The following is a 121896-nucleotide window of genomic DNA, read 5'->3' as shown; positions in this document are numbered from 1 at the left end:
ATTCTAAAAGGGGCTGAATTGCTAGGGACAATTTTTATACATTTTTTGTCAGCCCCTGAGTTAATTATGGTTATCATCAAGCATCACTTGTGTCCCAATCTTCATATTACTTTCACTTTGGTCTTCCAACAACATGCGGGGGGAAACAGCGCGATAGCCGATTAACTGCGAAGAGAATGGCCTATATCCAGTAGCATATATCCCCAGTATAGCCCCATCTCCCCTAATCTGCATAGAATGCGCTCATAAATGCCCTGCTACTCAGAACATGTTTCAGAGATCTCAAGTTATGATGCTACTTGCATTTCATCAAATGCTCGCAGTCAAACGACCAATAATAGTGCAAGACTCTGGTTCTTTTCCTGTGTTTAGTCTGGAATGCATTCTCACCTGCAGAGAAACCACCATGGTACGAATTGAATCAGACTACCCTTTTTTGAGCGAACCATGGTGCGTCGTTTGCAGATAGTGTTCACACCAGTCCAAGCTAACCAAACGAAGGGGGCAAATGCACCAGAGTTCAGAAAAACCGCACCAATCCAATTTGGTGTGAAAACCCCCCTCAGTCACACTCAGGTTTAAACAAACAAACTAGCCTAGCACATTATCTTGTTAAACTAATGAAGCTAGCGTCATAGAGAAAGCAGTAAAGCCCTATGCCTGACATGTCCATCAACAGTGACTGGAGTCCACAACATTTCAATGAAGGGGAAGGTAGGCACTGCGATCGGCAATGTAAAACTGATTTTTTAATCATAAAACCACCTAAATCATTAAGAAAAAAACATTAACAATTTTGGGGGGGAAAATTTGATTTTTTATTTGTCTTTTCATAACAGCCTGCACGTCACTGGAAGGAGTTTTTGCAAACATTGCATGCACAGTTTGAGCTACTCTAGGCGGATGTTGCAGGCTACAGTATGCCAGTGCTGCCCCCCCCCCCCATTGAGTATCTCAAGTTGAAGGCCAACCAGGGTACAGCAGGCTGCCATTAGTAACTAAATTGTCAGCCACTCCGGCCACCTGCGGCGGCTCCACTTTTGCAGCAGGGGCCTCATCCAAGCAGAGGAAGCTATACTGAGCCCCTCACCAGAGCAGTGTGCCCAGTTCTCACCCTAGGCCCTGCGTCCAGCGACTTGGGGGAAGTCTAACGTATGCTCAGTCTGCTCTGCTCTCACCTGTTTGGCCAGGGACCTTGGCAAAGAGTCCGCAAATGTTGACCAGAAACAGAGTACCAATAACTGCAGATAACCCTATGCCTGCTTTAATACAGACTAGCCCCTCTGTTAATATAGCTGAAGGAGACACAAGAAAGCCTGATTGAACTCCTCAAAAACCCACCTAAACAAGCCTTAATCCTTGGGGAAAAATTAGAGCTCTTTGGCAATACAGATCAGTGCTGTGTTAACTGACAACCAAATTAAGCATTCAATGAAAATAACAAAAAACTTTCATGTGTTTGTACTTGGTCATGTCAAATGATAGTATTTGACCTTTACAATGTCTGTACATATTACATTAGGAACAGATTGTCCATCCATTCTATAACCCACAGGAACAGGATTTATTGAACATAGGAACAACAAAGTGTAACATAGAAGAGCAACAATGGTACACATACAAAATGGCAGCAGTTGAAAATATCAAAGTTTAAAAACGACATTGAAATGATTGATGAATGAGCATTGAGTCCGTCTTTGGCATTTCTTGACATTTTTTGGCACTGAGTGACAGTGACTGTAGGTGTGTGTGCACATGGGTCAGTTAGTTGGAGAAAGAGGGGTCAGATCTGAAAGAGAAAACACAACGGAAACTGGAGTACATAAAACCAAGTCATAACCTTTACTGGGGATCAATAAAGTTAATTTAAAAATTGTCATATTAAAAGACTGGAAAGGTCTCTGATGTAGAAGGAAGCAGCCTTACATAGAAATAGAACATACAGTTGAAGTCGGAAGTTTACATACACCTTAGCCAAATAATCTGGTTACTAATCCTACCCAGTAACTAGAATATGCATATACTTATTATATATGGATAGAAAACACCCTAAAGTTTCTAAAACTGTTTGAATGGTGTCTGTGAGTATAACAGAACTCCTATGGCAGGCAAAAACCTGAGAAGGTTTCATGCAGGAAGTACCCTGTCTGACAAGGTGTTGTTGTTCTTGCTTCTGTTTATTGAAGAGTCAGGATCTTAGCTGTAACGTGACAATTCCTAGGGCTCCAATAGGCTCTCAGAGCCCGGGAAAAACGAACGATGACGAGGCAGCCTCAGGCTGAAACACATTATCTTCTTTTCCAAGTGGCCCATTAGAGGACAATGGAATTAGGCGCGTGCCCGATTCGACCCCGTGCAGTATTTTCCTTCGGCTGTTTAGCTAATTGCAGATTCCCGGTCGGAATATTATCGCTTTTTTACGAGAATAATGGCATAAAAATTGATTTTAAACAGCGGTTGACATGCTTCGAAGTACGGTAATGGAATATTTAGAATTTTTTTGTCACGGTTTGCGCCATGCGCACGACCGTGATTTACCATTCTGATAGTGTCTAGAACGCACGAACAAAAAGTCGCTGATGGAACATAACTATGGATTATTTGGGACCAAACCTACATTTGTTATTGAAGTAGAAGTCCTGGGAGTGCATTCTGACGAAGAACAGGAAAGGTAAGACCATTTTTCTTATAGGAAATGTGATTTTGGTGAAGGCTAAACTGGGTGGGTGTCTAAATAGCTAGCCCGTGATGGCTGGGCTATGTACTTAGAATATTGTAAAATGTGCTTCATCCGAAAAGCTATTTTAAAATCGGACATATCGAGTGCATAGAGGAGTAATGTATCTATAATTCTTAAAATAATTGTTATGCTTTTTGTGAACGTTTATCGTGAGTAATTTAGTAAATTGTTAGTAAATTCCCCGGAAGTTTGCGGGGGGTATGCTTTTTCTGAACGTCACATGCTAATGTAAAAAGCTGTTTTTTGATATAAATATGAACTTGATTGAACAGACATGCATGTATTGTATAACATAATGTCCTAGGTGTGTCATCTGATGAAGATCATCAAAGGTTAGTGCTGCATTTAGCTGTCTTCTGACATAATCTAATGTTTTGCTTTTTGCTTATTCTTTTTTAAGTTCTTCAAGCTCTGTCAAATTGGTTGTTGATCATTGCTAGACAACCATTTTCAGGTATTGCCATACATATTTTGCAGTATTACTTTAGTGCCTTGTTGCAAACAGGAATATAATATGTTTTGGAATATTTTTATTCTGTATACTGTAGGCTTCCTTTTTTTTTCCATGCCTCAGCTGGCTCGATAGGTTCACAAGCCTCGGTTGTCTTGTCAGGCTTTCATTGCCGAAGCTACTGGGGATGCCTCAGCTAGCTCGTCAGGCTTCCATGCCTCGGCTGTCTCAACAGGTTCTCAAGCCTCGGTTGGCTCGTCGGGCTCCCATGCCTCAGCCGGCTCGTCGGGCTCCCATGCCTCGACAGGTTCCCGCACCTCAGCTGGCTCTACTGGTTCCCGAGCCTTAGCTGGCTCTACAGGTTCCCGTGCCTCAGCTGGCTCCCGAGCCTCAGCTGGCTCTACAGGTTCCCGCGCCACAGCTGGCTCTACAGGTTCCCGTGCCTCAGCTGGCTCTACAGGTTCCCGCACCTCAGCAGAAGAGATTGGCCCGCTCCTGGTCCCTCAGGACCATCCCTCTGGTCGGCATCCTGCGGCTGGAGCCACGCGTCAGGGATGGGGTCCTCCTCTCTGGCGCTATTGTCGCCAGTTTACTCATTATTACACACACCTGTCACCATCATTACGCACACCTGTGCCTCATGAGACTTAACCTGGACTCATCAGCTTCCTGATTACCTCCCCTATATCTGTCACTCCCGTTGGTTCTTTCCTCAGGCGTTATTGACTCTGTTTCATGTCTGTACGCTTTTTGTGTTTTGTACTATGTTCTATTTATTATTACATTTGCACTCCCTGTACTTGTTTCCCGACTCCCAGCGTACTAGTGCCCTTCTTTGCAAGGAGTTGGAAAACCTCCCTTGTCTTTGTGGTTGAATCTGTATTTGAAATTCACTGCTCGACTGAGGGACCTTACAGATAATTGTATGTGTGGGGTACAGAGATGAGGTAGTCATTCAAAAATCATGTTAAACACTATTATTGCAAAAAGAGTGAGTCTATGGAACTTATGTGATTTATTATGCACATTTTTACTCTTGAATTTATTGACTCAAGACATTTCAGCTTTTCATTTTTAATGAATTTGTAAAAAATGCTAAAAACCTAATACCACTTTGGCATTATGTGGTGTTGTGTGTAAGCCAGTGTCCAAACATCTCAATTTAATCAATTTCTTTCCCTGTTCTCTCTTCTTAACAAACCCTCAAATCAGTGAGCTAACTTGGAACGAATTAAATAGTGCAGTCAAATTTAACATGGTAAATTCATAAGCACGAATAAGAATTATATAGAAAGGGCTATTTTTTGGTTTCAATGTAGATGTGGATTATAATATACAACATTTCCATATAAACAAATAGTTGTGTAAAAGTGTAACATAGGATACCAGAAGGCAAAAATTATGTTTCTAACAGCTGAAAGCCAAGAGTATTTAGCTAATAACTTTGTCGGTGGTTTCTGAAGAGTTCCAACTGCCATTTTGATTTTGTCATTGAAATAAATGTCATCCTACCTCTTCCCTGGCTTTTTCTAAATAGGTGTATTTACATTGCTCAGTTGTGAGAATTTTTAAATCGGGGTTGTTACATTTCTAATCGCTGGCTGTTGGTACCAGGCTGTCATGTTCGCGCTAATGTGTCTCATTACTGAATGAATGACGTCAATGGATGATAGATAGAGAGATAGAGAGATAGAGAGATAGAGAGATAGATAGATAGATAGATAGATAGATAGATCATGTGACTTCAACTTAATGACTTCAACATTTAATTTGAGTTAACTGAATGATGAGGAGAACGACTTGAAGAGGATAAAGAGGGTGATTGAATTCCTCTTCCCCACACACAACAGCTCACATCTTGGTAGGCTATATAGATTGAAGCATTCTTCTGTCATTATGTGTTGCTTTAGAAGACCAAATAAACACTTGCTCAACAGAATGAATGCTTCAATCTAGTTGACATCAGTATAGTTTCTTGTCATCTCTGCTTCTTTCACGTACAATCAGCACCTTCACACTCGGTCGCTAACCACGCATTCACATTCTCTCAAGATGCTGAAAGAAAGAAATAATTTTTCCACTCCTGTTCCCAGGTCAAATTGGTGTATAATTTCCCCCCAAAACGGGGTTTTGGAACACTTAAAATGTAAAAACATGGTTTTGGATATTGTAAGAGTTTGTTTTTCCAGTTGTCAGGACGTCACAATGATCCCAGTTGTTCTTACACCATCCCAAACCATTTTAAGTAAAGTAATGAAATGGTATGGTGGTTTTAAAGTTAGTGGAACACTGTTCAGCTAAAGTATGACCCCACCTGGCATTTGAACACATAACCTTTGGATTTGAGATGCACTGATCTTTCTGCAGCGCCACAAAGTCTGTAACATTCCTATACATATTCATTACCTATAATACATCTCTGCACTTAGCAAAATAGTTCCATCTGTGCTGCTATTTTAGTTATCAGTTTATCTGACTATTCTCTCATTGATTTAATTGACATATTTCAGTAATTCGAGGGTTTTCTGTGTAGTTGTCTAAGGCATATTATTCTTCTTCTGAGGCATATTATTCTGTTTTAATGTTACTCCTGAATAACTAGGATAAATATAATATTTGTAATTGATTATTTTAAGAATAGGAATACATGTGAATTCAGTTATTAACACAGGTGTGGTGGTGTAGCAGAAAGATCAGAATGCCGTGAACCAAGAGTTTGAGAGCCCAGGTGAGGATAAGTTCAATAATTACTGTATAAAAAAACATACACAATGTAAGTTGAAAGCACTAAAGTCACTGTGAGAATCATAACGACAAATTTTTGTTTTCACGTGAAATTTCACATGTGAAGCGTTCCAAAACCACATGATTTCGCACGTGCTTTTTTCTGTGAGGGTGTACAGCAAGAAATGCTTAATTCTGCAGGAATTAATATTACATGTGGTGGATCTACGAACTTTTTCCCAAAGCATTTGGTGATTGACATGTAGGCCTACTTGGAGCGCGGACAGTTAGGCCCTAAAGCTCAGGCTTATGCAGAAATGGCAGATACACATAATGAAAGAAAAACCTCAGTGTAGCCTATAAATATAAATTGCACAAGAATTGTACATTTATGGATTTTTTTATGCATTGTTTTCTCTTTATTCAACCCACCCGCAACCCACCCAAATTGCAAGTAGCCTAATGGGGGCGAGTTATGACAACTCAGCTCATCCACTCAGCCAGGCAAACACAAACAGTGTTACACGGAACCCAAACCGGCTGCGCGCGTGCGCCATCGTGCATAAATGTATTTTGTCCCCCCACACCAAACGCGATCACGACACGCAGGTTAAAATATCAAAACAAACTCTGAACGAATTGTATTAATTTTGGGACAGGTTGAAAAACATTAAACATTTATGGCAATTTAGCTAGTTAGCTTGCACTTGCTAGCTAATTTGTCATTTTTAGCTAGCTTGCTAGCTAATTTGTCCTGGGATATAAACATTGAGTTGTTATTTTACCTGAAATGCACAAGGTCCTCTACTCCGCCAATTAATCCACAAATAAAAGGTCAGCCGAATTGTTTCTAGTCATCTCTCCTCCTTCCAGGCTTTTCTTCTCTTGACTTTATATTGCCATTGGCAACTTTCATAAATTAGGTGCATTACCGCCACTGACTTTGTTCGTCTTTCAGTCACCCATGTGGGTATAACCAATGAGGAGATGGCACATGGGTACCTGCTTCTATAAACCAATGAGGAGATAGGAGAGACAGGACTTGCAGCGCAATCTGCATCAGAAATAGAACTGACTTTTATTTTAGCCCTTGGCAACGCAGACGCTCATTAGCGCACGCGAGCAGTGTGTGCAATAATTGAAAAACATAGATTTCTACATTTATTTTGCAATGCTCGTGCACGCGACGCGAGCGGTGTAGTCAGCCTGTTATTGTTTTTCACACTTTACATGAGTGTGACAAAGGATACATACAGGGCATTCGGAAAGTATTCAGACCCCTTGACTTTGTCCACGTTTTGTTACGTTACAGCCTCATTCTAAAATTGATTAAATAAAACATTTTCCTCATCAATCTACACAAAATACCCCATAATGACAAAGCGAAAATGTGTGAATTTTTTTACATTTCTAAAACAAAAAAACCCGGAAATCTCACATCGATCGGGTTCACTTAAGGACATTCAGAGACTTGTCCCAAAGCCACCCCTGCGTTGTCTTAGCTGTGTGCTTAGGGTCGTTGTCCTGTTGGAAGGTGAACCTTCACCCCAGTTTCAGGTCCTGGTTGCCTGGAGCAGGTTTGAATCAAGGATCTCTCTACTTTGCTCCATTCATCTTTCCCTCGATCCTGACTAGACTCCCAGTCCCTGCCGCTGAAAATATCCCCACAGCATGATGCTGCTGCCACCACCATGCTTCACCGTAGGGATGGTGTCAGGTTTCCTCCAGATGTGACGCTTGGCATTCAGGCCAAAGTGTTCAATCTTGGTTCATAAGACCAGACAATCTTGTTTCATGGTCTGAGAGTCCTTTAGGTGCCTTTTGGCAAACTCCAAGCCGGCTGTCATGTGCCTTTAACTGAGGAGTGGTTTCCACCTTTGCTGTTCTTCGTCAGAATGCACTCCCAGGACTTCTACTTCAACAACAAATGTGATTTTCGTTCCTAATAATCCATAGTGATATCCAAATACTTCCGTTTTGTTTGTGCGTTCAGGTCACTATCCGAAGGGTAACGCGCGAGCGCATTTCGTGACAAAAAAATTCTAAATATTCCATTACCGTACTTAGAAGCATGTCAAACGCTGTTTAAAATCAATTTTTATGCTATTTTTCTCGTAAAATAGTGATAATATTCCACCCGGATAACGTTGTATTCATTCAAAGAGAGAAAGAAAAACATGGCGAGTGCTCGTGACCGCGCATCTCCAGTCTCACTGTCCCCAGGCTGACCACTTACAAACTCTGCTCCTATACTTTGCCCAGAGACAGCAGACACCCCATTCCACTTTCTGGCGGCTTTAGAGAGCCAATGGAAGCCTTAGAAAGTGTCACGTTACAGCACAGATGCTGTAATGTCGGTAGAGATGCAACAGAAGGACAACAAATTGTCAGACAGGGCACTTCCTGCATGGAATCTTCTCAGGTTTTGGCCTGCCATATGAGTTCTGTTATACTCACAGACACCATTCAAACAGTTTTAGAAACTTTAGAGTGTTTTCTATCCAAATCTACTATTATATGCATATTCGAGTTTCTGGGCAGGAGTAGTAACCAGATTAAATCAGGTACGTTTTTTATCCGGCCGTGAAAATTCTGCCCCCTATCCCAAAGAAGTTAAACAAGTTCCCCGGCCAGCACACTAAAATCACAATGTTTCCATTTCTATAGTCATGTTTACAAAGAGTGTTTTTTAATTGAAGCAACCAAATGTCGGCCTTTAACCATCCAAATATTTGATACAATATTCTGCCCATATTTCTATGGAATGTTTTAGGTAGGCGATACATAGGCTACTGTTAAGTGCATTTTTGCTTTTCTTGGAATAGAAACACCATAATATGAATCAATTTAATCACGCTAATATTAGAAATAAATGGTAAATAATAAAGGCCAGTATCAACATCTTTTCATAAAGAATAGGGAATACATCATCTCAAACTGCAGAAGTCAAATGATTTGTGCAGAGAAGCAAGCACCAACAAGCTGGAGAATGGAATATATTTGATTGGCAAATTGCATATTATTGCAAACCTTGACATCAACAAAATCATAGCATTTGGTCTGCATGTGACTGAATGAGTCACATTTGTACAGTAGGAAGTATTCGTTGCTTTTCTTGCCTGTGTATAGTCATTGCCATTGTACTGAATGTAGCTTACTCCTGCCCAGTTCTTAATTCACAATTGGAAGATTATAGTATTTGATAGCCTAATAATAATATAAAATATATAATTCAATTTCAATTATGAAGTGTATTCACAATTGCATGATGACCTCTGCTCAGCTTCAAATGCCCTGATTAGTAACTGGACTATATTTGCTCAAACATGCCCTCTGGTGGTTTGGACAAGCATTAACGGCAAGCACTGTAACGCACCATAACAAACCGTACCGAGAAGCAACTTTTGATTGAAGAACCACTGAGGGTACAAAAGATTAGGAACATAGACTTAACAGGTGAAAGCTGACCAGGTGAATCCCTTATTGATGTCACCTATACTTCAGTCAGTGTAGATGAAGGGGAAGAGACAGGTTAAAGAAGGATTTTTAAGCCTTGAGACAATTGAGATGTATTGTGTATGTGTGCCATTCAGAGGAAAGACAAAATATGTAAGTGCCTTTGAACGGGGTATGGTAGTAGGTGCCAGCTGCACCGGTTTGAGTGTGTCAAGAACTGCAACGCTGCTCAACAGTTTCCCGTGTTTATCAAGAATGATCCACCACCCAAAGGACATCCAGCCAAATTGACACAACTGTGAGAAACATTTGAGTCAATATGGGCCAGCATGCCTGTGGTACTCTTTTGACACCTTGTAGAGTCCATGCCCCGACAAATTGAGGCTGTTCTGAGGGCAAAAGGGGGTGCAACTCAATATTAGGAATTTGTTCCTAATGTTTTGTACACTCAGAGTATGTCTGTATGCAACCTTACCTCTGAGAATGGGCGGAGGATGTGTGGGTTTTATCAAGTTACTCTGAGAGAGAGCGTCCACCATCCAGGAGAGGGCACTAGAACAATACTCCAACTTGGAACAAGAGAGAAGGGATGGGGGAGAGAAGGAGAGAGAACTTATTTTACCTAACCCCTAAATCTAAAACTATACCTAACCTTAACCTTAATTCTAACCATAAACCTTACCCCTAAGCCTAAAATAGTATTTGTCCACACTTGTCTGAATTTTCCTTGTTTTACTATCTTTGTGAGGACTTCTGGTACCCACAAGGAAAGTTAAACCAAAACGGATGGTGACTGGGGATTCGACCGAGGTGGCGGAGCTAGAGGCACAGGCGTCATGGGGTAAGGACTCAATATCTCCGCTCCTCCACACACACACACACACACACACACACACACACACAAAGCCATCCCCCCCATTAATTAAGGACCACTGAAACTCATTGCCTCTGGGCATATAAGGCTGTGTGCGTGTGCGTGTCTATGCTGTGACCAGTGGCAGCGGCCCAGGCTGACACTGACCTCGGTCTCTAGCATTCTCAGCCTGCGGTCGTGGTCCTGGATCTTTACCATCTGCTTTAGGACACTGTCCACCCTTCAACACAGGACCACAAGACAGGTTAGGGGTCAATTCAGGAATTGAAGTGAAGTCCTATTCATGGAAAGATAACTGAATTGAACCAATCCCTAACACAGGAGTACCAATCTCTTTGGTGAAATTTTCAGAAGAATGTTGTACATTTTCACAACACTTAGTACAAAACTCAAAACAGATCATCAAAAAGGCATTTGTTTCAAAACTAAGCACATTTTCAATTACTAAGTACACTCAAAATCATAGTAACCTTTTCACCAAACTTCAGTGTTTCAACTAAAAATACACATTGCAATACAGTTCATATAAAGTAAATGCTGGCCTTCGTGGCAGAGTTGCAAAGAAAAAGCTATATCTCAGACTGGCCAATAAAATGAAAAGATTAAGATGGGCAAAAGAACACAGACACTGGACAGAGGAACTCTGACTAGAAGGCCAGCATCCCGGAGTCGTCTCTTCACTGTTTATGTTGAGACTGGTGTTTTGCGGGTACTATTTAATGAAGCTGCCAGTTGAGGACTTGTGAGGCGTCTATTTCTCAAACTAGACACTCTAATGTGCTTGTCCTCTTGCTCAGTTGTGCACCGGGGCCTCTCACTCCTCTTTCTATTGTGGTTAGAGCCAGTTTGCGCTGTTCTGTGAAGGGAGTAGTACACAGTGTTGTACGAGACCTTCAGTTTCTTGGCAATTTCTCCCATGGAATAGCCTTCATTTCTCAGAACAAGAATAGGCTGACGAGTTTCAGAAGAAAGTTCTTTGTTTCTGGCAATTTTGAGCCTGTAATGGAACCCACAAATGCTGATGCTCCAGATACAAGAAGGCCAGTTTTATTGCTTCTTTAATCAGGACAACAGTTTTCAGCTGTGCTAACATAATTGCAAAAGGGTTTTCTAATGATCAATTAGCCTTTTAAAATTATAAACTTGGATTAGCTAACACAACGTGCCGTTGGAACACAGGAGTGATGGTTGCTGATAATGGGCCTCTGTATTCCTACATAGATATTACATAAACAAATCAGCCGTTTCCAGCTACAATAGTCATTTACAACATTAACAATGTCTCCACTGTATTTCTGATCAATTTGATGTTATTTTAATGGACCAAAAAATTTGCTTTTCTTTAAAAAAAAACAAGGACATTTCTAAGTGACCCCAAACTTAGCATCCCACGACAGCAGTTTGTTTTTCGGAGGGGGTTGGGGGGCCTCATGTGGAGCATGGGGGGCCTCAAGCGGATAAATTCTTATTTTTTTAAAGATCACGAGGCCTCTTGATGATGTGAGGCAATTGCCTATTCTGCCTAATGGTAAGTCTGTCACTGAAAGTGACAACAGTTAAGTCCACACATTTTTGTATGTGTCCCCAGTGGGAATCAAACCCACTGTGGTACTCTGATGTAGCTATAGCTAGCAAGCCATGCTCTTACTAACTGAGTCATACGGGACCACTACAATACATATGTACGACACAATACTGTAAATACAATACATGATTACAATACAGGTGGAGGAGGGTGTATGACTGCCATCCCCATGATGAAGCCATGGATGAGGCATCCAATGACATCAATCCAGATCTATGTCAGGCTTGGATTCGCCATGCCAAAGGTTTTTACCCCGGGTGCATGAACAATGAGGACAATTACTGTGATGTCAATAAGAACCTATGGCCACATGCTCAAGACAGGCTTGATGCAAACTCGTGCCTGGTAAATGTTGTTTCTTTCATTCATTTAATTTGATTACAGTACACCTATAGTGTAATTATATATGAACAATACATACATTTTTTGTTTCAATGATTGTGAAATATGTCTTCGATGATCACACCTTTGACCACACATGGGACAGAAATTATGAAAATTCAGTTTTGATGGGTAGTGCAAGTGTATTGCGTAATGTGAGAACAGTATAATGTACTGTAATTTACAGTACTAAAACATACTACATTCAAAAGGCAATTTTGAAACATTGGATAAACTGGTTAGATATCATTATGTTGTGTTTTGGTGTTTAAATCAATATTCTCATGGAATATCACAGTTAACTTATATTTTGGATCAATGGTTGTGTGGTGAAAGATCTCTCCAAACAAAATTAATGCACAAATAAAGGTTTTAAATATAAGACTTGCTACATTACAAGTGTTACCAGTTTGGAGAGTTGTACTAAGAGTTTTGGAAAATTCCCCACATACTTCTGAAAATAGCACCAAAGCAAAACAAACTAAAGCTGTTAAATCTGGCGTTTAGTATATGACATAAATAAGTGACTGAGGGGGAGAGGTGGAGAGATGTCTCACTTGACGGAGGTGCGTTTAAGTCTCTCCGAGTCGCTCTCTCTCTCTCGTTTGTTCTGGGCAGACAGTATATTCTCCTTCTGGATGGCTTCCCACATGTTCAGTTTACTGGCCTGCCTGCCATGGATCTCCAAAACTGAAGGAGAGATAGAGGAGAGGAAAAGAGGGGGATTTTGGAAGAAGAGAAAATTATTTTCAAAAAATATTCAGCTATTCAGATGAAATTTGGGACGACATTGGGAGTGGACTTCTAAAATGCTAGTAATTTAGCAATATACAACTGTGAGCATTTTCATTTCACAATACATCACATCTCTAGTGGCTCTCCTCCCCTCCCTCCCTCCGTCTCCATCTCTTCTCACCAAAGTGTTTGATCTTGACGGAGGGGATCCTGCGGATGCGCCTCTTGATGAAGAGGTGGAGGTGGGAGATGATGATGAAGGGTGGCGCCAGGCAGGGTCTGGAGTGGTACTCCAAGATAAGCTTGTAGCGCTGAAACTTCCAGTAGGTGTCGCTGTGCTCCTGCACTTTTGAGAACGTATGACTGCAGTGATGAGAGAAAGAGAGCCAGCCACAGTGAAATGTTACCAGCCAGAATATCAGCGAATACATTGCATTTGGAAAGCATTCTGACCCCTTGACTTTTTCCACATTTTGTTACATTACAGCAAAAACTGGTATTTAGAAGAAGAAAAAAAAAGATTAAAAATGCTTCACCGTAGGGATGGTGTCAGGTTTCCTCCAGATGTGACGCTTGGCATTCAGGCCAAAGAGTTCAATCTTGGTTTCATCAGACCAGAGAATCTTTTTTCTCATGGTCTGAGAGTCTTTGGTGCCTTTTGACAAACTCCAAGCGGGCTGTCATGTGCCTTTTACTGAGGAGTGGTTTCCGTCAGACCACTCTACCATAAAGGCCTGATTGGTGGAGTGCTGCAGAGATGGTTGTCCTTCTGGAAGGTTCTCCCATCTCCACAGAGGAACTCTTGAGCTCTGTCAGGGTGACCATTGGGTTCTTGGTCACCTCCCTGACCAAGGCCCTTCTCCCCTGATTGCTCAGTTTGGCCTGGCGGCCAGTTCTCGGAAGATTCTTGGTGGTTTCAACTTCTTCTACTTAAGAATGAGGGAGGCCACTGTGTTCAATGCTGTAGAACATTTTTGGTAACCTTCCCTTGATCTGTGCCTCCACACAATCCTATCTTGGAGCTCTACAGACAATTTCTTCAACCTCATGGCTTGGTTTTTGCTTTGGCATGCACTGTCCACTGTTGGACCTTATGGACAGGTGTGTGCCTTTCAAAATCATGTCCAATCAATAGAATTTACTACAGGTGGACTGCAATCAAGTTGTAGAAACATTGCAAGGATAATCAATGGAAACTGGATGCAGCTGAGTTCAATTTCAAGTCTAATAGCAAAGGGTCTGAATACTTATGTAAATAAGGTACATGTTTTATACATTTGCAAACATTTCTAAAAACCTCTTTTCGCTTTGTCATTATGGGGTATTGTGTGTAGATTGCTGACTCTTTTTTAATATTTAATCAATTTTAGAATAAGGCTGTAACGTAATAAAATGTTGAAAAAGTCAAGGGGTATGTATTGGTTTTATTATATTTTTGGGTTATTGACGTTTTGGGCACAAATAAAATCAGAGTCAGAAAAACATTTGGCGTTTTGATAACACGCAATGATAGTGTCAAATAAGACACTTAAAAATGAAATCAAGTTGATTGAATTCAATTAAATTAGCTATTATTTATCAAATCAGATCAGTGGTTCTGAGACAATAAACAACGCTAGTCAAGACACAGTGAGGAACTAGATAAGAGGAAATCAGCCCACGGATTAGAGGGGCCTATTGAATAAGTGATGATCTGTTGAGGGGAACACAAAGAGAGTGAAATAGGGATATGGAGGGGGGTGCTAGATGGGAAAGAGGGACAGAAAGTGAAACCAGGACAGAGAGCGAGTAAAAGAGAGACAGAGAAAAAGAAGAACAGAGAGGGTGAAAGAAGGACAGAGAGGGTGAAAGAGGGACAGAGCGAGAAGGTACGTTACCTGAACATGGCGATGAGCAGATTGACCAGGAGGATGTTGGTGACCAGCAGGAAGATGACCAATAAGATGACCACCAGCCAGTTGGCGTAGGTACTCATGCAGGGCTCTGCCCCCGCCCCGATCAGGGTGGCGTTATTGGTGCACTGTATCCCCTCCTCCAGTTTATCAGCTATGGACAGAGAGACAGGGAGAAAAAGGGGGATGGAGGGAGAGAAGGGGGGATGGAGAGAGGGAAGGGGGGAGAGAGTGAGGGTTCGAAATATACTGAACAAAAATATAAACGTAACATGCAACAATTTCAATGATTTTACTGAGTTACAGTTCATATAAGGAAATCAGTTAATTGAAATGAATTCATTAGGCCCTAATCTATGGATTTCAGATGACTGGGCAGGGGCGCAGCCATGAGTGGGCTTCGGGCAGCATAGGCCCACCAATTTTGGAGACTGGCCCACCCACTAGGGAGCAAGGCCCAGCCAATCAGAATGAGCCACAAAATGGCTTTATTACAGACAGAAATACCCCTCCGTTTCATCAGTTGTCTGGGTGGCTGGTCTCAGACAATTCCGCAGGTGAAGAAGCCAAATGTGGAGGTCCTGGGGTGGTGTGGTTACATGTGGTCTGCGGTTGTGAGGCCGGTTGGACGTAATGCCAAGTTCTCTAAAAAGACGTTGGAGGCGGCTTATGGTAGACAAATTAACATTCATTTCTCTGGCAGACATTCCTGCAGTCAGCATGCCAATTGCACACTCCCTCAAAACTTGAGACGTCGGTGGCATTGTGTGGTGTGACAAAACTGCACATTTTAGAGTGGCCTTTTATTATCCCCATCACAAGGTGCACCTGTGTAATGATCATGCTGTTTAATCAGCTTCTTGATATGCCACACCTGTTAGGTGGATGGATTATCTTGGCAAAGGAGAAATGCTCACTAACAGGGATGTAAACAAATTTGTGGAAAAAAATTGAAGATTTCGGGGATCATTTAATTCAGCTCATGAAACATGGGACCAATATTTTACATGTTGTGTTTACATTTTTGTTCAGTATAGACGGAATAAACCAGAGGGAGGGATGTGAAGAGAAAAGTCAACATTTCAAATGGTTAGGCAAAGAGGGTAGATTGGCCAGTGGTTGGGGAAAGAGATTAGGAGGGGATACAAAAGGAGAGGGGTGAAAGAACAGAGGGAGAGCACAGTTATATACTATTGCTGTAGGTTTCAAGTACACACACAGACACCTTCACATGAAAAAACACATTTGTACACAAACATTGACGCACCATCCATTTCGTGTATGGGGATCTGTCCAAATATATGTAGGTATGGCCTGTAGAACACTCTGCGAAAGATCCAATTGGGACGGGGGTCATAGGAGTAGAGCAGCGCCTGATTGGCTACGCCGTAGGCCATGAGCCACACCGCCAGGAAGAAGAGGAAGAAGAAGATGTCCTTCATCTACCAATCAGGAAGAGGAACAGAGGATTAGGAAAAGTATTGGTAACATTGAAATAACACTAAAGGACGTTTGCACAGACCTAAATGATGTCGACTCAGACTTTAATACAGACTCTCCTTTTAAAATACTTCAACAGGAGTAGATATCGTCAGTGGTTAGCTTACCTTACCACACAACACGAGTGTGTTTATATACACAGTGTACAAAACATTATGAACACCTGCTCTTTCCATGACATACACTGACCAGGTGAAAGCTATGATCCCTTATTGATGTCACCTGTTAAATCCACTTCAACCAGTTTAGATGAAGGGGAGGAGGCAGGTTAAAGAAGGATTTTTGAGCCTTGAGGGTGCAACTCGATATTAGGCAGGTATTCTTAATGTTTTGTACACTCAGTATAGCCAGCATTTGAAATGTTTACACAGTCTTCATCACAAGATCATGTTTCAGTTGACAAAGACCTTCATCATCATCACAAATACTTAAAAGAATCACTTACCATTTTGCCGACAATGATGATCTTGGGTCCTAGCTGTTTGTGGATGGCGAAGATGTGGATGAGACGAAGGGTAAACACCATGTAGTCCACAGCAAACACAGCACGGCCAAACTCATAGGACCAAGGGAACATTCTAGAACACACAACAAACACCTGGTTATAGTCACAGGGTCACACACTCACAAAGATAGACACACACACACACACACTCATATACAGTCGGTGGCCCATTTATTAGGTACACAAAAATGGATCACTCCTACAGACAGCAAGTCACGTGGCCGTGGCTTGCTATATAAAGCAGGCAGACAGGCATTGAGGCATTCAGTTACTGTTCGATTGAACATTAGAATGGGGAAACGAGTTACCCAAGCGACAATGAGCTGGGAATGATTGCCGGTGCCAGGCGCACCGGATCCAGTATCTCAGAAACGGCCGGCCTCCTGGGCTTTTCACTGTTTACTGAGAATGGTGCGACAACAGCTCATTGATGAGAGAGATCGAAGGAGAATCGTGCAAGCTAACAGGTAGGCCACAAACAGACAAATAACGGGGCAGAACAACAGTGGTGTGCAGAATGGCATCTCGGAATGCACTACTCGTCGATATTTGTCACAGAGGGACTATTGCAGCAGACGACCACACCGGGTTTCACTCCTATCAGCTAAAAACAAGAAGAAACGGCTCTAGTGGGCACACAATCACCAACACTGGACAATTGAGGAGTGGAAACACATTGCCTGATCTGACAAATCCTGGTTCCTGTTGCGTCTTGCTGGTGGCAGAGTTAGGATTTGGAGGATTTGGAGTAAGCAGCATTAGTTCATGGCCCCATCTTGCCTGGTGTCAACGGTACAGGCTGGTGGCGGCAGTGTACTGGTGTGGCGAATGTTTTTCTGGCACACGTTACATTCCTTGATACCAACTGAGCAATGATTGAACGCCATGCGACGAATAATTCAGGCTGTCTGAGGCAAAAGGGGGTGCGACCCGATACTAGATGGGTGTAACCTAATAAACTGGCCACTGAGTGTACAGTCCAAATACATCAACACACAGACACATCTAAATATGAAATATACAGACCTGCAGCACATGCCCAGGGCAAAGAGAGAGATGGCCAAGATGTCACACTTATTCCACATGTCCTGGATGTAGAGACTCATCCTCTGATATATAGTGTTGCTGCCCACGAAGAACGTCTGCGAGAGAGGATGGTCATTAATATGAATTTATATGTTCTTACCTGTCAATTGTGTGTGTGTGTGTGTGTGTGTGTGTGTGTGTGTGTGTGTGTGTGTTCGTGTGATGCGTCCTACCTGTCGAATCTCCTCACAGACCAGGGTGAAGACCCAGAAGTAGAGAACAAACTCTAAGGTGGACGGGCCGTGAGGGGGCGGGGGCTTGAAGTCCACCAATAGGATGTAAGCAAACAGGGAGAGGAACAGGAAGTACATCAGCACGTTGCCCAGGAACGAGGTGACGGGCGCAAACCAGAACTCCCTCCAGCGCAGCAGTATGTAGGGCCTCTTGGGATTGGAGGCACCTTTCAGTTTGGCTCTTAAAGCAGCATATTCCTCAGCATCCTCTTCCCTGTGAGGAAAATAATGAGAATAATTACTGTGTGTGTGTGTGTGTGTGTGTGTGTGTGTGTGTGTGTGTGTGTGTGTGTGTGTGTGTGTGCGTGTGTGTGTGTGTGTGTGTGTGTGTGTGTGTGCTTACGTTTGCATGATGTCGGCGAGAGAGAACACGGTGGCATCTCCTCCATCCAGACTGTCTGTGTCTCGACCGTGAGTCACCTCCTCCTCCGACTTCCCCTCCTCCTCCTGTTCCCTGAAAGAGAGAGAGAGAGAGAGAGAGAGAGAGACCTGACCGACTGACAGACAGACAGAAGCGCAGAGTGAGGAAACCTTCCTTCATCACCATCTTCTCTGTACCCTTCCAATTTCTCTAACATTCCACATATTGAAAATTGGATTGATACAGAGAAGATTGGCTGATAGTGAAAAAGAAGACATTTGGAATGATACTATCGTACCGAGTGAAGAAAATAAGCAGCGCATCACGTATTGGACATTTTCCTGAATCAACTTTTTTCCCTTGAGCGCCGGTCAATCTTTTCCGTATTATTCCAATTTCTATGTACGCACTGCATGAGGAACATAAGGAAAGCTTAATGGATTGGAAATTGTCAGACAGACAGACAGGTAGCCACTAACCTGAAAGTGATGAGGTTGGTGTAGATGAGGGGGGGTAAGAAGAAAGTGAGGACCAGTTTCCAGACCTCCGTGCTCCTCTCCATGTCTCCCCACCATATCTGAGACAGCAGAGACTGCCAGAGGAAGAGGTAGAAGCATAGTTAAGGCTCTGCATACTAGGTTCAGTTTCCTCTTAGGAGAACTTGGCTAGGCGAAGCGAACGTCTGTGCTTCACATACTCCCTTAATAAAAGACCTTCACTTGAAAAATGAGAAAAAATAGGCAATATTACTGTTTGTCCCTCTTGAGACGCCATAGCAACAGCATTGCCACTTCCTAAAATACACTTCCTCTCAGATAAATCAAGAAGTCTGTCATTAAGAACCCGATAGTTACTCTGACAGAGCTCTAGAGTTCCTCTGTGGAGATGGGAGAACCTTCAAGAAGGGCAACCATCTCTGCAGCACTCCACCAATTAGGTGGCCAGACGGAAACCACTCCTCAGTAAAAGGCACATGACAGCCCACTTGGAGTTTGCCAAAAGGCACCTAAAGGGCTCTCAGACCATGAGAAACAAGATTCTCTTGCAAGGTAATGTAACATTCCTATTGGAATCCAGCCAATATCTGGCATTTTTAATGACCCGCAACCTGTATTCAGAATGACTGCAAAGGTAAGGAAGACTAAGCTATGAGACAACCTAAAGCATCTAAATTGGAACAACCATTTCAGTAATGGGTGCAATAAGTCCAAGTAGCATATGGGATTAATTTAGAAAATTTTGTAATTTATATTTCAGTAGCATAAGATTATTAATTACTTAATAAATCAATGTACAAGCACAAACATACACTACCGTTCAAAAGTTTGGGGTCACTTAGAAATGTCCTTGAAGAGGCGACTCCAGGATGCTGGCCTTCTAGGCAGAGTTCCTCTGTCCAGTGTCTGTGTTCTTTTGCCCATCTTAATCTTTTCTTTTCATTGGCCAGTCTGAGATATGGCTTTTTCTTTGCAACTCTGCCTTGAAGGCCAGCATCCCGGAGTCACATCTTCACTGTTGACGTTGAGACTGGTGTTTTGCGGGTACTATTTAATGAAGCTGCCAGTTGAGGACTTGTGAAGCGTTTATTTCTCAAACTAGACACTCTAATGTACTTGTCCTCTTGCTCAGTTGTGCACCGGGGCCTCCCACTCCTCTTTCTATTCTGGTTAGAGCCAGTTTGCTCTGTTCTGTGAAGGGAGTAGTACACAGCGTTGTACCATATCTTCAGTTTCTTGGCAATTTCTCACATAGAATAGCCTTCATTTCTCAGAACAACAATAGACTGACGAGTTTCAGAGGTTCTTTGTTTCTAGCCATTATGAGCCTGTAATCAAACCCACAAATGATGATGCTCCAGATACTGAACTAGTCTAAAGAAGGCCAGTTTTATTGCTTCTTTAATCAGGACAACAGTTTTCAGCTGTGCTAACATAATTGCAAAAGGGTTTTCTAATGATCAATTAGCCTTTTAAAATTATAAACTTGGATTAGCTAACACAACGTGCCATTGGAACACAGGAGTGACGCTTGCTGATAATGAGCCTCTGTACACCTATGTAGATATTCCATTCAAAATCAGCCGTTTCCAGCTACAATGGTCATTTACAACATTACCATGTCTACACTGTATTTCTGATCAATTTGATGTTATTTTAATGGACCCAAAATTATATTTTCTTTCAAAAACAAGGACATTTCTAAGTGACCCCAAACTTTTGAACGGTAGTTTACATATTGAAACAAACAATTCTAAAAATCAACCTGCACAGAGGATGCTGGGAAATGTGATAATGATAGGTGTGGTTTTGGTTCAAAGTGATGTGTATGAGTTTCAGGCCCCTATATTAGTGTAAAACTAGGCCCTTAAAATAAGGCCTACTTTATATTAACATATTCGATTAGAATCTCACTTGGTGAAGTCCATAGAACTGAAAATGAATGAATGCAACAACCAAGCCTCTTTTTTTTTACTGAAGAATTTGCTGTGTGCATATGGAGGAGGCGTGTGTGAATGCGCAAATGGAAGACGGAGGGGCGAGGGGAAGGGTTTCAGCTACACACACACACACACCTTGACCCCTGACCCCTGGGTTTAGTACGGACCTGCACGCCGTCATGGCTGAAGAAGAGGCGGGCGTCAGCTGCAGTAGCCATCTGCAGACAGGTAGCTCCGCCCCACACCGGAGACTTCCTTATAAGGAGGGTGAAGGAGCGTCTTTCACTGCTCTGGTAGCACTCACTGAACACGTCTAGAGAGATGATTAAAGAGTTAACACTCACTCACTGAAAACTTCTAAAGAGAGAAGAAACGGGTCACAGGTTTTCACATTAAGTTTCCCATTAGGAGTCTGGATAAGTTTGCTTCAGTCCTCATCTTAAAGGTGTAAAAGTATTGCAAATGGTCCCAGACTGGGATGCCATCCAGCAGACTTTCAGAACAGGTGGTCCCTTGCGGTCTGATGCGGAACTGCTACAAGGCATTATGGGGTAACCTTCACTCAGAAAATACAAGCTGCTAACAGTATGCATAACAGAGTTGATAACCACTACAATGACATCCTCACAGTACAAACACACAGCCAGGATAAGGCTAACCCACCAAGGGCCAAGTTCTCAAACTTCTGGGCCAGCTCCTTCATAGAGAGCTTGGTCTCCGTCTCACTCTCCAGCTTAGACAGCTCCCTCAGCATCTTACAGCCTGCCAGAGCACTGAGGACAGACTCTCCTGCCTGGAGGGGAGGAGGGAAGAGAGAGAGAAGCATTGTACATTGGTAAATTAAAGGTGGACTCAGCGAGATGACGCAGATGCACAAAGTAAATAGCAGTAGTGAGTCAATTTCCACAACAACTAAGAGCGATGAAGCACGAGGCTAAACCACTCCACTGTTTCGGTCCGGTAGCTACCACGTTGTAGCAGCATGAAGCGAACCCCTGCACATGCACAGATACTCTGTGTGACTGTGTGAGAAGTTTTGCATCATGCTCATCGGAATATCTGCGGTGCTGCTCATGGCAACGTCATTTCACTGAGTCTACCTTCAATGAATGGCCTTTGGAGTCCATGTTATTTTCTACAAATTAGATTGTTGAGTGAGCACATTGTTTATCACTGTCATTACAGCTGCCTGGTCCCATATATTCTTAACTGACTCACCTGGTCAGACCCCTCCCGAGTGGCCTAAGGCACTGCATCTCAGTGCTAGAGGCGTCACACAGACCCTGGTTCGATTCCATGCTGTATCACAACCGGCCGTGATTGGGAGTCCCATAGGGCGGTGCACAATTGTCCCAGCGTCGTCTGGGTTAGGGTTTGGCCGGGGTAGGCCGTCATTGTAAATAAGAATTTGTTCTTAACTGAGGTTAAATTAAATAATTATTTAATAAATTACCATCTCCCAGAAGTAGACGGCCATCTCGCTGCGGTTCTGCAGCACGGCCCAGATGAACAGAGAGGCCCAGGGAGAGAGACAGCGCTGCTCCTTGTACAGACACTCCTCCAGCAACAACTTATTCATGTGCTGAGAGGGAGGAGAGAGGGGGAATAGGGATATAAAGAGGGGGACGGGGTGAAAGAGAGGGAAAGAGTGAAGTAGTCACAGTTACATTCTATGGCCTGTAATGCAGTGGTATCACCATAGTAGCATTGATAATGAAACTATATTGGTGGAGTCTACACTATCACTGCATCACTGTACCGTATCATTGAGAACAAAGGCATTTGTAATTCATGTCTATGTAGAACAGTGGTGTGAGGCGACACTACTACAAACACTAGCTGCCTCCTAAATAGCACCTATCCCCTATATAGTGCACTACTGGGCAGGTACCCTAGTAGTTAAGAGCGTTGGGCCAATAACCGAAAGGTTGCTGGTTTGAATCCCTGAGCCAGCAAAGTGGAAAAATCTGCTGATGAGCAAGGCAGTTAACCCCCAACAACAACTGCAGCCCCACACAGCTCTCTGATTCAGAGGGGTTGGGTTAAATGCGCAAGACACATTTTAGCTGAATGCATTCAGTTGTGCAACTGACTAGGTGTCCCCTTTCCCTTTCCCTACTTCTAACCAGGGCCCTGGTCAAAAGTAGTGCACTACTTGTATATAGGGGAGAGAGTGTCATTTGGAATGCAACCACTACCTTCAGCGCTCTCCTGGTGCTGGTGCTCTGGTCCAACTTCAGAGGGCTGTAGTAGAAGGGCTCACACACATCTCCCAGGATGTCCCATAGAAGCCTTGATAGCTGAAGGAAGAGGCGAGAGGAAGTCACATAGAACTGAGATGACTACCCACATGAGAAAATACTATCGAATACTACAATACTTACAATAGAATGATGTAGTATACTGTAGTATACTATACTACACACTGTAGTAACCCTCGATCATGTGTAGTACACTGTAGTATACTGTAGAATATTTACAACAGTAATGTCTGCAAAAACCCTACAGTCCACAAAAACACTACACTTTTTTAACTATAGTAAATATTACCGTATTTAATTAGCATATTAGCCCATTCCCCTCCACCATATCCTAATTTGTGCCAACCATAAGTGAGAAACCAAATGCCAAGTATAGACAATATATTGTGTTCCCTACAGGTTATAGAAAATAGCAGAAGCGCTGAACTATCTGTTCAGATTATGGAAAATTTGCTCTTTTAGGTTATGGAAAACGTGCTATTTTAGTATTTCTCCACTATGTTATCTCAAGGAGAAAGCCTCCACTTCTATGTCAAAGTTAATAAAACTAAAACACTACAGTATACTACAATCAGCAAAAAACACTACATTAATTACTATAGTACAGTGCATTCGGAAACTATTCAGATCCCTTCCCTTTTTCTACATTTTGTTACGTTACAGCCTCATTCTAAAATGTATTACATATTTTTTTTCTCATCAATCTACACACAATACCCCATAATGACAAAGCAAAACCAGACACTACAGTGAATACGGTATTTATACCATAGTATACTATAGTATTTTTTCATGTGTTGAAGCAGATTTTCAAAAAAAGAAAAACATTTGATCAAATGCTCCTCAACTCCACACAGTGAGTGACCCCATACATCCCCTTTCCCCCTCCCTATTTGATCAATTTACCATTTAATTTCTCCACAAATACCTAATCACATCAGTACTTTAAAAAAAGGCTGTGGCTGTATATCCGACTGACCTCTTTTTCTCCCTGCTAAAGATTAGGACGTTTCTGTGCATGTGTGGATCACGTTCTGCACATGTGTTTCCTGACCTCTACTTTACATTTTGTGGTCTCCTTCCCTTCACATTTCTCACTGTCAGTCATGAATGATAATTTTTCAAGTTTTACCGGTGAAACGTCCATGCCGTATCTGCATATCAATAATTTGATCTCAATCCGTTTCATTGGGATATGTACAGTAGCGTAGCCTACCTGTGTATTTTGCCTAGTGGTGCACGCTGTTTAGTCTTGGCCACATAAGAGAAAATGCTGTGGTGTTTTTGTCTTACAGTAACGTAATGCCATGCCATTATATTCGGTTCTGTTGCATAGAATACTATCATCATGTGATCTTGCAGACTTTGATTCAGCTATGATCTAACTTTATTAAACAAGCACCATTTGCCAGAGTAGCCTGTTCTCTATGAGTAGAGCAGAGACTGTGCGTAAAGTAGAGAATAAACACATGCGCAGAACTTTCTTTAGTCTGGAGACGAAAAGGTCTGATAAAAGTCACATCCGCAGCCACTACGATAAAATAAAGTGCAACGCCTCACCTCATACAAGCTGAGCTCTTTGGCCGACGAGGGTTCTGATATGGGGCTCTTGGGGCTCTTGAGGAGCGAGGCCCCGTCCAGAGAGCAGGGGACGGTGGGCAGGGACCCTGCCAAGCCCTGCCTCTCTGTAAGGCGGCGCTGGAGCAGCGTGTAGGCCAGAGAGCTGTCGGAAAGCGAGCGGTACAGGCCCTCCAGACGCCGGTATGTCAGGTAGTCCAGGATGTTGAGGCCATTCTCGGTGAAGAGACGCACGAATTGGGGCTTGTCGTTGATCAGCGCATCCGTCATGGAATCCTCTAGGTCCTCGTACTGCAGGAGGATGTTTTTCAAAACATATCCATTTGTCGATCTATCTAAAATAAAATTGTGTCTCTGTCTCTCTCTCTCTCTCTCTCTCTCTCTCTCTCCGTCTGTCTGTCAAAATTGAAACAATACTATCGTACCGAGTGATAAAAATAAGAAACGCTCCACAAATTGAACATTTTCTAAATTGTTCTGATTTCCAACTTCCTTTCACCAGCAGCCTATCTTCTCTGTATTGTTCCTTATTTTCCTAATATTATCCGATACAGAGATATTGGAAACATACAATCTGATAAATGCCTTGTCAACTAAATAACATAAAATTTAAAAAATGCTGTTTAGCAATGGTGATAGGGGTGATCGTGAGGAGCAGCTCACCTGCCATTGGATGTCTCCGTTGAAGAGTTCACTCTTAGCGATGTCCAACCTGTTCCAGGCTACTGCTAGCTTCAGCTCCTCTGTGTACTCACTGGCATCGCTGGACACACGTTTACTGGCTGACAGACAAATACATAGAACGAATGAGTAGTTTGACCAGGATCATGTTTAACATATCTATCAACAGATAGCAAATGCACACACACACACACACACACCATACACACACGCGCACAGACACAAATAGACATGCAGGCGGTGCACGCACGCGCATACACACACACTCCTACCTCTGACGAGAGCCTTCAGTAGCACTGTGTCAAAATCATCAGGACTCTCCTGCTCCCCGTGGAACACTGTGATCAGATCTCTGTTCTGGTAGATACTCAGAGCCTGGTGAGAGAGAGGAGGGAGGTATAGAGAGTGAAGGGTAAAGAAGAAAGAAAAGGAGTAAGGTTATGTGCTCACTTACATAAACTTGCTTTCTCTCTCACACACACACGTTGCAGTACTTCCATCCCTATCCTTATCCAAACCAGGCTAGAACCATGGACCCTCTGAACTCATCACCAACTCCTACCCAAGAAGCATCGTTACCTATCGCTCCACAAAAGTCAACGGAAACAACTACTTCTATGTCTCAGAGCGGGTGATATCACCAATTGAACGCTACTAGCGTATCACTAACTAGCTGGCCATTTCACATCGGCCAGACACACACACAAACACATGTATACACACCCATCCACACACCAGCAAGCTCTCACAGTCGCACTGCAGAATTAAACGTTTATCCAAGTGTTTTTGACACCCTGGTTTGCTCCTACAATGGTATCATTCCATTTCTCCAGAAGTCAAATTTCTAAGTTAATGGTTAAGTTTAGACACTCATTCCGAATTGTTATGGTAAAGGTTAAGGTTTGGGATTGGGTTAAAACAGAAACAGTGCCTACCACTGGGATCAAACACACAACCTTCTGATCCACAGTCATGGGATTATTTCCATTTGTATCCCAGGATTATACACATCTGCTGTCCCCGGCCGCAATGCCCTAAAAAAAATCAAGACTACTTGATGGTAATAGTGCTCACTGTTGCCCCTACTGGCCGGTTTTGAAGGCATTTCCTGACGTCCTCAGTGCAAAGATATACCTCCAATTTCGAAGTCAATCTTGAAGGATCTCCCTGACACACACGCACACCTCCCCACACACACACACACACCCGTCCACACACACATCCCAGCCCACCCCGCCCCCACTCACCCTGTCCACCAGCTTCTCCAGGTCCGCCTCGGCAGTGAAGTGCCTCCGGACCCTCTCACGGGCCCTGTCACGCAGCTCCGCACTGGGGCTCTTGCTCCCCTCACCCTCTGGCGGGGGAGAGGGGGGGCTCATGGGTATGGCTGACAGTGCATCCAGCAGCTCACAGATGAGATCTGCCGCTGGACCAGAACCATCCAACACCAGCCAGGGAGTAGCCTTCTTCAGAGAGAGATCCACCCTCTGAGGGAGAGAGGGAGGGAGGGCGAAAAGCAGAAAAGAGAGTGAGAGAAAGTGAAAGAAGGAGAGATAAGAGGGAAAGGGAAATTCAAAAGGGAAGGAGAGAGAGAATGAGGGGTTAACGGGAATGTTCTGGTCATGCACAGTAATGTACTATAGGCCTAGTGATGTCATGAAAAGTAAAGTAAGCCATAGTGATGATAGTGATGTTGCCATAGCTTACCTCCAGCATGGCAGCGTCCCCTGAGATGAGCATACACAATACAGGGACATCTATACTGCCGCTACCTGGAAAACAACAGGTACAGGGAAGAGGTGTAGGACAAATGGGAGAAGTCCATAAAATCAAGTTTTTAGTCATGAGTCATTGATCAGATGTCATAGTGAATGTCCATAAATGTTTCATGATACTACTCATAAGAATATTCATAAGAATATGTATTTCCACAAGCATCATGGAAGACTGCGAATGTATCAAATTATTGTCACGTTTTTTGTAATGAGTCATTCAGTAAGGTTACATACACACAATAATATGATTATTGTGAATAGTCAGATTAATAATAGTTTGAGTTGACATTTGCATGCCTTGCAAGAAGAACGATTTCCCTTATAATCCTGTTTACACGGACACATCTGAAATCAGGCTACCTGACGAGACTTTGAAAAAATGCAAAACATCTGCAATCAAAATAAATGTTCTACCACAGCAACAACCATGTTATTTTTGTGAAGCATATTTGATTCTATGTTCGGACATATGAAGTTTGTATGTAAAAACTATTTCTAAGATACATACATTCAATATTTCAGAACTCCCTTCACTCGCGCAAAATAATTCAATTTGAGCTGCTCGTGCTAGCACGTGCACTTTTCAAATATACTGCTCAAAAAAGTAAAGGGAACACTTAAACAACACAATGTAACTCCAAGTCAATCACACTTCTGTGAAATCAAACTGTCCACTTAGGAATCAACACTGATTGACAATACATTTCACATGCTGTTGTGCAAATGGAATAGACAACAGGTGGAAATTATAGGCAATTAGCAAGACACCCCCAATAAAGGAGTGGTTCTGCAGGTGGTAACCACAGACCACTTCTCAGTCCCTATGCTTCCTGGCTGATGTTTTGGTCACTTTTGAATGCTGGCGGTGCTTTCACTCTAGTGGTAGCATGAGACGGAGTCTACAACCCACACAAGTGGCTCAGGTAGTGCAGCTCATCCAGGATGGCACATCAATGCGAGCTGTGGCAAGAAGGTTTGCTGTGTCTGTCAGCGTAGTGTCCAGAGCATGGAGGCGCTACCAGGAGACAGGCCAGTACATCAGGAGACGTGGAGGAGGCCGTAGGAAGGCAACAACCCAGCAGCAGGACCGCTACCTCCGCCTTTGTGCAAGGAGGAGCACTGCCAGAGCCCTGCAAAATGACCTCCAGCAGGACACAAATGTGCATGTGTCTGCTCAAACGGTCAGAAACAGACTCCATGAGGGTGGTATGAGGGCCCGACGTCCACAGGTGGGGGTTGTGCTTACAGCCCAACACCGTGCAGGACGTTTGGCATTTGCCAGAGAACACCAAGATTGGCAAATTCGCCACTGGCGCCCTGTGCTATTCACAGATGAAAGCAGGTTCACACTGAGCACATGTGACAGACGTGACGGAGTCTGGTGCGGTTGGCCCTGGGTTCCTCCTAATGCAAGACAATGCTAGACCTCATGTGGCTGGAGTGTGTCAGCAGTTCCTGCAAGAGGAAGGCATTGATGCTATGGACTGGCCCGCCCGTTCCCCAGACCTGAATCCAATTGAGCACATTTGGGACATCATGTCTCGCTCCATCCACCAACGCCACGTTGCACCACAGACTGTCCAGGAGTTGGCGGATACTTTAGTCCAGGTCTGGGAGGAGATCCCTCAGGAGACCATCCGCCACCTCATCAGGAGCATGCCCAGGCATTGTAGGGAGGTCATACAGGCACGTGGAGGCCACACACACTACTGAGCCTCATTTTGACTTGTTTTAAGGACATTACATCAAAGTTGGATCAGCCTGTAGTGTGGTTTTCCACTTTAATTTTGAGTGTGACTCCAAATCCAGACCTCCATGGGTTGATAAATTGGATTTCCATTGATTATTTTTGTGTGATTTTGTTGTCAGCACATTCAACTATGTAAAGAAAAAAGTATTTAATAAGATTATTTATTTCATTCAGATCTAGGATGTGTTATTTTATTGTTCCCTTTATTTTTTTGAGCAGTGTATATCGCTATAACTCTGAGTGAGGCTTTTCCATACTCCCAATAATTCTAAAGATTGCTCAGAGAACCAGACATATCGGTTTATGCTTACTTTGATTATGACCGTACGCCGAATAAGATAAGCAGAGTAAGGAGTTTACAAGACTAATGCCATAATCAGTTTAATATCTAATTATTAGTGTGCATGTAAACGTGATCAGATTGTGAATGTCATTGATCTCATTGTGAATGTTCATCATATTAATGTCAATGTGTGAATATTTCCTGATTTACTCGTCATATAAGAATATTTTGTATTTTATTTAACCTTTATTTAACTAGGCAAGTCAGTTTAAGAACAAATTCTTATTTACAATGACGGCCTACCCCGGCCAAACCCGGACGACGCTGAGCCAATTGTGCGCCGCCCTATGGGACTCCCAATCACTGCCGGATGTGATGCAGAATGGATTCGAACCAATATAAGACTATGTATTTTTACAAGTTATTTCCTTACAAAAAAATTAAAACACAATTGAACACTTCACGATAAGTCATCCTTTGGATGAATTGTTATACATTAATTGTTATACATTAATGTTAGTCTTTCTTACTGAAATATATAAATAACCCACCAAATATTAGTGATACAAAAAAATGACACACGCGTCACTGAATTACATTAATCTAGTCGTATTTACCAAACGCTAGCAAAGCAGGGCTGGCGTTATGGGCGGGCCTCCTTGCCCATCAAAATAAAATATTAAAATATTGATAGTTGAAGGTGCCGTGCCTAGTTGATAATCACATTGGTAATTGCTTCGAAACTGAACCTAAACTATACCGAAACTAATTTCACACTTTTAACAACAGATTATATAAATGTAAAGCATGATGGGGAGAAAGGGAGAGAATGGGTGAGTTGCTGCCTGCCATAAAATGAGGGACAGTGTCTGACAGACCAATCAACCTGCACATGTCCTCTACTGTATGCTTATTGCTTTTGTTCAATGTATGGTTATTTTGACCCTTGGTTATTGTTGTTAATGTTGTCCCGTTGACAACATTGATTCTTATTATTTTCATATTGTAAATATCCAAAGTAAGCTTTGGCAATATGCACATCGTTACGTCATGCCAATAAAGCAAATTGAATCGAATTGAGTTGATGAGCGAGGGGAAGCGAAATACGCATTATTATGTAGGGTAGGGCCATTCTATTGTATTGATTTATTCTATTATAATCTCAAAATTATATGTAGCCTACCCTCTACAAATCCACCGAATCCAAACAGTTTTATAGTCTACTCTGGCCTACTTGGAGTACACAGTGAGAACGTGCATAATGTACAATGGTAAGAAGACCAAGTTGAATGGATGCACATGCTGCGTTAGCGTTGCTACAAAATCTGAACGAAAATGACTCAGATGGTGGGGAAGAAATTAATCATGATGACATCTCTGATGATTAATCTTCTGATTCTGAGCCTCAGCTTGAACCTACAGCTCCGAGGCCTAATCGCAAAAATGACAGAATGGTGCGCACTGAGCAGGTGCTTGCACCACCACCAAATGAAAGGAAAACACTGTTTAGATAGAACAAGCTGGTGACAATGCTACAGACCGATTATCAGCACAAAATGTCAGTGAGACAGCAGGCCCAACATCTCAAGTAAAAAACGAAATCAGCAACGCAATTACCAGCTTTCGTTGTTTATGTGACATGGGCTTGCTCCAACTGATAATTAATTGACTATTTTTGACTGCTGTCATATTAACATGTATATTCATTATAATGCCATTATTGCTTGTGTGCTGATTTTCCCTATTTATCAAGCATACTTAGCATATCTCATTTACATAAGTATTCACTCCCCTGAGTTAATACTTTGTAGAAGCACCTTACAGCTGTGAGTAGCGATTACAGCTTTGATTCATTCTGGGTAAGTCTCTAAGAGCTTTAAACACCAGGATTGTGCAACATTTGTCCATTATTCTTTTCAAAGTTCTTCAAGCTCTGTCAAATTGGTTGTTGATCATTGCTAGATAACCATTTTCAGGTAGATTTCAGTCAAAACTGTAACTCGGCCCCTCAGGAACATTCACTGTCTTCTTGGTAAGACTTGTCCTTGTGTTTTAGGTTATTGTCCTGCTGAAAGGTGAATTCATCTCCAAGTGTCTGGTAGAAAGCTGACTGAGCCAGGTTTTCCTCTAGGATTTTGCCTGTAATTACTGTATTTCATAAATGTTTTTATCCTGAAAAACTCCCCAGTCCTTAATGATTACAAGAATACCCATACCATGATGTAGCCACCACTATGCTTGAACATGATGTGTTGTATTGGATTTGCCCCAAACAGCCACATTTTTTGCATTATTACTTTAGTGCCTTGTTGCAAACAGGATGGGTGTTTTGGAATATTTGTATCCGTTCACTCTGTCAATTAGGTTAGTATTGTGGAGTAACTAGAATGTTGTTGATCTATCCTGTTTTCTCCTATCACAGTCATTAATACACTCTGTTACTCTTTTAAAGTCACCGTTGCCCTCATGGTGAAATCCATGAGCGGTACCCTTCCTCTCCAGCAATTTAAGTTAGGAAGGACACCTGTATCTAGTGACTGGATATTTAATGTCTGCTTTTTATTTTTTTCACCCATCTACCAATAGGTGCCCTTCTTTGCGAGGCATTCCAAACCTCCCTGGTCTATGTGGTTGAATCTGTTTGAAATTCACTGCTCAACAGGGACCTTACAGATAATTCTATGTGTGGGGTACAGAGATGAGGTAGTCATTCAAAAATCATGTTAAACAATATTATTGCACACAGAGTGATTTATTATTGTACACACAGCTATCACACTTGGTTCCTTGGAAGTTGTGGGAATGTATGTTTTTGGTTTCACATTGGTTGTGGGAACGAAGCCATAGGTTTCTGACCGCCAAAACATTTTTTAAACATTCCGAGACCAGAAGTGTCAATTTAGCCTGATCTGGGAACATTTATTTTTATTTTACCTTTATTTAACTAGGCAAGTCAGTTAAGAACAAATTCTTATTTTCAATGACGGCCTAGGAACAATGGGTTAACTGCCTTTTTCAGGGGCAGAACGACAGATTTGTACCTTGTCAGCTAGGGGATTCAAACTTGCAACCTTTCGGTTACTAGCCCAACGCTCTTACCACTAGGCTACCCTGCCGTCCCAGGTTGTAGGGAGGTTCTGAGAACATTTTCTTGGGAGGTTTTATTAACGCTCTGAGAATGGAATTGGAAATTCTAGGTTATATGGAGGTTTTTGAACAACTTCCTTAAAATTATGACTGAATGTTTCAATAAGACTGCTAGATTGTTTTGGATGAACTTTTTTGAACTCCAAGCACAGATAAGAAACATGGAAATTAATTTCCGTAAGCATTAATCGTGCAAACAATTTTTTTTTTATTGTGACAGAGTATCAGTGAAATTCAAACCTATGATATTTTGTTCTCTAGCCATGGAATTAGACCACTGCGGCTCTAGGATGGAGCTAGCATGCTGTTTTTTTACTCATACAAATCTGTTAATTTTAGTCTGTTCAAACAGACCCCATTTCAAAGGAAACAAACACTCATTAAGATCAGGTGTTGCTAATTAGTGGGCGCGGCCAACACACCTGAACACATTTAACAAGATAGAGGATATAGAGTGTATTGTTGACGCTGAGAGAATAGAATGTATATGTTTTTAAATAACATTATTAGAACGTTCTCTGAACGTTGCAAAAGTGTTGTGGTTTTTATGAAAAGTTTTCTTTTTGTTCTGAGAACGGAATTGTCACGCTCGTCGTACGAACTGGAAGCATACTCGGACCAACGTGCAGCGGATCTGGGTTCCACATATTTTATTTAAGTGAAACGCACAAAACAATAAAGAATAAGCGAAACGTGACTAAGTGGTGCACATGCACAAAACACAAAATACAAAATAATATCCCACAAACACAGGTGGGAAAAACAGCTACTTAAATATGATCCCCAATTAGAGACAACGATTACCAGCTGCCTCTAATTGGGAATCATACAAATCCCCAACATAGAAATAATAACCTAGAACCCCACATAGAAATAATAAACTAGAATACCCCCCAGTCACGCCCTGACCTACTTCACCATAGAGAAACAATGGCTCTCTATGGTCAGGGCGTGACAGTACCCCCCCCCACCCCAAAGGTGCAGACTCCGGCCGCAAAACCTGAAACCAAATAGGGAGGGTGGGGGGGGGGGGGGGTGATTAGTGTCGGTGGCGGCTCTGGTCCGGGACGAAGTACCCGCTCATCTCGCGGATCTGCCAGCATCGGGGTCGGCTCTGGTGCGGGCCGAAGTACCCACTCAGCTCGCGGATCCCCCAGCATCGGTGGCGGCTCTGGTGCGGGACTGGACACCAGCCCTGGCCTGGACATCAGCCCTGGCCTGGACATCGGTGCCGATCAAGGCTCCTGCATTGGAGAGGGACTGGACGCCGTATCTGGACTGAGCACCGGCGCAGAAGAAGACTCCAGCCATGGAGCAGGACTGGACGTCGTGCCTGGACGTCGTGCCTGGACTGGGCATCGGCGCAGGGGAAGACTCCGGCCATGGAGCTGAGTTGGCCTCCATGCCTGGACTGGGCACCGGCGCAGAGGAAGGCTACGGCCATGGAGCTGAGTTGGCCGCCGTGCCAGGACTGGGCACCGGCGCAGAGGAAGGCTCCAGCCTTGGAGCGGGACTGGACGCCATGCCTGGACGCCGTGCCTGGACTGTAGACCATCTCAGGAGGTTCCGGACTGTGGACCGTCATTGGAGATTCTGGACTGTGGACGGTCGTTGGAGGTTCCGGACTGTGGACCGTCGTTGGAGGTTCCGGACTGTGAAACGTCGCTGGAAGCTCTGGACTGGAAACTGTTGCCAGAAGCTCTGGAGTATGGACCGTCTCCGGAAGCTCTGGACTGGGAACTGTCACCGGAAGCTCTGGACTGGTAACCGTCTCTGGAAGCTCTGGACTGGTAACCGTCGCCAGAAGCTCTGGACTGTGAAGGCGCACTGGAGGCCTGGTGCGTGGAGCTGGCACAGGATGTACTGGGCTGTGGAGACGTACTGGAGACCTAGTGCGTATAGCCGGCATCAATTGTACCGGAACTATGACACACTTCGCACGGTGAGTTTGAGGAGCTGGCACAGGACGTACTGGGCTTTGGAGGCACACTGGAGACCTGGTGCGTAGAACCGGCACAAACTGTACCGGAATGGTGACACACACCTCAGGGCAAGTGCATGGAGGAGACACAGAACATACCGGACTGGGGAGGCGCACTGGAGGCCAGATGCGTGAAACCGGTGCAGATGACACCGGACTGGTGTCACGCTCCTCAGCACGCCCACGCTGCAGCTCTCTCATCGCCACCACCTCTCTCCGTAATCTTTCATCGAGTTCCTCCTTCGACTCCCTGACGGTCTCTGGCTCATTCCTTGGCTCCGCCGACCACCTCGTGTGCCCCCACCCCCCCAAAAAATTTGGGCTGTCTTTGTGGCCGCGAACCCCGGCGTCTTCTCTGTCCTCCCTTCCCTCCCTGCGTTTGCCGCCAAGGAAGGCGTCCCTCCCAAGTCCAGGATCCCTTCACATCCAAGATCTTCTCCCAAGTCCAGGATACCTTCTCCTCCTGGACACGCTGCTTGGTCCTGTTGTGGTGGGATATTCTGTCATGACCGTGTGGAGAGACGGACCAAGGCGCAGCGTGATTGGAGTTCCACATCTTTATTTTTAGTGAAACTTAAAACAAACCAAGAAACAACAACGACCGTGCAGTACTGAGGTGCAACATGCACTCACTCAAAAACAATATCCCACAAAGCAGGTGGGAGAAAGGGCTTCCTAAATATGATCCCCAATTAGAGGCAACGATTACCTCTAATTGGGAGCCATACAAACCAGCCACATAGAAAATAAATGACTAGAACACCCCCCTAGTCACGCTCTGACCTAAACACCATAGAGAACCAAGGGCTCTCTATGGTCAGGGCGTGACAGTACCCCCCCCCCCCCAAAGGTGAGGACTCCGGCCGCAAACCTGAAACCAAATGGGGAGGGTAGGGGGGGTGACTAGTGTCGGTGGCGGCTCCGGTGCGGGTCGTAGCCCCCGCCCCCGGATCCGGCCAAGGCGCCGGGCTGAACGCCGTGCCTGGACTGGGTATCGGCGCAAAGGAAGGCTCCAGCCATGGAGCTGGGTTGGACACCGTGCCTGGACTGGGCACCTGCGCAGAGGAAGGCTCCAGCCATGGAGCTGGACTGGACACCATGCCTGGACTGGGCACCGGCACAGAGGAAGGCTCCCACCATGGGAGCTGGGCTGGATACCGTGCCTGGACTGGGCACCGGCGCAGAGGAAGGCTCCGGCCTTGGAGCTGGACTGGACGCAGTGCCTGGACTGGGCACCGGCGCAGAGGAAGGCTCCTGCCATGGAGCGGGACTAGACGCCGTACCTGGACTGGCCACCGGCGCAGAGGAAGGCTCTGGCCTTGGATCGGGACTGGACACTGTGCCTGGACACTCTGGACCGTTGACCTTCCAGGGAAGCTCTGGGCTGTTAACCGTCCCTGGAAGCTCCGGTCCATTGTTCATCATTGGAGGTTCCGGACTGTGGACCGTCGCAGGAGGTTCCGGACTGTGGACCGTCGCCGGAAGCTCTGGACTGTGAATGCGCACTGGAGGCCTAGTGCGTGGAGCCGGTACAGGTGGCACCGGACTGGTGAAACGCACTTCAGGGCGAGTGCGGGGAGCAGGCACAGGACGTACCGGACTGGGGAGGCGCACTGGAGGCCTGATGCATGGGGCCAGCACAGGTTGCACCGGACTGGTGACACGCTCTTCAGGGCGAGTACGAGGAGCAGGCACAGGACGTACCGGACTGAGGAGGCGCACTGGTGGCCTGGTGCGTGGAGCCGGCACAGATGGTTCCGGGCTGAGAAGGCACTCTTCAGTGCGCCTGCGCTGCAGCATACTCCTCGCCAAAACCTCTCTCCGGTATCCCTTGTTGAACTCCTCCAGAGTTTGCCATTCGGGCTCTGGCACTCCCCGCTGCTCTGCCGACCGCTCCATGTGCCCCCCCCCCCAAAAAAAAATCTTGGGGTTTCTGTGGCCACGGTCCCCGGCGTCGTCGCCGTGGACCGTGGCCACAGAACACCATAGAGAACCGAGGGCTCCAAAACACCATAGTCCAAAAGTCCAAAAGTCCAAAACACTATAGAGAACCGAGGGCTCTCTATGGTCAGAGAATGACAGGAATTTAGAGATTATTGATGTTAATGTGTACATTTTACATTTACATTTTAGTCATTTAGCAGACGCTCTTATCCAGAGCGACTTACAGTAGTGAATGCATACATTTCATGCTTTTTTTTTGTACTGTAATAAAATATATACATTCCCAGAATATTGCCAACATTGCCAAGAACCTTACATTCTCTGAACGTTCTGAAAACATTGTTTCAGTTACACCATTTTTTCAAACGTTCCCAGAATATAGTAAAAATATGACATTAAATCTAACCACATAGAAACTTGTGTGGAATGTTCTGTGGAAGTTCTGCAATTCCCACAGAAAAACTTTTTTCTTAACGTTATCGGAACAATTTGAGAACATGTCTTTAATCCAAACTATGAGAAAACCTGTAGGAAACTTTATGCTGAAGTACTGAAATTTCCACAGAAGAACATTGTTTCTTAACATTCTTTGAACTATTCGAGAACTTTCACAATGTCAAACCAGTTAAAGAACGTTCCTAGAATTGAAATTAAATGTAATCATGTTTGAGCTTTTAGGAAACGTTCTGTTGAAGCAATGAAATACCAAGAAGATTACGTTTTTTTGTCAAGTTCCTTAAATGTGTTGAGAATGTTCCAATGCAAAGCAACTATCCTGCACCATTCCCAGAAAGTTGTAGGAAGGTTGAATGCAAAATAACCATAGAACAACTACACGCTCACCAAGCTCTTAGAAACAGATGGTTCTCAGAACGTTATGTGCTAGCTGGGCTGTGCCTCACCCCAGATGCCTGTGCGTTGGTGGGAGATGTAGTCCTCCATCTTGGCCCTGAAGGCCATCTCCCCTCCCCGTCGGCCTACACTCCCATCATCCACCAGCAAGAAGGCCTGGTAGTTATTATCCAGGCAGCATGAGTCACGGGATGTGTTCTGGACATAATACCGTGCTGGAAAACTACCCTGAGGAGGAGAGGCGTAGAGAAAGAGAGATTGTGTGGGGGGAGGGTTAGAGAATACGTGAGAGAGAGGGGGGTGGGCGAGAGAGATTATGGGTAGAGAATGGGATCAGAGGTGGAGAGAAGGGGTAAAGGAAGAGAGGAGAGAGATCAGGGTAGAGAAAGGAGGGTAGAGAGAGAGGGAGAGAAACAGGGAGAGAGACGTAGTAAGAGAGAGAGAGAGAAGAAGACATTGTGATTCCCATCCCATGTAATAAAAAGTCCTCGCTGTTATTCATTTGATTTCCTGTGGTTTTGGATTTCTCAACCTAAAAGGACATCTTATTGAAAGAGAGAAAGAAATAGAGTGAAAGAGAGAAGGGATAAAAAGGAGAAGGAAGGGGACAGAAATAAATTAGGAAAGTGAGTGAGAAGCAAAGAGGGGATAGATGAAAGTGAACAAAATTCTATAATTGTATATAGTGCCAGTGTACAGTAGCGTGTTCCTATGCATTGCTGTGTGTGTGTGTGTGTTTGTGTTTCTATGTCTGTGTCACGTGCATATTTAAAACTGTATACATTGAACATTGTGTGTGTGTGTGTGTGTGTGTGTGTGTGTGTGTGTGTGTGTGTGTGTGTGTGTGTGTGTGTGTGTGTGTGTGTGTGTGTGTGTGTGTGTGTGTGTGTGTGTGTGTGTGTGTGTGTGTGTGTGTGTGTGTGTGTGTGTGTGTGTGTGTGTGTGTGTGTGTGTGTGTGTGTGTGTGTGTGTGTGTGCGTGCGTGTAAATGTACCTGTGTGTTGATGAGCTGCTGTCTGTTGTGCACCAACCCCCAGGGAGCCATGCCCACAGCGATGACTTTCTTCTGGGACAGGGAGGAGGCCGCCGCTGCATGATCCCTCACTGCTTCCCCAACACAATGACTCACTCCCTCCCTCAGCCCCCCAGTCACTATCCACGCCCCTGGGAGAGAGGGGGAGGTAGAGGAGAAGGAAGAGAGGGAGTGAGTGAGAAAAATAAAAAAGAGGGAGCGAGAGATATGGGGAGAAAGGGGGGAGGGGGAAGTGAGGGCGTGAGAAAGAGCATGAGAGATATGGTTATGACACAATTATAATATGCCACTTAGCAGATGTCATTATTCAAAGCGACTTGTAGTACAGTGATTGCATAAATGTGACCCCTGCAGGAATTGAACCCGCAACCTTGGAATAGCAAACACCACATTCTTACCAACTGAGCAACCAGGATCATATACAATGGACAATAGACAGATAAGGAACATAAGCTTGTTGGTTATGAGTCAAGGGCACTGTGAAAACATGTAACTGGCAGTGAAAGATGACATCAAATAAATTATAATTTTTTGGAATCAGGCCCAGGAAGGATTTGTTTAAAATACTTAATTTGAATGCTGAACTACATGCACTTATTTACACTTAGTCAACGTATATCCTGTTCTACTGGTTGGCCTCTTACCATTGCTGTGTCTGCTAACTTTATGCTCTATGGACAACCTGCTTATTGCCCTGCCTTGATTTAATCAACAACTGCCTGGCCTAGATGGTCATGCGTCCTGTAAACGTTTAACCCATACAGCCAGAGGAGGGGGAAGAGAATGAGAAGGAAGAGGATGAGGAAGAGAAGGAGGGTAAATTACAACAACAATGCAACTCCAATTGGTAGAACGGACATACTTTTAATTACACCTGATCCGCTCTGTCCCTACAGTACGTTATGAAAGTAAATACCTCATGCATTGATGTCATAGGATCGTATATACATATCTATCAAACAACCACGCTGTTTGTCCTCAGTGGATCTTGGGGCTAGGTACAGTATTTCTGCCAGAAAATCATCAGTTCTGTGGTTCATCTTAATGGGATCACATATATGAATTCAGGATATATTAAACAAATAGATTAAACGGAGTGGGCGTTATTCTCACCTGTGCCCTGTTCCGCCCTGACCAACCTCAAACCCAGGACACCTGGGTGTGTGTGTGTGTCAAATCAAATCAATCAAAGTTTATTTGTCATGTATACAGATTTGCAGATGTTATCGCAAGTGCAGCGAAATGCTTGTGTTTCAGTGCAGTAATACCTAGCAGTACAAAACAATACACTCATAATCCAAAAGGTAATACAGTATCAAAGCGAGCAATGTCAGAGTCCGGGAATATATATATATATATATATATATATATATATATATATATATCAGAGGAGGAAGGGGAGGGCCATCCTCCTCAGTTATTTTGTAATTTTTTATATACAGCACCAGTCAAATGTTTGGACACACCTACTCATTCCAGGGTTTTTCTTTATTTTTACTATTATCTACCTTGTAGAATAATAGTGAAGACATCAAAGCTATGAAATAACACATATGGAATCAAGCAGTAACTAAAAAAGTGTTAAACAAATCAAAATATATTTTATATTTGAGATTCTTCAAATAGCCACCCTTTGCCTTGATGACAGCTTTGCACACTCTTGGCATTCTCTCAATCAGCTTCATGAGGTAGTCACCTGGAATGTATTTTAATTAACAGGTGTGCCTTGTTAAAAGTTCATTTGTGGAATTTCTTTCCTTCTTAATGCGTTTGAGCCAATCAGTAGGGGTGGTATACAGAAGATAGTCCTATTTGGTAAAAGACAAAGTCCATATTATGGCAAGAACAGCTCAAATAAGCAAAGAGAAACTACTGTCCATTATTACTTTAAGACATAAGGTCAGTTAATCCTAAAATGTCAAGAAAGTATCTTCAAGTGCAGTTGCAAAAACCATCAAGCGCTATGATGAAACTGGCTCTCATGAGGACCGCCACAGGAAATTAAGACCCAGAGCTACCTCTGCTGCAGAGGATAAGTGTGCTCTTCACAGATGAACCCCAGGTTCAACTGTACCGGTCAGATGGTGGGCGAGCACTATGCTGATGTCAACGTTGTGAACAGCATGCCCCATGGTGGAGGTGGGGTTATGGTATGGGCAGGCATAAGTTATGGACAACGAATACATTTGCATTTTATCGATGGCAATTTGAATGCACAGAGATATTGTGACGAGATCCCGAGGTCCATTATCGTGCCATTCATCCGCTGCCATCACCTCATGTTTCAGCATGATAATGCACGTGACCATGTCGCAAGAATCTGTACACAATTCCATGGCCTGCAAACTCACCAGACATGTCCCCCATTGAGCATGTTTAGGATGCTCTGGATCGACGTGTGTTCCAGTTCCCACCAATATCTAGCAACTTTGCACATCCATTGAAGGGGAGTGGGACAACATTCCACAGAGCACAATCAATAACAGCCTGATCAACTCTATGCGAAGTAGATGTGTCACGCTGTGTGAGGAAAATGGTGGTCACATCAGATACTGACAGTTTTTTTTATCCACGCCCCTACCTTTCTTTTAAGGTATCTGTGACCAACATTTGCATATCTGTATTCCCAGTCAGGAGAAATCTGTAGATTAGGGCCTAATTAATTTATTTCAGTTGACTGATTTCCTTATATGAACTGTAACTCAGTAAAATATTTGAAAATGTTGTATGTTGCGATTATATTTTTGTTCAGTGTATATACTGTATATAATGGTCTGTATAGACAGTATGGACAGTATTTCAATATAAAAAGTGTGTATAGCACTGGTTACTGTATATAGGATGAGTAATGACTAAAATACAGTATATACATAGAAAGTGGGTAAAACAATACGTAAACATTAAAGTGACCGGTGTTCAATGACTCTATGTTCACAGGGCTGCGGTCTCTAAGGTGCAGGGTACTGTGTCTATGTGTGTCTCACCTGTGCTCTGTGCTGCCCTGACCAGCCCCTGTCTCAGCACCTCCCTGACCCAGGTCTTGACTTTCTCGCACCCCTCACCCCCCACCACAGAAACCACCAGGTTGGGGGAGGGTACCCCCCAGTGGGCTGTCATCAGGGTGTATACCATCTGAGGGGTGGTGTCGCACGACAGGCGCAGGAACTGACCAATAGGAAGAGAGAAGAATGGATGAGGTGGAGGAGGGGACAATGAGTATCGCAATAAAGTGATGATTATCAAGAAGCTGTGGTGAATTGGTGCAGCTACATAAAGTAATTGCTAATTGGTATTTGTGCCTATGGTGTAGTTCATCAGTGGCAAAGAGATATCGGTACAGGTGAGAAGATTCCGTCTGACTGATGTGAGGGCTGGCAGCACTGCTAGAACACGGACTCCTCTACCATTGTTCCATAGAATGCCAGACAGACGTTCTGCTGTGAAATGAATAAATATGACAGCCTCATACCTCACCTCTGCTATGTCAAAGCTCTCTCATTGTCTATACGAAAGACACTTCACTAGCAACTGACGGAGCAACAAGGCCCGTCGTAAACAAGCAAAAGATTGAAATGAAATACGTTCACATTGTTGTCATTTAGTGTCAATGAATGCTTGAGTGACATATTAGTTTCATAACTTATAGCATTTTATAACATCATGAAATTAGGTAAGTAAGTAAGCCTTGGACAATTATGCTTTGTCTGAGCCAGAATGGCCCATAGGGCAGGAGCCTCCTGTTTCTTTAGCATGAGGCAGCTTGATGTACAAGTACACACCCTGATGCTAATCTGTCGCAGAGCCTTACCCCCAATCCATCTACTTAATGCTGAGTGCAGAGCAGGGGCATCAGGTCCCATTTATTAGAGTCTTTAGTATGATTTGAAAAGGGATCGAAGCCCCAATCTTCCAATTGTAAGGCGGACATTCTAACCACAATGCCACTAAAATGGTAAATCATGAGATATCCGTAAAATTCAATCACTCAGTAGGGTTATATGGTAACATACACTAATATATACAAAAGTATGTGTCCCCCCCCCCTCCAATTAGTGGATTGGGCTCTTTCAGCCACACCCGTTGCTGACAGGTGTACAGTCGTGGCCAAAAGTTTTGAGTGACACAAAAATGTATTTTCACGAAGTCTGCTGCCTCAGTTTGTATGATGGCAATTTGCATATACTCCAGAATGTTATGAAGAGTGATCAGATGAATTTCAATTAATTGCAAAGTCCCTCTTTGCCATGCAAATTAACTGAATCCCCAAAAAACATTTCCACTGCATTTCAGCCCTGCCACAAAAGGACCAGCTCACATCATGTCAGTGATTCTCTCGTTAACACAGGTCTGTCCAAGAAAGTCCAGCAAGCGCCAGGACAGTCTCCTAAAGTTGATTCAGCTACGGGATCGGGGCACCACCAGTACAGAGCTTGCTCAGGAATGGCAGCAGGCAGGTGTGAGTGCATCTGCACGCACAGTGAGGCGAAGACCTTTGGAGTATGGCCTGGTGTCAAGAAGGGCAGCAAAGAAACCACTTCTCTCCAGGAAAAACATCAGGGACAGACTGATATTCTGCAAAAGGTACAGGGATTGGACTGCTGAGGACTGGGATAAAGTCATTTTCTCTGATGAATCCCCTTTCCGATTGTTTGGGGCATCCGGAAAAAAGCTTGTCCGGAGAAGACAAGGTGAGCGCTACCATCAGTCCTGTGTTATGCCAACAGTAAAGCATCCTGAGACCATTCATGTGTGGGGTTGCTTCTCAGCCAAGGGAGTGGGCTCACTCTGTCACGGTTGTCGTTGGTTAAGGAGGACCAAAACGCAGCAGGTATGTGTAAGCTCATCTTGAGGTTTATTAACTCCAAAATGAACACAAAAATAACAAAAAGAGAACGGACGATCAATAGACAGTCTGGCAAGGCAAAAGGCTAAACTCAGAACAATCTCCCACAATAAACAGACAAACACACCCAACTAATATAGGACTTCCAATCAAAGGCAACACCACACAGCTGCCTTCAATTGGAAGTCCACCCCAATTAACCAAACATAGACATACAACTGACTAGATCAACATAGAAATACGTGAAACTCAAACAGTGCCCAAAAACCCCGGAATACTAAATCAAATGTCCTTACTACAAAAACACCACCCTGAACCACATAAAACAAATACCCTCTGCCACGTCCTGACCAAACTACAATACCAATTAACCCTTATACTGGCCAGGATGTGACAGTACCCCCCCCCCTTAAAGGTGCTAACCCCGGAAGCACCTTAAGAAAAACAACCCCAAACAACAACAAAACAAAAATTCCCCCCTACTAAAGGGAGGGAAGGGAGGGTGGCTGCCGTCAACGACGGCACTGTGCTACACCCCCCCTCCCCAACCCACCTATATCTGGAGGTGGCTCCGGTTCTGGCCGTTCCAGGCAGTCGGGCCGCTCTGGCATCGCCGGGGGGCAGTCTGGCAGCTCGGGGCAGTCTGGCCGCTCTGGCAGCTCGGGGCAGTCTGGCCGCTCTGGCAGCTCGGGGCAGTCTGGTAGCTCGGGGCAGTCTGGCCGCTCTGGCAGCTCGGGGCAGTCTGGCAGCTCGGGGCAGTCGGGCCGCTCTGGCAGCTCGGGGCAGTCGGGCCGCTCTGGCAGCTCGGGGCAGTCGGGCCGCTCTGGCAGCTCGGGGCAGTCGGGCCGCTCTGGCAGCTCGGGGCAGTCGGGCCGCTCTGGCAGCTCGGGGCAGTCGGGCCGCTCTGGCAGCTCGGGGCAGTCGGGCGGCTCTGGCGGCTCCTGACTAGCGGGCGGCTCTGGCGGCTCCTGACTAGCGGGCAGCTCTGGCGGCTCCTGACTAGCGGGCGGCTCTGGCGGCTCCTGACTAGCGGGCGGCTCTGGCGGCTCCTGACTGGCGGGCGGCTCTGGCGGCTCCTGACTGGTGGGCAGCTCTGGTGACGTACGACTGGCGGGCAGCTCTGGCGACGTACGACTGGCGGGCAGCTCTGGCGACGTACGACTGGCGGGCAGCTTTGGCGACGTACGACTGGCTGGCAGCTCTGGTGACTGTTGACTGGCGGGCAGCTCTGGTGACTGTTGACTGGCGGGCAGCTCTGGTGACTGTTGACTGGTGGGCAGCTCTGGCGACTGTTGACTGGCGGGCAGCCCTGGCGACATCGGACTGGGATGACGCACTTGAAGCCTGGTGCGTGGTGCTGGTACTGGACGTACCAGACTGGGAACACGTACCTCCAGGCTAGAGCGGGCAGCTGGCCTGGGGCTCCATTCTTGCCCCGCAAAACTGCCCTTGTGCCCCCCCCAAAAAAATTATTGGGGCTGCCTCTCGAATTTCCTAAACTCTTCCATCGCCCTGGAAACGCTCCTCCTTAACTCGGCCCATGTCCATCCTTCCTCCTCGTTCCTCTGCTGCTTGGTCCTGGTTTGGTGGGAGATTCTGCCACGGTTGTTGTTGGTTAAGGAGGACCAAAACGCAGCAGGTATGTGTAAGCTCATCTTGAGGTTTATTAACTCCAAAATGAACACAAAAATAACAAAAAAGAGAACGAACGCTCAATAGACAGTGTGGCCAGGCAAAAGGCTAAACTCAGAACAATCTCCCACAATAAACAGACAAACACACCCAACTAATATAGGACTTCCAATCAAAGGCAACACCACACAGCTGCCTTCAATTGGAAGTCCACCCCAATTAACCAAACATAGACATACAACTGACTAGATCAACATAGAAATACGTGAAACTCAAACAGTGCCCAAAAACCCCGGAATACTAAATCAAATGCCCTTACTACAAAAACACCACCCTGAACCACATAAAACAAATACCCTCTGCCATGTCCTGACCAAACTACAATACCAATTAACCCTTATACTGGCCAGGACATGACACACTCACAATTTTGCCTAAGAACACAGCCATGAATAAAGAATGGTACCAACACATCCTCCGAGAGCAACTTCTCCCAACCATCCAGGAACAGTTTGGTGACGAACAATGCCTTTTCCAGCATGATGGAGCAACTTGCCATAAGGCAAAAGTAATAACTAAGTGGCTCGGGGAACAAAACATTGATAATTTGGGTCCATGGCCAGGAAACTCCCCAGACCTTAATCCCATTGAGAACTTGTGGTCAATCCTCAAGAGGTGGGTGGACATAAAAAAAAAACACAAATTCTGACAAACTCCAAGCATTGGTTATGCAAGAATGGGCTGCCATCAGTCAGGATGTGGCCCAGAGGTTAATTGATGCCGGGTGGATTGCAGAGGTCTTGAAAAAGAAGGGTCAACACTGCAAATATTGACTCTTTGCATTAACTTCATGTAATTGTCAATAAAAGCCTTTGACATGTATGAAACACTTGTAATTATGCTTCAGTATTCCATAGTAACATCTAACAAAAATATCTAAAGACACTGAAGCAGCAAACTTTGTGGAAATTAATATTTGTGTCATTCTCAAAACGTTTGGCCACGACTGTATAATATCGAGTACACAGCCATGCAATCTCCAAAAATTGGCAATAGAATGGCCTTACTGAAGAGCTCAGCTAATTTCAACGAGGGACCGTCATAGGATGCCACCTTTCCAACAAGTCAGTTCGTCAAATTTCTGCACTGTTGGAGCTGCCCTAGTCAACTGTAAGTGCTGATATTGGGAGGTGGAAACGTCTAGGAGCAACAACGGCTCAGCCATGAAGTGGTAGGTCACACAAGCTCACAGAACGGGACCACCGAGTGCTGAAGCACATAAAAATAGTCTGTCCTCGGTTGCAACACTCACTACCGAGTTCCAAATTGCCTCTGGGAGCAACGTCAGCACAATAACTGTTCGTTGGGAGCTTAATGAAATGGGTTTCCATGGCCGAGCAGCCGCACACAAGCCTATGATCTCCATGCACAATGCCAAGCGTCGGCTGGAGTGGTGTAAAGCTCGCCGCCATTGAACTCTGGAGCCGTGGAAACGCATTCTCTGGAGTGATGAATCTCGCTTCACCATCTGGAAGTCCGACGGACGAATCTGGTTTTGTCGGATGCCAGGAGAACGCTACCTGCCCCAATGCATTGTGCCAACTGTAAAGTTTGGGGGAGGAGGAATAATGGTCCGGGGCTTTTTCATGGTTCGGGCTAGGCCCCTTAGTTCCAGTGAAGGGAAATTTTAACGCAACATCATACAATGACATTCTAGACGATTCTGTGCTTCCAACTTTGTGGCAACAGTTTGGGGAAGGCCCTTTCCTGTTTCAGCATGACAATATACCCATGCACAAAGCGGGGTCCATATAGAAATGGTTTGTCGAGATCGGTGTGGAAGAACTTGACTGGCCTTCACGGAGCTCTGACCTCAACCCCATCGAAGACCTTTTGGATGAATTGGAACGCCGACTGAGAGCCTGGCCTAATCGCCCAACATCAGTGCCCGACCTCACTAGTGCTCTTGTGGCTGAATAGAAGCAAGTCCCCGCAGCAATGTTCCAACATCTAGTGGAAAGCCTTCCCAGAAGAGTGGAGGCTGTTATAGCAACAAACAGGGGACCAACTCCATGATTATGGAATTAGATGTTTGACGAGAATATGTTCACATAATTTGGTCATATAGTATAGCTAAGTCACTTAATGGTTATGAGATGACGGGCAGTAAGCCAGCAATCTAATTCATTAATCACCCACCCGCCACTGACAGAGCAGTGTGTGTCCTAGTGTTATTTATACTTTAGTAATACCCTGGGCTGATTGATTGAGTGCTGGACAAACTGAGCAAACATACACTGTCCTCTATCAGGTCATCAACCTGGGACAGAGACCAATCCCATGTACAGTACCAGTCAAACGTTTGGACACACCTACTCATTCAAGTGTTTTCTTTATTTTGACTATTTTCTACATTGTAGAATAAAAGTGAAGAAATCAAAACTATGAAATAACACATATGGAATCATGTAGTAACCAAAAAAGTGTCTAACAAATCTAAATAGATTTTAGATTTTAGATTCTTCAAAATAGCCACCCTTTGCCTTTATGACAGCTTGCACACTCTTGGCATTCTCTCAACCAGCTTCATGAGGAATGCTTTTCTAACAGTCTTGAAGGAGGTCCCACATATGCTGAGCACTTGTTGGCTGCTTTTCCTTCACTCTGCAGTCTGACTCATCCCAAACCATCTCAATTGGGTTGAGAATGGGTGATTATGGAGGCCAGGTCATCTGATGCAGCACTTCATCACTATCCTTCTTGGACTGGAGGTGTGTTTTGGGTCATGGTTCTGTTAAAAAACAAATGATAGTCCCACTAAGTGCAAACCAGATAGGATGGCATATCGCTGCAGAATGCTGTGGTAGCTATGCTGGTTAAGTGTGCCTTAAATTCGAAATAAATCATTGACAGTGTCAGCAGCAAAGCACCCCCACACCATCACACCTCCTCCTCTATGCTTCACTGTGGGAACCACACATGCAGAGATCATCCGTTCACGTACTCTGCGTCTCACAGAGACATGGCAGTTGGAACCAAAAAATCTTAAATTAGGACTCATCAGACCAAAGGAAAGATTTCCACCGGTCTAATGTCCATTGCTCGTGTTTCTTGGCCCAAGCAAATCTCTTCTTCTTATTGGTGTCCTTTAGTAGCGGTTTCTTTGCAGCAATTCGACCATTAAGGCCTGATTCATGCAGTCTCCTCTAAACAGTTGATGTTGAGATGTGTCTGTTACTTAAACTCTGGTAGGTACAATCTGAGGTGCAGTTATTTGCCGATTTCTGAGGCTGGTAACTCTAATGAACTCTGGGTCTTCCTTTCCTGTAGCGGTCCTCATGAGAGTCGGTTTCATCATAGCGCTTGATGGGTTTTATTTGAGCTGTTCTTGCCATAATATGTACTTGGTCTTTTACCAAATAGGGCTATCTTCTGTATACCCCCCCTACCTTGTCACAACACAATTGATTGGCTCAAACACAATAAGAAGGAAAGAAATTTCACAAATTAACTTTTAACAAGGCACACCTGTTAATTGAAATGCAATCCAGGTGACTACATCATGAAGCTGGTTGAGAGAATGCCAAGAGTGTGCAAAGATGTCATCAAGGCAAAGGGTGGCTAATTTGAAGAATCTCAAATATAAAATACATTTTGATTTGTTTAACACTTTTTTGGTTACTGCATGATTCCATATGTGTTATTTCATAGTTTTGATGTCTTCTCTATTATTTTACAATGTAGAAAATAGTAAAAATAAAGAAAAACTCTGGAATGAGTAGGTGTGTCCACACTTTTGACTGGTACTGTATGTCTTAGCATGTGTATTTCTTAGCAGGCCCGTGCATGAGTGTATGCACACAGGTGAGTGTGTGTTACCCACATGGCTGTGTCTTCTGCCAGCCTCTGCGAACTCCAACTCTCCGAAGGCGTCGGTGGGGTACTCTGAGGAGTGCTGAGAGCTGTCCCACTGGCTGACGATGGCTGCCCCGAAATAGTCTCCCGTAGCGATGGAGCCGTGCGTTTCACGCACACCCCCGCACTGGCACAGCGCCCCATTACTGACAGGGGCAGAGTGAGACAAAGACACACACATGAATACGTACACACACACACACACACACACACACACACACACACACACACACACACACACACACACACACACACACACACACACAGCCAGTCATTACAGTGAACAGACAATACACAAAATCAAACACACACACACACACACACAGCGACCCAGAGAGAGGCTGTACCTAAAGCAGTCCTCTATGAATGTGGTGCACACTCTCTTCTTGATGATCTTGGGGATCCAACTCTGTGAGGGAAAGACATTGGGTAACTGTTAGTCGCTGTTACCTAACAAGCTACAGATGTTGAAATTTATGCTAAACTGGATGTACACTGTGTACATGAGCTGGGTAGCCATTTGATTAGCTGTTCAGGAGTCTTATGGCTTGGTGGTAGAAGCTGTTTAGGAGCCTCTTGGACCTTAACTTGGCACTGATGTAAGCCATGACCAGCCTTTCAAAGCATTTCATGGCTACAGACGTGAGTGCTACAGGTCGGTAGTCATTTAGGCATATTACCTTAGTGTTCTTGGGCACAGGGACTATGGTGGTCTGCTTGAAACATGTTGGTATTACAGACACAGACAGGGAGAGGTTGAAAATGTCAGTGAAGACACTTGCCAGTTGGTCAGTGCATGCTCGGAGTACACGTCCTGGTAATCCGTCTGGCCCTGCGGCCTTTTGAATGTTGACCTGTTTAAAGGTCTTACTCACATTGGCTGCGGAGAGCGTGATCACGCAGTCATCCGAAACAACTGATGTTCTCATGCATGTTTCATTGTTACTTGCCTCGAAGCGAGCATAGAAGTTATTTAGCTCGTCTGGTAGGCTCGTGTCACTGGGCAGCTCTCGGCTCTGCTTCCCTTTGTTAATTTTTTATCGTTTTCGTGCAATTTACATACGTAACATACGGGTAAATTTTCACAAGTCTTAGAACAAAACTCAAAACAGATCATCAGAAATGTGTTTAAAATCTCAAAGCACATTAACACACAAATTCATACAGTCACTTTTTCACCAAATGTAATCAGTTTCACCTAGAAATACATGTTTCACATTTCAATAAATGTTCATATAAAATAATGTCCTTTCACAATGCAATGCTCACATTACTTTTGATAAGAGTCTTTTCTCTGTTGTGAAAATAAGTTTTACTCTTACTTAATCCGACTGCTTTTAATTGATTATCACCTAAACCTTTGGTAAACCTATTGATTTTACATGTAAACTGGTTTGCCTAATATGGATTTTGAGAACTTCATAATTAAAATCTATGTCGGTAAAAAAAAATCATATACACTATACATACACTCAAATGTACTACTATGATGATTTTGTCCCCCAGGTGCATAAACAGTCATATTTACTGCGATTTCAATGAGAACCTATGGCCAAATGCTTAGGACAGGCTTGATGCAAACTGCTAAACATTATGTTTCTTAAATTTCTTTCATTTGATTACATTGTGAAAGATGTCTTCAATGATCACACCTTAAATCACACATGGGAAATAAATTATGGACATTTGATGTTTAGTAAATGTTAATGGTTGGTGCAAGTGTATTGGCTAATGTGAAAACAGTGTAAGGTACTGTAATTTACAGTGCTGTAGATTACATTAAAAGGGCAATTTTTAAACATGTATTTTATATTTTTTGCTATTGGATTAACTGGTTGTTAAAATAACTAAATTGCGAAGATATCATCATTATGTTATGTTTTGGTGATTAAACCAATGTAGTCATTATATTTCACAGTAAACATACAGTTGAAGTCGGAAGTTTACATACACTTAGGTTGGAGTCATTAAAACTAGTTTTTCAACCACTCCACAAATTTCTTGTTAACAAGCTATAGTTTTGGCAAGTCGGTTAGGACATCTACTTTGTGCATGACACAAGTCATTTTTCCAACAATTGTTTACAGACAGATTATTTCACGTATAATTTACTGTATCACAATTCCAGTGGGTCAGAAGTTTACATACACTAAGTTCACTGCGCCTTCAAACAGCTTGGAAAATTCCAGAAAATGATGTCATGGCTTTAGAAGCTTCTGATAGGCTAATTGACATCCTTTGAGTCAATTACAGGTGTACCTGTGGATGTATTTCAAGGCCTACCTTCAAACTCAGTGTCTCTGCTTGACATCATGGGAAAATCAAAGGAAATCAGCCAAGACCTCAGAGAAAAAATGGTAGACCTCCACAAGTCTGGTTCATCCTTGGGAGCAATTTCCAACCGCCTGAAGGTACCACGTTCATCTGTACAAACAATAGTACGCAAGTATAAACACCATGGGACCACACAGCCGTCATACCGCTCAGGAAGGAGATGCGTTCTGTCTCCTCGAGATGAATGTACTTTGGTGCGAAAAGTGCAAATCAATCCCAGAACAACAGCAAAGGACCTTGTGAAGATGCTGGAGGAAACAGGTACAAAAGTATCTATATCCACAGTAAAACGAGTCCTATATCGACATAACCTGAAAGGCCGCTCCCAACCGTGAAGCACGGGGGTGGCAGCATCATGTTGTGGGGGTGCTTTTCTGCAGGAGGGACTGGTGCACTTCACAAAATAGATGGCATCATGAGGTAGGAAAATTATGTGGATATATTGAAGCAACATCTCAAGACATCAGTCAGGAAGTTAAATCTTGGTCACAAATGGGTCTTCCAAATGGACAATGACCCCAAGCATACTTCCAAAGTTGTGGCAAAATGGACAACAAAGTCAAGGTATTGGAGTGGCCATCACAAAGCCCTGACCTCAATCATAGAACATTTGTGGGCAGAACTGAAAAAGTGTGTGCCAGCAAGGAGGCCTACAAACCTGACTCAGTTACACCAGCTCTGTCAGGAGGAATGAGCCAAAATTCACCCAATTTATTGTGGGAAGCTTGTGGAAGGCTACCCAAAACATTTGACCCAAGTTAAACAATTTAAAGGCAATGCTACCAAATACTAATTGACTGTACGTAAACTTCTGATCCACTGGGAATGTGATGAAAGAAATACAAGCTGAAATAAATCATTCTCTCTACTATTATTCTGACATTTCACCTTCTTAAAATAAAGTGGTGATCCTAACTGACCTAAGACAGGGAATTCTTACTAGGATTAAATGTCAGGAATTGTGAAAATCCTTGTTTAAATTTATTTGGCTAAGGTGTATGTAAACTTCTGACTTCAACTGTATATGTTGGATCAATGGTTGTGTGGTGAAAGATGTCAACAAACAAAATTAATGCACAATGAAAGGTTTGTAATGCAAGACTGGATGCATTACCAGTTTAGAGTTTTGTTTAGAAAATTCCCCACATACTTTTGGGGAATTTGGGGAATACCTAAGTCAACATACACATTGTATGAAAGTGTGTGTGTGTGGACTGAACACACATTATTGTGTGAGGGCTGCTAGGGATTTAGGGGTCATCTGAGAATTTTAACTGAGTGCACAAAACATTAGGAACATTTTCCTAATATTGAGTTGCACCCCCTTTTGCCCTTAATTTGTCGAGGCATGGACTCTGGAAGGTGTTGAAAGCGTTCCACAAGGATGCTGGCCCATGTTGACTCCAATGCTTCACACAGTTGTGTCAATTTGGCTGGATGTCCTTTGGGTGGTGGACCATTCTTGATACACACGGGAAACTGTTGAGCGTGAAAAAACCCTGCAGTTCTTGACACAATCAAGCCGGTGTGCCTAGCACCTACTACCATACCCCGTTCAAAGGTGCTTAAATCTTCTGTCTTGCCCACTCACCTTCTGAATGGCACACATACACAATAAATGTCTCAATTGTCTCAATATTTAAAAATCCTTCTTTAACCTGTCTCCTACCCTTCATCTACACTGACTGAAGTGGATTTAACAAGTGACATCAATAAGAGATCATAGCTTTCACCTGGATTCACCTGGTCAGTCTTTCATTGAAAAAGCAGGTGTTCCAAATGTTTTGTACACTCAGTAAAAGAGCACTGATGTCAGAGATCATAAGACACAGAGGTAGAAAGAGGAAGAAAGTGGGGAGAGATTTTAAAATATCAATTTTGGTCGAGTTGCGTTGTTTCCCCCATACAACATCTAAAGACCTACATCACTATACTGAGACCATGTCTGTTTCTAGAAGGACGTATTTGGGTGTTTTTGGAGCATGTCTTTTGCGTGGCCTGATACTGCACAACGAGCAATGAGGAAGTGAATTGCGGCTGCGGTAAGTTTCTCAAAAGTAAGTGTAGTGGAAATGTTTTGTGTCCTCTGTGTCTCTGCAAATACGTGACTACAAGTAGCGTGTTGTTTCCTGATTCTTGTGTTAGGATGTTCTGTGACTGCTCTCAGGGAGAGGACTGATAGAAGAACAGAAAGAAGGGAACATATTGTTACTTTGGCCCAACGCCTAGAAACTATGTGTGCAAGATCATGATCAGCCTATTGCGCCCTGAGCGCAGAGACACCTAGTTTGGGCATGAGTATAATGAGTGCTGAAGGGGAGCACTCCTTCAGAGGTTCTGACAGACTTGTACTTTGACAGTTAAGTTTGTTGTAACATCTCTGGCCGTGATGATATAGATCTGCTAATTGAACTTTGACTTGGAGTTCTTAGTGGTAATTTCCATGACATGAGCTAAATCACAAAAAAAGTGTCTGGACCCTTCTATAACATGTCATTTACATCAAAACAAGAGATTTACTTCAGTAATAGGAAAATTCTCCTTTAACACCAGAGTCCTAAACTGCCCTAGCGGCACGGGGCAATAAAGATGCAAGGAATTTTGCAGGTTATTCTAAACAAGAGAGGGGGGGCAGTAAAACTAAAGGAGGATTTTACCAAAATTGGTCAAGACAAGAGGGACCTCCATTATTTTAATCTGAATAACGTGGACGAAACAAATGAAGAGGACATCTTGTTTATGACACAGCTAACACCAATGGCAAAATATCACCCTGCCGCAATCCGTCAACTATTTATTCGAACAGGTTTGATTTGGCCGTCTTTTGACATCCGAAAATAGGCTGTTGACCAATATAAATTGTTATTCGCGCACGGCCACTGACAGGTCTGTGGGTTCGTTGTGTCAATGAGTTAATGCATTTTTCACTGCCAGTTTTTTACGTTTACAATGCATCAGTGCAGCAATGTATCAACTTAGCCAATGTGATCACATCACACCAGAACTACACGTTGCTCTCGCCATTCAAACTTCCCCGCTAGTTGCCACAGTTGTAGTCTATTTCATAGCCTTTCAGCAAACAAGAGGACCAATCGATGCTTCTCTCCTTGAGTAGGCCTAGGCATATTCTTTTTTTTTAATTGCTCAAAATAAGTTTAAAACTACACTGAACAAAAATATAAAAGACGGTGTTTCATGAGCTGAAATAAATGATCCCAGGCATTTTTCACATCCACAAAAAGCTTATTTCTCTCACATTTTGTTTACATTCATGTTACTGAGCATTTCTCCTTTGCCAAGATCATCTATCCACCTGACAGGTGTGGCATATCAAGAAGCTGATTAAACATTATGATCATTACACAGGTGCACCTTGTGCTAGGGACAATAAAAGGCCACCATAAAATGTGGAGTTTTGTCACACAACACAATGTCACAGATTTCTGAAGTTTTGAGGGAGTGTGCAATAGGCATGCTGACTGCAGGAATAGCCACCGGAGCTGTTGAAATATAATTAAATGTTAATTTCTCTACCATAAGCCGCCTCCAACGTTGTTTTAGAAAATTTGGTGGTACGTCCAACCGGCCTCACATCCGCAGACCACTTGTAATCATGCCAGTCCAGAACCTCCACAATCCGGCTTCTTCACCTGTAGGATATTCTGAGGGCAGCCACCCGGACAACTGATGAAACTGTGGGTTTACACAACCAAAGAATTTCTGCACAAACTGTGATAAACCATCTCAGGGAAGCTCATCTGCGTGCTTGTCGTCCTCACCAGGGTCTGAACCTGACTGTAGTTCGGTGTCGCAAACAACTTCAGTGGGCAAATTCTCACCTTCGATGGCCACTGGCATGCTGGAGAAATGAGCTCTTCACGGATGAATCCCGGTTGGAACTGTAATGGGCAGATGGCAGACAGTGTGAATGGCGTGTGGGTGAGAAGAGTGACCCATGGTGGGAGTGGGGTTATGGTATTTGCAGGCATAAACTACGGACCACGAACACAATTGCGTTTTATCGATGGCAATTTGAATGCACAGAGATACCGTGCCGAGATCCTGAGGCTCATTGTCGCGCCATTCACCCGCCGCCTTAACCTCATCTGGGCTCCTGTGTGGCGCAGCGGTCTAAGGCACTGCATCTCAGTGCTAGAGGTGTCACTACAGGCCCTGGTTCGATTCCAGGCTGTATCACAACCGGCTGTAATTGGGAGTCCCATAGGGCGGCGCACAATTGGCCCACCGTCGTCCAGGTTTGGCCGGGGTAGGCCGTCATTGTAAATAAGAATTTGTTCTTAACTGACTTGCCTAGTTAAATAAAGGTTAAATAAAATAAAAATAAAACCCTGTGTTCTCTAATTACCTTGCTGGTGCCCGCCTACTGGGTGTGGCTAATCTGAGGAAGAGATGGAAATTGACACAACTAGGCCCTAAGTTAGCTACCCCATCTGCAGGTCTACAGTCTCCTGGTTAAATAAAAGGTTTCAGCATGATAATGCATGGCCCCATGTCGCAAGAATCTGTACACAATTCCTGGAAGCTGAATATGTCACAGTTCTTCCATGGCCTGCATACTCACCAGACAAGGCACTACAGAGGGTAGTGCATGAAGAACAGACAGAGATATCGGGGACGTAGGTCGGGGTGCCTTGTAAGGATCCGACAATGAGTGGGTAATCCGCCTCTACCATCAGACCTATTAGCCAACGTGCAATCATTGGATAATAAAATGGATGAGCTCTGATCAAGACTACCCTATCAGCAGGATATAAAAAAATGTAATCTCTTATGTTTCACCGAGTCGTGGCTGAACGACGACATGGATAAAACACAGCTGGCTGGGTTTTCGGTGCATCGGCAAGATAGAACAGCTGCCTGTAAGACAAAGGGTGGTGGTCTGTATCTATTTGTAAATAACAGCTGGTGCACGAAATGTAATATTAGGGAAGTCTCAAGGTTTTGCTCGCCTGAGGTAGAGTATCTCATGATAAGCTCTAGACCACTTTATTTACTAAGAGAGTTATTCGTAGCTGTGTATTTACCACCACAAACCGATGCTGGCACTAAGAGCGCACTCAACGAGCTGTATAAGGCCATAAGCAAACAAGAAAATGTTCATCCAGAAGTGGCGCACCTTGTTGCCAGGGATTGTAATGCAGGCAAACTGAAGTCAGTTTTACCAAATTTCTAACAGCATGTTATAAGTGCAACCAGAGGAAAAAAAACTCTAGACCACCTTTACTCCACACACAGAGAAGCGTACAAAGCTCTCCCTCACCCTCCATTTGGCTGACCGTATCTCTATCCTCCTGATTCTTGCATACAAGCAAAAACGAAAGCAGGAAGTACCAGTGATTCGCTCAATATGGAAGTGGTCAGACGACACAGATGCTAAGCTACAGGACTGTTTTGCAAGCACAAACTGGAATATGTTCACGGGATTCTTCCGATTGCTCCCAAGGATGAACCAGACTTGTGGAGGTCTGCAATTTTTATTCTGAGGTCATGGCTGATTTATTTAGATTTTCCCATGATGTCAAGCAAAGAGGCACTGAGTTTGAAGGTAGGCCTTGAAATACATCCACAGGTACACCTCCAATTGACTCAAATGATGGCAATTAGCCTATCAGAAGCTTCTAAAGCCTTGACATCATTTTCTGGAATTTTCCAAGCTGTTGAAAGGCACAGTCAACTTAGTGTATGTAAACTTCTGACCCACTGGAATTGTGATACAATGAATTATAAGTGAAATAATCTGTCTGTAAACAATTGTTGGAAAAATGACTTGTGTCATGCACAAAGTAGATGTCCTAACCAACTTGCCAAAACTATAGTTTGTTAACAAGAAATTTGTGGAGTGGTTGAAAAACGAGTTTTAATGACTCCAACCTATGTGCATGTAAACTTCCGACTTCAACTGTACATACCACAACCAGAAGCCATGGATTACAGGCAACATCCTCACTGAGTTAAAGGGTAGAGCTGCTGCTTTCATGGAGCGGGTCACTAACCCAGACACTTATAAGAAATCCTGCTATGCCCTGCAACAAACCATCAAACAGGTAAAGCGTCACGACAGGATTAAGATTGAATCATACCACACAGGCTCCGACACTCGTCGGATGTGGCAGGATTTGCAAATTATTACGAACTGCAAAGGGAAGCACAGCCGCAAGTGAGCTGCCCAGTGACATGAGCCTACCAGATGAGCTAAATTAATTTTATGCTCGCTTCGAGGCAAGCAACACTGAAGCATGCATGAGAGCATCAGCTGTTCCAGACGACTGTGTGATCACGCTCTCCGTAGCTGACGTGAGTAAGACCTTTAAACAGGGCAACATTCACAACGCCGCAGGGGCAGAGGGATTACCAGATTGTGTACTCCGAGCATGCGCTGACCAACTGGCAAGTGTCTTCACTGACATTTTGAACCTCTTCCTGACCAAATCTGTAATACCAACATGTTTCAAGCAGACCAGCATAGTCCCTGTGCCCAAAAACACCAAGGTAACCTGCCTAAATGACTAAATGTAGCCATGAAATGCTTTGAAACGCTGGTCATGGCTCACATCAACACCATTATTCCACAAAACCTAGACCCACTCCAATTTGCATACCACCCCAACAGATCCAAAGATGATGCAATCTCTATTGCACTCCACACTGCCCTTTCCCAGCTGGACTAAAGGAACACCTACGTGAGAATGATATTCAATGACTATTGTTTATGAAAATGTATAACACTACAAAATATACCGTAACCCTAAAGATGTTTATTTATTAAATGCATTTAATGCCCTCAAAGCTCATCACTAAGCTAAGGACCCTGGAACTAAACACCTTCCTCTGCAACTGGATTCTGGACTTCCTGACGGCCGCCCCCAGGTGGTGACGGTAGGTAACAACACACCTGCCACTCTGATCCTCAACATGGGGGCCCCTGAGGGGTGCGTGCTCAGTCCCTTCCTGTACTTGCTAATCAATCAATCAAATGTATTTAATAAAGCCCTTCTTACATCAGATGATGTCACAAGGTTCTGTACAGAAACCCAACCTAAAACCCCAAACAGCAAGCAATTCAGGTGTAGAATCATGGTGGCTAGTAAAAGCTCCCTAGAAAGGCCGGAACCTAGGAAGAAACCTAGAGAAGAACCAGGCTATGAGGGGTGGCCAGTCCTCTTCTGGCTGTGCCGGGTGGAGATTATAACAGAACTTGGCTAAGAGGTTAAAATGTTCATAGATGACTAGCAGGGTCAAATAATAATAATAATAATAATCACAGTGGTTGTAGAGGGTGCAACAGGTCAGCACCTCAGAAGTAAATGTCAGTTGGCTTTTCACAGCCATTCAGAGTATCTCTACCAGTCCTGCTGTCTCCAGAGAGTTGAAAACAGGTTTGGGACAAGGTAGCACGTCCGGTGAACAGGTCAGGGTTCCATAGCCACAGGCAGAACAGTTGAAACTGGAGCAGCAGCACAACCAGGTGGACTGGGGACAGCAAGGAGTCATCAGGCCAGGTAGTCCTGAGGCATGGTCCTAGGGCTCAGGTCCTCCGAGAGAGAGAGAGAGTTGTGCTTTCAAGGCCAAGCACGACTCCAACACCATCATTAATTTGCCGACGACACAACAGTGAGGCCTGATCACCGACAACGATGATACAGCCTATAGGGAGGTGGTCAGAGATCTGGCAGTGTGGTGCCAGGATAACAACTTCTCCCTCAAAGTGATCAAGACAAAGGAGATGATTGTAGACTACAGAAAAAGGAAGACCGAGCACACCCCCATTCTCATCGACAGGGCTGTAGTGGAGCAGGTTGAGAGCTTCAAGCTCCTTGGTGTCCACATCACCAATTAACTATCATGGTCCAAACACACAATCATTGTCCAAACTCCCCCTCAGGAGACTGAAGATATTTGTCATGGGTCCTCAGATCCTCAAAAAGTTCTACAGCTGCACCATCGAGAGCATCCTGACTGGTTGCATCACCGCCCGGAATGGCAACTGCTCGGCCTCCAACTGCAAAGCACTACAGAGGGTAGTGCGTACGGCCCAGTACGTCAATGGGGCCACGCTTCCTGCCATCCAGGATCTCTATACCAGGCGGTATCAGAGGAAGGCCCTAAAAATTGCCAGACTCCAGCCACCCTAGTCATAGACTGTTCTCTCTGCTACCGCACGGCAAGCAGTACCAGAGCCCCAAGTCTACCACCAAGCCATAAGACTCCTGAACAGCTAATCAAATGGCTACCCAGACTATTTTTATTGTCCCCCCACCACCGCTGCTGCTACTCTCTGTTTATTATCTATGCATAGTCACTTTACCTCTACCCCCTTGTACATATTACCTCAATTACCTCGACTAACCTGTGCCCCCACACATTGACTCTGTACTGGTACCCACTGTACATAGCCTCGCTACTGTTATTCAGTTTATTTTAGTAAATACTTTCTTAACACTTATTTTTCTTAAAACTGCATTGTTGGTTAAGGGCTTGTAAGTAAGCATTTCACTGTTGTTCCATATAGCTGCGTAAACCCACTTGGGTCAAGCTGCCACAGTAAGGTACTGCAATTTTAACCCTAAATGGTTTTGTTTTTATTTGAGTTAACCTTTATTTTATCAGGGAGTCGTACTGGGACCAAGGTCTCTTTCACAAATGAGCCCTGAATTACATGAATTACAGAAAATACACAAATCAAAATATAAACACAAAATGCAAGCAGAAAGAAAAACGCGGTCATAAAACAAACACATTTATCAGTAATAAGGTCCTCAATCAGCTTTCTATCAGTTGCCCCAGAGGCACCAGGTCATCAAATGTAAGAACATTTTGAAGATTGTTCCACAAATAAGTTGCAAGAAAACTAAAACCTTATTTACCTAAGGAATTTCCAAAGCAATTTCAAGAGTTATCCATCCCTAAGTGGTAACTCGTGTCTAAAGTTTGATGTTAGGTGCAGTGGGACTTTTTTTTATGCGACATGAAAGAGGGCCAAACAACTTTCTGGTAGAGAATGCTGGTCTCAGGGATGGGCGGTAAGTAGCCTATCGGTTAAGCGTGTTGGGCGGTTTGAATCCCGTAGGTGATACATCTGTCTGTGTCCTTGAGCAAGACACGTAACCCCAATTGCTCTGGATAAGAGCTTCTACTAAAATGAATGCAGTGATGAGTACTAAAATTGTTGCCAGTAATAAAGGGCAGTGCGCTATGATAAACTGCATCTAACAGCTTTAATGAAGTGGCAGCTGCGTTCATTAAGATGATGTTTAGGAAAGCCTTTGAATTCGTAGTGAGTGATCAACATTATCGAAAACCTTTGACAGGTCAATGACGAGGGCGGCACAATGTTGCATTTTATCCATACATTGAACCACATCATTAATAACTAAGGATGCAGCAGATAGTGTCATGACCTGGTGTAAAACCAGACTGATGTACATGTATAATGCATTTAAAAGATAAGAAATGTAATCTTTCGGGATAAACGTTTTTATTATATTATAAAAGTAACACTATAGCGCTGCTTTCAGTTAAAGATTTAACACAGATTCACTTGGTGAATAGCCCACTGTACCATTTACGCGCACGATTTTGGCATGCACTACCCAAAAAGACACAGGCTTTTAACATGCGGAATTGAGTGATAGCTGAGTAACTCACACGTGTTTATAATAGATGAGCCAAACCTGATCTTTCTCGGATTTTCTTGTTACCGTTCTCCCTCTGCCTCCTTCATGCTCTTTATCCGTATCCTTCATTACACACTCTATCCCCTCTCTGCTCTTCTCCGGCAAGCGGCTAAAATAATTCTCTAATAGGTCCGAAGTCGATACATAAACAGCTAAAACCCAATTTTGAAGTTTGAGGTTCACTGCTGGATGTGCACTGCAGACAGAGCGATGTAAAACTATTTGGAGTAGCTGCCTCGGGCTGCGCTGCGCTCTACCCACAACCAGTCACAAGGATCTATCTCGAGAAGTGTACATAGCTCGATGGTGCTGTGAATAGATAGACCTATAGCTGATCCCACCTGCAAGGAAGATGTACAGTATGTTCGAGGCACGGTGTAGAAATGGTAGGGCCTATGATATAGAGCAGGGGAATGGGAGGAGGCCAAAGGGTTAGGCTACTTGGGAAGGGAGGGCATGCAGGAAAGAAGTGTCCGGGTTCCGGGGCGTTTCGAGTGCATTGCCCTCGCGGATTCTGTTTTTCCCATCTTTGGAACAATAATCATAAACCAATAAACCTTTGTTTAACATTGTTTGTGGTGTTCAATCATGGCGCAACAATTTTCTAGGGAAGTCCTGGGATATACCTCGGGACAGTATGTAACAGTGTGTCGCCAACGTCACCCAGCATAAAAGCAACAATTCATTTTGGGATGTTTGATTGCGTTTTTTCATAGGTCTACTGACAAAGTAGTCGAGTTTTAAATGAAATCGGGCTACCCATCATGTCCAGAAAGCATAAATTGATTCCAGTATCATACATTAATAAATTACAAGGTGTGAATGATTTGGAAGAAGCCTGTTGCCATTTGAATTTGGCCAATTTATTAAACACATATTTAATTATAAGCTAACCTAAATGTATGCATCTGACCAAAAGGGGGAAATCAGCTCCATCCCTGAATAGTTAGGCTTATAGGATTTTGAAAACTAATATGCAAACTGTAGTGTTCTGTAGTGCTTAGACCTACATTGGAGAGAAGACAACGTTTTTCTCACACCAACGCATCAATGTTAATTGATTTTAGAAGGGATTTGGCAAACTGGAATCATGACTCAGCATTGAAACTGCAGTAGGCCTCTAACTGGGCACAAGCTGGTTGAATCAACATTGTTTCAATGTAATTTGGCAACTTGTCAATCTACTTGGAAATTACATTGAATTTGAAAAAAGTAGTCAAACCTTTGGAATTACTTAGTTTTGAGGGTGGAATTTCAACCAAAGGATTATGCCATTGTTGTAACCAGTGGCGACCCGTCATTCCGGGCAGGTGGGGCTTTTGCCTGTTTTGTATGTTATTTTGGCATTAATACGTGTCACATATCAGTTTGCAGACAATGTAAAAAATATATATATAATTGAGTTATTAAAGCCGCATACAAACATGGTCTCTTTTTTTTGCTTTCTTGAGTAAGGCAGCTCCAAAATGCAGATGTTTCAGTCTAGCTCGGTGCTTTCTGTGGTGGTGGGGCAGCCAGCAGAAAATACAAAGCGTAAGGGTTGGTCATGTTCTCTAGTTGCGCCGTGATTGGCTGTCTTCTGTCACTCATGGGGGACACTACGTCATTGAAAAATCTACTGCGAGAACTCGGAAATTCAAGCCCCTTGGGTGCTGCCCCATCCAAGAAGGCTCAAAGTCATTGGCCACAGATAAAATGGCAAATCACGTTATATCTACCGAAGCTTTGATGGGACTGATCATGTCAACATCATACTTTCAAAATATTATCTAGCAAGCTAGACAAGCAGTCATCATCATGAATCAAGTCGACAATCTACTGGCAAATCTTTATCAATACAGTAATTGTCATATGAAGATAAATTATAGATCAAGCATTGCAAAGCAATCACTATTTTGTTTCCCCTTCCTGCTATTCAGTGGAGCGCGTGTGTGGTCCAATTCTGGGTTTAAGGGTCTCTTTTCCAAGCTTAAAAGGATAAACATTCACATAAAAGGTTCCATACACTGGCCATGCAACATGACTTCTGCTGCTTTCAAAACAACTGGAAACTCGGGACTAGGAAATCTCAGTTAGTTCAGACTTCAGTTAGTTCAAGAAAACTGGGAACTTGGGAAAAAAATTTGCTCTGACTGGGAAAATAAGTTTTCAACGGTCATCCAACTAGGAATTCCAAGTCAGGAATTAGGGCCTCTTCCTAGAGCTCCGACATGAAGATCACTGACGTCATGATTTAACTTTGTTTTTGTCATCAAAGTCTGGCATTCTCTGGATTTATGGTGCTTTCAAGTTTGATGACAAAATTGGACCACAAGAAGAACAGAGTGAGCACAGAACAACAAGGTGAGTTCAAAAATGTCTTGTATGTTGCTGCATAATGATGTAATATGCCAGGGAGATATGTATACTGTAGCTAAGAAAGTAATACTAAGTGTATGTTGTGTAGTAGCCCATGTGCCTCACCCTAATAATTTGGTCCCTTTCCCCTTCTTAACTTAGCCTACTGTTCTGACGTGGTGGTGATCATGTAGCCTATAGCCTGTTTTAGAGAAATGTTGTCAGCGTATGCACTGCTGGTGTTGAAGTCAGGTGCAGGAGAGCAGAGAGTTGATATCAGGCGCACACTTTATTCGGCAGAAGCAAACAACAGACGGACGCAACAGTGTCCAACAAACCTCTAGCCAAAGGCAAAAGTGAAAAGCGCGACAAAGTCACAAATAAGCAAAAATGTTTAACAATTAAACATACTCCGGGTTGACACATAGTACCCAGGGAAAAATCAGCTAGGCGCTCCAATACAAAACACGTAACAAAACAATCCCACAAAAAGAGATGGGGGGAACAGAGGAATATATATATATGCAATTGATTAGGGAATGTAAACCAGGTGTGCGGGGAATAAGACAAAACAAATGGAACAATGAAAAATGGAGTGGCGATGGCTAGAAGGCCGGTGAGGTCGAACGCCGAACGCGGCCCAAACAAGGAGGGGAGCCGACTTCGGCGGAAATCGTGACAAATGTAATCATTGAATATTGTAAGAGCTTTCATTGTCTACTTACAGTGGATTCGGAAGGTATTCAGACCCCTTGACCTTTTCCACATTTTGTTACATTACAGCTTTATTCTAAAATGGATTAAATAGTTTTTTCCCCTTGTCACTCTACACACGATACCCCATAATGACAAAGCGAAAACAGATTCGTAGAATCTTTTTCAAAGTTACTAAAGATAAAAAACAGATACCTTATTTACATAACTATTCAGACCCTTAGTAATGAGACTCGAAATTGAGCTCAGGTGCATCCTGGTCCCATTGACCATGCATAACATTTTTCTACAACTTCATTGGAGTCCACCTGTGCTAAATTCAATCGTTTGGACATGATTTGGGAAGGCACACACCTGTCTATATAAGGTCCCACAGTTGAGAGTGCATGTCAGAGCAAAAACCAAGCCATGGGGTCAAAGGAATTGTCCGTAGAGCTCCGAGACAGGATTGTGTCGAGGCACAGATCTGGGAAAGGGTACCAACAAAATTCTGCAGCATTGAAGGTCCCCACAGTGGCCTCCATCATTCTTAAATGGAATAAGTTTGGAACCACCAAGACTCTTCCTAGAGCTGGCCACCCGGCCAAACTGAGCAATCAGAGGAGAAGGGCCTTGGTCAGGGAGGTGACCAAGAACCCGATGGTCACTCTGACAGAGCTCCAGAGTTCCTCTGTAGAGATGGGAGAACCTTCCAGAAGGACAACCATCTCTGCAGCACTCCACCAATCAGACAGAAGCCACTCCTCAGTAAAAGTCACATGACAGCACACTTAGAGATGGCCAAAATGCACCTAAAGGACTCAGACCATGTGAAGCAAGATTATCTGGTCTAATGAAAGAAAGATTGAACTCTTTGACCTGAATGTCAAGCGTCACGTCTGGAGGAAACCTGGCACCATCCCTACGGTGAAGCATGGTGGTGGTGTCATCATGCTGTGGGGATGTTTTTCAGCAATAGGGACTGGGAGACTTGTCAGAGAGCACAGAGAGATCCTTGATGAAAACCTGCCCCAGAGTGCTTAGGACCTCAGACTGGGGACGAAGGTTCATCTTCCAACAGGACAATGACCCTAAGCACACATCCAAGACAACGCAGGAGTGGCTTCAGGACAAATCTCTGAATGTCCTTGAGTAGCCCAGCCAGAGACTAGACTTGAACCCGATCTAACATCTCTGGAGAGACCTGAAAATAGCTGTGCAGCGACGCTCCCCATCCAACCTGACAGAGCTTGAGAGGATCTGCAGAGAAGAATGGGAGAAACTCCCCAAATACAGGTGTGCCAAGCTTGTAGCATCATACCCAAGATGACCTGAGGTTGTAATTGCCAAAGGTGCTTCAACATATTACTGAGTGAAGGGTCTGAATACTTATGTAAATGTGATATTTCAGTTTTTCATTTAAATACATTTGCTAAAATTTCTGAAAGCCTGTTTTTGCTTTGTCATTGTAGGGTATTGTGTATACATTGATGAGGGGGGGGGAAAAACAATTGAATCAATTTTAGAATAAGGCTGTAACGTAACAAAATGTGGAAAAAGTCAAGGGGTCTGAATACTTTCCAAATGCACTGTATATGCCCCCTTTATTTATCCTATGGTTTTGACTTGGTGTACAGAGAATATACTGTAAGAACGGCCCATGCTATGAATTCTGTCGCTGTACATTTCTAAAATGCTGAACAAATACTGTAGTTTATTGAAAATGTCCATCCTAGCTCTCTCATTAATGTCTTAATCAAAATTAAGGTTTGCCTCTTATGCGCTCGTCGTTCCCTTATGCCATAGTTTGTACATCTCAATTGACAGTAGAAACCACATTTGTTTAAGCAAGTCAGCCGTATCAGCTGTTCTTTTAAAAGGCAGTAAATGAGGCTGAATGAACTGTTTCGCTGCCAGACAAGCCAGGTGTAGCAATGGTAAGGATTCACTTCATGGTGCTGAAAAGAAAGCTCTGCTGTTGAGACAGCTTTAGGTCGGCCCTCACAGTTTGTGGGCACCATTTGTCACCATTATAGTACAATTATTGTATTGTTTAGTGTTGTGTAGTGGATTTGCTGGCATGCATAAAAAATTATTGGGGTGAGTTTGCCCTACTAAAATTTAAATGCTAAAATCTCCACTGGTTGTAACACATTTTCAACATAAACAAACCTTGTATGAAATATGTTGAATTTGTACATTTGAAGCAATATCAGCTCTTCAAAGTTATATCCACTATCAGAAGAAAAAAAAACAATAGACTGGGCAGCACCTCCTACTGGATAGTTGAATCTAGCTACAGCTATTCATTTGGTCTCCCATCCAGGGTTTTAACCAAGCCCAGCTTTGATATATGTCACTGACTACTACCAATGTGCTATCGTGTTAATGATTATTGACAGAGCTCATAATAACAAAATAGATTCACGGTTGCTATCGCAGTCATTGAAAGAGTAGGTTTAACAGACCAAATAAATTGTAACCATAGTTTGTCATACATCATCAATGATAATATTTAGGCCTATATAGCATTTGCAAAGTCATCAACAGCTTTTGTTTCAATTCAACCCAGGGTTAAACTAAAAATAAGCAATACATATAGGCCTAGGGTTTTAAGCTTTGGTTGATTTCAAATGTAATCATTAATATGTTGGATTCACTTCTCAAGCTCAGCCAAACATCAAAGTTAAAGAATAGGACTACATCAAATCAAACTTAATTTAAAGTGGATATTGAATTGTGTTTGGCTGTCAACGCAACCAAATATCAACATTTGAAGGAGATGTATCTTTTGCTTGAAATGTACCATCTGTACCACTGACTTGTCTGGCTTTAATTCCAGTTACATATTAATCATTGATATGTTGGATTCACGTCTCCATCTCAACCAAAAATCTAAACAGAAGAATAGGACTAAATCAAATCAAACTTTAGATGCAGTTTACATAAAGTTTGAAGCACTATGTACTTTAAATGTAATCTCAACTGCAATCCAGATCATTTGGTTGTGCTTTTAGATGAAGTCAAATCAAATGTTATTTGTCACATGCGCCGAATACAACAGGTTACAGTGAACTGGTTACTTACAAGCCCTTAACCAACAATGCTGTATTAAGAAAAATAAGTGTTAAGTAAAAAGTAAAAAAAAGTAAAATATAACATAATTAAAGAGCAGCAGTAAAATAACAGTAGCGAGGCATATATACAGGGGGTACCGGTACAGAGTCAACGTGCTGGGGGCACAGGTTAGTCGAGGTAATTGAGGTAATATGTACATGTAGGTAGAGTTAAAGTGACTATGCATAGATAATAACCAGAGAGTAGCAGCAGCGTAAAGAGGGGGTGGGGTGGGGACAATGCAAATAGTCTGGGTAGCCATTTGATTAGCTGTTCAGGAGTCTTATGGCTTGGGGGTAGAAGTTGTTAGGAAGCCTTTTGGACCTAGACTTGGCGCTCCAGTACCGCTTGCCGTGCGGTAGCAGAGAGAACCGTCTGTGACTAAGGTGGCTGAAGTCTTCGACAATTTTAAGGGCCTTCCTCTGACACCGCCTAACAATGAAATAGGGTGCAGGCCAGGCAGCAGGCTGTTAGCCAGCCTGCCAGCTTAGTAGAGTCTGCCACTAGCACAGTCAGTGAGTCAGTGTAGTCAGCTCAGCTATCCCCATTGAGACCATGTCTGTGCCTCGACCTAGGTTGGGCAAAACTAAACATGACGGTGTTCGCTTTAGCAATCTCACTAGAATAAAGACCTCCCCCATTCCTACCATTATTGAAAGAGATCGTGATACCTCACATCTCAAAATAGGGCTACTCAATGTTAGATCCCTCACTTCCAAGGCAGTTATAGTCAATTAACTAATCACTGATCATAATCTTGATGTGATTGGCCTGACTGAAACATGGCTTAAGCCAGATTAATTTACTGTGTTAAATGAGGCCTCACCTCCTGGTTACACTAGTGACCATATCACCGCACATCCCGCAAAGGCGGAGGTGTTGCTAACATTTACAATAGCAAATTTCAATTTACAAAAAAAACACTGACGTTTTCGTCTTTTGAGCTTCTAGTCATGAAATCTATGCAGCCTACTCAATCACTTTTTATAGCTACTGTTTACAGGCCTCCTGGGCCATATACAGCGTTCCTCACGGAGTTCCCTGAATTCCTGTCGGACCTTGTAGTCATAGCAGATAATATTCTAATTTTTGGTGACTTTAATATTTACATGGAAAAGTCTTCAGACCCACTCCAAAAGACTTTCAGAGCCATCATCGACACAGTGGGTTTTGTCCAACATGTCTCCGGACCTACTCACTGCCACAGTCATACTCTGGACCTAGTTTTGTCCCATGGAATAAATGTTGTGGATCTTAATGTTTTTCCTCATAATCCTGGACTATCGGACCACCATTTTATAATGTTTGCAATCGCAACAAATAATCTGCTCAGACCCCAAACAAGGAGCATCAAAAGCCGTGCTATAAATTCTCAGACAACCCAAAGATTCCTTGATGCCCTTCCAGACTCCCTCTGCCTACCTAAAGACGTCAGAGTACAAAAATCAGTTAACCACCTAACTGATGAACTCAATTTAACGTTGTGCAATACCCTAGATGCAGTTGCACCCTTAAAAACCAAAAACATTTGTCATAAGAAACTAGCTCCCTGGTATACAGAAAATACCCAAGCTCTGAAGCAAGCTTCCAGAAAATTGGAACGGAAATGGCGCCACACCAAACTGGAAGTCTTCCGACTAGCTTGGAAACACAGTAATGTGCAGTATCGAAGAGCCCTCACTGCTGCTCGATCATCCTATTTTTCCAACTTAATTGAGGAAAATAAGAACAATCCAACATTTATTTTTGATACTGTCGCAAAGCTAACTAAAAAGCAGCATTCCCCAAGAGAGGATGGCTTTCACTTCAGCAGTAATAAATTCATGAACTTCTTTGAGGAAAAGATCATGATCTTTAGAAAGCAAATTACGGACTCCTCTTTAAATCTGCGTATTCCTCCAAAGCTCAGTTGTCCTGAGTCTGCACAACTCTGCCAGGACCTAGGATCAAGGGAGACACAAGGGTTTTAGTACTATATCTCTTGACACAATGATGAAAAGAATCATGGGCCCTAAACCTTCAAGCTGCATACTGGACCCTATTCCAACTAAACTACTGAAAGAGCTGCTTCCAGTGCTTGGCCCTCCTATGTTGAACATAATAAACGGCTCTCTATCCATAGGATGTGTACCAAACTCACTAAAAGTGGCAGTAATAAAGCCTCTCTTGAAAAAGCCAAACCTTGACCCAGAAAATATAAAAAACAATCGGCCTATATCGAATCTCCCAGTCCTCTCAAAAGACAAACAATGTATACGAAATGCTTCAGTCTGGTTTTAGACCCCATCATAGCACTGAGACTGCACTTGTGAAGGTGGTAAATTACCTTTTAATGGTGTCAGACCGAGGCTCTGCATCTGTCCTCGTGCTCCTAGACAGTGCTGCTTTTGATACCATCGATCACCACATTCTTTTGGAGAGATTGGAAACCCAAATTGGTCTACACGGACAAGTTCTTGCCTGGTTTAGATCTTATCTGTCGGAAAGATATCAGTTTGTCTCTGTGAATGGTTTGTCCTCTGACAAATCAACTGTAAATTTCGGTGTTCCTCAAGGTTCCGTTTTAGGACCACTATTGTTTTCACTATGTTCTCAACTTGTTCTCATGATAAGCTGTAGACCACACTATTTACCGAGAGAGTTTTCAACTGTATTTTTCGTAACTGTCTATTTACCACCACAACCTGATGCCGGCACGAAGTCCGCACTCAATGAGCTGTATAAGGCCATAAGCAAACAGGAAAACGCTCATCCAGAGGCGGCACTCCTAATTTCTACCAGCATGTTAAATGTGCAACCAGAGGGAAAAAAACTCTAGACCACCTTTACTCCACACACAGAGATGCGTAAAAGCTCTCCATTGCCCTCCATTTGGCAAATCTGACCATAATTCTATCCTCCTGATTCCGGCTTACAATCAAAAACTAAAGCAGAAAGCACCAGTGACTCGGTCAACAAAGAAGTGGTCAGATGACGCAGATGTTAAGCTACAGGACTGTTTTGCTAGCACAGACTGGAATATGTTACGGGATTCTTCCAATGGCATTGAGGAGTACAACACATCAGTCACTGGCTTCATTAGTAAATGCATCGATGACGTTGTCCCCATAGTGATCGTACGTACATACCCCAACCAAAAGCCATGGATTACAGGCAACATCCGGGTAAAGATTACAGGGTAGAGCTGCCGCTTTCAATGAGTGGGACTCTAACCCGGATGCTTATAAGAGATCCCGCTATGCCCTCCGATGAACAATCAAACTGGCAAAGCATCAATAAAGGACTAAGTTTGAATCGTACTACACCGGCTCCGACGCATGTCGGATGTGGCAGGGCTTGCAAACTATTACAGACTACTGTACAAAGGGAAGCACAGCCGCGAGCTGCCTAGTGACACAAGCCTACCAGATGAACTAAATGACTTCTATGCTCGCTTCGAGGCAAGCAACACTGAAGCATGCATGAGAGCATCAGCTGTTCAGGATGACTGTGTGATCGAGCTGTCCGTAGTCGATGTGAGTAAGACCTTTAAACAGGTCAACATTCACAAGGCCCTAGGGCCAGACGGATTACCAGGACGTGTACTCCGAGCATGTGTTGACCAACTGGCAAGTGTTTTCACTGACTTTTTCAACCTGTCCCTGACTGAGTTTGTAATCCTAACATGTTTCAAGCAGACCACCATAGTCCCTGTGCCCAAGAACACTAAGGTAACCTGCCTGAATGACTACCAACCCTTAGCACTCACATCTGTAGCCATGAATTGCTTTGAAAGGCTGGTCATGACTCACATCAACACCATTATTCCAGAAACACTAAACCCACTCCAATTTGCATACCGCCCCAACAGATCCACAGATGATGCAATCTATTGCACTCCACACTGCCCTTTCCTACGTGAAAATGCTATTCATTGACTATAGCTCAGTGTTCAATACCATAGTGCCCTCAAAGCTCATCACTAAGCTAAGGACCCTGGGACTAAAGACCTCCCTCTGCAACTGGATCCTAGACTTCCTGACGGGCCGCCCCCAGGTGGTAAGGGTAGGTAACAACACACAATGATCCTCAACATGGGGTGCATGCTCAGTCCCCTCCTGTACTCCATGTTCACCCATGACTGCATGGCCAAGAACGACTCCAACACCCTCATTAAGTTTGCAGACGACACAACAGTGAGGCCTGATCACGACAATGATGAGACAGCCTATAGGGAGGAGGTCAGAGACCTGGCCGTGTGGTGCCAAGATAACAACCTCTCCCTCAACGTGATCAAGACAAAGTAGATAATTGTGGACTACAGGAAAAGGAGGACCGAGCACGCCCCTATTCTCATTGACAGGGCTGTAGTGAAGCAGGTTGAGAGCTTCAAGTTATTTGGTGTTCACATTATCCAACAAACTATCATATACCAAACACACCAAGACAGTCGTGAAGAGGGCACGATGAAGCCTAGTCCCCCTCAGGAGACTGAAAAAATTTGGCATGGGTCCTCAGATCCTCAAAAAGTTCTACAGCTGCACCATCGAGAGCATCCTGACTGGATTCATCACTGCCTGGTATGGCAACTGCTCGGCCTCCAACTGCAAGGCACTACAGAGGGTACATCACTGGGGCCAAGTTTCCTGCCATCCAGGACCTCTATCAAATCAAATTTTCAAATCAAATGTATTGTTCTCAACTAACCTACCTGGTTAAATAAAGGTGAAAAAAATATATACACTGCTCAAAAAAATAAAGGGAACACTTAAACAACACATCCTAGATCTGAATGAAAGAAATAATCTTATTAAATACTTTTTTCTTTACATAGTTGAATGTGCTGACAACAAAATCACACAAAAATAATCAATGGAAATCCAATTTATCAACCCATGGAGGTCTGGATTTGGAGTCACACTCAAAATTAAAGTGGAAAACCACACTACAGGCTGATCCAACTTTGATGTAATGTCCTTAAAACAAGTGAAAATGAGGCTCAGTAGTGTGTGTGGCCTCCACGTGCCTGTATGACCTCCCTACAACGCCTGGGCATGCTCCTGATGAGGTGGCGGATGGTCTCCTGAGGGATCTCCTCCCAGACCTGGACTAAAGCATCTGCGAGACATGATGTCCCAAATGTGCTCAATTGGATTCAGGTCTGGGGAACGGGCGGGCCAGTCCATAGCATCAATGCCTTCCTCTTGCAGGAACTGCTGACACACTTCAGCCACATGAGGTCTAGCATTGTCTTGCATTAGGAGGAACCCATGGCCAACCGTACCAGCATATGGTCTCACAAGGGGTCTGAGGATCTCATCTCGGTACCTAATGGCAGTCAGGCTACCTCTGGCGAGCACATGGAGGGCTGTGCGGCCCCCCAAAGAAATGCCACCCCACACCATGACTGACCCACCGCCAAACCGGTCATGCTGAAGGATGTTGCAGGCAGCAGAACGTTCTCCACGGCGTCTCCAGACTCTGTCACGTCTGTCACATGTGCTCAGTGTGAACCTGCTTCATCTGTGAAGAGCACAGGGCGCCAGTGGCGAATTTGCCAATCTTGGTGTTCTCTGGCAAATGCCAAACGTCCTGCACGGTGTTGGGCTGTAAGCACAACCCCCACCTGTGGACGTCGGGCCCTCATACCACCCTCATGGAGTCTGTTTCTGACCGTTTGAGCAGACACATGCACATTTGTGGCCTGCTGGAGGTCATTTTGCAGGGCTCTGGCAGTGCTCCTCCTGCTCCTCCTTGCACAAAGGCGGAGGTAGCGGTCCTGCTGCTGGGTTGTTGCCCTCCTACGGCCTCCTCCACGTCTCCTCATGTACTGGCCTGTCTCCTGGTAGCGCCTCCATGCTCTGGACACTACGCTGACAGACACAGCAAACCTTCTTGCCACAGCTCGCATTGATGTGCCATCCTGGATGAGCTGCACTACCTGAGCCACTTGTGTGGGTTGTAGACTTCGTCTCATGCTACCACTAGAGTGAAAGCACCGCCAGCATTCAAAAGTGACCAAAACATCAGCCAGGAAGCATAGGAACTGAGAAGTGGTCTGTGGTCACCACCTGCAGAACCACTCCTTTATTGGGGGTGTCTTGCTAATTGCCTATAATTTCCACCTGTTGTCTATTCCATTTTCACAACAGCATGTGAAATGTATTGTCAATCAGTGTTGATTCCTAAGTGGACAGTTTGATTTCACAGAAGTGTGATTGACTTGGAGTTACATTGTGTTGTTTAAGTGTTCTCTTTATTTTTTTGAGCAGTGTATATTTTACCTCTTGGGGATGTAATTCGAAAACATAATGTTAACTTTCACTGCTATGCGGATGACACACAGCTGTACATTTCAATGAAACATGGTGAAGCCCCAAAATTGCCCTCGCTGGAAGCCTGTGTTTCAGACATAAGGAAGTGGATGGCTGCAAAGTTTCTACTTTTAACCTTGGACAAAACAGAGATGTTTGTTCTAGGTCCCAAGAAACAAAGAGATCTTCTGTTGAATCTGACAATTAATCTTGATGGTTGTACAGTCGTCTCAAATAAAACTGTGAAGGACCTCGGCGTTACTCTGGACCCTGATCTCTCTTTTGACAAACATATCAAGACTGTTTCATGGACAGCTTTTTTCCATTTGCGTAACATTGCAAAAATCAGAAATGTGGCTTTTGGTTGGGGTATGTACGTACGATCACTATGGGGACGGCGTCCTCGATGCATTTACTAATGAAGCCAGTGACTGATGTGTTGTACTCCTCAATGCCATCGGAAGAATCCCGTAACATATTCCAGTCTGTGCTAGCAAAACAGTCCTGTAGCTTAACATCTGCGTCATCTGACCACTTCTTTGTTGACCGAGTCACTGGTGCTTTCTGCTTTAGTTTTTGATTGTAAGCCGGAATCAGGAGGATGGAATTATGGTCAGATTTGCCAAATGAAGGGCAAGGGACAGCTTTTACGCATCTCTGTGTGTGGAGTAAAGGTGGTCTAGAGTTTTTTTCCCTCTGGTTGCACATTTAACATGCTGGTAGAAATTAGGAGTGCCGCCTCTGGATGAGCGTTTTCCTGTTTGCTTATGGCCTTATACACCTCATTGAGTGCAGACTTCGTGCCGGCATCAGGTTGTGGTGGTAAATAGACAGTTACGAAAAATACAGTTGAAAACTCTCTCGGTAAATAGTGTGGTCTACAGCTTATCATGAGATACTCTACCTCAGGCGAACAAAACCTTGAGACTTCCTTAATATTGGCTTTTGTTTACAAATATACACAGACCGTCGCCCCTTGTCTTACCGGAGGTCGCTGTTCTATCTTGCCGATGCAGCATAAACCCCGCCAGCTGAATTTTATCCATGTTGTCTTTCAGCCACAACTCGGTGAAACATAAGATATTACAGTTTTTAATGTCCCGCTGGTAGGATATTCGTGATCGTAGCTCATCTATTTTGTTATTCAATGATTGTACATTGGCTAGTAGGACTGGTGGCAGAGGCAGATAACCCACTCAGCGTCGGATCCTTACAAGGCACCCTGACCTACGTCCCAGATATCTCTGACTCTTTCTCACGTGAATGACGAGGATGCGGGCCTTGTCGGGCGTCTGAAGTAAATCCTTTGCGTCCGACTCGTTAAAGAAGAAATCTTCGTCCAGTACGAGGTGAGTGATCGCTGTCCTGATATCCAGAAGCTCTTTTCGGTCATAAAAGATGGCGGCAGAAACATTATGTACAAAATAAGTTACAAATTACGCAAAAAAATGCTAAATGATAAAACAGGAAGTTGTTGTAAAAATACCAAATATCTGACATTGTATTCCCATTTGAACTTTGTTGTGCTTTTAAATGGTTGAAAGCGCTGTGATAATACATTTAGATGACAAAGAAACCAACAATCAGACATTGCTTTTCCATTGGAATATGGTTGTGCTTTTAGACGGTTGAAAGCACACAATTCAACAAACTTCTGGCTGTCATTTTTGAGTGGGTAAAGGTTGTAATCACATTGATCAAGGTCTCAACCAAATATGATCCACATTTTCACGTTGAAATGACGTGGGTGTGCTTAGTGGGCTAGGCCTAAAGTTGTCAGGAAGTCTGTTGTCATAAAGACAGGTCTCTATTTAAGTTGACACTTAATGTAGAAAGGTGAGATAGTGGATTGGAAGAGAAAGGGTGGGTCCGAGGGTGGAGGGGGAGCATGCTGGGAGATAGAGAAGATTATCCACCTGACTGAAACCAGTTGGGTATGGATACACTTGTTTTCATGGGCTGGGTTCCTTCCATTCTTTATCAATCAGGGTCAACGTTGGGTGGGACCTCAGGCATCCTGCATTGTTAGTCGCTAACTCCGGCCTGGTTCCTTACCTTTGGCGTCTAGCTCTCTACCCTTTTCTGTGTTCACAGATCTGATAGGTGAAAGCAATGCAATTGGAACGCCACAGCCTTTTGGAAGACTAGTAGGGATCCGCTTCGTATATCTTAAATTGATCAAGTCCTCTAGCTCAGATCTGTGAACACTGAAGACGGTTGGCACTAAGGGAAGGGGATAGGGACTGAAAGGGAACTGGGCCTTAGTCATGTCTTGGAGACCCATGTGGAGTCGTGTTATTTCCTGAACTCAAGGAAGTCACAGTACAAATACAAATCTCCTGAGGTTCTTCAATACACACATGTACACCAGACACACACACTCACACATCCTCTGTTTAGCACAACACACATTGGGGTTGCATTGATGAATCACAGATACATTACATTGCAATATAGAATGGCTGTTCTCCTGTAAATAACTTCAGTCGAGAATGGTCTTGAAAAATAAAATGTAGATTTTCCTTGGAAATGATGCCCATACTTTCCAATGAACCCACCCCAATGTAAACCTCCTGTTACTTTTCCAGGGAAAAGGTTCATTTTCCATTCCATACACGACTGTAGTATTTATTCACAGGAGAACAACCATCATGTATAGTAATGCAATGTGTGTTGTGTTGAATCAGAGGGAATGTGTCTGCCATTGTGTGTGTGTGGTATGTGTGTGTGTATTGAAGAACCTTCCCGTCACATTTCCAAGGAAATGTTTGGTCTTTTATCGGTTTCCATCTAGTCTCCCCTGACCCATAGCATAGCACACAAACATCCTGTCATTTACAACTAGCACACAGATCCGGTGTGTGATCTCTGCAGGCTCTGGGAGGAGGCAACATAAAGACACAGCACAGGAAACTGTAGCCCTGCATTCTGACAACTCAGGAAGCCCACTTCCTGACAGTCATGACTAAGAAAGGCTGGGTGTAAAAATGAAACTGTCTTGATGACCTCTACTAAACATTATGTACTGATTCAGGGATGTGTGAAGGACCACAGGGATGCCAGGGTAAAGGGGTTTTATTGTCACCACACATCATCATTTTAGGTACTTTTACAACAGGGTGTGTGCTTTATTATTTTACGCACACAGTGACACGGAAACAACTTCTTTGTTGGTAGTTCTGCTCCCATGAGTCCATCTCCCTCTTTTTAACCTCTACGGGTTCGGTGTCCCTAAACCGGGACGGTTGTTGCTCAATATGCAATAATGCGACTAGAATGACATTGTAAACAACAGCCAATTCCAGGACATAGACATGTCTTATATGGGCAGAAAGCTTAAATTCTTGTTAATCTAAATGCAGTGTCCGATTTACAGTAGCTATTACAACAAAACAATACCATGCTATTGTTTGAGAATAGTGCACAACAACAAAACACTTTTATCACGGAAACTGGTTTGATACATTCACCTCTAGGTAAATAATGTACTTACATTCAGTAATCTTGCTCTGATTTGTCATCCTGAGGGTCCCAGAGAAAAAATGTGTAGTTTTCTTAGAAAAATAACATTTTTATATTGAAATGTAGGAACTGGGTTCTACAGTTTGACCCCACTGCTGTCTCTGGCTCCACACCCACCCCCAGCCTGGCCATGTAGATGTGTGAAGGTTAGTGTCTTTTCTGTAGGGAAGCTAATGATCCATAATGTATGACATTCCTGGGAGTGTGTAAACTTTATTTTTGTATTACCATAGCATTTTTATATGTTCTCTATAGTTATGTACTTGAAAATGTATAAATTGACCAATCTGACCCATTTGGGCAAACTCCTGGCAGACTTGATACAAAATGGGATGTAATTCTTCACTGGATCAGTATGAATGCACACACAATGTTTTCTTGCATTTCAAAGATGATTGAACATAAAATAGAAAACGCATGTTTTTTTTGTTTGTATTATCTTTTACTAGATCTAATGTGTTAATTTCACATTTCCACAAACGTCAAAGTGTTTCCTTTCAAATGGTATCAATAATATGCATAGCCTTGCTTCCTGAGCTACAGGTAGTTAGATTTGAGTATGTCATTTTAGGCAAAATTGAAAAAAAGGGTCTGATCATTATTAATAGTTTAGCCATGCCCAGTAGGCGGGTACCAGCAAGGTAATTAGAGGACACAAGGGAGCAGCAATTTGTTCGTTGGCAGGTCAATCATAGTCTTTAAGGTTACCCAGTGAGGAATGTACATAGTCAAAGGGCACAGCATTTAGCCGCCCCATGGAGGGCCACGTGTGTGGTAAATGTTTCTGCGGCATGGCTGTAGGGTTGCTGGGGCCCACCAATGGGCGCTGAGTGAGGTGCAAGAAGCTGAAGGTGGTCTCCTGACCATAGCTGAAGGAGTGAAGGAGTGGGGCGTGCTGACCATGGCTGTTGGGTGGCTCTCCTACCACAACTGAAGGAGATTACTCCTGTGCTGGTGGGAACCCCTGTGCTGGGTCAGACAGGGCTCCATAAACTGGGGGAGGCTTGGATCTTAAGGCATGACTTGCCTGGGCCCCAGAGACAAGTCAGGTGGTTCCCCAGGTGCGAGGGCCAAATGGTCTTCCAGCCCAGGAAGCGGGTAGACCCCCAGAACTGGAGACAGCAGGACTCTCAGGTCAGGGAATGGTGGGTCCCCCAGGCCAGGGGCTGAGGGCCTAGCAGGGTATGAATCTCAGGGCCTGACAGGGGACTTAGAATTTGCTACTAAGGCTTAGAACCAAGTATGGCAGGAGACTGTGAACTAAGCTGAGCAGGGAACTTGGCGCCTGGCGCTAGGACAGGTGACTGGGCTCTGGCTGTGGCTTGGGGCTGCAAACTTGCTAGAGGCATGGACTCAGAGCCTAGCAGAACAGGAGACACAGGGTGTAGAACCAGGGTAGGAGGTTTGGTGTGTAGCACTAAGGGAGCTGACTGTTTGCCGACTGAGGCTGGGGGCTGCAGACCAACTGAGGGCAGAGGCTGCGGACCTGGTGGGAAAAACAACCCAAAGCCTGGTGGAAACTGAATCTGAACCTGAGAGGGAGAATGACTCTAAACCTGACAGGTAAACTGGCTCTGGACCTAACAGGGAAACTGGCTCTGGACCTAACAGGGAAACTGACTCTGGACCTAACAGGGAAACTGGCTCTGGACCTGACAGGGAAACTGGCTCTGGACCTGACAGGGAAACTGGCTCTGGACCTGACAGGGAAACTGGCTCTGGACCTGAGAGGGAAACTGGCTCTGGACCTGACAGGGAAACTGGCTTTGGACCTGACAAGGATACAGACACTGGAGCTGACAGGGAGAACGACTCTGAACCTGGCAGGGAAACTGATTCTGGACCTGACAGGGAAAACCACGGAGTGCTAGGAGAGCGTTAAGAGCTCTGGGCCTACTCCAGGAACTGGTAACACTGAGCCTAGCCGGACAGCCACCTGATGACCCACCTGGGCTAGGGACTGAGGGCCGACTATTGCAGCTGGACACTGAGGACCTAGTGCTTGGGACTGAAGGCCTAGGAGGGCTGAGGACTGAGAACCTACCATCAGCAACTTGTGGCCTAGCAGGGCAGGAGGCTGAAAGTCTAGCGGGCTAGGGAGCTGCAGGCTGACTATGTTTGAAGACAGTGAGCCTAGCGCAGCGAACTCTGGGCTTAATAGGGCAGGAGCCTAAACCTGGTGGGCTAGGCAACTGGCTACCAACTAAGGCAGAGGGCTGAGATCTGAGCAGGGCAGGAGACAGCAGACCTGAAAACAGGGCAGCTAACTTATAGCCTAGCATGGCAGGGGGCTCTAAGCCTGGCGGGATAGGAAGCTGCATACCCAATAAGGTAGGAGACCCGATCCGTACAGGGCAGGAGACTGTAGACCTGCAGATGGGGCAGCTAACTTTGGGCCTAGTAGTGTCAATTTCCATCTCTTCATCAGATTAGCCACACCCAGTAGGCGGGCACCAGCAAGGTAATTAGAGAACACAGGGTTTTATTTTTATTTTATTTAACCTTTATTTAACTAGGCAAGTCAGTTAAGAACAAATTCTTATTTACAATGAGGGCCTACCCCGGCCAAACCTGGACGACGGTGGGCCAATTGTGCGCCGCCCTATGGGACTCCCAATTACAGCCGGATGTGATACAGCCTGGATCCGAACCAGGGACTGTAGTGACGCCTCTTGCATTGAGATGCAGTGCCTTAGACTGCTGGGCAGGTCAATCGTGGTCTGTAAGGGCATGGTCTGGGACATATTTAATATTCATATGACAACCGGGACAGCATGTCAAAGTTATGTCAAAAAAATATAAAACATTCAAAAGTTCTACCCAATGACATCATCAAAAGTTTTAATATTTTAAAAACATTGATTTTCAAACACTATTACATTTGTGGTGATGTGGGGAGAAGCATTTTTTTTAGGACCTTCTCATCTTTTTAACCACACATAGAAACCAATGGCATCAGTTCAGCTAAACCTAGAGTATGGCAAAGTGAGGTCGCGTTGGGGTGGACGTTGAAGCTCATTTACTGCATTTCTACACAATTTAAAAACTCTACAATGCTATTTGGAGAACTGCAACAACAATAAAATGACCCCAGCCATTAATTATCACCGCAATATTATTAGGTTTAAAGGTCTGTAGAACAGCGTATACAATGTCAACCACTACTCAACCTCTTCATAAATGTACTCATTTACTTGTGGAACAGCGCATACAGTGCAACATGAAATAGATGCATAATACACGCTATTAAGTCACAAGGTCAACTTCAAATGCTGACATCAATGTGAAAGTAACCGGTGTGTAAAACAGCTTTATTTATTTACTCCTTATTTTAACAGGTAAGTTGACTGAGAACACATTCTCATTTACAGCAACGACCTGGGGAATAGTTACAGGGAGAGGAGGGGGATGAATGAGCCAATTGTAAGCTGGGGATGATTAGGTGGCCATGATGGTATGAGGGCCAGATTGGGAATTTAGCTAGGACACCAGGGTTAACACCCCTACACTTACGATTAGTGCCATGGGATCTTTAGTGATCACAGAGAGTCAGGACACCCGTTTAACTTCCCATCTGAAAGACGGCACCCTACACAGGGCAATGTCCCCAATCACTGCCCTGGGGGGAAAGATTGCCTCCTACTGGCCACACCTGGTCACACCTGGTCTCCCATCCAGGGACCGACCAGGACCAACCCAGCTTAGCAGAGGCAAGCCAGCAGTGGGATGCAGGGTGGTATGCTGCAGGCCACGAATGCAAACTTACTTAGTCCTACAATCGACAAAAATGCATAAAGAAAAACAAACTCAACCAAAGAATGATGAAAATCATGAAATACATAAGGAAAATCTACACGTGCCTTTTTAAAAGGAGCTTTACATGTCACTTTGTCAAACCTATCCTACTGGGCACAGATGTTAATTCAATGTCTATTCCACATTGGTTCAATGTCATTTCATTGAAACAACGTTGATTCAACCAGTGTGTGCCCAGTGGGTATGTATTTCGGTTAGTCAAATGTTCTCTGATTTGCACTTCATTCAGAGATGTTCCTCCTAATGTGTGCGCCAGACCCAGCACCAGGATAAAGTAACTAAAGTGGGAGTATCAGAACAATGGACAGTGCTCTTCACACTTAAGCAAGGCCATTCAGGTAATGAATATAGGCTACAAAATAGATAGGCTGTTTGCAATAGGTGAATTACCCTATGTGAATGCAGCCGTACACACAGCAGTCTTACAAAAATAACGCAAACTAAATGCTGTTAGTAGCAACCTAGTTATTCATGCATGCAAACAAAAATACTGAATAGCAGGTTGGCTTAGAACAATGACACAACTGTGAATGTGAACAAATGAATAGGAACAGTACAAAACAGCGGTACCAAGTAGGCCTAGTAAATTAAATATCAGATTGATAAAGGTAGGACACAATCTATATTTAGGATAATTACATTAACAGTAAACAAACACAGTAAACAAAAGGTGAATGGAGATCCAAATAACCAAAACATAAACTACAGCATACTACAGTGAGATGCAGCCATGCACAGCTGTCTTGCCAAACAAATAGGCCTATAGGACAGCTTCAAACATGGAAAATCATGCCGCTGATGAGTACAAGCAACACGTTGTGATATGGCACAATACACTTCTCTGGATACAATTCTACCCACACAATCAATTAAGCAATTCCAGCCTGCCATAAACATGTTTCCAGTTCCATTTACAACCACGAAAATCAATAGGCTACCAAGAAAACCATAATAGAATGTATCTATTTCTATGATAAAACATATCCAGTGCATTCAGAAAGTATTCATACCCCTTAACTTATTCCACGTGTTGTTGTGTTACAGCCTGGATTCAAAATGTCTCACCCTTTTTTGCCCACACAATACATCATAAGGACAAAGTGAAAACATGTTTAGACATTTTTGCAAATGTATTGAAAATGAAAAGCTGAAACATCTCATTTACATAAGTATTCACAACCATTTGCTATGACCCTCCAAATTAAGCTAAGGTGCATCCAATTTCCAATGATAATCCTTGAGATGTCACTACAAATTGATTGGAGTCCACCTGTGGCCAATTTAATTGTTTGGACATGATTTAGAAAGAAACACCTGTCTATATACGGTCCTACAGTGGACAGTGCATGTCAGAGCACAAACTATACCATGAAGTCCAAGGAAATGTGGCAGATATCTGTGGAAGGGTATAAAACAATTTCTAGAGTGTTGAAAGTGTCCAAGAGCACAGTGGTCTCCATCATTAAGAAATAAAAAAAATATGGAACTACCTGGACTCTACATAGAGCTGGCCATCTGACCAAACTGACCAAACTGAACAACCGGGCAAGAAGGACCTTGGTCAGGGAAGTGACCAAAAACCCAATGGCCACTGATAGAACTACAGAGTTCCTTGGCTAAGGTGGGAGAACCTGCCAGAAGGAAAACAGTCTCTATAGCACTTCACCAAACTTGGCTTTATGGTAGAGTGGCCAGACGGAAGCCACTCCTCAGTAAAAGGCACAAGACAGCCCGCTTGGAGTTTGCCAAAATGCACCTAAAGGACTCTCAGACCATGAGAAACAAGATTCTCTGGTCTGATGAAACTAAGATTGAACTCTTTGGCCTGAATACCAAGTGTCACGTCTGGAGGAAACCTCGCACCATCCCTACGGTGAAGCATGGGTGGCAGCATCCTGCTGTGAGGATGTTTTTCAGCGGCTGGGACTAGGAGACTAGTCAGGATCGAGGGAAATATGAATGGAGCAAAATACAGAGAGATCCTTGATGGAAACCTTTCTCCAGAGCGCTCAGGACCTCAGACTGGAGCGAAGGTTCACCTTCCAACAGGAGAACAACCCTAAGCAGACAGCCAAGACAATGCAGGAGTGGTTTTGGGACATGTCTCTGAATGTCCTTGAGTGGCCCAGCCAGAGCCCAGACTTGAACCCTATCGAACATCTCTGGAGAGACCTGAAAATAGCTGTGCAGCGACGCTCCCCATCCAACCTGACAGAGCTTGAGAGGATCTGCAGAGAAGAATGGGAGAAACTCCCCAAATACAAGTGTACCAAGCTTGTAGCGTCATACCCAAGAAGACTCGAGGCTGTAATCGCTGCCAAAGGTGCTTCAACATAGTACTGAGTTAAGGGTCTGAACACTTACGTAAATAAAATCTGTTTTTTATTTTGAAATCATTTTTATTTATTTTTTTCCACAAAATGTAGACAAAGTCAAGAGGTCTGAATAGTTTCCGAATACACTGTATACCCAGGGTTGTTATTTGGGTTCTTGCATTGGAATTATATTGAATGGTGCTTATATCATGCTACACCACAATAAACATAACAGTTCAAATGCCACCACCATTGAGTGCTTTTGATCAAGAAGTGACAGGTGGGCGTGAAATCTCCACTGCGCTCTGTTAACACCATGGACAGCGCCCTACACACTAAAGCAAAGCCGATGATGTCATGACGTGGCCCTTTCTGGGTGTAGATCGTGGCTTCCCCCTCTCTCACTCTCTCCTACACCCAGGTTCGGTTGTCTCAGGTCATAAATTCCTGGCGGAGACTCTCTTCCCCTTTTCATGGAGAGAGAGAGACCACAGAGTGAACAAAGGATTTCACGTGGCCAAACTCCTAAATCCCCAAAATGGGAAAATGAAACTATATGTCCACTTGTGAGAATGTGGGAAGGGTCATTGGACACTTAAGGGACAGTTATGTTGAGTGTGTTTCATTTGGTGACCTCACGAAGGACAGGAAACACACAACTATATCTCTGAACGTGTACATTTCTCAATTATGGTGTTTGCATCTAATTCTTGTATAAAATGAATGAGTAAGATGAAACTATTTGTGAAATGATGTAATGTGATGTTAACCTTTTTAATTTTGAGAGAATTGTATTCCCTGTAAAGTTTAACTAGTCTTTGGCCACGCCCCCTTGAGCACAGACATGATCTAGCGTCATGGAACCACCTCTTCTACTGTTACGAATACAAGCCCCTCCTAAGAAAATCCACTCCAGACTAAGCAAACCCACAGCGTGAGCTGTGATTGCGAATAGTTAAGACCACAAAAACCTCAGTGTAAGCTAAGGTTGCAATGGTTGTTGAATTCCTAACCATACCACGTGGAGCATTGGCTACATGGCTGGAAATGGTTCAACTCTGAGACTATCGATCCCTACAGAATAAGAGCAAATCTTAGATATGAAGTACTAGTCTGCAGCTAGAAATGACTTAAACCGAGGACGAGAATACAGACAACCGCCGAAACATCTATCCTATGAGAACATTTCTGAATGATACTCTGAAGTATCCATTCTAACCACGAAATACTTTGATCTTCAAGGAAACAGAAAGAGAGAGAAACTCGGATGAACTCTCCAGCAGACGGACCAGATTCCAACAGAGAAGACAACAATGATATACACCGTAAATATGTACTTGCAATTATTCTCGAATGAGCGGCCGTTCATGTGCGAAGGATTAGCATTTCAATGTACAGTCGTGGCCAAAAGTTTTGAGAATGACACAAATATTAATTTCCACAAAGTTTGCTGCTTCAGTGTCTTTAGATATTTTTGTCAGATGTTACTATGGAATACTGAAGTATAATTACAAGCATTTCATACATGTCAAAGGCTTTTATTGACAATTACATGAAGTTGATGCAAAGAGTCAATATTTGCAGTGTTGACCCTTCTTTTTCAAGACCTCTGCAATCTGCCCTGGCATGCTGTCAATTAACGTCTGGGCCACATCCTGACTAATGGCAGTCCATTCTTGCATAATCAATGCTTGGAGTTTGTCAGAATTTCTGGGTTTTTGTTTGTCCACAAGTTCTCAATGGGATTAAGGTCTGGGGAGTTTCCTGGCCATGGACCCAAAATATCGATGTTTTGTTCCCTGAGCCACTTAATTATCACTTTTGCCTTATGGCAAGGTGCTCCATCATTCTGGAAAAGGCATTGTTCATGAGATAAAACTGTTCCTGGATGGTTGGGAGAAGTTGCTCTCGGAGGATGTGTTGGTACCATTCTTTATTTATGGCTGTGTTCTTAGGCAAAATTGTGAGTGAGCCCACTCCCTTGGCTGAGAAGCAACCCCACACATGAATGGTCTCAGGATGCTTTACTGTTGGCATGACACAGGACTGATGGTAGTGCTCACCTTGTCTTCTCTCTGGACAAGCTTTTTTCCGGATACCCCAGTCCTCAGCACTCCAATCCCTGTACCTTTTGCAGAATATCAGTCTGTCCCCGATGTTTTTCCTGGAGAGAAGTGGCTTCTTTGCTGCCCTTCTTGACACCAGGCCATCCTCAAAAAGTCTTCGCCTCACTGTGCGTGCAGATGCACTCACACCTGCCTGCTGCCATTCCTGAGCAAGCTCTGTACTGCTGGTGCCCCGATCCCGCAGCTGAATCAACTTTAGGAGACGGTCCTGGCGCTTGCTGGACTTTCTTGGGTGCCCTGAAGCTTTCTTCACAACAATTGAACCGCTCTCCTTGAAGTTCTTGATGATCCGATAAATGGTTGATTTAGGTGCAATCTTACTGGCAGCAATATCCTTGCCTGTGAAGCCCTTTTTGTGCAAAGCAATGATGACGGCACGTGTTTCCTTGCAGTTAACCATGATTGACAGAGGAAGAACAAAGATTCCAAGCACCACCCTCCTTTTGAAGCTTCCAGTCTGTTATTCGGACTCAATCAGCATGACTGTGATCTCCAGCCTTGTCCTCGTCAACACTCACACCTGTGTTAACGAGAGAATCACTGACATGATGTGAGCTGGTCCTTTTGTGGCAGGGCTGAAATGCAGTGGAAATGTTTTTGGGGGATTCAGTTCATTTGCATGGCAAATGAACTGAAAATTAATATTTGTGAAAATTAATATTTGTGTCATTCTCAAAACTTTTGCCACGACTGTATATAATTATAGACTGTGTAATGAATGCATGTTGTCTTCCCCACTCTCTCAGTCCACACCCCCTTCCCTTTGTCCACCAAGCCGTCATATCGGTTTAGCCCACTAGGGAACCTTCCCTATCAGTGTTAGTAACCAATATCTACTGTTTGTTTGTTTATGCATTTCTTTGATTATTTAGTTAGTAAATAAATGATTAAGCCAATTGGTGTATGGATGATTTATAGTAAAGGCTGGGTTCGTTCAGATAACCAACAATTTACAACGTTCAGATGAGACTGACGTGAGGTAAAGAACAATTCATAAACAGAAGACTAATTGATGAGATATTAACATTTCTGAAGAGTTATATTCGGAAAATTATAACTTTGTAATCTGAAGATTTTCCGTGGTGCCCTGACTTCCTAGTTTATTAAATTTACATGATTAGTTTAATCACGTAATAATAATTACAGAGAATTTATTTGATAAAATAACAGTCTTCACCTTTAATGACGCCAAAGACACGACAATGGCTAAGGACGTCATTTTGCCATTCCATACCCTACATTTTTGCTGAAATGACACCACTGGCTGTGCCACCAAGATTTTGATCAAAACCAACCAGCTAGATTGTTTCCTCCCTTTTCAGAAGAGTTCCAGCCTCCTTGATGCTTTGTGGAACTTTCATTCCATTCTCCCCGAAATCTTCTTGTAAGATCTCCCTCAAATTCCAGTTGGATTAGTTGAGCTTTCCTGGTTTAGCATGCTTCTTCTGTGCTGACTGAACACGTTTGTAAAAGTGGAAAATTAGTTCTCGCATGTAGCTGAGGATGCCTCACTCCTTTCATTTTGAAATTTGTGGGATGTGTGTGTGGCATTGTTGGGTATGGTGCTAAACACCTTGGCAAGTTCCTTGTCGTTTCAGAGAGTATATTCCATCATAGACAGAAAAAGTCCACTGCCCCCCTCCCCTCTTGACTCTATCGCATCCAATGTCCCCCCTTGATGATGACAACAATCGCAGACAAATACATGTGGTTTCTTGCCAGCTGCTCATCATTAACAAAAGTTGACAGGGATTTTCCCATAGCACTTCGAACTTGGTTTTTCTTTCCACATTGCAATGCATTTCAAACAAAACAATATCACACTAAACAAAAACATGAACAAAGACAGGGGTGGGCTCAAGGAAGGGAAAGAGTGTGATGTATCTGTGTTTGGGAGGGTAGGGTTGGGGTTTTGGATACAAACCTGATTTAGGGTAAGGGGCGGGTTAGGGGTAAGGATGCTTGTATGTTTGTATGTATGTTCTTTGCTTGTATGTATGTGTGTGTGTGGGGGGGGGGGGCTTATGGGTAGGCCTTGACAACGTGGTGGGGCTTTAGGAGGAACTGAAAGATGGTGATGGAGTCAGTCATGGATGGCTGGACGGAGGGTGCTTGGACCTGGGGATGACAAGGTGGCCTTCTGTGGTGGAATGGTGTGCTCGTGTGGGTTGGTAGGGGAGAAGAAGGTCTGAGAGGTGAAGGGCTTAGTAGGTCAGAAGGAGGATCTTGTAATCAATATAGATATTGCAACATAGTAGCCAACAAGGGGGCAGCTTGTGCAAATGTTACTGTGTCAATTGTGATAGAATCAAAGCAATATTAGCCACTTTCAATGCAACATACCAAAACAAAACTAACTGTGCAAGAGATTTTGTTGTAGGCAGAAGGCATCAGAGTAGGATTCTATTGTGCATGAATCAGCCCATACTCGACACAGACCTGTGCGGCATAACCAATCAGAGCTGCAGTAGGTCTATATGCAAATAGACCATTTCCATATATGGATCTGTGCCATTTACGTTGAACTGGACTGTGTTTACAGCTGAGGTCATGAGTAGATGCACTTGTTTTGAGATCAAAGCAAGAGCTGCATGTAGCCGCATGTGCACATTTTGTTTGCTAGTCCTTTGCTAGTTTGAGTTATTAGAATAGTTACAGGGGAATGATTGCTTCCTACAAAAGCAGAAAATGTGTACATCTCTAGACATCTTTGAAAAGCCAGTCAGGTAAAGAGCTTTTTTTTTTTGTCTTAAAGGGGCAGTGTTGTATTTTGAGACACGCATGAATAAGCTAAGTAGCCAATAGGCAGAGGGTAGCATAATTTGTAATAATGGTATGGGAATAATAATGCATTCTATTTTCTAAAATGATTTCTTTCATCAAACAATACGACAACATCTTCAGTCACCTCCTTGTCTGAAGAAGAAGTGGAAAACAGGTTAATGTCAAGCCCTACATGTTTTTTTCAAAAGTCTCATGGAATTTAGGCCTACATTGAGCACCACACATTGGCTGCTACTGTAGGTATTTTCATGTTAAAATGTTTTGGGATGCATTTACTCCATTGTTTTTGTGGTAGGCCACTGGTAGGCCTACATTACGATTAAATAGCCACAGCAGCTTACTTGGCCACTGTTTAAACTGTAACTTGAAGCGGGTACAGCCTCAGTGTTCAAAGTAAAAGTGTGCTGGAAGTTGCACAGAATTTTCACAATGTTCAAGTTTGCGCTCAGCAGACCTGAAATTTGCTCAGAACCAAAAAAAAAGAGGGAACATTGCCCACCATTCAATTAACCCCTGGCTATCAGATTACAAGGTTTACGAGTTCAAATGCAGACATCTCGCTTCGAAGCAATTTGTGCACTGCCTAAATGGCTGACTGGCAAAACAAACTGGCAATGTCTCTAATTTCTAAAAGTGAGAAAAAAGGCTGCAGGCTGGCAGCTGCTCTCCGAGCGATGCTTTGCATGGTCCTAAAGCCAGCCAACGCTAAACAGCCGATTCATTTTAATCAGGATTGGAATGATTTTAGTATACTTTTTTTGTTGTTGCTTACTTTACATTTTTGGTCTTGAGCTAGGGTATGGCGACTGCCCCTGATAGAATTGCGCCGTTTTCACAAACTCAGCAAAAAAAGAAACGTCCTCTCACTGTTAACTGCGTTTATTTTCAGCAAACTTAACATGTGTAAATATTTGTATGAACATAACAAGATATAAACTGAACAAGTTCCAGACATGTGACTAACAGAAATTGAATAATGTGTCCCTGAACAAAGGGGGGTCAAAATCAAAAGTAACAGTCAGTATCTGGTGTGGCCACCAGCTGCATTAAGTACTGCAGTGCATCTCCTCCTCATGGACTGCACCAGATTTGCCAGTTCTTGCTGTGAGATGTTACCCCACTTTTCCACCAAGGTACCTGCAAGTTCCCGGACATTTCTGGGGGGAATGGCCCTAGCCCTCACCCTCCGATCCAACAGGTAACAGACGTGCTCAATGGGATTGAGATCCGGGCTCTTCGCTGGCCATGGCAGAACACTGACATTCCTGTCTTGCAGGAAATCACACACAGAATGAGCAGTATGGCTGGTGGCATTGTCATGCTGGAGGGTCATGTCAGGATGAGCCTGCAGGAAGGGTACCACTTGAGGGAGGAGGATGTCTTCCCTGTAATGCACAACGTTGAGATTGCCTGCAATGACAACAAGCTCAGTCCGATGACGCTGTGACACACCGCCCCAGACCATGATGGACCTGCCACCGCCAAATCGATCCCGCTCCAGGGTACAGTCCTCGGTGTAGTGCTCATTCCTTCGACGATAAATGCGAATCCGACCCCTGGTGAGACAAAACCACGACTCGTCAGTGAAGAGCACTTTTTGCCGGTCCAGTCTGATCCAGCGACGGTGGGTTTGTGCCCATAGGCGACGTTGTTGCCGGTGATGTCTGGTGAGTACTTGCCTTACAACAGGCCTACAAGCCCTCAGTCCAGCCTCTCTCAGCCTATTGCGGACAGCCTGAGCACTGATGGAGGGATTGTGCGTTCCTGGTGTAACTCTGGCAGTTGTTGTTGCCATCCTGTACCGGTCCCTCAGGTGTGATGTTCGGATGTACCGATCCTGTGCAGGTGTTGTTACACGTGGTCTGCCACTGCGAGGACGATCAGCTATCCGTCTTGTCTCCCTGTAGTGCTGTCTTAGGTGTCTCAGAGTAGACATTGCAATTTATTGCCCTGCAGTCCTCATGCCTCCTTGCAGCATGCCTAAGGCACGTTCACACAGATGAGCAGGGACCCTGGGCATCTTTCTTTTGGGTTTTTTCAGTCAGTAAAAAGGCCTTTTTAGTGTCCTACGTTTTCATAACTTTGATCTTAATTGCCTATCGTTTGTATGCTGTTAGTGTCTTAACGACCGTTCCACAGGTGCATGTTCATTAATTGTTTATGGTTCATTGAACAAGCATGGGAAACCGTGTTTAAACCCTTTACAATGAAGATCTGTGAAATCATTTGGATTTTTACAAATTATCTTTGAAAGACAGGGTCATGAAAAAGAGACGTTTCTTTTTTTGCTGAGTTTATGTAGACACTGGTTTAGTGCTGGAGATTATGAATGAGGTTGAAAAGTGGCCGAGTTCATACAAAAAACCTTACAAGTATAGTGAGGTCTTGATTTTGTCTAAAGTAATGGTTAGCAAATTAGGTAAATTGAGAAAGCTCACTTTATTTCAAATCAAATTTGATTGGTCACATACACATGGTTAGCAGATGTTAATGCGAGTGTAGCGAAATGCTTGTGCTTCTAGTTCCAACAGTGCAGTAATATCTAACAAGTAATCTAACAATTCCACAACAACTACCTAATACACACAAATATAAAGAGGTGAATGAGAATATGTCCATATATGTATATGGATGAGCGATGGCCGAGCGGCATAGGCAAGGTGCAGTAGATGGTATAATATACAGTATATACATGTGATGAGTAATGTAAGATATGTAAACATTATTAAAGTGGCATCATTTAAAGTGGCATTGTTTAAAGTGACTAGTGATCCTTTTATTAAAGTGTCCAGTGATTGGGTCTCAATGTAGACAGCAGCCTCTCTGAGTTAGTGATTGCTGTTTAGCAGTCTGATGGCCTTGAGATAGAAGCTGTTTTTCAATCTTTCGGTCCCAGCTTTGATGCACCTGTACTGACCTCGCCTTCTGGATGATAGCGGTGTGATCAGGCAGTGGCTCGGGTGGTTGTTGTCCTTGATGATCTTTTTGGCCTTCGTGTGACATCGGGTGCTGTAGGTGTCATGGAGGGCAGGTAGTTTGCCCCCGGTGATGTGTTGTGCAGAACGCACCACCCTCTGGAGAGCCTTGCGGTTGAGGTCGGTGCAGTTGCCGTACCAGGCTGTAATACAGCCCGACAGGATGCTCTCGATTGTGCATCTGGAAAAGTTTGTCAGGGTTTTGGGTGACAAGCCAAATTTCTGAGGGTGGACCATTTCAGTTTATCTGTGATGTGTACACCCAGGAACTTAAAACTTTCCACCTTCTCCACTACTGGCCCGTCGATGTGGATTGGGGGGTGCTCCCTCTGCTATTTCCTGAAGTCCACGATCATCTCCTTTGCTTTGTTGACATTGAGTAAGAGGTTGTTTTACTGACACCACACTCCGAGTGCCCTCACCTCCTCCCTGTAGGCCGTCTCGTCGTTGATCAGGCCCACTACTGTTGTGTCGTCTGCAAACTTGATGATTGAGTTGGAGGCGTGTATAGCCACGCAGTCGTGGGTGAACAAGGAGTACAGGAGAGGGCTGAGCACACACCCTTGTGGGGCCCCAGTGTTGAGGGTCAGCGAAGTGGAGATGTTTCCTACCTTCACCACCTGTGGGCGGCCCGTCAGAAAGTCCAGGACCCAGTTGCACAGGGCGGGGTTGAGACCCAGGGCCTCCAGCTTGATGATGAGCTTGGAGGGTACTATGGTGTTGAATGCTGAGCTGTAATAAATGAACAGCATTCTTACATAGGTATTATTTTTGCCCAGATGGGATAGGGCAGTGTGATGGCGATTGCGTCATCTGTGGACCTGTTGGGGCGGTAAGCAAACTGAAGTGGGTCTAGGGTGGCCGGTAAGGTGGCGGTGATATGATCCTTGACTAGCCTTTCAAAGCACTTCATGAGGACAGCAGTAAGTGCTACGGGGCGGTAGTCATTTGGCTTAGTTATCTTTGCCTTCTTGGGTACAGGAACAATGGTAGCCATCTTGAAGCATGTGGGGACAACAGACTGGGATAGGGAGTGATTGAATACGTCCGTAAACACACCAGCCAGCTGGTCTGCGCGTGCTCTGATGACGCAGCTAGGGATGCCGTCTGGGCCAGCAGCCTTGCGAGGGTTAACAAGTTTAAATGTTTTACTCACATCAGCCATGGAGGAGAGGGGGGGACGCAGTCTTTGTTAGAGAGCCGCGATGATGGCGTGGGCAAAGAAAGTGTTCAGTTTGTCTGGAAGCGTGACGTCGGTGTCCGTGACACATCTAGATTTCTGCTGTATAGATAATGCATTTTGGATGTTTTCAATGTATTTCCTACACTCAGAAAATGTCATTAATCGTGATAAAAATAAAGTGGTGCACTAACATTACAAAACATTTATAAAAACTGATTAACTCTGACAGCCCTAATAATTATATACTTACATAGTTTTGGAGGCGCTCTTGATGTTGCGTGGAGTTAACTCGTTTGGGACCATTCCATTGGTTCCAATTCTGACTGCCTGACTTGTCAAACACTTGTAGAGATAAACTGACTGGAGTGTTCACCCACTAACAGAGATTACAGGAGACCTGACAATGAAAGGAACAAGCACGTTGATACATGCAACATCCCAGGCACCCAACATGCATTGACTCACCGCATAGCTTCAACTTCCAATGTGTAAACCCATCAAGTCACAGAAGACTTCATTTTCATGGTTGCTTTTAACGTCAGCTCTGATATCACAAGTCATATGCTTTCAATGTTTCATTTGATGTCCGTTTATTGACGGATACCACGTGGTAATGTACTAGAAAAATGAATCACTAACACTAATATAAACCAACGAAGACTAACCACAGAGTAGTCGTGTCAAATTGCATCTCAAAACCAATCTAAGTTTTGCAGTTCCCTACTTTAATAGGTAGGGTAAGGATTGTGTGGCGGATAAAACTGATCCTAGATCTGCCTGTATGTATGACAGAAATGGATACACAGATGCATGCAATTACTTTAGGCTGCAAAGTGTCTCTTTTAACTAAAGTGTCTACATTATTACATAACTTGAACATTATCTACAGTATTTAAGCCTGGTTCAGAAACAGCCCTTATAAAAAGAATCCATCACAAACAGTTCACTCAGTCAGTGACAGGTCTGCTGCAAGCCTGTAAATCCATAGCTTGTAGGACAGTGACACCCTGCTTTCATTTATTTCTCTCTCTGCCTAAGCACTGATCAGAGTACACACACCTTCAGGGTTGGTTTCCCGGACACAGATTAAGCCTGGTCCTGGATTTAAAAGCGAACTCGATAGAGAATCTCCTGTGCTCAGGAAACCACCCCTCAGAGTACAGACTTCAAATAAAAGACAGGGACAGAATATCAAGTGTCAAATCTCTATATTTAAACCATCCATCCATTCAACAGACCAACCACCTGACTATGACAGGTTTATACCACACAGAGAGAAAGGAGAGTCAGTGTAGTGTACTTACAGTATATACAGTATGTGTGTGCGCGCATGTGTAAGTGTGTATACATGTGTTCTGCATCTCTCCCACAACATTGTACTTTTTTTAAAATGCATATACTGCGTGTGTATATTTCGCAGATATCTACTCAACATTTCTGTACAGCAAGACACACAGGAGACGGGGACGGGGACGGGGGTGTTACGAGTTTACATGGGGACAGCAAATAGGGAGGGGGAATAAAACAAAATGTCACTCTACGGCCTCATTGGGCCCAGTCACGTGCAAGGAGAGCGGGGCTGGTCAGAACCAATGGGTGGCAGAACCAATGGGAGTAGGGGGGAGTGCGACCCCTGGTCCAATCAATAGGAGGAATCCATCTCTCTGTCCTCCCTCTCTTCCTCGTCCATCTTTCGACCGTGCTTCCTGAAGTACTTGTACCTCTGAACATAAAGCTTGACCAGGTTGCTCACCTTGACCGGGTTGATCTCTCCCGTTCGACTGTGGCAGATCTGAGAAGCAGACACAGGTCGGTATTAGTCAGAAACACACTGTATATCAAATGCCTATTACAGCGTAATTACTGTGTAGTTACAGTTTAACTAGGCTGTAATTACTTACAATGTAATGTAATTACAACTTCCAATTGTAACTGCTGGAACATAGTAACATATTCTGCATTATAAACTGGGTAGTTTGCGTCCTGGATGCTGATTGGCTGAAACAGCATTTCAGCCGTGTGTATATTATACAATATACCATGGGTATGATGCAAAAATACTCCTTTTTATGTTGGAAACCAGTTTATAATTGCAATATGGCACCTCTGAGGTTTGTGGTATATGGCCAATATACAGCTCCGCGCCGTGCATAAGAACAGCCCTTGGCCATGGTACACTGAATAAAAACATAAAACAACATACAAACACAACATACAATAAAGATTTTACTGAGTCACAGTTCATAAGGAAATCAATTAATTACACCCTAATCTATGGATTTCACATGACTGGGAATACAGGTACGCATCTATGGGTCACAGACACCTTAAAAAATAATGATAATAATTAAAATGGGCGTGGATCAGAAAACCAGTCAGTATTTGGTGTGACCACCATCTGCCTCATGCAGCGACACACATCTCCTTTGCATAGAGTTGATCAGGCTGTTGATTGTGGCCTGTGGAATGTTGTCACTCTTCAATGGCAGTGCGAAGTTGCTGGATATTGGCGGGAACCGGAACACGCTGTCATAAAAGTTGATCCAGAGCAACCCAAACATGCTCAATGGGTGACATGGGTGTGCAGGCCATGGAAGAACAGACATTTTCAGCTTCCAGGAATTGTGTACAGATCCTTGCGACATGAGGCCGTGCGTTATAATGCTGAAACATGAGGTGATGGATGAATAGCATGACAATGAGCCTCAGGATCTCGTCACGGTATCTCTGTGCATTCAAATTGCCTTCGAGAAATGCAATCGTGTTACTTGTCAGCAGCTTATGCCTCCCCATATTATAACCCCACTGCCACCACGGGCACTCTGTTCACAACGTTGATATCAGCAAACAGCTCTCCCACACAACGGCGTCTGCCCAGTACAATTGAAACCGGTATTCATCTGTGAAGAGCACATTTCTCTAGTGTGCCAGTGGCCATCGAAGGAGAGCATTTTCCCACTGAAGTCAGTTACAACACCAAACTGCAGTCAGGTCAAGACCCCAGTGAGGACGGCGAGCACACAGATGAGCGTCCCTGAGACGGTTTCTGATAGTTTGTGAAGCTGTCTGAGTGGCTGGTCTCAGACGATTCCGCACGTGAAGCCGCCTGGGCTGACGTGGTTACACATGGTCTACGGTTGTGAGGCCAGTTAGACATAGTGTCAAATTCTCTAAAACGGCATTGGAGTTTGCTTATGAACATTACATTCTCTGGAAACAGTTCTGGTGGACATTCCTACAGTCACAGCATGCCAATTGCACACTCCATCAAAACTTGACATCTGTGGCATTGTGTGGTGTGACAAAACTGCACATTTTAGAGTGACCTTTTATTGTCCCCAGCACAAGGTGCAACTGTGTAATGATCATGCTGTTGAATACACTTCTTGATATGCCACACCTGTCAGGTGGATGGATTATCTTGGCAAAGGAGAAATGCTCACTAACAGGGATGTAAACAAATTTGTGCACAAAATTTGAGAGAAATAAGCTTTTTGTGCATATGTTATTTTATTTCAGCTCATGAAACCAACACTTAACATGTTGTGTTTATATTTTTGTTCAGTGTATTGGCCAATATACCACACCCCCTCAGGCCTTATTGCTTAAATATACTACCCTCCCTCTGTCCTTAATGAAGTCTACTTCCAACAACTGCCAACAACTGTTTGTGGAAATTCTTTAAACCTTCACAAACAAGTCAAAGTAATTGTATCAACACCACACCACTCAGTCTAGTAATTATGCCAATCTTTTAAATTGTGTGAGCCAATATTTTTAAATGTGCAAGTCACAAACAGGTTGAACAGCAATTGTTATTCCTATGGAACAAAATGCACCTACACTCCGTTACTGAGAGATGCTACAGCCTAAACCCAAAAGCCTGACCATTGCAGAGCAGACGTTTTTGTTCCAGCCCAGCACTAACACACCTGATTCAACTACTGATCCAACTGTTTATCAAGTCATAGAATAAGGTGTTTTACACCCTCGAATAACAACGTTAAGAACTCTGAACAAAGCGTTCGTAATAACAGCACACTCAGCCGCGTAATAACAGCGCACTTAAACCATGTAATAACAATGTAACGCAGCTAAAGCAGGTTTATGGTTAGAGAGCTGGGTTACCTTGTGTACTGCCTTCCTCAGGATGTCCTTGTAGTCGTCCTTGTTAATGTCTTTACGCTGGTAGTACGGCTTAATGGCCAGCTTCACCTCCTCCACCGCACGCTCCTGAGTGTGGAGCTTCTTCAGGTACTGAGAGCGAGAGAGAGAAAAATAAAATAAGAGGTGCAGTACTAGTGTTGAACGGTATACCGAGACGTGAGTACTTTTTAGAAACCAGAACATGCAAAACTGTTTTGCAGTAGAATGTTACTTTCGGTACTTCTGTCAAAATGTGCCTCAGGGATCAAGCCATTCTTATCAGCGCAGCCGACCCCTTATTATAGCGCGCACAGTGCCTGCTCCACTTGCTTATTTCTAGCATGCACTGGGAGTCTGGGCAACATCATGTTAGCTCCCCACTCATGCTGAACAGAAGTTAACAAACTTGAATAATGCGACAAGGCATGTAGATGTTGAAACTGTTAATTACTGTTCGCAAAACAATGTCGATACCCTTTACAATGGAAGAATATACCGAGTGTCCAGCTTTGTAGGCTAACTTTCCTTGCTAGGTGATAGCTAAAGCTAACATCAATTCACTATCCGAGACTTCGTTTGTGATAATATGCAAACTACAAAAGGCATAATATGTTCATTTCAAAGCTGATTATCAATAAAAACTTTATGGATTCAGTTATTCGGTCTCTCTCTCTCTCTCCAAAAGATGATCTATTGCCTCAGCGATATTTTGTTCATTTTTTATTTAACCTTCATTTAACTAGGCAAATCAGTTAGGAACAAATTCTTATTACAATGACGGCCTACCGGGGAACAGTGGGTTAACTGCCTTGTTCAGGGGCAGAACGAGAGATTTTTACCTTGTCAGCTCGGGGGTTCGGGGATTCAATCCAGCTCTAACCACTAGGCTACCTACTGACCCAAGTTCCTTAGTGTCCTGACTGCCTCGTGAATGACATTGTTACTCGTTAGAGACAACGCACATTTTTATGAAAAAGCTACTTCTACGCAAATGTTGTTGAATACAATGTAATCTGTAGCCCCATGGAATCACTCAAAAACAAGACCAATAACTCAATGCATGCACACAGTCCTATTGAATATGCATTCACCTGTATTGTCCATATGCTACAGATTGATTTACCCAACAGAGATTTACCATTCAAATCAATTATTACCATTATGTAGTTAGATTGGTAAAAACAAAGTCAAACTGATTGCATGATTGTATAACTGATTAATTAATGCATACATGGCTGTCTCTGAAAAATTTTAGTAAAAAAATGCAAATGTAATGATATTGAACTCAAAAGATGCCCAACGATTGAACAGAGCAGTAGCTGAGTATATCTGTCTGGATAAAGTGCCATTCGGTGACTTTGGCTAACATGCCTTTTTTTTTGCTGTGGAACCGTTTTGGTATTGAGCATCGTGATACTAAACCTGGTATCGGTAATGAAGTCAACATTCTGGTATCGTGACAACACTATGCAGTACTGTACTGATAGTCAGATGACCTTATTCCTTTCCACACACACACATCAGTAATTGGAAGATATGGGAGTGGTAGAAAGACATGTTTTTCAAATGGTGCTACCTTGTCAGGGTCCTTGCTCTCATTGTCCCAGCCTATATCACTGGAGCCCCCGAACCCTCCCGAGAACCCAGAGGGCATGGGAGGGGGCGGGGTCTGGGCACAGCCGCCACCCATAGACATGCCAGGGTGCAGGTGGCTGGGTGGGGTTTTGGTGCAGCCCACCATTGGGAGAGAGCTGTGCAGGATGAACTGGGCAGGGGTGGGGCCAGGGGGAGGAGGAACCTGGGAGGAGGAAGAAGAGGAAGGGGCATGCTGCGATGAATGGTTCTGATTGGTTTGGGAGAGAATCTGCAAGAGAGAGAGAGAGACGGAAGGTATGATGAGAAACGGAAGTGCTTGGACAGATATTGAACACCTTCAAAACAATCCAAGACAAATATGTAAAATGTACAGTTGAAGTCGGAAGTTTACATACACTTAGGTTGGAGTCATTAAAACTTGTTTTTCAACCACTCTATACATTTCTTGTTAACAAACTATAGTTTTGGCAAGTCGGTTAGGACATCTACTTTGTGCATGACACAAGTCATTTTTCCAACAATTGTTTACAGACAGATTATTTCACTTATAATTCACTGTATCACAATTCCAGTGGGTCAGAAGTTTACATACAAAGTTGACTGTGCATTTCAACAGCTTGGAAAATTCCAGAAAATGTCATGGCTTTAGAAGCTTCTGATAGGCTAATTGACGTAATTTGAGTCAATTAAAGGTGTACCTGTGGATGTATTTCAAGGACTACCTTCAAAAATCAAAAGAAATCAGCCAAGACCTCAGAAAAAAAATTGTAGACCTCCACAAGTCTGGTTCATCCTTGGGAGCAATTTCCAAACGCCTGAAGGTACCATGGTCATCTGTACAAACAATAGTACGCAAGTATAAACACCATGGGACCACACAGTCGTCATACCGCTCAGGAAGGAGATGCGTTCTGTCTCCTAGAGATGAACGTACTTTGGTGCGAAAAGTGCAAATCAATCCCAGAACAGCAGCAAAGGACCTTGTGAAGATGCTGGAGGAAACAGGTACAAAAGTATCTATAGCCACAGTAAAATGAGTCCTATATCGACATAACCTGAAAGGCCGCTCAGCAAGGAAGAAGCCACTGCTCCAAAACCGCCATAAAAAAGCCAGACTACGGTTTGCAACTGCACATGGGGACAAAGATCGTACTTTTTGGAGAAATGTCCTCTAGTCTGATGAAACAAAAATAGAACTGGCCTAAGAACACCATCCCAACCGTGAAGCACGGGGGTGGCAGCATCATGTTCTGGGCTTGCTTTGCTGCAGGAGGGACTGGTGCACTTCACAAAATAGATGGCATCATGAGGTAGGAAAATTATGCGGATATATTGAAGCAACATCTCAAGACATCAGTCAGGAAGTTAAAGCTTGGTCGCAAATGGGTCTTCCAAATGGACAGTGACCCCAAGCATACTTCCAAAGTTGTGGCAAAATGGCTTAAGGACAACGAAGTCAAGGTATTGGAGTGGACATCACAAAGCCCTGACCTCAATCCTATAGAAAATTTGTGGGCAGAAGTGAAATAGCGTGTGCGAGCAAGGAGGCCTACAAACCTGACTCAGTTACACCAGCTACGTCAGGAGGAATGGGCCAAAATTCACCCAACTTAGTGGGAAGCTTGTGAAAGGCTACCCGAAACATTTGACCCAAGTTAAACAATTTAAAGGCAATGCTACCAAATACTAATTGAGTGTATGTAAACTTCTGACTCACTGGGAATGTGATGAAAGAAATAAAAGCGGAAATAAAATCACTGTACTATTATTCTGACATTTTACACTCTTAAAATAAAGTGGTGATCCTAACTGACCTAAGACAGGGATATTTACTAGGATTAAATGTCAGGAATTGTGAAAAACTGAGGTGTATGAGGTGTACACTGAGGTGTACGTAAACTTCCAACTTCAACTGTATACAGTGTCTTCAGAAAGTATTTACCTCCCTTGACTTTTTCCTCCTTTTGCTGTGTTAGAGCCTTAATGTAAAATGGATTCAATTGAGATTTTGTCTCACTGGCCTACACACAATACTGCAATAATATCAAAGTGGAATTGTGTTTTTAGAAATTAAAGGCTGAAGTGTCTTTAGTCAATAAGTATTCAACCTCTTTGTTATGGTAAGCGTAAACAAGTTCAGGACAAACATTTTTCCTTAAGTCACATAATCAGTTGCATGGACTCACTGTGTGCAATTTTTGAATGACTACCTCATCTCTGTAACCCACCCATACAGATAATTGTAAGGTCCCTCAGTCGAGCAGTGAATTTCAAACACAGATTCAACCACAAACACCAGGGAGGTTTTCCAATGCCTCGCAAAGGTCACGTAATTGGTAGGAAAAAAAGCAGACATTGAATATCCCTTTGAGCATGTTGAAGTTAATTACACTTTGAACGGTGCATCAATACGCCCAATCACTACAAAGATACAGGAGTCCTTCCTAACTCAGTTGCAGTAGAGGAAGGAGGCCAAAGGTGATTTTGATTATATTTATTTCCCCCCCAGTCTGCAGGCACCCAGCCCGCCACAAGGAGTCGCTAGAGCGTGATGAGCCAAGTAAATCCCAATCCTGGCTGGTTGTGATACAGCCCGGGATCGAACCTAAGTATGTAGTGACGCCTCCAGCACTGCGAGGCAGTGCCTTAGACCGGTGCGCCACTCGGGACGCCCAGCCAATCGTGACTTTAAAACAGTTACAGGCTGTGATAGGAGAAAACTGAGGATGGACCAAAAACATTGAAGTTACATCACAATACTAACCTACATGACAGAGTGAGAAGAACGAAGCCTGTACAGAATACAAATATTCTAAAACATGCGTCCTGTTTGCAACAAGATGATGGCACCGATGGAGATGGCAGCATTGCGGCTAGCTCTTAGGAAACTCGGCTGCATTTTGTTTGTTTATGTACAATTCGTTACGTTATTAGATTCTTAATCCATTCCTTACTTAGATGTACATGTATTTTGGGAATATGTTGTGAGTGTTAGATATTACTGCACTGTCGGAGCTAGAAGCACAAGCATTTCGCTAATTAACATCTGCTAAACACGTGTGTATGTGACCAATGAATTTGATTTGATTTAAAGTAAAAGTTCAAACAATGTGGCAAAGAAATGTACTTTGTCCTGAATACAAAGCTTTATGTTGGTGCAAACACCACATCACTGAGTACCACTCTTCATATTTTCAAGCATGGTGGTGGCTGCATCATGTTATGGGTATGCTGGTCATCGGCAAGGACCAGGGATTTTTCTAGTATAAAAAAAAAAACTGTATAGATCTAAGCACAGGCAAAATCCTAGAGGACAACCTGGTTCAATCTGCATTCCAACAGACACTTGGAGACATTCACCTTTCAGCAAGACAATTATCTAAATCACCAGGCCAAATGTACACTGGAATTGCTTACCAAGACAACATTGAATGTCACCAAGTGGCCTAGTTACAGTTTTGACTTAAATCTGCTTGAAATTAAAATAAAATCTTAATTATCCCATCCGCCAAATACAATGGTGTAGAACTTACAGCAAAATGCTTACTTACAAGCCCTTAACCAACAATGCCATTCAAGAAATAGAGTTGAGAAAATATTTACTAAATAAACAAAAGTAAAAAAATCTAATAAAAAGTAACACAAAGTAACAATAACAAGGCTAAATACAAGGGGTACCAGTACCGAGTCAATGTGCAGGGATACAGGTTAGTCAAGGTAATTTGTACATACAGGTAGGGGTAAGGTGGCTATGCATAGATAATAAACAGCGAGTAGCAGTTGTGTAAAAACAAAGGGGGGGGGGGGGGGGGGGGGGATCAATGTAAACAGTCGGGGTGGCCATTTGATTAATTGTTCAGCAGTCTTATGGCTTGGGGGTAGAAGCTGTTAAGGAGCCTTTTGGACCTAGACTTGGCGCTCCGTTACCGCTTGCCGTGCGGTAGCAGAGAGAACAGTCTATGACTTGGGTGACTGGAGTCTGTCCATTTTTTGGGCCTTCCTCAGACACCGCCCAGTATAGGTCCTTGATGGCAGGAAGCTTGACTCCAGAGATGTACTGGGCCGTATGCACTACCCTCTGTAGCGCCTTACGGTCGGATGCCAAGCAGTTGTCATACCAGGCGGTGATGCATCCAGTCAGGATGCTCTCGATGGTGCAGCTGTAGAACCTTGAGGATCTGGGGACCCATGCCAAATCTTTTCTGTCTCCTGAGTGGAAAAAAGTGTTGTCGTGCCCTCTTCACGACCCTCTTGGTGTGTTTGGACCATGATAGTTTGTTGGTGATGTAGACACCAAGGAACTTGAAGCTCTCGACCCATTCCACTACAGCCCCATCGATGTGAATGGGGGCGTGTTCGGCCCTCCTTTTCCTGTAGTCCACGATCAGCTCCTTTGTCTTGCTCACGTTGAGGGAGAGGTTGTTGTCCTGGTTCCACACTTCCAGGTCTCCAACCTCCTCCCTATAGGCGGTCTTATTGTTGTCGGTAATAAGGCCTGCCACGTGTCATCAGAAAACTAAATGAGTGTGTTGGAGTCATGCTTGGCCACACAGTCGTAGGTGAACAGGGAGTACAAGAGGGGACTAAGCATACACCCGAAGGGCCCCCTGTTTAGGATCAGCGTGGCTGATGTGTTGTTGCCTAACCTTTCCACCTGGGGGCGGCACGTTCAGGAAGTCCAAACTTCACTTTCTTGGGCACAGGGACTATGGAGGTCTACTTGAAACATGAAGGTGTTACAGACTCGGTCAGGGAGAGGTTGAAAATGTCAGTGAAGACACTTGCCAGTTGGTCAACGCATGCTCCGAGTACACATCCTGGTAATTCGTCTGGCCCTGCGGACTTGTGAATGTTGACCTGTTTAAAAAGGTCTTACTTGCATTGGCTATGGAGAGCGTGATCACGCAGTCATCCGGAACAGCTGGTGCTCTCATGCATGTGTAACAGTATAGCTTCCGTCCCTCTCCTCGCCCTACCTGGGCTCGAACCAGGGACCCTCTGCATACATCGACAACAGCCACCCGAAGCATTGTTACCCATTGCGCCATAAAAGCCGAGGCTCTTGCAGAGCAAGGGGAACAACTACTTCAAAGTCTCAGAGCGAGTGACGTCACCGATTGAAACGCGATTAGCGCGCACCCCACTAACTAGTGACCTATTTCATATCGGTTACACATGCTTCAGTGTTGCTTGCCTCGAAGCAAGTATCAAAAGGCATTTAGCCCGTCTGGTAGGCTCGTGTCACTGGGCAGCACTTGGCTGAGTTTTTCTTTGTACTCCGTAATAGTTTGCAAGCACTGCCACATCCAACAAGCGTCAGAGCCGGCGCAGTAGGATTCAATCTTAGTTCCTGTATTGATGCTTTGCCTGTTTAATGGTTAATCTGAGGGCATAGTGGTTCTTATAAGCGTCTGGATTAGTGTCCCGCTCCTTGAAAGCGGCAGCTCTAGCCTTTAGCTCAGTGCGGATGTTGCCTGTAATCCATGGCTTCTGGTTGGGATATGTAAGTACGGTCACTGTGGGGACGACATCGTCGATGTACTTATTGATGAAGCCGGTAACTGATGTGATAAACTCCTCAATGCCATTGGATGAATCGTGGAACAGTCCTGTAGCGTAGCATCCGCATCATTTGACCACTTCCGTATTGAGTCACTGGTACTTCCTGCTTTAGTTTTTGCTTGTAAGCAGGAATCTGGAGAATATAATTATGGTCAGATTTGCAAAATGAAGGGTGAGGGAGAGCTTTGTATGCGTCTCTGTATGTGGAGTAAAGGTGGTCTAGAGTTTTTTTCCCCTTTGGTTGCACATATGACATGCTTGTAGAAATAATGGAAAATGGATTTAAGTTTGCCTGCATTAAAGTTCCCGGCCACTAGGCGCACCACTTCTGGATGAGCATATTCTTCTTTGCTTATGGCCTTATACAGCTCGTTGAGTGCGGTCATAGTGCTAGCATGGTTTGTTGTGGTAAATAGACAGCTACAAAAAATATAGATGAAAACTTGGTAGATAGTGTGGTCTACAGCTTGTCACGGGGTACTCTACCTCAGGCGAGCAATACCTCAAGACTTCTTTAATATTAGACATCGCGCACCAACTGTTATTGACAAATAGACACATACCACCACCCCTCGTCTTACCAGACGTAGCTGTTTTGTCCTGCCGATGCCCGGAAAACCCAGCCAAATGTTTATTATCCATGACGTCCTTCAGCCATGACTCGGTGAAACATACGATATTACCGTTTTTAATGTCCCGTTGGTAGGATAGTCTTGAACAGAACTCATCCAGTTTATTCTCCAGTGATGTCACGTTGGCCAATAGAACAGATGGTAGAGGCAGGTTACCAAATAGGGCTATCTTCTGTATACCACCCCTACCTCGTCACAAGACAACTGATTGGCTCAAACGCATTAAGGTAAGATATTCCACAAATTAACATTTAACAAGGCCCACATATTAATTGAAATGCATTCCAAGTGACTACCTCATGGAGCTGGTTGAGAGAATGCCAAGAGTGTGCAAAGCTGTCATCAAGGCAAAGGGCGGCTACTTTGCAGAATCTCAAATATAAAATTTATTTTGATCTGTTTCACACTTTTTTGGTTACTACATAATTCCATGTGTCATTTCATAGTTTTGATGTCTTCTCTATTATTCTACAATGTATAAAATAGTAAAAATAAAGAAAAATCCTAGAATGAGTAGGTGTCCAAACTTTTGACTAGTATTGTATACACACACACACACACACACACACACACACACACACACAGGAATATAATTACTCAAAGACACACACACACACCTGGCTTGTAGCATGAATGAACTCTTGGGCTTTGGCTCTACTTGCGATATTGGCCTCTTCCATCTTAAACAGCAGAGCTGTCACTGAAATACAGAGAACAAGGGGTTAGTAAAACCTTATGGATATTATATACTTCATAGTAGCAACAGGAATACACAAAAAAAGTAATGCCCCTCCACCAAAAATCTACTAGTTGACATTATTATAATGAATGCTCGTGACAGAGACTTACATGCTAAAACTCCTCCGGCTGTGCAGTCCACTCCTGTCTGCAGACTCCAGGGGAGGGTAGGGGCAGCAGGAGGGGGAGGAGGAGGCGGTGGCAGCTTGTTGGCTGAGGATGAAGAAACAGAAGAAGAGGAAGAGGAGGAGGGGTCTGTGGAGGAAGGAGGAAGGGAGAGAGAGGCGAGGGCAGAGCCAGATGAGGAGGAGCAAGGGGGTGAGGCCAGGGATTTGGAGGCTTCTTCCAGAGGGAGGGGCTTCATGCTGGAGGGGCCGTACTGTGAGAGGCCTCCCCCCTGGGAGGAGGGTACGGACGTGGGACTGGAGGGGGGCAGGTTGGGGGTGCTCTGGGTCTGCGCGGGGCAATCCTCGGGAAGGAAGGAGGGCTCAGGGGTCTTACAGCTGCTGTCCACAGTCTGCGAGTCGGGAGACGACTCCCGAGCATCACGCGAGGTGGTGAGGGAGGGCGGAGGGGTGTGGGGGGGTGAGGAGGACGGGGGGAGGACACTGGTAGAAGAGGAGGATGATGAAGAAGAGGATGAGGAAGGGGTTGGACCGGCTGGACCAGAGTGTGGACTGGAGGGTTTAGTCCCGACTCCTGATTGGATGTCGGAGGAAGTCCCACCCCAGCCGCCGCCCTCAGAGCTACAGTTGGCCAAGGCGCCATCCACGTCTGTCAAACCAGCGGCTAAGCCTTTCTCTCCCCGCGTCTTCTTCGCCAGCCGCCGCCTACGCTTGGTTGCCAGGGACGATGATGGCGAAGACGCCGAGGAGGAAGTGGAGGTGGTGGAGCTGGGCTTGGCCTTCTTGGACTTCAGCGTTGCCACCGTGGGATTGGCCAGCGAGGAGGAAGGGGGAGCGGCCAGGGAACTGCGTTTGCCCACCTTCCCCAGGTCCTTGTTGCGTCCACTCAGCAATAGAGGCTCAGAGCAGGGCTTGAGGAACGGAGACCTGCTCTCATTGTCCCTCCTAAAGACCACCGCAATGGAACCTCCCACCACCGGCATCCCAGAGCCCCCTACTGACCCGCCTGCCCCGAGGAGCTCCATGCCCAGCTTCCCAGAGCCCACCGGGCCCCCCGTGGTGCTGCTCACGCCCTCACGCACGAGCACTGACACTTTGGATTGCAGCTTGGCTTTCCTCCCACCACCGCTTAATTTCTTGGACCTGCCAGACCGACCAGACTCTTTCTTTCCCCCTTTTTCCCCGCGCTCTTTCTCCTTCCCCATCTTCCGCCCTCGTTTGGCCGAGGGAAGGGTGGCTAGGGCGGCCTGGGTTGGGGAGAGTGAGGAGGTGGAGAGCCCCTTGCCTTTGGGTCGAACCGAGGAGGAAGAGGACGACTCGGACTGACCAGCTTTCGTGCCCGTTCTGGATTTCTTCTTGAAGTGGTGGCGTCCAGGTTTGGCGGCGGTCTTGGGTTTGGCGCTGGGGGCAGCGGGTTCCAGAAGCTGGGGAGGGGGTGGGGAGTCTTCTATAGAGGGGTAGTCTGAGTCCAGGGCCTCCCCGTCCAGAGAGTGCATGTTTATCTCCAGTTTGTCTGAGAAATGGTCCGAGTCGTAGCCATGGTAATGTGACGGCGGCGAGAGGGAGCGGCTCCCACGCCGGCCCATGCCGTCTTCCAACTCTTCGTCCGAGCGCCGACGCCTCTTCTTCTTCCTCTTGTGGGGCTTGTCCGAGCCCTGGGAGGGGCTGCGGGGGGAGGATGGAGCCAGCGGGGGGGAACCGGGGAGAGTGGTGGTGGTGGTCGTGGTGACCGTGATGGTGCGCTTGATGGCGAACAGGTCAGAGCCATTGAGATCTTGGATGGACGGTGGCACCACGGGACGACCGTCTCTACGTCTTTCCCTGTCTTCTTCTCTGACCCTGTCCCTTTCTCTGTCCCTTTCTCTGTCCCTGTCCCGGTGCCTGTCCCTCTCTCTGTCCCGGTCCCTTTCTCTGTCCCTGTCCCTTTCTCTGTCCCTGTCCCTTTCTCTGTCCCTGTCCCTTTCTCTGTCCCTGTCCCGGTGCCTGTCCCTGTCCCGGTGCCTGTCCCGGTGCCTTCGTTCTATGCTTCCTTTGGACCTCTTGGAGCTGCCTCTTTCTCGGCTGGTCGATTCGCGGACGCCGTCTCGCTCTCTTTCCCTCTTTATCCGGCTCGAGTCTCCATCCCTCTCCCTTCTCCGGGTGTCATCTTTCTTTCTGTCCTTGTCTCGATCTCCATCTCGTTCCCCATCTCGGTCTCTGTACCGGTCTCTGTCCCCATCTCTCTCTCTGTGTTGGTCCTCTGAAGTGTTTGACCAGGAGCGACCCCCGTGCGTTTGCTGCACTGAGGAGTTTTGTGAGCGGGGGCGTGCTGAAGATTCCGGGGTGCTCCATCGTCTCTTCTTCCTCTTCCTGCTATCGCTTCTGCTGCTCCTCCCTCTCTCTTCCACCTTTGTTTTCTTCTCTTTCTCACTCCGCCGCCCCCTCTCCCTTTCCCTGTGTCTTTCCTTCCTCTCACCACTCTTCTCTCCTCCACCATCCTTCTCTTTCCTTTTCTTCCTCCTCCTCCTACTCTCCTCCTCCTCCCCTACCTTGCCTTCCTTCCGCTTGCGCCGCTCCCTCTCCTTGGAGCTCTTGGAGGACTTGCGGCTCTTGTCCTTCTCGGCAGTGGAGGGGGGGGAAGGCAGAAGGAGGGTGTGAGGAGACGATGGGAGGTGCTGAGGTGAGAGGGAAGAAGGGAAGGAGGAACGGTATCTTGCCTTACGCCGGCTGACCAGCTTCCTCCTAAGATCTCCCGCCCCGACCACCACCTCTTCTTCTTCTTCTTCTTCCTCCTCCTCCTCCTCCATGGGCTCCCCATCCTCCCTGCCAGGCATCACCGGCCCCGCCCAGTCCCCCTCAGCCCGCACCGACACAAAGCTATCCCCATCCAGCACCCTCAGGATCCTCTCCGGCTTAGCTCCCCCGTGGAGGAAAGGACTGCCGGAGGAGATGGGGAGGACAAGAGGAACGATTCCTTCCCGGCCTCTCTCCTCCCTATTCCCTCCGTCCCTCTCGGTGGCCCCCACGATCTCACCCTCCTCAATTTCAGAGTGGTCCGAGTGGTCCGCCTTCTCTCTCCTGTCCCGTACTTTCACCCGGGGCTCTTTGGTTCGGTCCAGCCTCCTCCGGAGGGGGAGAGGGAGGGAGCGCGGGGAGAGCGGGAGAACAGAGAGAGTGTCCGTGGAGTCTGGAGGAGCATTGTCTTTCTCCTCTCCTCCTGTCCTCCCCGTCTCTGCCTTCCTTTTCTTCCCTCTGGCATCGCTCCCCTTGCTGCTCACGCTGTTCCCTCTCTCCCTCCCTCCCCCTGTCGCTCGCTCCTCCTCCTCCTCTCTCTCTGAGGGGGGAGAGCCGGTCGGATCAAAGGGGTCGTACTTTTCCCCTTCTTCCTCCTCCTCCTCGGCCGCTCCTCCCTCCCTCTCTCCTTCCGTAGGGTGAAAAGGGTCGTAGATCTCCGTCTCGCCCTCTTTTTGTCCGTCGGTGCCCACAAGGGGTGGGGAGAGACATAACAAGGGATCAGAGGAGGAGAAAGGGGGGTCAGAGTGAGAGGAGGGGGGAGCCAGGGAGGCGGAAGTGGAGGACACTACGTCACCCATCATCACGCTGTTGGCCCTTCCCTCCTGAATGTCGTTGTGGTAGCTGGTTGCCACAGCTCCAGGAGAGGAGGATGAAGAGGAAGGTGGGGAGGCAGGAGAGGAGGAAGGAGAGGAGGGAGATGTGGAGGAGGGCAGGGGGCTCTTGGCAGTCTCTGTGATCCCGTGAGGAGGAGGGACGGCAGGCATCCCTTTAAGGCCTGGGATTCGAGTTAAATCCATGGCCAGGATGGGAGCTGGGCTTGGGGAAAGCTGCAGTCCAGTCAGTACTCCCTGGAGCCTGGGGTTGTGAGTGGAGGAGGGATACTGAGGGCCGGGGATAAAAGAGAACCCCTGAAAGATGAGACAAGAAATGTTAGGCTTTAATCAACCACCTGGGGTCCACAATCTGTGAAGTGTGTGTGTTTGGGGGAAGAAGAGTATTGTACGTGTGTATTTGAGTCGGTACCAATAATTTACCTGACTTCCTGTTGCCTATACCAGGGGTGACAGTGGACAAGATACTGAGCAGTGACGAGCCTTCCACTCTTACCTCAGCTGTCAACTCCACTTCAAGGTCAGAACTGGAATACAAATACATCACTCCTGAGACCACGCACAGTGGAACTGGCACATCTAAATTCCCTGTTATGTCATTTATTATATTGGGTGTCTCACTCTCCCATACATTTCAGCTTACTTTTCACTCTGACATCCTCTCTTTAGCCGGGCATATGATTTTGGCCCCAATTTAGCTGTCCCTGACAAGTTTGAGATTGGAGACAAAATACACATGTTGTTGCCTACTCGGAGCACATGGCTGTCACCGATGCTTGTTTAATGTGAGCGGGTCAGAGAAGAAATCTGAGGGCTACCGATCCCGTCTTTGAGACGTCCCGATATTTAAAAAAAAATCTGCAATGCTCTTGTAGTGTGAGATGTTTAACGACAAGTTTTGAGAGCGGTGATCAGCAATAGCCAATGATATCCTACCAGTGATGATGATGTATCGCATCTGCCAGAATGTGTACTCTTAAACAAGAGCGATGAATACTACTTGAATGCATTTGTACTTGCCTTTAACCAAAGCGTAATATCGTCACAGCTCTGAAGTTGACAAGCAATGTTATTCAATTCAAAATGTATTGGCTTGATATTTCAACTCTGCATGGCATGCGTGAATGTCTGACTGAAAACGTTTATGCGGCGGCTCTGAGCCACAGCTCATTCTAGCTAATCTAATTACATAATTGTTTTCGCGAGACAGGGTGGTATTGCGAATCCTCACGACCAAGGGAAGAATTTTATAGCGTGTGACCCCCGTCTCTGCCACATCGTTTAGAGTGCACACCACTATGTTGGCAAGACAAAAAATTACAGGAAAGATTTTAAAAGTAATGTAGCGTTACCTGTCAAGGAGATGCTGTGGAGAGTAGTGAAGATAGACCAGGCAGGGAAGCGTTTCTGGGGTTGCAGTAATGACAGCTCCCTATATGAAGGGACGACACACACATTAATAGCTGCTACAGTCAGTGGAAGGGCTTTAAAAAAAACCACACACACACACACACACACACACAATCACACTCACCAGCTCGCTAGGCTCGTCATCTGGGCTCTCCCTATCACCTTGGTAACACCTCAACCTCGTCCTACTCCTTTTTCATCCTTATCTGTCTCCTCTTCGCTGGAGTCTTTCTCTGTCTGAAGACACATAAGGCAAATCAAATTTTGTTTTGAAGAATTTTGTAGTGTAGTGTGTGACAACCCCCCCGTGCCACATCGCTTATCACTTCAGGTATATTAGAAAATGTAGACAGTGAATAAATGTAAGCATTCCTCAATTCAAATCAGTTGCAGCATGACCATAAAAAAAAATTATTGAACCAAAACCCTCAACTTCTACGGTACCCCTCAATTAATTTGAGGAAGCACAGTTACAGCACAATCCTTTGTTTCTGGGATTCATGCTGTCTCCATCAGTGTCTTCCTCTATGCCCATCTATGTGAAAACAATAGTGAAATTGTAGTCTAGCTAGTCTCGACATCAAGCTATCATTACTGATCGGGGTTAGCCGTTTAGCTAATTTCACAGTTTCCTGCGAAAAAACACGAAAGATGGACGATCATGACATTCAGTGATTGGGTCGTAACTAGGTAATGCTAGCTGGCTAATAAGACCACAGATCTATAATGAAAACTGCAGCCAGCGAACGAGAAAGCTAACTAATGCGAGCTAACTATCTAATTAGCCATTGCATTAGTTATAAATGGCAGTGGCTAGTTAACGTTAGATGTTGCAAAATACCTGAATCAGGCCGCACTATAGTCAGTTGACTAGGCTGACACACTACATCAACTAACTTAACTAGTAAATACACTTGATCACTGAAAACTAGTTACAATCGCCACATGTTTTCAATGGGATAGATTCGTAGCTAGCTAGCCAGACCTGCCAGAAATTGCAGTAACGTTACTAGCTAGCTGGCCAGGAATGCTAATGTTAGCTCACCTCCTAGCTACACCAGTCAAATACATGCGCTAATTACCTTAGATCCAGTTATATGTTTTGTCCGTGTAAATCCACAATCTTCAACTACCCTTTATTTTCTAAAACATGCAATTTACGTTTAAAATACAGTATTAAAGGTTGAGATATTGTTCTTTCAAAAGCACAATAAAAGGCCCATCCCATCCATCGCCGACATTTTACTTCCCTTCACTTGAAACCGGTCAACAAGGGCCGACGGGAAATTACGTTTTTCATTGATCGGGCTGATTTTGGGTATGACAACCTTCCAAATGCTATTTCAAAGATCCTGCACAAAATAAATACTTTTCCCGCCAATACATGTAGACGTGTATTAAATACTGAAGATGATATTTTTTCACCCTTCGATGACTGAATATCATGCCTTTTTTATAACAAATAATTGCAGCGGTCTAAGACACTGCATTTCAGTGCTTGAGGCTGGTTCGAATCCAGGCTGTATCACAACCGGCCGTGATTGAGAGTCCCATAGGATGGCACACAATTGGCCCAGCGTCGTCCGGGTTTGGCCGGTGTAGGCTGTCATTGTAAATAAGAATTTGTGCTTAACTGACTTGCCTAGTTAAATAAAATACAGTATTTTATTGTTTACGTGTGAATTGTCTTTCAAACTTTTTATCCTCATATGTTGACCCATATCCTTTTAGTGTATATACTTCAGAAAATGTGAAAACTTTGCACTGGTGTAAACCCATGCTAAATCTGTCTCAAAGTGTTGTAGTTTTGTGGTTCCCCAGATCTTTGCTTGTTGGCCTAGCACAGCAAGAGCTTTCCTAAGTATTGCAGTAGTTTTCCAGGTCATAGTAGTTTCAGTAGCCCCTCTTTAACAGTCCATGGTCCTGATCTCTCTCTCTCTTCATTCTCCAGCATCACCCTGGTTTCCATTTGGAAATGGGCTATGTCCCTCATCATGATGCCAGTGGAGGCTGGTGGGAGGAGCTATAGTAGGATGGGCTCATTGTAATGGCTGTAATGGAATTAATGGAACGGAGTCAAACATGTGATTTCTATATGTTTGATGTGTTTGATACTGTTCCATTAAGTCCATTCCAGCCATTAAAATGAGTCCATACTCCTATAGCTCCTCCCACCAGCTTCCACTGGATGATACCTGTTTGGGATGAAAACAGGCTACCCAGTTACACAGAAACAGGCACCTATAGACACACACAACAGAGACACATACGCAGGCCTATGTTGTCCTCTCTGACCCATCTCTCAGGCTGGTAGAACAGCCCCTTCTCTCCACAGACCAACAGCAGAGCTTCGACCAGCTGGATGCCACACAGACTGCGGTTCCCAAATGCTCACACAGGGATGGCAGAGGGAGCAGGGCCAGGACAGGGAGACCAAGGAGGCGCATCCTTCTGCTACAGAGGAGGAGTACAGAGTAGAGAGGAGCTACACGATGGGGAGACAAGTCAGTTTGTGAGAGAGAGAAAGAAAAAAAAAAGACAAAAGGACTAGCTAGATAGATAGACGTAAGAACAAGAGAGGAAAAGATGGAGAGGAACAATTTGTTAGCAAGAAGTGACAGAAAAATATTAAGAAAGAAAGAGTAGAAAAATAAGTAACCCGACACAGAAAGGCAAAAAGAGAGAAAAATACAGCTGAGATTGAGGGTGAGCGACAAATGCTAAGAAGAAAAAAGTTGCTGTGAAGGCAAAGACGGAAATGCAAGTAGAGTTTTAAGTAGTTTTAAAGTAGAGTTAACTTACCCTGTTGACTGGCTGTTAGTTCCTTTAATTTCGATGCCAGCTCAGTTTGAGTCCCTCTATTTGCTCCTCTCCAACCTTTCGTGTTCTGTATCCCTTACCTCCTTGTTCTCTCGCCCTCTCTCTCTCCCTCTCACACACAGACACACACACACACATTTCTATATATATTTTTTTATCTTTAACTCTGCATCATCAGGAAATAACCAGAAAGTAAGTATTTCACTGTTGTTTACAAAGCATGTGACAAATACAGTTTGATTTGATATGACAAACACACACTTCCTTTCTCTCCATCTATTGTAAATTAACTAATGCATCATGTTGTCTGACCAATGTCCGGGTCCATCAGAGACCAAATACCAGAGGCCTTCAATTAATCATCACTAAGAGCATTCACAATTACACTCAGTCCCCGAGCAACAGTCATCAACATTTTTAAAAGGTTTTAAAAACAATTATAATAAATGCAACAGTTGGACAATGGATGAAGATACTCCAAACTATTTTTTCTTTTTTTAATCTATCAAAAAAAATTAAAAATTCCTCATTTCAAAGCATTGAAAATAATTGGAATTGGAATTTCAGTGTACTTCCTGAATTGACTGGAATTGAAAGGGAATAGACCCCCACCCTGATTTGGGTTTTCAATTTATTGTAAGATTTCAACAACAAATTGTATAATTATAATATAATTGTATATATGAGTGCATACTATCAGTTATTAAAAATATACACTACCGTTCAAAAGTTTGGGTCACTTAGAAATGTCCTTGTTTTTGAAAGAAAAGCACAATTTTTGTCCATTAAAATAACATCAGATTGATCAGAAACACAGTGTAGACATTGTTAATGTTGTAAATGACTATTGTAGCTGGAAACAGCAGATTTTGAATGGAATATCTACAAAGGCCCATTATCAGCAACCATCAACGTCAACAGTGAAGTGAAGAGACGACTTCGGGATGCTGGCCTTTTAGGCAGAGTTACTCTTTTCAGTGTCTTTTGCTCATATTAATCTTTTCTTTTTATTGGCCAGTCTGAAATATGGCTTTTTCTTTGCAACTCTACTAAGAAGGCCAGCATCCCATAGTCAACACTTCACTGTTGACGTTGAGACTGGTGTTTTGCGGGTACTGTAATGAAGCTGCAGTTGATTACATTTACATTTAAGTCATTTAGCAGACGCTCTTATCCAGAGCGACTTACAAATTGGATGACTTGTGAGGGGTCTGTTTCTCAAACTAGACACTCTGATGTACTTGTACTCTTGCTCAGACCCCTAAACAGTAAGAGGACAATAAGAAATGTAGGCTCTTTCAGTTATGAAATCAAATGTGCAACATAACACTAATGAGATTATATGTATATTTTTTTTTAATTGAATTTATTTTGGGCAACAGACATATACAACAAAATGCACAATGTGGACACAGAGGATATCACTTGAAAGTATTAATTAAAACGCTTATTCCAAAGTGGTCCTCGATGGTAAAAACAATAACACATAATGAATAAAAGACAAGACAAAATTACAAACAACAATAAATATACTGCTCAAAAAAATAAAGGGAACACTTAAACAACACATCCTAGATCTGAATGAAAGAAATAATCTTATGAAATACTTTTTTCTTTACATAGTTGAATGTGCTGACAACAAAATCACACAAAAATAATCAATGGAAATCCAATTTATCAACCCATGGAGGTCTGGATTTGGAGTCACACTCAAAATTAAAGTGGAAAACCACACTACAGGCTGATCCAACTTTGATGTAATGTCCTTAAAACAAGTCAAAATGAGGCTCAGTAGTGTGTGTGGCCTCCACGTGCCTGTATGACCTCCCTACAACGCCTGGGCATGCTCCTGATGAGGTGGCGGATGGTCTCCTGAGGGATCTCCTCCCAGACCTGGACTAAAGCATCCGCCAACTCCTGGACAGTCTGTGGTGCAACGTGGCGTTGGTGGATGGAGCGAGACATGATGTCCCAGATGTGCTCAATTGGATTCAGGTCTGGGGAACGGGCGGGCCAGTCCATAGCATCAATGCCTTCCTCTTGCAGGAACTGCTGACACACTCCAGCCGCATGAGGTCTAGCATTGTCTTGCATTAGGAGGAACCTAGGGCCAATCGCACCAGCATATGGTCTCACAAGGGGTCTGAGGATCTCATCTCGGTACCTAATGGCAGTCAGGCTACCTCTGGCGAGCACATGGAGGGCTGTGCGGCCCCCCAAAGAAATGCCACCCCAAACCATGACTGACCCACTGCCAAACCGGTCATGCTGGAGGATGTTGCAGGCAGCAGAACGTTCTCCACGGCGTCTCCAGACTCTGTCACGTCTGTCACGTGCTCAGTGTGAACCTGCTTTCATCTGTGAAGAGCACAGGGCACCAGTGGCGAATTTGCCAATCTTGGTGTTCTCTGGCAAATGCCAAACGTCCTGCATGGTGTTGGGCTGTAAGCACAACCCCCACCTGTGGACGTCGGGCCCTCATACCACCCTCATGGAGTCTGTTTCTGACCGTTTGAGCAGACACATGCACATTTGTGGCCTGCTGGAGGTCATTTTGCAGGGCTCTGGCAGTGCTCCTCCTTGCACAAAGGCGGAGGTAGCGGTCCTGCTGCTGGGTTGTTGCCCTCCTACGGCCTCCTCCACGTTTCCTGATGTACTGGCCTGTCTCCTGGTAGCGCCTCCATGCTCTGGACACTACGCTGAAAGACACAGCAAACCTTCTTGCCACAGCTCGCATTGATGTGGCATCCTGGATGAGCTGCACTACCTGTGCCACTTGTGTGGGTTGTAGACTCCGTCTCATGCTACCACTAGAGTGAAAGCACCGCCAGCATTCAAAAGTGACCAAAACATCAGCCAGGAAGCATAGGAACTGAGAAGTGGTCTGTGGTCCCCAACTGCAGAACCACTCCTTTATTGGGGGTGTCTTGCTAATTGCCTATAATTTCCACCTGTTGTCTATTCCATTTGCACAACAGCATGTGAAATTTATTGTCAATCAGTGTTGCTTCCTAAGTGGACAGTTTGATTTCACAGAAGAGTGATTGACTTGGAGTTACATTGTGTTGTTTAAGTGTTCCCTTTATTTTTTTGAGCAGTGTACATTCATTTATATTGACATCCTAAAAAGTGCCAGTATTCACTGCACTTCTCCCTAACCTTAAAACAATCTATTAATTGCACATCATACCGATCCTTCAAATAAATACACCTGACCAGGGGTACGGGGCACAAGGGGCAGTGGAGTTGTTTTCCTTACTGAAACAACCTTGTCCAAATGAAAACCTTTGCCTGCTTTTTAAAGCTATTGTTACTATTTATTTGCTTGATCTCCAACGGAAGGCTATTCCATAGACAAATGCCTGTATGGAAAAACATGCTCCTCGCAGTACTGTTTCCTTTTGGGATTTTACAAGACATAACACTTGCTCTGGTATTGTGACTGTTGGTTATAGACCATATCAATGTTGGAAACTTAGGGGATAGTGGTTTAAGAGTAAGGGGCTAGGTGAGAGTAGGGGCTAATGGTAGGGTGTAGGGAAATACTTATATGTCCCCTTTCTGTCCAGGAACTGCATGTCCTCCTCCCACACCAGATGCCTCTTCTCAAACACTAGCTTATCATCCCTCAACTCTGACACACAACAAACATGTAAATAGGGGAACATTCCTAATAGCGTGTCTGAGTACCTGTGTGTATTTCCGGCAGGAGCAGCAGGAGCCATATGTTGATGGGAGAGCCCAATCTGCACTCAGGTGTCCAGGTGCCTAAACAGGAACAGGATATGACATCACACCGGGTGAAAGTGATGACAGAAGCAGTGGTGCCCTGTATGTTCCGGGTTCCTCTGGTGTAGGCCAGGTTACTGTATAAGCACTTTGTGACAACTGCTGATTAAAACAATGCAATACAGTACCAGCCAAAAGTTTGGATACACCTACTTTTTCTTTAGTTTTACTATTTTCTACATTGTAGAATAATAGTGTTGACATCAAACTATGAAATAACACATATGGAATCATGTAGTAACCAAAAAGTGTTAACACTTTTTTGGTTACTACATGATTCCATATGTGTTATTTTATATATTTCAGATTCTTCAAAGTAGCCACCATTTGCCTTGATAACAGCTTTGCACACTCTTGGCATTCTCTCAACCAGCTTCACCTGGAATGCTTTTCCAACAGTCTTGAAGGAGTTCCCACATATGCTGAGCACTTGTTGGCTGCTTTTCCTTCACTCTCCGGTCCAACTCATTCCAAACCATCTCAATTTGGTTGAGGTCGGGTGATTGTGGAGGCCAGGTCATCTGATGCAGCACTCCATCACTCTCCTTCATGGTCAAATATCCATTACACAGCCAGGGGGTGTGTTGGGTCATTGTGCTGTTGAAAAACGAATGATAACGCAAATCATATGGGATGGCGTAAACCATATGGGATGGCATATCGCTGCAGAATGCAGTGGTAGCCATGCTGGTTAACTGTGCCTTGAATTCTAAATAAATCACAGACAGTGTCACCAGCAAAGCACCCCCACACCGTCACACCTCCTCCTCCATGCTTCACGGTGGGAACTACACATGCGTTCACCTACTCCACGTCTCACAAAGACACAGTGGATGGAACCAAAAATCTCAAATATCAACTCATCAGACCAAAGGACAGATTTCCACCGGTCTAATGTCCATTGCTCGTGTTTCTTGGCCCAAGCAAGTCTCTTCTTCATATTGGTGTCCTTTAGTAGTGGTTTCTTTGCAGCAATTCGACCATGAATGCCTGATTCACACAGTCTCCTCTGAACAGTTGATGTTGAGATGTGTCTTTTACTTGAACTCTGTAAAGAATTTATTTGGGCTGCAATTTGAGGTGCAGTTAACTCTAATGAACTTATCCTCTGCAGAGGTAACTCTGGGTCTTCCTTTCCTGTGGCGGTCCTCATGAGAGCCAGTTTCATCATAGTGCTTAATGGTTTTTGCAACTGCACTTGAAGAAACTTTCAAAGTTCTTGAAATGTTCCGTATTGACTGACCTCTCACAGGCTACAAGTGAAGACAGACTCATCGGGGACGTAACTGCGCTCGTTCTTATCCAGTTCTGAGGTGCATATTGAAGATATTGGAAGAACTGTCAACAGGTACTTTTCGTCAGCCAACAAGATGAGTAGGCCTAACAAACAGCAAAAGCACTAGCCTATGTCAATTTACTATCCCCCATAGTACAAACGTTGACCTATTCTATTCTGTGCGAGAAATGAATATTCCAAACATAGTCTGGGACAATTGGGGATATGATAGATACCAAATTAATACAACCACTAGCATCAAAAAAACATTGTTACGCAATGTGGCTGACGCAACAGATCAGAATGTTTAGCTTGAAATGTTGATAATCTATTATGCTATTTCTTCACATTATGAACGCAGAAATGCGCACATGGCAGTAGGCTATAAGCGCGAATGTTCCATCAGTGGGAAAACACCATTATCAAAACAGACCGCAAATTTGATTATGGATGTAATGCTTTTATTATAAAGGTGAATTTTTATGGTGAAAATTATTTTCCCAAATTTGAAACTCACGTGCTGCTTACATATGCCAGTTAGGCTCTACACCCCTTGTAAAGCAGATTAATGTGCTTAATTTAATTAGTTATTTGACCACTTCAGCTGTGCTTCAAACCTTATCAAAACATATAGACCTAGGGGCTAGGCTACCGTCATGACTTCCGCCGAAGTCGGTCCCTCTCCTTGTTCGGGCGGTGTTTGGCGTTCGACCTCACCGACCTTCTAGCCATCACTGATCCATTTTTCATTGGTTTTGTCTTGTCTTCCTTCACACCTGGTTCCAATCCCATCAATTACATGTTGTGTATTTAACCCTCTGTTTCCCCTCAAGTCCTTGTCGGAGATTGTTTTATTGTATGTTTGTGCAGGTCATTTGTCAGTGCGCTACCCACTTATATTATATTTTGTATATTTTGGTTTTGGAGTTTTATGAGCACTTATTAAACGACTCCGTTTATACCAAGTTCGTTTCCCTGCGCCTGACTTCCCTGCCACCGACACGCACCCATTACAGAATCTCCGACCATAACTATGGAGTCAGCAGGAGAAGGTACCCCGGCCATTGAGGTGGAGGAGCGCGTCCAGGAACATGCAGTTATGCTCATCATCTTGGCGCCGCCATGGATCGCGTTGTCCAGAAAATGGACCGCTGGGAGAGACAGGGAGTTCTTCCAGCGCCTCCACCAGCACAACCGGGGTCTCCCGAGCTCCCCTTTCCCGCCTGAACCCAGTGGATTCCATCTCTCCTTGCCCCAGGAATACGACGGGAGGGCTGCGAACTGCCAGAGGTTCTTGTTGCAGTTAGACCTCTATCTGGCCACCGTCCACCCGGCTCCATCGGACCATGAGAGGGTGTCCGCCCTTGTCTCGTGCCTCACCGTGAGAGCCCTGGAGTGGGCCAACGCCATGTGGAGAGAGGGAGATGCAGCGTTGGACCAGGTGAGCTCCTCTACAATCTGAGGCAGGAGACGAGGAGCGCCCAGGATTTCACCCTGGAGTTTAGGACCCTGGCTGCCGGCGCAGGATGGAACAACAGGGCCCTGATCGACCATTCCGCTGCAGCCTGCGCGAGGAAGTCCGTCGGGGGCTGGCCTGCAGAGACACCACCCTCATGTTTGACCAGCTGGTGGACCTGTCCATCCGGCTGGACAACCTGCTGGCTACTCGCGGACGTTCAGATCGGGGTCTGGTGGTTCCATCCTCCCGCACTCCCGCTCCGATACCTATGGAGCTGGGAGGGGCGGTGCGCAGGGAGTCCGGAGGGGGTTCATGCTCGTGTACCATCTGTGGCCGCAGAGGTCACACTGCTGGTCTGTGCCGGGTTGGTTCCTCTGGGAAGCGAGGCAGCAGGCAGGGCACTCTGGCATCACCCCTTAGGGGGCCGGCACCTCTCTCACCCAGAGTCCTCTGTTGTTCATATGTTTGTCTGTCACGTTCTCTGAGTTTTCCCCACATTCCCAGCATAAGGCACTCGTCGATTCAGGCGCGGCTGGGAATTTTATTAATAGAGCTTTAGCCTATAGTTTAGGGATCCCCATCGTTCCCGTGGATGTGCCCTTCCCCGTTCACGCCTTAGATAGTTGACCATTAGGGTCAGGGTTGATTAGGGAGGTCACCGCACCTTTGGGCATGGTGACGCAGGGGGGTCATACGGAGAGAATTAGTCTCGTCCTCATTGACTCTCCTGCGTTTCCCGTGGTGCTAGGCCTACCCTGGTTAGCTTGTCATAACCCCACTGTTACTTGGCCACAGAGGGCTCTCACGGGGTGGTCGCGAGAGTGCTCAGGTAGGTGTTTAGGGGTTTCCGTTGGTGCTACTACGGTGGAGAGTCCAGACCAGGTCTCCACCGTGCGCATTCCCTCTGATATGCCGATTTGGCTTTGGAGAAGGCAACTCAATTACCACCTCATCGACAGGGCGACTGTGCGATAGACCTGCTGGTAGACGCTGCACTTCCCAGGAGTCACATGTATCCCCTCTCACAGGCGGAGACGGAGGCTATGGAAACATATGTCTCCGAATCCCTGCGTCAGGGGTACATTCGGTGCTCCACTTCACCCGCCTCCTCGAGTTTCTTTTTTGTGAAGAAGGAGGGAGGTCTGCGCCCGTGTATTGACTATCGGGGTCTGAATCAGATCACTGTGAGGTATAGTTACCCGCTACCGCTCATAGCCACAGCGATAGAGTCAATGCACGGGGCGCGCTTCTTCACCAAACTAGATCTCAGGAGCGCTTACAACCTGGTGCGTATCCGAGAGGGAGGCGGCTTTCAGTACCACCTCTGGGCACTATGAGTACCTCGTCATGCCGTACGGGTTGATGAATGCACCATCAGTCTTCCAAGCCTTTGTAGACAAGATTTTCAGGGACCTGCACAGGCAGGGTGTAGTGGTGTATATTGATGACATTTTGATATACTCCACTACACGTGCTGAGCATGTGTCCCTTTTGCACAGAGTGCTTGGTTGCCTGTTAGAGCATGACCTGTACGTCAAGGCTGAGAAATGCCTGTTCTTCCAACAGTCCGTCTCCTTCCTAGGGTATCATATTTCCACTTCAGGGGTGGAGATGGAGAGTGACCACATTGCAGCCGTGTGTAATTGGCCGACTCCCACCACGGTAAAGGAGGTGCAGCGGTTCTTAGGGTTTGCCAACTAATACCGGAGGTTTATCCAGGGTTTTGGTAAGGCGGCGGCTCCCATTACCTCACTGCTGAAGGGGGGCCCGGTGCGCTTGCAGTGGTCAGCTGAGGCGGACAGAGGATATAGTGTCTGATCGGGGTCCCCAGTTCACGTTGAGGGTCTGGAGGGCATTCATGGAACGTCTGGGGGTCTCGGTCAGCCTTACCTCAGGTTTTCACCCCGAGAGTAACGGGCAGGTGGAGAGAGTGAACCAGGATATGGGTAGGTTTCTGAGGTCTTATTGCCAGGCCCGGCCGGGGGAGTGGGCAGCTTTCATTCTCTGGGCAGAGATGGCCCAGAACTCGCTCCGCCACTCCTCTACTAACCTTTCTCCCTTCCCGTGTGTATTGGGGTATCAGCCGGTTCAGGCTCCTTGGCATCAGAGTCCGACCAAGGCTCCTGCGGTGGACGACTGGTTCCGGCGCACGGAGGAAACATGTGACGCCGCCCATGTCCATCTTCAGCGCGCCGTACTGCACCAGAAAGTTGGCGCAGACCGTCACCGCCGTGAGGCCCCGGTGCCGGGTCTGGCTGTCGACCCGAAACCTGCCCCTCCGCCTGCCCTGTCGGAAGCTGGGTCCGCGGTTTGTGGGGCCATTTAAAGTCCTGAGGAGAGTGAACAAGGTATGTTACAGCTTCCCCCCGATTACCGCATTAACCCCTCGTTCCATGTGTCTCTCCTCAGGCCTGTGGTGGCTGGCCCACTCCAGGAGTCTGAGGTGTGGGAGAGGTTCCTCCGCCCCCTCTGGCCATCGAGGGGGCCCCAGCATACTCTGTTCGTTCCATACTGGATTCGAGACATCGGGCGAGGGGCCTTCAGTACCTCATGGACTGGGAGGGGTATGGTCCGGAGGAGAGATGCTGGGTTCCGGTGGAGGACGTGTTGGACCCTTCTATGCTGCAAGATTTCCACCGTCTCCATCCGGATCGCCCTGCACCTCGCCCTCCAGGTCGGTGCCGATGCGCAGCTGGAGCCGCGCGTCGGGGGGGGGGGTACTGTCACGACTTCCGCCGAAGTCAGTCCCTCTCCTTGTTCGGGCGGTGTTCGGTGGTCGACGTCACCGACCTTCTAGCCATCACTGATCCATTTTTCATTTTCCATTGGTTTCCCCTCATGTCCTTGTCGGAGATTGTTTTATTGTATGTTTGTGCAAGTCATTTGTCGGTGCGCGACGGGTTTTGTACCCAC

At 44.7% G+C, this 121896-nt stretch overlaps 2 protein-coding genes across 2 annotated transcripts; both read right to left on the bottom strand.

Annotated features, from left to right (window-relative positions):
* Nucleotides 1-799: 799 nt before the first annotated feature.
* Nucleotides 800-61073, bottom strand: trpm4a (transient receptor potential cation channel, subfamily M, member 4a). Its single transcript, XM_029727045.1, has 27 exons — nt 60662-61073; nt 48983-49044; nt 48604-48781; nt 41230-41410; nt 38207-38376; nt 37263-37440; nt 27188-27252; nt 26728-26967; nt 25753-25855; nt 25463-25581; nt 24782-25090; nt 23159-23260; nt 22414-22542; nt 21624-21753; nt 21128-21273; nt 19003-19115; nt 18506-18616; nt 18103-18376; nt 17870-17985; nt 16784-16916; nt 16106-16280; nt 14824-14992; nt 13128-13309; nt 12769-12901; nt 10393-10465; nt 9847-9940; nt 800-1789 (listed from the first exon to the last, which is right to left on the bottom strand). Exons 1-27 carry the CDS (start codon nt 60731-60733, stop codon nt 1761-1763), a joined length of 3786 nt encoding a protein of 1261 aa, XP_029582905.1. The 5' UTR covers nt 60734-61073; the 3' UTR covers nt 800-1760.
* Nucleotides 61074-93016: 31943 nt separating this feature from the next.
* On the bottom strand, nt 93017-106538 carry LOC115170763 (SR-related CTD-associated factor 1). Its single transcript, XM_029727044.1, has 5 exons — nt 104611-106538; nt 104379-104461; nt 97548-97835; nt 95954-96082; nt 93017-93617 (listed from the first exon to the last, which is right to left on the bottom strand). The coding sequence occupies exons 1-5, from the start codon at nt 106208-106210 to the stop codon at nt 93468-93470; spliced, it is 2250 nt and encodes a 749-aa protein (XP_029582904.1). The 5' UTR covers nt 106211-106538; the 3' UTR covers nt 93017-93467.
* Nucleotides 106539-121896: the final 15358 nt, after the last annotated feature.

The sequence above is a fragment of the Salmo trutta genome, chromosome 32 (assembly GCF_901001165.1).
Source record: "Salmo trutta chromosome 32, fSalTru1.1, whole genome shotgun sequence".
NCBI classification, from domain to species: Eukaryota; Metazoa; Chordata; class Actinopteri; order Salmoniformes; family Salmonidae; genus Salmo; species Salmo trutta.
The sequence above is the reverse complement of the archived record's forward strand: the minus strand, read 5'-3'. Positions and strand labels throughout refer to the sequence as shown.

Excerpts from the sequence above, each read along its gene's own strand:
- trpm4a (XM_029727045.1), bottom strand. The coding sequence starts at position 60,733 with ATGAAGGATACGGATAAAGAGCATGAAGGAGGCAGAGGGAGAACGGTA. Across the intron at positions 19,116-21,127 it reads TCAGCCATGACGGCGTGCAG|TCTCTGCTGTCTCAGATATG; the intron begins GTCCGTACTAAA and ends TTCCTCTGGCAG. Across the intron at positions 14,993-16,105 it reads CCCCATACACGAAATGGATG|CTGATAAACTGGAGGAGGGG; the intron begins GTGCGTCAATGT and ends CTCTGTCCATAG.
- LOC115170763 (XM_029727044.1), bottom strand. The coding sequence starts at position 106,210 with ATGGGCCGGCGTGGGAGCCGCTCCCTCTCGCCGCCGTCACATTACCAT. Across the intron at positions 104,462-104,610 it reads AGCCGGAGGAGTTTTAGCAT|TGACAGCTCTGCTGTTTAAG; the intron begins GTAAGTCTCTGT and ends TCTGTATTTCAG. Across the intron at positions 93,618-95,953 it reads TGAGGAAGGCAGTACACAAG|ATCTGCCACAGTCGAACGGG; the intron begins GTAACCCAGCTC and ends TCTGCTTCTCAG.